Raw genomic sequence first — 134,416 nt, 5'->3', positions numbered from 1 at the left:
TATTCTAATTTTCTGAGACAGTCCTGTAGTTGGAACCTTATTACTGCAGTGCCCAGATCAGCACCAGAAGTCCCGTAAAATCCCGTAAAAACCCGTAAGATTACGTAAAATCCCGTAAAATCATGTTAAAGGCTGATTTATGGTTCTGCGTTACACCAACGCAGAGCCTACGGCGTAGGGTACACGGCGACGCACACCGTACGGTGCGCGTCGCCGTGTACCCTACGCCGTAGGCTCTGCATCGATTTAACGCGGAACCATAAATCAGCCTTAAGTCAGACAAGTGTTGCGCAACGCGTGAAGACGCATGAAAGGCAAGTTTGATTTTCTTTTCTGTTCTCCTGTTCTACATGTAGCTGAAAAGCTTAAAGTAACTAAAGTAACGTATTTTTTTTTGTCTTAGAGTAACTATAACGGGATTACCCAAATTACAACTGTAACGCGGTACATTACTGCGTTACTGGCGAATGTAATCTCGTTACAGTAATGCGTTACTTTGTAACGCGTTACACCCAACACTGGTCGTGGGTGGTGTCATCAGACTCGGTTTTGAGTCCTTGACCATAATTTGTGCAAATTAGCCCCGCCCCTTCTTCTGATTGGTCGATGTTTGATAGTTCCTATTTTCTGCCATAACTTTTGAATGGTTTGACGTAAACAGTCATCTGTTCATTGCTGCTTGCATTTTTAATTATCTTTGTCTTCAGAGAGAACGTCATCGTTAGACATGACCTCAGATGTTTGTAATAACGCACGGCTGTAAGAGATTGAAGATTGTTAAAAATAGAAAATAAAATATTAATCTTTTCTTGAAATTTATATTTATTGAAAACAACAAAAACCACTTAAAAAATTATAATTTTCAATTTTCTTCCAGATCATTTAGCGAACATTTTTCAGTTATTGATTAGCCTCTATTACATTTACGCTGTCGCCACTGAGGTTCTGGTTTGTGCCTGATTTTGAAAGGAATGCTGGGAAGAACAGAGGGATGTGGTTCTGGTTCTGGTTCTGGTTCTGGTTCAGATGTTGGTTCTGGTTCTTGACCCGGTTCTGGTTCTTGACCCGGTTCTGGTTCTGATGTTGGTTCTGGTTCAGATGTTGGTTCTGGTTCTGGTTCTGATGTTGGTTCTGGTTCTTGACCCGGTTCTGGTTCTTGACCCGGTTCTGGTTCTGATGTTGGTTCTGGTTCAGATGTTGGTTCTGGTTCAGTTGTTGGTTCTGGTTCTGATGTTGGTTCTGGTTCAGATGTTGGTTCTGGTTCAGATGTTGGTTCTGGTTCTGATGTTGGTTCTGGTTCAGTTGTTGGTTCTGGTTCAGTTGTTGGTTCTGGTTCAGATGTTGGTTCTGGTTCTGATGTTGGTTCTGGTTCTGATGTTGGTTCTGGTTCAGTTGTTGGTTCTGGTTCAGTTGTTGGTTCTGGTTCAGATGTTGGTTCTGGTTCAGATGTTGGTTCTGGTTCAGTTGTTGGTTCTGGTTCAGATGTTGGTTCTGGTTCAGTTGTTGGTTCTGGTTCTGATGTTGGTTCTGGTTCAGATGTTGGTTCTGGTTCAGATGTTGGTTCTGGTTCAGATGTTGGTTCTGGTTCTGATGTTGGTTCTGGTTCTGATGTTGGTTCTGGTTCAGTTGTTGGTTCTGGTTCAGTTGTTGGTTCTGGTTCAGTTGTTGGTTCTGGTTCAGATGTTGGTTCTGGTTCAGATGTTGGTTCTGGTTCTGATGTTGGTTCTGGTTCAGTTGTTGGTTCTGGTTCAGATGTTGGTTCTGGTTCAGATGTTGGTTCTGGTTCTGATGTTGGTTCTGGTTCAGTTGTTGGTTCTGGTTCAGATGTTGGTTCTGGTTCTGATGTTGGTTCTGGTTCAGATGTTGGTTCTGGTTCAGATGTTGGTTCTGGTTCTGAAGTTGGTTCTGGTTCAGTTGTTGGTTCTGGTTCTGATGTTGGTTCTGGTTCTGATGTTGGTTCTGGTTCAGTTGTTGGTTCTGGTTCAGTTGTTGGTTCTGGTTCTGATGTTGGTTCTGGTTCAGTTGTTGGTTCTGGTTCAGATGTTGGTTCTGGTTCAGATGTTGGTTCTGGTTCAGATGTTGGTTCTGGTTCAGTTGTTGGTTCTGGTTCTGATGTTGGTTCTGGTTCAGTTGTTGGTTCTGGTTCTGATGTTGGTTCTGGTTCAGATGTTGGTTCTGGTTCAGTTGTTGGTTCTGGTTCAGTTGTTGGTTCTGGTTCTGATGTTGGTTCTGGTTCAGTTGTTGGTTCTGGTTCAGTTGTTGGTTCTGGTTCAGATGTTGGTTCTGGTTCTGATGTTGGTTCTGGTTCAGTTGTTGGTTCTGGTTCAGTTGTTGGTTCTGGTTCAGATGTTGGTTCTGGTTCAGTTGTTGGTTCTGGTTCAGATGTTGGTTCTGGTTCAGTTGTTGGTTCTGGTTCAGATGTTGGTTCTGGTTCAGATGTTGGTTCTGGTTCAGTTGTTGGTTCTGGTTCTGATGTTGGTTCTGGTTCTGATGTTGGTTCTGGTTCAGATGTTGGTTCTGGTTCAGTTGTTGGTTCTGGTTCAGATGTTGGTTCTGGTTCAGTTGTTGGTTCTGGTTCTGATGTTGGTTCTGGTTCTGATGTTGGTTCTGGTTCAGATGTTGGTTCTGGTTCAGATGTTGGTTCTGGTTCAGTTGTTGGTTCTGGTTCTGATGTTGGTTCTGGTTCTGATGTTGGTTGTGGTTCAGATGTTGGTTCTGGATCAGTTGTTGGTTCTGGTTCAGTTGTTGGTTCTGGTTCTGATGTTGGTTCTGGTTCAGTTGTTGGTTCTGGTTCAGATGTTGGTTCTGGTTCAGATGTTGGTTCTGGTTCAGTTGTTGGTTCTGGTTCTGATGTTGGTTCTGGTTCAGTTGTTGGTTCTGGTTCAGTTGTTGGTTCTGGTTCAGATGTTGGTTCTGGTTCAGTTGTTGGTTCTGGTTCAGTTGTTGGTTCTGGTTCTGATGTTGGTTCTGGTTCAGTTGTTGGTTCTGGTTCAGTTGTTGGTTCTGGTTCAGATGTTGGTTCTGGTTCAGATGTTGGTTCTGGTTCAGATGTTGGTTCTGGTTCAGATGTTGGTTCTGGTTCAGTTGTTGGTTCTGGTTCAGATGTTGGTTCTGGTTCAGTTGTTGGTTCTGGTTCAGTTGTTGGTTCTGGTTCTGATGTTGGTTCTGGTTCTGATGTTGGTTCTGGTTCAGTTGTTGGTTCTGGTTCTGATGTTGGTTCTGGTTCAGTTGTTGGTTCTGGTTCAGTTGTTGGTTCTGGTTCAGTTGTTGGTTCTGGTTCTGATGTTGGTTCTGGTTCAGTTGTTGGTTCTGGTTCAGTTGTTGGTTCTGGTTCTGATGTTGGTTCTGGTTCAGTTGTTGGTTCTGGTTCAGTTGTTGGTTCTGGTTCTGATGTTGGTTCTGGTTCAGTTGTTGGTTCTGGTTCAGTTGTTGGTTCTGGTTCAGATGTTGGTTCTGGTTCAGATGTTGGTTCTGGTTCAGTTGTTGGTTCTGGTTCAGATGTTGGTTCTGGTTCTGATGTTGGTTCTGGTTCAGTTGTTGGTTCTGGTTCTGATGTTGGTTCTGGTTCAGTTGTTGGTTCTGGTTCAGATGTTGGTTCTGGTTCTGATGTTGGTTCTGGTTCAGTTGTTGGTTCTGGTTCAGTTGTTGGTTCTGGTTCTGATGTTGGTTCTGGTTCAGTTGTTGGTTCTGGTTCAGTTGTTGGTTCTGGTTCAGATGTTGGTTCTGGTTCAGTTGTTGGTTCTGGTTCAGTTGTTGGTTCTGGTTCTGATGTTGGTTCTGGTTCAGATGTTGGTTCTGGTTCAGATGTTGGTTCTGGTTCAGTTGTTGGTTCTGGTTCTGATGTTGGTTCTGGTTCAGTTGTTGGTTCTGGTTCAGTTGTTGGTTCTGGTTCAGTTGTTGGTTCTGGTTCAGTTGTCGGTTCTGGTTCTGATGTTGGTTCTGGTTCAGTTGTTGGTTCTGGTTCAGTTGTTGGTTCTGGTTCTGATGTTGGTTCTGGTTCAGTTGTTGGTTCTGGTTCAGTTGTTGGTTCTGGTTCTGATGTTGGTTCTGGTTCAGTTGTTGGTTCTGGTTCAGTTGTTGGTTCTGGTTCAGATGTTGGTTCTGGTTCTGATGTTGGTTCTGGTTCAGTTGTTGGTTCTGGTTCTGATGTTGGTTCTGGTTCAGTTGTTGGTTCTGGTTCAGATGTTGGTTCTGGTTCTGATGTTGGTTCTGGTTCAGTTGTTGGTTCTGGTTCAGTTGTTGGTTCTGGTTCTGATGTTGGTTCTGGTTCAGTTGTTGGTTCTGGTTCAGTTGTTGGTTCGGGTTCTGATGTTGGTTCTGGTTCAGATGTTGGTTCTGGTTCAGTTGTTGGTTCTGGTTCAGTTGTTGGTTCTGGTTCAGTTGTTGGTTCTGGTTCTGATGTTGGTTCTGGTTCAGATGTTGGTTCTGGTTCTGATGTTGGTTCTGGTTCAGATGTCGGTTCTGGTTCTGATGTCGGTTCTGGTTCTGATGTCGGTTCTGGTTCTGATGTTGGTTCTGGTTCAGTTGTTGGTTCTGGTTCTGATGTTGGTTCTGGTTCAGTTGTTGGTTCTGGTTCAGTTGTTGGTTCTGGTTCAGATGTTGGTTCTGGTTCCGTTGTTGGTTCTGGTTCAGTTGTTGGTTCTGGTTCAGATGTTGGTTCTGGTTCAGATGTTGGTTCTGGTTCAGATGTTGGTTCTGGTTCAGTTGTTGGTTCTGGTTCTGATGTTGGTTCTGGTTCAGTTGTTGGTTCTGGTTCAGTTGTTGGTTCTGGTTCAGATGTTGGTTCTGGTTCAGATGTTGGTTCTGGTTCTGATGTTGGTTCTGGTTCAGTTGTTGGTTCTGGTTCAGATGTTGGTTCTGGTTCAGTTGTTGGTTCTGGTTCAGTTGTTGGTTCTGGTTCTGATGTTGGTTCTGGTTCAGATGTTGGTTCTGATTCTGATGTTGGTTCTGGTTCAGATGTTGGTTCTGGTTCTGATGTCGGTTCTGGTTCTGATGTTGGTTCTGGTTCAGTTGTTGGTTCTGGTTCTGATGTTGGTTCTGGTTCAGTTGTTGGTTCTGGTTCAGATGTTGGTTCTGGTTCAGTTGTTGGTTCTGGTTCTGATGTTGGTTCTGGTTCAGTTGTTGGTTCTGGTTCAGATGTTGGTTCTGGTTCAGATGTTGGTTCTGGTTCAGTTGTTGGTTCTGGTTCAGATGTTGGTTCTGGTTCTGATGTTGGTTCTGGTTCAGATGTTGGTTCTGGTTCTGATGTTGGTTCTGGTTCAGTTGTTGGTTCTGGTTCTGATGTTGGTTCTGGTTCTGATGTTGGTTCTGGTTCAGATGTTGGTTCTGGTTCTGATGTTGGTTCTGGTTCAGTTGTTGGTTCTGGTTCTGATGTTGGTTCTGGTTCTGATGTTGGTTCTGGTTCAGTTGTTGGTTCTGGTTCTGATGTTGGTTCTGGTTCAGTTGTTGGTTCTGGTTCAGTTGTTGGTTCTGGTTCTGATGTTGGTTCTGGTTCAGTTGTTGGTTCTGGTTCAGATGTTGGTTCTGGTTCAGATGTTGGTTCTGGTTCAGTTGTTGGTTCTGGTTCTGATGTTGGTTCTGGTTCAGTTGTTGGTTCTGGTTCAGATGTTGGTTCTGGTTCTGATGTTGGTTCTGGTTCAGATGTTGGTTCTGGTTCAGTTGTTGGTTCTGGTTCAGATGTTGGTTCTGGTTCTGATGTTGGTTCTGGTTCTGATGTTGGTTCTGGTTCAGATGTTGGTTCTGGTTCTGATGTTGGTTCTGGTTCAGTTGTTGGTTCTGGTTCTGATGTTGGTTCTGGTTCTGATGTTGGTTCTGGTTCAGATGTTGGTTCTGGTTCAGATGTTGGTTCTGGTTCTGATGTTGGTTCTGGGTCAGTTGTTGGTTCTGGTTCAGTTGTTGGTTCTGGGTCAGTTGTTGGTTCTGGTTCAGATGTTGGTTCTGGTTCAGATGTTGGTTCTGGTTCAGATGTTGGTTCTGGTTCTGATGTTGGTTCTGGTTCAGTTGTTGGTTCTGGTTCAGATGTTGGTTCTGGTTCAGTTGTTGGTTCTGGTTCAGTTGTTGGTTCTGGTTCTGATGTTGGTTCTGGTTCAGTTGTTGGTTCTGGTTCTGATGTTGGTTCTGGTTCTGATGTTGGTTCTGGTTCAGTTGTTGGTTCTGGTTCTGATGTTGGTTCTGGTTCAGTTGTTGGTTCTGGTTCAGATGTTGGTTCTGGTTCTGATGTTGGTTCTGGTTCAGTTGTTGGTTCTGGTTCTGATGTTGGTTCTGGTTCAGTTGTTGGTTCTGGTTCAGTTGTTGGTTCTGGTTCTGATGTTGGTTCTGGTTCAGATGTTGGTTCTGGTTCAGTTGTTGGTTCTGGTTCAGTTGTTGGTTCTGGTTCAGTTGTTGGTTCTGGTTCTGATGTTGGTTCTGGTTCAGATGTTGGTTGTGGTTCTGATGTTGGTTCTGGTTCAGATGTTGGTTCTGGTTCAGTTGTTGGTTCTGGTTCTGATGTTGGTTCTGGTTCAGATGTTGGTTCTGGTTCTGATGTTGGTTCTGGTTCAGTTGTTGGTTCTGGTTCAGATGTTGGTTCCGGTTCAGATGTTGGTTCTGGTTCAGTTGTTGGTTCTGGTTCAGATGTTGGTTCTGGTTCAGTTGTTGGTTCTGGTTCTGATGTTGGTTCTGGTTCAGATGTTGGTTCTGGTTCAGATGTTGGTTCTGGTTCTGGTTCAGATGTTGGTTCTGGTTCTGATGTTGGTTCTGGTTCAGTTATTGGTTCTGGTTCAGATGTTGGTTCTGGTTCAGATGTTGGTTCTGGTTCTGGTTCAGTTGTTGGTTCTGGTTCAGATGTTGGTTCTGGTTCAGATGTTGGTTCTGGTTCTGGTTCAGTTGTTGGTTCTGGTTCTGATGTTGGTTCTGGTTCAGTTGTTGGTTCTGGTTCAGATGTTGGTTCTGGTTCTGATGTTGGTTCTGGTTCAGTTGTTGGTTCTGGTTCTGATGTTGGTTCTGGTTCAGTTGTTGGTTCTGGTTCTGATGTTGGTTCTGGTTCTGATGTTGGTTCTGGTTCAGTTGTTGGTTCTGGTTCTGATGTTGGTTCTGGTTCAGTTGTTGGTTCTGGTTCTGATGTTGGTTCTGGTTCAGATGTTGGTTCTGGTTCAGTTGTTGGTTCTGGTTCAGATGTTGGTTCTGGTTCAGTTGTTGGTTCTGGTTCAGTTGTTGGTTCTGGTTGAGATGTTGGTTCTGCTTCTGATGTTGGTTCTGGTTCTGATGTTGGTTCTGGTTCAGTTGTTGGTTCTGGTTCAGATGTTGGTTCTGGTTCTGATGTTGGTTCTGGTTCAGTTGTTGGTTCTGGTTCTGATGTTGGTTCTGGTTCAGTTGTTGGTTCTGGTTCTGATGTTGGTTCTGGTTCAGTTGTTGGTTCTGGTTCTGATGTTGGTTCTGGTTCAGTTGTTGGTTCTGGTTCAGATGTTGGTTCTGGTTCAGTTGTTGGTTCTGGTTCTGATGTTGGTTCTGGTTCAGTTGTTGGTTCTGGTTCAGATGTTGGTTCTGGTTCAGTTGTTGGTTCTGGTTCAGATGTTGGTTCTGGTTCAGTTGTTGGTTCTGGTTCAGATGTTGGTTCTGGTTCTGATGTTGGTTCTGGTTCAGATGTTGGTTCTGGTTCAGTTGTTGGTTCTGGTTCTGATGTTGGTTCTGGTTCAGATGTTGGTTCTGGTTCTGTTGTTGGTTCTGGTTCAGTTGTTGGTTCTGGTTCAGATGTTGGTTCTGGTTCTGTTGTTGGTTCTGGTTCAGATGTTGGTTCTGGTTCTGTTGTTGGTTCTGGTTGAGATGTTGGTTCTGCTTCTGATGTTGGTTCTGGTTCTGATGTTGGTTCTGGTTCAGTTGTTGGTTCTGGTTCAGATGTTGGTTCTGGTTCTGATGTTGGTTCTGGTTCAGTTGTTGGTTCTGGTTCTGATGTTGGTTCTGGTTCAGTTGTTGGTTCTGGTTCAGATGTTGGTTCTGGTTCTGATGTTGGTTCTGGTTCAGTTGTTGGTTCTGGTTCTGATGTTGGTTCTGGTTCAGTTGTTGGTTCTGGTTCTGATGTTGGTTCTGGTTCAGTTGTTGGTTCTGGTTCAGATGTTGGTTCTGGTTCAGTTGTTGGTTCTGGTTCTGATGTTGGTTCTGGTTCAGTTGTTGGTTCTGGTTCAGATGTTGGTTCTGGTTCAGTTGTTGGTTCTGGTTCAGATGTTGGTTCTGGTTCAGTTGTTGGTTCTGGTTCTGATGTTGGTTCTGGTTCAGTTGTTGGTTCTGGTTCTGATGTTGGTTCTGGTTCTGATGTTGGTTCTGGTTCAGTTGTTGGTTCTGGTTCTGATGTTGGTTCTGGTTCAGTTGTTGGTTCTGGTTCTGATGTTGGTTCTGGTTCAGATGTTGGTTCTGGTTCAGTTGTTGGTTCTGGTTCAGATGTTGGTTCTGGTTCAGTTGTTGGTTCTGGTTCAGTTGTTGGTTCTGGTTGAGATGTTGGTTCTGCTTCTGATGTTGGTTCTGGTTCTGATGTTGGTTCTGGTTCAGTTGTTGGTTCTGGTTCAGATGTTGGTTCTGGTTCTGATGTTGGTTCTGGTTCAGTTGTTGGTTCTGGTTCTGATGTTGGTTCTGGTTCAGTTGTTGGTTCTGGTTCTGATGTTGGTTCTGGTTCAGTTGTTGGTTCTGGTTCAGATGTTGGTTCTGGTTCAGTTGTTGGTTCTGGTTCTGATGTTGGTTCTGGTTCAGTTGTTGGTTCTGGTTCAGATGTTGGTTCTGGTTCAGTTGTTGGTTCTGGTTCAGATGTTGGTTCTGGTTCAGTTGTTGGTTCTGGTTCAGATGTTGGTTCTGGTTCTGATGTTGGTTCTGGTTCAGATGTTGGTTCTGGTTCAGTTGTTGGTTCTGGTTCTGATGTTGGTTCTGGTTCAGATGTTGGTTCTGGTTCTGTTGTTGGTTCTGGTTCAGTTGTTGGTTCTGGTTCAGATGTTGGTTCTGGTTCTGTTGTTGGTTCTGGTTCAGATGTTGGTTCTGGTTCTGTTGTTGGTTCTGGTTCAGTTGTTGGTTCTGGTTCAGTTGTTGGTTCTGGTTCAGTTGTTGGTTCTGGTTCAGTTGTTGGTTCTGGTTCAGATGTTGGTTCTGGTTCTGGTTCAGATGTTGGTTCTGGTTCTGATGTTGGTTCTGGTTCAGTTGTTGGTTCTGGTTCAGATGTTGGTTCTGGTTCAGATGTTGGTTCTGGTTCTGGTTCAGTTGTTGGTTCTGGTTCAGATGTTGGTTCTGGTTCAGATGTTGGTTCTGGTTCTGATGTTGGTTCTGGTTCAGTTGTTGGTTCTGGTTCAGTTGTTGGTTCTGGTTCAGATGTTGGTTCTGGTTCAGTTGTTGGTTCTGGTTCTGATGTTGGTTCTGGTTCAGTTGTTGGTTCTGGTTCAGTTGTTGGTTCTGGTTCAGTTGTTGGTTCTGGTTCAGATGTTGGTTCTGGTTCAGTTGTTGGTTCTGGTTCAGTTGTTGGTTCTGGTTCAGTTGTTGGTTCTGGTTCAGATGTTGGTTCTGGTTCAGTTGTTGGTTCTGGTTCTGATGTTGGTTCTGGTTCAGATGTTGGTTCTGGTTCAGATGTTGGTTCTGGTTCTGATGATGGTTCTGGTTCTGAGGTTGGTTCTGGTTCAGATGTTGGTTCTGGTTCTGGTTCAGATGTTGGTTCTGGTTCAGTTGTTGGTTCTGGTTCAGATGTTGGTTCTGGTTCAGATGTTGGTTCTGGTTCTGGTTCAGATGTTGGTTCTGGTTCAGATGTTGGTTCTGGTTCAGTTGTTGGTTCTGGTTCAGATGTTGGTTCTGGTTCTGATGTTGGTTCTGGTTCTGATGTTGGTTCTGGTTCAGTTGTTGGTTCTGGTTCAGATGTTGGTTCTGGTTCAGATGTTGGTTCTGGTTCAGATGTTGGTTCTGGTTCAGTTGTTGGTTCTGGTTCAGTTGTTGGTTCTGGTTCAGATATTGGTTCTGGTTCTGATGTTGGTTCTGGTTCTGATGTTGGTTCTGGTTCAGTTGTTGGTTCTGGTTCTTGACCCGGTTCTGGTTCAGTTGTTGGTTCTGGTTCAGTTGTTGGTTCTGGTTCAGTTGTTGGTTCTGGTTCAGATGTTGGTTCTGGTTCAGTTGTTGGTTCTGGTTCAGTTGTTGGTTCTGGTTCAGATGTTGGTTCTGGTTCAGATGTTGGTTCTGGTTCTTGACCCGGTTCTGGTTCTGATGTTGGTTCTGGTTCTTGACCCGGTTCTGGTTCTGATGTTGGTTCTGGTTCTTGACCCGGTTCTGGTTCAGATGTTGGTTCTGGTTCTGATGTTGGTTCTGGTTCAGATGTTGGTTCTGGTTCTTGACCCAGTTCTGGTTCTGATGTTGGTTCTGGTTCAGATGTTGGTTCTGGTTCTGATGTTGGTTCTGGTTCTGGTTCTGATGTTGGTTCTGGTTCTTGACCCGGTTCTGGTTCTGATGTTGGTTCTGGTTCAGATGTTGGTTCTGGTTCTGATGTTGGTTCTGGTTCTGGTTCTGATGTTGGTTCTGGTTCTGATGTTGGTTCTGGTTCTGATGTTGGTTCTGGTTCAGATGTTGGTTCTGGTTCTTGACCCGGTTCTGGTTCTGATGTTGGTTCTGGTTCTGATGTTGGTTCTGGTTCAGATGTTGGTTCTGGTTCAGATGTTGGTTCTGGTTCAGATGTTGGTTCTGGTTCAGATATTGGTTCTGGTTCAGTTGTTGGTTCTGGTTCAGTTGTTGGTTCTGGTTCAGATGTTGGTTCTGGTTCAGTTGTTGGTTCTGGTTCAGTTGTGGGTTCTGGTTCAGATGTTGGTTCTGGTTCAGGAGTTGGTTCTGGTTCTGGTTCTGATGTTGGTTCTGGTTCTGGTTCTTGATCCGGTTCTGGTTCTGATGTTGGTTCTGGTTCTGGTTCTTGACCCGGTTCTGGTTCTGATGTTGGTTGTGGTTCTGACGTTGGTTCTGGTTCTGGTTCTGGTTCAGTTGTTGGTTCTGGTTCTTGACCCGGTTCCGGTTCAGATGTTGGTTCTGGTTCTGGTTCTTGTCCGGGCCCTGGTTCTGGTTCTTGTCCGGGCTCTGGTCCTGGTCCTCCTGGTTCCGGTCCAGAACAGTCACATGGCTGCAGGTCCAGTATTCCCTGCGTGAGCCGAGCGCTTGGAGTTTCCATGGTGATGATGCCGATGCAGCCTGTGTTAGCTGAGCTCCTTGTGTGTTCCTGCAGGAACTCCCTGAGCTGCCTGTTCACCGACCGGTACCAGGTCTTTGGACCTGTTAAAGCTGTCATAGCTGTCTCAGTCACCACAATGTGATGACCACACATATCTGACTTTAATTCTTTGATTTTCTTTTCAACATTTCTTAACTTGTCGTCCTCAAAGAAAGATGACTTCTGATTTTCTGCTCCAGCTGGGAACATTTCATTTTGTAAAAGAACAATTTTTCCCCGTGCGTCCTTCATTTTTGGTATGGATGGATTTGTCCAAATGATACTTCTAAACTTTTCAAATATTTTCCTCACCAGTTCATTACCTTGCATATCTTTTACTCCATGTAAGGTCACTCTCAGAAGAATAGTCTCACTCCCATGTTCTCTTAAGTACTGAGAGATTTCACCAAAAACTTCTTCTAAATTTGTTTTGATGAAGTTGCTGCCCAAGTCTTGATTCGGCAACCAAATTCCAGCATGTATGTCGAAATATCGTACTCCAACCTTAAGTTGCTTTTCCAAAGTCCACACCTGACATACGGTTAGTACTCCATCGTACAGGATCAAGCTTTGGTGTGTTCCAGGAATGGCGATGGCTGAGATGGGAGTTTCATCAGGTATGGACGCCATCCAGTCTGTGTTGTAAAATGTTGGATCTGGTTCTGGCTCATCAGACCAGGTCTCTGGTCGCGGTGGTGTATCAGATGTTGATACATGTTCTCGTCCAAGCTCTGGTTCTGCTGTTTGTTCAGGTCCAGTTGATGGTTCCTCTGTTGGTTCAGGTCCAGTTGATGGTTCCTCTGTTGGTCCCAGTCCAGTTGATGGTTCCTCTGTTGGTTCCAGTCCAGTTGATGGTTCCTCTGTTGGTTCCAGTCCAGTTGATGGTTCCTCTGTTGGTTCCAGTCCAGTTGATGGTTCCTCTGTTGGTTCCAGTCCAGTTGATGGTTCCTCTGTTGGTTCCAGTCCAGTTGATGGTTCCTCTGTTGGCTCTAGTCCATATGCTGGTTCTGGTCCAATTGGTGGTTCTACTGTTAGTTCTGGTGCAGATGGTGAGCCCGTTGTTGGTCTTGGTACAGATGGTGGTTCATGCGTGAGTTCTGGTAAAAATGGTGGTCCTGTTGTTGGTTTTGGTGCAGGTAGTGGTCCTGTCTTTGGTTCTGGTCCAGACTGTGGTCCACAGTCACATGGTTTCAGATCAAGGATGCTTTTAATAAGCTGAGCACTGGGGAAGTCCATACTGATGACACCTATGCAGCCTTTGTGTGGGGAGCTCCTTGTATGTTTCGGTATGAACTCACTCAGCTGGTCGTTAACTGATTTTGCCAACGTTTTTGGACTTCTCAAAGCTGAGGCAGACGTCTCAGTCACCAGGATGTAATCACCACACAGATGCTGCTTGATCTTCTTGATTTTTTCTTCAACATATTTCAATTCCTTGTTCTTAAAGAAAGATGATTGGTGACTTTCGGCACCAACTAGGAACATTTCATTCCACATAAGAACAATCTTGCCTCTCGCATCCTTCATTTTAGGTATTGATTGCTTCATCCATATTCTATTTTCAAACTTCTCAAATACGTTCTTCACCAACGTCTTAACTCTCTCCTTGTAAAGCCCATGTAAGGTCATTTTCAAAAGCAGAGTCTCATTCCGATGCTTTCTTAAGAAATCAGACATGTCCCTGAGAACTTTATCTAAAGTTGTCTCCTGCCACAACATCCAGTTAGCATCACGGATATGAACAGAGTCTATACTGGGAAACCAATTCCCAGCATGTATGTCAAAATATCGTATCCCAACTTTAAGCTGCTTTTCCAAAGTCCAAACCTGACATCTAGTTAGTATCCCTCCTTTTACGGTCAAGCTTTCGTGTGTTCCAGGAATGGCGATGGCTGAGATGGGAGTTTCATCAGGTATGGATGCCATCCAGTCTATGTTGTAAAACTTTTGGTCCAGGTTCGGGTCATCATTGAAACCTTTTCCAGCAATTGCACAGGAAGTTATTCTGATGGGGAGAAAGTATCATAGTTTACTGATGATGCCTTCTGGCTGGCAGGTGATATAATATGTCTTCAAGAACTAACAAGGATAAGTCTAGCAGCCTTGATTCAGTTCTCTGAGAATAATAAAAAGGTTCTTCAAGCAAATTAACACACAAAACAAATCCTATGCAGTCAATCTTATTTGCAGAATTGAGTGAAAAAGATGTCTTACACAGAGAAAAGCCAAAGGTAGAGATGGATTTCCATAGTCTGTAAAACGTTGAACTCAGGACATCAGGGGTGTTGCAGCTTTGTCTTCAGATGTACCCACATTCTGGTCTGAAATGTCGATTGAATAAAATGTTTCAAGTCTTTAAAAAATCCTCCAGCGGTGAACATGACCGTCTCACAAAGACAATTGTCTGCCGAGCAGAGAGCTGCTACAGCAGGGAACATAAAGATAAACTCTTATTTGCATGCTTCTACGTTTTACAATATCATTTAGAACGAGCAACACGGAGAGAGAAAGAGATGTGCTGAACAGATCAAAGTGTGTCCGTTTCTTTAGTAAAATGTGGTTTCATGGACAGTTTTGAAGTAACTCAGCTGAGAGTCCTTTACATAAGCTTCTTTGTAACAGTCAACAAATATGAACTCAGGAAATATAAGCACTGGTTTCTCCATAAGTATTCACAAACTTTACTAAATAGGGATCTGGTATAGTTATTAGTTTAGTATTGTAGTACAATTTCAAGGTAATATAAAGTAGACGGCAGCACGGTGGCTTGGTGGTTAGCATTATTGCCTCACAGCAAGAAGGTTCCCGGTTCGACTCCCTGGCCTGGCAGGAATCTTTCTGTGTGGAGTTTGCATGTTCTCCCCGTATTTGTGTGGGTTCCCTCCGGGTACTCCGGCTTCCTCCCACAGTCCAAAAACATGCATAGTAGGTTAATTGATGATTCTAAATTGCCCGTAGGTGTGAGTGTGAGTATGTCTGGTTGTTTGTATATGTATGTGGACCCCTGCCTCTCACCTGTAATTAGCTGGGACTCCAGCAGACCCCCGTAGAGGATAAAATGGGTATAGAAAATGGATGGAAGGATGGCCAAAGTAGAGGGAAGTAAAGACTGAATACCATTTCACCTTGTTTTTATTTCTGGTATCATGAGCTGACCAATCCCTGCAGATCTTAGGGTGCTTTCACACCAGAACTTTGTCATCTGTTAGGATTTTATGAAATTGTTTAAAGGTTTGAAGGGTTTTTCTATAATCTTCTACACTGGTGGACTGTGAAGACTGCTGTTTCCTCTTCGTTGTCTTCCTCGTGGAAGACAAGGAAGAGAAACAGATGTTTTTAAACTGATGGGTCCCATCCTCTTTTTCCTAAGGTTTTAGTTGTCTGAGATCTTTGCTGGGTTGACACCTCAAGTAGGAAGCAATCAACAGAGATATAAGGCTGAAGGTGCAACATGTTTTGGTGTCTTTCCCCACGGCTCCACAGACAGGGTTCACGTTCACGTACCTCCTTTTTATTTTATTTCCAATTTATTTCAGCCATATTCCTTGATAGCAATGGAGTGTTATCAGCTTGCCTCGGTATAAATTCTGTATAAGTTCCACAGGTGCCATGGTGACAGGGGAGGGGGTAGCGGGAGCAGAGCATCTTGTTAGCATAAAATCCGGGGGAGATTTGAGATAAGTCTGCCGTGCCAAGGCCAAGCAGCCGGGAACCCAATTCCGATAACACAGCAGTTTTGTGGTCAGGGCGACTCCAGTAATTTTTTGTCTGCCTATAAGTCTCTCTGGTACATTAATAGTGACTCCAAACATCCAAATTTGTGGTCAATTTCCGCCAAGCTGGGCTTGCAACTTCTCCAGGGTTTTTTCCATCCCATCAATGATTTTGAAAATCGTGGCTAGTCTGCGATTCTGAATTCTAAAGAATCATATCCAGTTTGTGATTTTGTTCACACAGCATCTGAGTCTGAGTGTTGACAGCACGATATAGTCCATCACACCGGCCAGGCAGCCTTGAAAGAGCCACAATAGCTGCCGCAGGTTTCTGAATTGACCAACTCCAGAAAGTAGAAATCCTGTTATCAGAAATCCAATTACTGTATGTCGACATCTTCAACATGCTCGACCGACAGTATGAACAGACATACGACCCTCCACTTCTGCCAGGAGTCCATCCTGTATTCGGCGGCAATCGTCCCATCGGGGCAAGAGGGCTCCCCTCTGCCCCCTGGATCCCTTGAGAGAGTGTGGTCAATTGCGTTGAGGATATGAAAAGAGAGCCTCCAAAATATATTGATAAGACAGCACAAGACAGAGAGCACTAGCAGGGCAGATAGGGAGGGAGCGGGAGAAGAAAAGCCACCGCCTTCGCCGAGAGCAGGAAGAGAATGTTCCTCGTATTGCACAAAGCCATGTTCCCTGGGAAGCCAAGTGGAACATGGCTGCCAGCTCCTCCAGCTGATCCATGCCAAAGGAGCTGCAGAGCTGCCAGTGCTCATTTATATATAGATAAAAAGACAGATACATAGACAACTTTATTAATCACTGCGGGAGGTTCCCTTAGGGAAATTGAAAAAGCGGAATGTACAGCAGAGTATCCATCCATCTTCCAATTTTCAAGTTTGGGTTGTGAGGGAAACCTCCTAAGCCAGAGATTCTTAACCATAGGGCCATCTAGTGGGCCGCCAAAAAAAATTCAGTTTTGTACGTGTGGGCCGCGGGGGCCGCGGGACTGCATAGCAACTCCCAACCAAATGAGGAGAAGAAGACACTCAGCTAGCTGTACGTGTAATAGTAAGAGAAATGGTGTGTCTTTACAGAGAAAATCCTTCATTTTGCACAGAGTAGGTTTAGATCCGCCAGGATTAGGGATCGATTAATTGGGTCTGCGCCCAGAGCAAGCGAGCGCGGCGTGATCATTTATCCCGGCGCGTCCCCGCGGCCGGGGAGGTCGGTGCCGCTCGGGCGGTGGGCTCCGTCGTTACTGCTGAAGGATGGTAGATGTAGATGCGTGGGCTGTCGTGTCTGCTGGACTGGACTGTTCGGGCTTTCGAAAAAGCATCGGAAAGTAACTGCTGCAGCGCGACCAGAGAGCTGCGGTGCGGGCTGTGCCCGTCGCAGCTGATCAGGCTCGGATGAACCCGACACACTGAGTCCTGACAACTTATTAATGTAAATAACTTAAAGTAAAATCCAACTAAGTTTTGTCCTCGCTGTATTTTTAAATATGCAAACCGGAATGGACAAATTCATCCTGTTCAGTCTTCCCACTGGGACAAAACCAGTGTCTCATACGTTCAGAGACCGTGGCGTTCAAAGTGCGAAAGTGAAACGCCACTGAAACAAAACACAAAGTTTTTCATCAAACATATCCACTCAAGTCTGAACTGAAGTCACAGAAAAATAAACTGACCATCTTAAAACATCCTGCCCATGTTTGGGTCCAGATACAGCTGTGAAGCAGCTTTCTCCACAATGAACATAATTAAAACTAAATATCGTTTCAGGCTCAACAATGAGCACCTCCACATGCATATGAGAACCTGACACCATCCAGCCCAGATTTAAAGTCCTGGCAGGAGAAGTTAGAGCTCAGTTCTCTCACTGAACAACAGAAAGTGGGGGCATGAGATTATAAGAGGGGAAGAAAGAAAAACTGCAAAACTGTTAAATTGTTAAGATGTGTTTATATTAATTTAGTATAAAAATGTGTTGAGACAATTAACAAAGAAAAGGGGAAATTCAAACTGCTGGTAGAGAAATAAAATAAGATAGCATTTGAAAAATAAAATAAAATCTACTTTATTTTTAAGAGAAAAAAATATGTTTAATTCAAGTTAAACATGTTAATTGGCAAATATGTACTTTTTTTAATATAACAGTCAGATGCAGATGTTGATACAACTATGAGGCTACTTGAATATACACACACACACACACACACACACACACACACACACATATATATATATATATATATATATATATATATATATATATATATATATATATATATATATATAATGATGTTCTGGACCTTCGCTTGAGTAAATTTTCTCTAAATGGACCTCTTAAAGTTTTAGTTGAATACCCCTGCTATACAGTGTTTATATTTAATGGGCCCCGGGCCACTCTGTACTGAAAAAATTGGGCCCCAAGGTCAGAAAGGTTAAGAACCCCTGTCCTAAGCCATGTTGGGCCACAGTCCTATGTGAACATGGGAAGCCTTAATTTGAAGTTTAAGGCCCAGCTCTGAGGCCAGCCTTGATTTTCTTACAGCTGACCGCATGGCTGAAACAAAGGAACCTCCATAATGACTCAAAGCCCGAAAAGTATTTGCATTTACAGCCCTTTGGCGATAAGGAATAGCCCTCTCACTGGGCACGGACTCCAAATTGCAGGGGGGGCTGCAGTCACAGCCTGGCCTAGCTATAAAGAGCAGGCTCCCCCCTCTGTCTTTCTCTTTTTCTCTTTTCTTCCTCTCTTGCTCCCAGGGTCTCTTCTACCTCTGACCTGTCCACGGTCCCATGGAGTTCTCTGTGAGCTGTAAAGAAGACCACAGCTCCTATTTTAGCATGAAGAGCTACTAGCTATAGGCCGGCCTTCTCCATGATTGTGACCGAAGAAGCGTCTGTCTTTAGCGCTGCAATGAGTGACCCACAAACATTCATAGCCCCAGATGAGCTGAACGAGGAACCCTTGCATGCCCCAACGTGAACGCCTTTCGGACCGGCCTGGAGCTGAAGGAGGATGTTGCTGGATCTTGATGACATGGGCTGTATCCGAAATCGCATACTAACGAACTACATGCTACATACTGCATCAGTATGTACTGTATACTGCCTACTAAATGAACGATTCAGTACGCCGCTCCAGCAGACCGTTCACACAGAAGTATGCAGCCAAGTATCCCAGAATGCATGCAATGCAAACGACAGTGGAAGCCGAAAGGTAAACGCAAGCTAAAAGCTTTAGACAGGAACGCGGTGCATGGAGTGCTGCTTGGGTATTAGCAGAAATAGTATCCCTCAGGTGCTCTTCAGTCAAGGGAGATCCATAAATTGTTGAAAACAGAGAACTGAGGCACTCATGAGGGTAAGGTTAATAAAATGCCTTTATTATTGCATGGCTAGTCTCTTAAAAGCGTGTCTACGCGTTTCAGCCAAACTGGCCTTCGTCAGGACAAAAGAGAAATGTTTGTCAGACAGCTCAATTCACAATTAAATAGGTGATTTCAAACAGCTGCTCAGTGTGAGCAGGTAGGAGGTCACATGACCTGAACAGCAAGACCTGCCAATAACAAGCAGAGGGTGAGAGGCTCTGTACTGAAAGAAAAAAACAAAATCACAGTAAATAAATCAACATTGCACATTTAAACATTGCCTATAGTCAATTAAATAAATCAAAAATGCATACAAAATAAGTATTGAGCCTAAAAAGAAACTAAGGAACCGTCAGAGTCAATCTTAAAGGCCAACAAAACACACTAATAGTCAAAGAATAAGTAATACACTCACAGAAAAGGAGAAAAGTCAAGTTCTCCATTCAACCCTGGATAATGAGTGGCCTTTAATGTGTAAATCCAAAATGACTCTCTTTGCAGGAGTCTTTTGAGTCTATCTCCTCCCCTGATAGAGTCTTCAATGTGTTCTATGCCGGATATTTTTAAGGAGTCACAACTACCGTGACTTACATCTTTGTAATGGACAGCCATGGGGTACTGTGGATTACCAGTTCTAATGGCATGTTTATGTTCTGCCAATCTTGCCTTCAATTTACGCTTTGTTCTCCCAATGTAGAAGCATCCACAAGGGCACTCAAGTCTGTAAACAACATAAGAGGTATTGCAATTAATAAATGTATTTATGTCAAATGTATGACCAGCTAAAAGCTGTTTTAATTTCCGCCGTAGCGCTGTTAATATGTCACTTTATTAAGTTTTAATATTTTTTCAGGCGTAAAAGTAACCGTTAAGATCCCCAACCTGGGCTCAGTTTATCCAAATAACACCTGTTAAGAAATTTGCTGGGATGTTCTCGGGGATGAGAAGAGCCGCCGGCTCGGGAGCAGCAGCAGCTCACGGCCGGAGTACAGACGTGATCGCCGGTTCAACCTGCGCCGTCGTCCCGGGGAGAAAGTGATCCAATGAACTGACCTGCAGCTCTGTGGAGAATTACCGCTGGCTGAAATAAATCATTTAGGAAGATAAATGTTGGTTTAATAGATGAAATCTAACAGTTGAAGCTGCAACATTAGTTTGTCTGAATATAAAGTGAAGCTTCATGTTTTTACTGGATCCCTAAAAGCAGCGCTGCTTCTCTGTCTGTACATCAGAGCCGTCACAATTTTAAATTAAAATTGTGATGGCTCTGATGTACAGACAGAGCAGCAGCACCTTGCCACCCGTCCCTTGAAATACGGAATTGTTGCGTTCCGTATTGAACCAATACAGACCCATATTATGTTCTTATTTATTTATGTCATGATATACAGGTGAAGGTCGGAAAATTTGAATATATTGCAAAACTTCATTCGTAGTAAATTCAACTAAAGGTGAATATATTACAAATTACAAATATATTATTTCCCACTACATACAAAGTGAGATATTTCAAGCCTTTATTTGTTATAATTTTGAGATTATGGCTCACAGTTTATAAAAACCCCAAATAAAAAATCTCAAAAAATTTGAATATATTATGAAATCAATAAACAATTCAATCATCAAAATTATAAAAAATAAAGGCTGAAAATATCTTGCTTTGCATGTAATGAGACTAGGTAATATATGAGTTTCACCTTTTAAGTTGAATATAAATTAACTTTTACACCATATTCTAATTTTCCGACCTTCACCTGTATGTATATTATACATCTTGGCTGATGTGAACATACATACCATAGGAGCAGAGGCTATTTCAGTTGCTAGTATGGTTGGCTGTCTGTACAGTCATGCAAGTTCAATGCTATTAAAGCACTTTAAACTTTAAATCAAAGCATTTTGTTTTTTGATATAAAATAAATACATTTCTATGTATTTTAGGAGTTTTGGGGATGTCCCTTTTTTTGGTGCCTGCGCTGCTGAAATGGGGCGTCCCTTATTTCTATTTCTTAAAGGTGGCAACCCTAATATTAATAAATGTATTAAAATTAATTAACATATCAGTCTATTGAATTTCATTTTATTTTATTAAGCCACATATGTTTGGGTTTTTATTTAGTGCACCTCTACGTACTTGGTATAAAACATAATAAAAATAATATTTTTGTATTTGTAACGCTGTTTTGTATTGTATGAGTGTTTTCTCAATAAAGCTTGTAAAATAAAAAAAATTGTGCCGGTCAAGGGCGCATTGCATTCTGGGATATAGTAGGCGAGGTAGACTGGTCTGATGCATGCTGCGGATTTTTTCCAAATCAGTATGACATCTGGGTATTTTTCGCATTCTGCAGATTTTGCTTCTGTTCACATACAGCATACTACATACTACATTTTGGCAAAATCAGTACGTACTAGTAGTACAGTATGTTTGGAAACGGCCTCAGTCACCACGTGATGTTGTCAGCAATCTTTTCTTTTGCCTCACCACATGTATGAACAGTCGTCGTGACGCACACACACACACGTGTTGTTTTATCATCTTTTTAACACTTGTGTAAATACATTCTGATTCATTTGAATGAGAGAAGTTGTTTGTGTTTATTTTATACATATTTGTCACAACTGCTGGTTGCAAAGGTCTGAGCTCGGACTCCTTCCTTCACTATTATTCTGAGGAATAACTGTTACCTTGAGACTGATTTTGCTGTTTAGTTATCATTTTCCTGATTACGTCAGGTGGTGCCCCATTTCGATTAATTCATTTTGATAGTTCAATTTGATAAATAATCTACTTTATTAATGATCAATAATTGTCGAAGGACAATTATTAATAACTCTTTGATAACTGAACCAGCACCCCCTTTGTGGCACAACAGCCACGAAGCCTAGACCTCTCTCTCCCCAGCATAACTCCTACAGTTCTGCCAGAAGCACACCGACATGTCCCCTGGCGAGCCGGACATGTTTGACACACCTGCACAGGGAGGTGACCAGGAGACATCCTATTCAGATGAACTACTTAAATTGGCTCCTGTCAATGTGTAGGAGCAGCAACTCTCGCCTGGATGACTGAACTTCTCCTCCTATCTCTGAGGAAAGTCTAACTACCCTGCAAAGGAAACTCATTACAGCCACTAATACTTTTGATCTCATTCTTTCAGTCACTTCTGAAAGAACTATATTACTATACATTGGTTTAGCTGTGTAGCTGTGGCATTTCTCCATCTGTTTGCCAGATTAGTCCACCACTCCAGGGCATTTATTTCGCCTAAATTACATTGATGTCTCTACTGTATATCCTACTAAGGTGAATCAGTGAGTTGATGTCTCGATCACTCTTGGCATACAGCTTGATGTCATCCAAATAGAAGATGTGGCTAATCATCGCTTTACTGAGCTGAGAGAAATCGGGCCTAATTCAATTCAATTGTCAAGTGAAAAATTGAGTGATTAATTAAGATCTGTAATTAATCTAATGAATCGCTTTTTTAATCTTTTTTAATCTTTTTTAATTATTGTGAAAGATCAAAAGATTGATATATAACAACAAAAAAAGTGGCTTTACAAAGTCATTTATTTATTGTTCTAACAGACTTGAACAGATGCAGTCATAAACATTTACATCCACTTGGCAAGAATATTCGCCAGCCTCACTGACACAGACGTGCGCATGAGCGGGGTGCTCTCCTCCAGAGCGATGGATAAAACAGAGTGGCGACAACTTTTGTTCTCGCCGCCAGAGCGGTCACGTGGTTCATGCAGGCCCCGCTAGTTCCAAAACAAAGCCGCGCTGTCATGTTCGTCTATGGGACAGACAGCAGTGAGCTCGTTTTTGAACGGTAAATATTAAAATAAACCGTACACAAGTACATTTGCAGCTGATAATGAATCACTGGGAATACATCAATGTCAGTTACGTGTATTGAATGGCTGGATCACAACTAAAAGCCTAATTAGACAAGCTTTTCTGTGTTATTTGGGGGGAGGGAAAACTTCACTTCTTGGATTGCAGAAAAATTAACAACTGAACTGTAATCTGGTGCAATGTATCTCTTGTGTAGCTACATGAGATTAATGTAAGCGATTTATTAAGAGCAAGTTATATCTGTGAGAACAAGTAAAATAATTAAAAGACAATGTATGAAGGCTCTTACATCACAGAAAAATATGTTTGGCATTACGGAAGAACAATTTTATTTAACAGAGACTGTACAGCAGAAAAAAAGGTGGGGCTACGAAATGTCTTACATTTCTTACAGTGGAACACAAGCTGCTTTTACGCACTTACAGAGAATATGAGCATATATTTTATTAGAATACCTGCGAAGGGGCAGGATGGACCATTAAACCTTTAATATGTAATCAGTGTAATAATAATCATACATTTTATTTGTAAAGCACTTTTCATTTATTAAAGATTCTTGCATTGATCCAAGTGTGCAGATCCTCTTTTTTTTACATAAAGCACTTTTCATAAAATAATCTTAAAGTGCTAACATAAACAAAGGGAATAAAATCAAGACACATAAAAGACCAGGAGTAAAAAGCATAAAAACATCTATAAAAGACCAGGGAAAGCCTTCCTGAACAAAACAGTTTTAAGCCCCTTTTTAAAAGGTGTCCAGTGTGTTTGACCCACTCTGACCTCTCCAAAGGGGAACAATTTGAAAAAAGAGGCATATCTGGTGTAAAAGTTGGTTTTATTACAATATCCTCTAGCAATATCCTCTGTGCATCAACCAAACCTGTGGGAGACAGAAAGAAGAGTGAGAAAAAGTAATCTAGCATTCGAGCATTCACTAAATTCACCATCTCAATTACTATATATTCATCAATGGAAACAAAATAAAAGTTTTAATTAAATATATACACTACTACAAAGTATTCACCTACACTGTGTGGACAATTTGTTAAGCAAGTTGTATTTTTTAGGTTTTATTTTATTATTTAACAACTGCAGTGCTCTCAGTCAATCAGAAATGTTAATAATAATAATAATCAAGGTGACATCTGACAAGCTTTTTTTTTTTTTTACATTTATTATTGTATGTAGAACAGTGATCATACCATGGTTGGCTGTGCAGCATTTGGGTGCACAAAATTATTTTGCTGCTCATGTAATTCATAGCTACCCCCCTTGTGGAGTCTATTGACAGCAGAAACTTCACAAGGCTCGTTCAGGATTACCTTTAAAATAATTAAACTCAACATCCCATATAATAATAAATAATAATAATAAAACTTTATTTGTATAGCACATTTCATACAAGAATTGTAGCTCAAAGTGCTTTACATCAATAATAAGGCAAACAGCAAGTGCAGTTTAAATAAAGAGAAAGGTATAAAATAACAATCAACATCATATCAGATCCTAGTGTTCTAATAGGTTACTTGAATTACCATAATCTCATTACGGAGTATAAATAGTGACAGTTAAAAAAATGTAAAGTATATAATGTAAAAATATAAACATGTAATGTATTTTTTTTTAAATCAGAGGTTAACAATAGTCTATAATTAATTCAGTGGTAACCTGCCGCAGTGTTTAAACCACTGTGCAATGTTTTGGCCTATTAAATGTATGAATTTAAAAATTGGAGGAAAAAAAAAATATCTAACATAAAAGGGGTCTCTGATATAATAACTACACATAATGACTTAAAATTGGTCGGTATTTCATCGGCTTACCTCAGGAGTTTTCTCGACGTGCGGCCACTGAAATCAACGGGATCCAACGGGATCGACGCCGCTTATGGAACTATAGAGGGCTCCATAACCCGGAAGTGCGGGTTACAACGGAGTCCTATGGAACTGTCGCCACTCTGTTTTATCCATCACTCTGCTCTCCTCGAGGTTAGTTTGGGGAAGAGTGTTGCTGTGGCAACATCGTTGCTGTGGTAACATCGCTGCGGTGATAACATCGTTGCTGTGGTAACATCGTTGCTGTGGTAACATCTTTGCTGCTAACGTTAGTTGTGGTTGCGCTCGCGACCAGGTGCCTTGTGTTTATGTGGCTAAACTTGAGCTGCTTTGGTGGGAAGCAAAGTCCTTTCCACAAAGAACTCTATCACTCTACCTTTATTAATGCTGCCATCGGGGCATTTTAGAAATGTAAATTCCCCATTCACTGGACCAACAACTTTCACATTCACCACAAAGCAACTTGCAAACAGAAAAAGTAAAGCTAGAGATTAAAAAATAGATTAAGAAAATGATTAAAATGATTAATAAACATAATGCTCTAAATATGCCTGTTATTAATTAATCGCAATTAACGCGCTAGTTTGAGACCCCTTGTTTTATTCATATATCGTCTATTACAATACATGTTGTCTAAGTGCTTTCCAGAGACCCAGAGTATGACCCCCGGAGCAACTATTTTATAAACACTGGCAGGTAAAAACTCCCCTCGTGGAAGAAAAACCTTAAACCAAACATTGGGAAGAAAAAGTCCCTTTAGGAGGGAAGAAACCTGGACCAGGACCTAGATCATAAGGGGGGACCTCCTGGTGAAGACCATCAGGTAGAGCAGGAAAAGAGAGATAGGAAAGAGAGGATGAAGAAAAGAGAGGGGAGGGGCACAGATATATTGTAAAAGGTACATGAGACAAGAAATATTAGTAGTAATTATCTGTTAACTGGACACTATGAGTTGTATGTCCACATGACTGATACCTGGTTAGTTGGTGGACAACAGAGATGAATATATAAATAGACAGCAGACACTGAGGTGATCAGAGGGGGGGCTGCAGGTCAGGATGCAGCTGAAGCTCTGGCCTGAAAACATGCACAGAAGAGAAAAAGAGGGGGCAGACCAGCACAACAAACTACAAGAACAATGGAGCACAATTATGCTAATGAGATACTACTAATTAATAACTGATGATTGATCTGGAGAAAGGAAAGAAGGAAAGGAGAGAGAAGGGGTGATGGGGCACCGCTCAGTGGATCATGTTGGAGTCCGACTGCAGCGTAGGCCTGTAGCAGCATAACAAGGAAGAAGCTCTGGTTCAGACCAGCTGCTCTAGTCTGGTCCTGCAGCTGCAGCTACGACTACTGGCCCTAACACACTAGAGTTACACTAACTTGAGGTTTACTAACACTAACTAGAGGTTTACTGAACACTAACTACAGGTTTACTAACACTAACTAGAGTTTTATTAACACTAACTAGAGGTTTACTAACACTAACTAGAGGTTTACTAACACTAACTACAGGTTTACTAACACTAACTACAGGTTTACTAACACTAACTAGAGGTTTACTAACACTAACTACAGGTTTACTACAGGTTTACTAACACTAACTAGAGGTTTACTAACACTAACTAGAGGTTTACTAACACTAACTAGAGGTTTACTAAACACTAACTACAGGTTTACTGAACACTAACTAGAGGTTTACTAACACTAACTAGAGGTTTACTAACACTAACTACAGGTTTACTAACACTAACTACAGGTTTACTAACACTAACTAGAGGTTTACTAAACACTAACTAGAGGTTTACTTACACTAACTAGAGGTTTACTAACACTAACTAGAGGTTTACTAACACTAACTACAGGTTTACTAACACTAACTAGAGGTTTACTAAACACTAACTAGAGGTTTACTAACACTAACTACAGGTTTACTGAACACTAACTACAGGTTTAATAACACTAACTAGAGGTTTACTAACACTAACTAGAGTTTTATTAACACTAACTAGAGTTTTATTAACACTAACTAGAGGTTTACTAACACTAACTAGAGTTTTACTAACACTAACTAGAGTTTTATTAACACTAACTAGAGGTTTACTAACACTAACTAGAGTTTTACTAACACTAACTAGAGGTTTACTAACACCAACTAGAGGTTTACTGAACACTAACTAGAGGTTTACTGAACACTAACTACAGGTTTACTAACACTAACTAGAGTTTTACTAACACTAACTAGAGGTTTACTAACACCAACTAGAGGTTTACTATCACTAACTAGAGGTTTACTAAACACTAACTAGAGGGTTTACTAAACACTAACTAGAGGTTTACTATCACTAACTAGAGGTTTACTAACACTAACTAGAGGTTTACTAAACACTAACTAGAGGTTTACTAACACTAACTAGAGGTTTACTATCACTAACTGGAGGTTTACTGAACACTAACTAGAGGTTTACTATCACTAACTAGAGGTTTACTATCACTAACTAGAGGTTTACTGAACACTAACTAGAGGTTTACTATCACTAACTAGAGGTTTACTAAACACTAACTAGAGGTTTACTATCACTAACTAGAGGTTTACTAAACACTAACTAGAGGTTTACTATCACTAACTGGAGGTTTACTGAACACTAACTAGAGGTTTACTATCACTAACTAGAGGTTTACTATCACTAACTAGAGGTTTACTGAACACTAACTAGAGGTTTACTAACACTAACTATAGGTTTAGTAAACAATAACTAGAGATTTACTAAACACTAACTAGAGGTTTACTATCACTAACTAGAGGTTTACTATCACTAACTAGAGGTTTACTGAACACTAACTAGAGGTTTACTAACACTAACTAGAGGTTTACTAACAATAACTAGAGGTTTACTATCACTAACTAGAGGTTTACTAACACTAACTAGAGGTTTAACGCTAACTAGAGGTTTACTAACACTAACTAGAGGTTTACTAACAATAACTAGAGGTTTAACGCTAACTAGAGGTTTACTAAACACTAGAGGTTTACTAAACACTAACTAGAAGTTTACTAAACAGAAAGGTTTTAAGTTTAGTTTTAAAGGTGGAGGTGGTGTCAGCCTCTTTAACCCAGATTGGAAGTTGGTTCCGTAGTAACGGTGCCTGACAGCAGAAAACCCGCCCTCCAAATCTACATTTAGATACTCTAGGAACTACGAGTAAACCTGCACTCTGAGAACGGAGAGCTCTGTTAGGAACCTAAGGTACTATTGACAGGGGTGTTTGCTGGACCCAAATGCAGCACAACAGCACAGAGTTTTCAGTCAAAGTCTTTATCAAAGTCAACCTCACAACACGCAGTAGAGCAGAGTGGTTTGATTGAAAATAACACCAAGGTTTCTCACAGTTGTACTGGAGGCCATTGCAACACCGGTTTAAATGATTCTCCAAGACCTTTGGACATATTAATGAGTTGCAGTGGATGATAGCTGGACATATCTGCAAATCAAATTTAAATTTACTAGCGGTTCGTCTAGGTTTGTGGGTTAGCTTCATGCTGCAGTTATTGTAAAACGAATATGTTGCAGTGCTTGATAGTGGTGGTCGAACTAAGTCTGACTATAACCTACAGAAACTTTAGAAAGCAGAAGCTGCATCTGATGCTAACCGATGCTTCTGTAAAGTACTGAAAAATGTGTTTTAACCTAAAGTCTAATACAACTTCCTTTAACTGAACAAAGACAAATCCAAAGTGATTAATTTTCCAGAAGTAAGATATGTTTCTGGCATCTTTAAAATATAGCCAAAGTGAAAAACATTTAATCAAAGACACGTCTGGAGAAGTGCACTGTATGGGAGGTTACAGTGATGCGTTTCTACTACCATCCCCAATAAGAGCATCAAACATCTACTAACTCAAAATTCTGAAGTACGAATCCTGACAAACACCTGAAACAGGACGGCATCACTCCAATATTTCAGTCCTTCCACTGGCTTCCAGTCACACATAGAAGAGAGCAAAGTTATTTTTTTGTTGCGAATTCACTGACTGATCAGGGTGACGTGATATCAGATACATGTTTACTGAATATGAAAGTGGAAGGTGTTTTCCATCCGAAAGGACTCATCAGATATTGGTACCCAGAGTTCAAACCAAACATGTTACTCTGCTGCCCTCTGCTGGGATCAACTCCAGACTGAGCTCAGGTTTTCCCAAGTGTGACAATCTTCACAGCAGCACTGAGCACGGTGGCTTGGTGTTTAGCACTGTTGCCTCACAGCAAGAAGGTTCCTGGTTCGACTCCCTGGCCCAGCGGGGGTCTTTCTGTGGGGAGTTTGCATGTTCTCCCCGTGCTTGCGTGGGTTTCCTCCGGGTACTCCGGCTTCCTCCCAAAAACATGCATAGTAGGTTAATTGATGATTCTAAATTGCCCGTAGGTGTGAGTGTGTCTGGTTGTTCGTCTATATATGTGGCTCTGTGATGGACTGGAGACCTGTCCATGGTGAACCCCTGCCTCTTGCCTGAAAATTAGCAGGGATAGGCTCCAGCAGACCCCCGTGACCTTGCAAAGGATATAGCGGGTATAGACAATGGATGGATGGGACAATCTTCACGACAAAAGTAATGACCTGGCTTTATTTAATGATAAACTTTAATTGAATGTGTATAGAACTTTTTTATGTGTCACTTATTTTCTGATATTTTCACGTGCATTGTTGTATTACTGAGTTTAAAATCTTACTGCTGGTCTACAAAGCACTGAATGATCTTGGACCAAAATACATGCTTGATCTGTTAGTTCTCTATGAAGCTCCCAGACCCCTGAGGTTCATCTGGATCTGGTTTGTTGTGTGTCCCAAGAACAAGAACCAAGCAAGGTGAGGCAGCGTTCAGTTATTCTGCTCCTCACCGGTGGAACAAACTTCCTGTAGACCTGAGGTCTGCTCCAACTGTCAGCTCCTTTAAATCAGGCCTAAAAACATTACTGTTTACTGACGCGTACTCTTAAATTAAATACCTACCTGCTGTACTCTACTTCACTTAATTTTTAACAACTTGTGCTTTTTTATTATTTTACCACTTGTCTTATCATTTCATTTCATTTTATTTGGTATTTACTGTTTAATTGTGTCTTGCTGCTTTTAATGTTGATGTAAAGCACTTTGAATTACCTTGTGTTGAATTGTGCTATACAAATAAACTTGCCTTGCCTTGCCACTACTGTTATTCATTTAATTTAATGAAACGGTTCTAATTATGTCTCCACCTAACAATAAATGTATTCAATTTAAATGATAATAAAAGATGGCTACAAAAAACAAAAACAAATTGTATGGAAGAATGATACGGGCTGTTTTTAAATTTTATTTGCATTTTAAGCAGCAAAAACCACTTAGCAAGTATGTTTTCCAGGATTGTAAAAGATGATTTAGTTCACAGGTTGTATTCTTATTTATTTAACACCTAACCTCTATGACAGCTGCGCACTCTCCAGTGTGACTCTGGTTGATCATTTACTTTGTAAGGGATGCTGGGAAGTAAAGCAGGATGTGGGACCTGTTGTGGTTCAGGTAGAGATGGTGGTTTTATCGGGGGATTATTTCCAGAGGGTAACACAAGTTCTGGAGGAGATGGTGGTTTTATTGAGGGATTATTTCCAGAGGGTAACACAGGTTCTGGTGGAGATGGTGGTTTTATCGGGTGATTATTTCCAGAGGGTAACACAGGTTCTGATTGAGATGGTTGTCCTGTTGTTGAATCCTGTGGAGATGGTTGTCCTGATGTTGAATCCTGTGGAGATGGTTGTCCTGATGTTGAATCCTGTGGAGATGGTTGTCCTGATGTTGAATCCTGTGGAGATGGTTGTCCCGTTGTTGAATCCTGTGGAGTTGATGTAGGTATCGGGACATTATTTCCAGAGGGTAACACAGGTTCTGATTGAGATGGTTGTCCTGTTGTTGAATCCTGTGGAGATGGTTGTCCTGTTGTTGAATCCTGTGGAGTTGGTGTAGGTATCGGGACATTATTTCCAGAGGGTAACACAGGTTCTGTTGATGATGGTTGTCCTGATGTTGAATCCTGTGGAGATGGTTGTCCTGATGTTGAATCCTGTGGAGATGGTTGTCCTGATGTTGAATCCTGTGGAGATGGTTGTTCTGTTGTTGAATCCTGTGGAGATGGTTGTCCTGATGTTGAATCCTGTGGAGATGGTTGTCCTGATGTTGAATCCTGTGGAGATGGTTGTTCTGTTGTTGAATCCTGTGGAGATGGTTGTCCTGATGTTGAATCCTGTGGAGATGGTTGTTCTGTTGTTGAATCCTGTGGAGATGGTTGTCCTGATGTTGAATCCTGTGGAGATGGTTGTCCTGATGTTGAATCCTGTGGAGATGGTTGTTCTGTTGTTGAATCCTGTGGAGATGGTTGTCCTGATGTTGAATCCTGTGGAGATGGTTGTCCTGATGTTGAATCCTGTGGAGATGGTTGTTCTGTTGTTGAATCCTGTGGAGATGGTTGTCCTGATGTTGAATCCTGTGGAGATGGTTGTCCTGATGTTGAATCCTGTGGAGATGGTTGTCCTGATGTTGAATCCTGTGGAGATGGTTGTCCTGATGTTGAATCCTGTGGAGATGGTTGTCCTGTTGTTGAATCCTGTGGAGTTGATGTAGGTATCGGGACATTATTTCCAGAGGGTAACACAGGTTCTGATTGAGATGGTTGTCCTGTTGTTGAATCCTGTGGAGATGGTTGTCCTGATGTTGAATCCTGTGATGATGGTTGTCCTGATGTTGAATCCTGTGGAGATGGTTGTCCTGATGTTGAATCCTGTGGAGATGGTTGTCCTGATGTTGAATCCTGTGGAGATGGTTGTCCTGTTGTTGAATCCTGTGGAGTTGATGTAGGTATCGGGACATTATTTCCAGAGGGTAACACAGGTTCTGATTGAGATGGTTGTCCTGATGTTGAATCCTGTGGAGATGGTTGTCCTGATGTTGAATCCTGTGGAGATGGTTGTCCTGATGTTGAATCCTGTGATGATGGTTGTCCTGATGTTGAATCCTGTGGAGATGGTTGTCCTGATGTTGAATCCTGTGGAGATGGTTGTCCTGATGTTGAATCCTGTGGAGATGGTTGTCCTGATGTTGAATCCTGTGGAGATGGTTGTCCTGTTGTTGTATCCTGTGGAGTTGATGTAGGTATCGGGACATTATTTCCAGAGGGTAACACAGGTTCTGTTGATGATGGTTGTCCTGATGTTGAATCCTGTGGAGATGGTTGTCCTGATGTTGAATCCTGTGGAGATGGTTGTCCTGATGTTGAATCCTGTGGAGATGGTTGTCCTGATGTTGAATCCTGTGGAGATGGTTGTCCTGATGTTGAATCCTGTGGAGATGGTTGTCCTGATGTTGAATCCTGTGGAGATGGTTGTCCTGATGTTGAATCCTGTGGAGATGGTTGTTCTGTTGTTGAATCCTGTGGAGATGGTTGTCCTGATGTTGAATCCTGTGGAGATGGTTGTCCTGATGTTGAATCCTGTGGAGATGGTTGTCCTGTTGTTGAATCCTGTGGAGTCGATGTAGGTATCGGGACATTATTTCCAGAGGGTAACACAGGTGCTGTTGATGATGGTTGTCCTGATGTTGAATCCTGTGGAGATGGTTGTCCTGATGTTGAATCCTGTGGAGATGGTTGTCCTGATGTTGAATCCTGTGGAGATGGTTGTCCTGATGTTGAATCCTGTGGAGATGGTTGTCCTGTTGTTGAATCCTGTGGAGTTGATGTAGGTATCGGGACATTATTTCCAGAGGGTAACACAGGTTCTGTTGATGATGGTTGTCCTGATGTTGAATCCTGTGGAGATGGTTGTCCTGATGTTGAATCCTGTGGAGATGGTTGTCCTGATGTTGAATCCTGTGGAGATGGTTGTCCTGATGTTGAATCCTGTGGAGATGGTTGTCCTGATGTTGAATCCTGTGGAGATGGTTGTCCTGATGTTGAATCATGTGGAGATGGTTGTCCTGATGTTGAATCCTGTGGAGATGGTTGTCCTGTTGTTGAATCCTGTGGAGTTGATGTAGGTATCGGGACATTATTTCCAGAGGGTAACACAGGTTCTGTTGATGATGGTTGTCCTGATGTTGAATCCTGTGGAGATGGTTGTCCTGATGTTGAATCCTGTGGAGATGGTTGTCCTGATGTTGAATCCTGTGGAGATGGTTGTCCTGATGTTGAATCCTGTGGAGATGGTTGTCCTGATGTTGAATCCTGTGGAGATGGTTGTCCTGTTGTTGAATCCTGTGGAGTTGATGTAGGTATCGGGACATTATTTCCAGAGGGTAACACAGGTTCTGTTGATGATGGTTGTCCTGATGTTGAATCCTGTGGAGATGGTTGTCCTGATGTTGAATCCTGTGGTGAGGGTTGTCCTGATGTTGAATCCTGTGGAGATGGTTGTCCTGATGTTGAATCCTGTGGAGATGGTTGTCCTGATGTTGAATCCTGTGGTGATAGTTGTCCTGATGTTGAATCCTGTGGAGATGGTTGTCCTGATGTTGAATCCTGTGGAGATGGTTGTCCTGATGTTGAATCCTGTGGAGATGGTTGTCCTGTTGTTGAATCCTGTGGAGTTGATGTAGGTATCGGGACATTATTTCCAGAGGGTAACACAGGTTCTGTTGATGATGGTTGTCCTGATGTTGAATCCTGTGGAGATGGTTGTCCTGATGTTGAATCCTGTGGAGATGGTTGTCCTGATGTTGAATCCTGTGGAGATGGTTGTCCTGATGTTGAATCCTGTGGAGATGGTTGTCCTGTTGTTGAATCCTGTGGAGTTGATGTAGGTATCGGGACATTATTTCCAGAGGGTAACACAGGTTCTGTTGATGATGGTTGTCCTGATGTTGAATCCTGTGGAGATGGTTGTCCTGATGTTGAATCCTGTGGAGATGGTTGTCCTGTTGTTGAATCCTGTGGAGTTGATGTAGGTATCGGGACATTATTTCCAGAGGGTAACACAGGTTCTGTTGATGATGGTTGTCCTGTTGTTGGTTCGGATGGATATGTTTGTCCGGTTGCAGGTTCCTGTGGAGATGGTGGTTGTATTGAGACATTATTTCCAGAGGGTAACACAGGTTCTGTTGATGATGGTGATCCTGTTGTTTGTTCCTGTGGAGATGGTTGTCCTGTTGTTGGTTCAGATGGAGATGGTGATCCTGTTTTTGAATCCTGTGGAGATGGTGGTCCTGTTGTTGGTTCCTCTGGAGATGGTGGTCCGTTTGTAGGTTCAGATGGAGATGGTGGTTCTGTTGGTGTTGGTCCAGATAGCCTTGTAGAATGCTGTGCAGAACCTGCTCCCTGACCACAGTCACATGGTTTGAGATCAAGGATCCTTTTAATGAGCTGAGCACTGGGGAAGTTCATACTGATGACACCTATGCAGCCTTTGTGTGGGGAGCTCCTTGTATGTCTCTGTATGAACTCACTCAGCTGCTCGTTAACTGATTTTGCCAACGTTTTTGGAGTTTGAAGCTTGAACCATCTTGAAGCAGGCGTCTCAGTCACCAGGATGTAATCACCACACAGATGCTGCTTGATCTCCTTGATTTTTTCTTCAACATACTTTAATTCTCTGTTCTCAAAGAAGGATGATTGGTGACTTTGGACTCCAGCTGTGAACCTCTCCGTTTGTAGAATAACCATCTTGCCTCTTACATCTTTCATTTTAGGTATTGATTGCTTCATCCATATTCTATTATTAAACTTTTCCAATACGTTCGTAACCAATGTCTTTGCCTTCGTGTCCTTGTAAAATCCATGTAAAGTCACTTTCAAAATCACAAACTCCTTCTGATGGTTTCTTAAGAAATCTGCCATTTCATCAAAAATTTTATCCAAACTCGTGTCCTGCCCCAACATCCATTTAGCGTCTCTGACTTTAAGAGATTTTCCATTCGAAAACCAATTCCCAGCATGTATGTCAAAATACCGCACTCCTGCTTTGAGTTGCTTTTCCAAAGTCCAAACCTGACTCTTACTTAATATCCCTTTTATAGTCAAGCTTTCGTGTGTTCCAGGAATGGCGATGGCTGAGATGGGAGTTTCATCAGGTATGGATGCCATCCAGTCGGTGTTGTAAAATCTTTGGTCCAGGTTCGGGTCGTCATTGAAACCATCTCCCCCTTGTGATGGTTCAGATGTTCGCTCATGTGCTTGTACAGACTTGGGTTTGGCTGCTGACCGTTGCCCAAATGGTGGTTCAGATGTCGGTTTTGGTCCAGATAGCCTTGTAGAATGCTGTGCAGAACCTGCTCCCTGACCACAGTCACATGGTTTGAGATCAAGGATGCTTTTAATGAGCTGAGCACTGGGGAAGTCCATACTGATGACACCTATGCAGCCTTTGTGTGGGGAGCTCCTTGTATGGCTCTGTATGAACTCACTCAGCTGCTTGTTAACTGATTTTGCCAACGTTTTTGGAGTTTGAAGCTTGAACCATCTTGAAGCAGGCGTCTCAGTCACCAGGATGTAATCACCACACAGATGCTGATTGATGTCCTTGATTTTGCCTTCAACATTCTTTAATTCTGTGTTTTTAAAGAAGGATGATTGGTGATTTTGGGCTCCAGCTGTGAATCTCTCCGTTTGTAGAATAACCATCTTGCCTCTTACATCCTTCATTTTAGGTATTGATTGCTTCATCCATATTCTATTATTAAACTTTTCCAATACGTTCGTAACCAATGTCTTTGCCTTCGTGTCCTTGTAAAATCCATGTAAAGTCACTTTCAAAATCACAAACTCCTTCTGATGTTTTCTTAAGAAATCTGCCATTTCATCAAAAATTTTATCCAAACTCGTGTCCTGCCCCAACATCCATTTAGCGTCTCTGACTTTAAGAGATTTTCCATTCGAAAACCAATTCCCAGCATGTATGTCAAAATACCGCACTCCTGCTTTGAGTTGCTTTTCCAAAGTCCAAACCTGACTCTTACTTAATATCCCTTTTACAGTCAAGCTTTCGTGTGTTCCAGGAATGGCGATGGCTGAGATGGGAGTTTCATCAGGTATGGACGCCATCCAGTCGGCGTTGTAAAATCTTTGGTCTAGGTTCGGGTCGTCATTGAAACCTTCCCCGGCACTTGCAGAGGAAGCTAGTCTGATGTGGAGAAAGTATCATAGTTTAAGTTACAAGCTGCTCTAGATTCTCAGCCATCCAAGTCACGGTTAATCTGAAACACTTAAATTAATTCAGGTTAATTTGAACTGAAGTTGCCTTCTGCCTTAAAAGTGAATGTGTTCAAGAAATTAGAAGAGCAAGTCTAGCTACCTTAAATCAAGCCTTTGAGAATGGTTGAACATAAGTTCTTCAATCAACACACGAAACAAATCCTGTGGAGTCAATCTTATTTTTAGAAATTGTTGAAAAATATGTAAAGATGTCTTACACAGAGAAAAGCCAAAGGTAAAGATGGATCTCCATTGTTTGAAACCCGTTGAAGTCAGCACATCAGGGTTTCTGCAGCGTTCTGTTAGAGATGTACTCACATTCTGGTCTGAACTGTTGCTTTAGTAAAATGTTTCAGGTACTTTTCAGTCAGCAGCAAACGTAGAGATAAACTCTTATTTGCATGCTTCTACCTTTTGAACCATCATTTAGAAGGAGCAGTGAAGAGAGACAAAGAGATGTGCTGAACAGACCAGAGCGTGGATGTTTCTGTTGTAAAATGTGGTTTCATGGATCTCTGTGACGTAACTCAAGTCAGTTCAGCTGAAAGTCCTTTACATAAGTTTCTTTAGAACAGTAAACAAATATGAACCATAAGTATTCACACACTTTTTTAAATAAGTCTCCAGTATTGTTTAACATTGCAAGACAAATTCAAGGCAATATAAGATGGAGGTCTGTGTAAAGACTGAATACCATATCACCTTGTTTTACTTTGGATTCTGGGTAGCATGAGCTTTCCAGTCCCTGCAGATCTCAGGGTGGTTTCCAGGTCTTGGACTGGTGTGTATGGAAGAACATTTTATTTATTTACAACTCATGAGGTCCAATAAATACACTTACAAACTTTGATTTGATTGGACTGGATTGGACACCTGTCATTTCCCCAGTTTATAGAGCAAATTCAGCCATCTGAACATCCCATTTGATTCAATTGCAAAATCATAAATTGCTGCTGCGTTTGGCCAACGCTGGATTAACACAAATTGACGATTGCTTTGGTAAATTTGATAGCGTGACTGATGAGGAAAGGATGATGGTTATCTATTAGCTGAGCTAATAATGTCCAGATTTACAGTTTATATACACTAGCTGCTTTGTTGGTTTTATCATTTTTGAGATCATGAAAGTTTATCTAAAATTTATTTTGTGCAATAACATTTTTAACTCACGTTTTTTATTGCAGAATTGTCCATTAAGCAATTTAAATATACTATGGAAAATGTGGGTAATGCATTAAATAATGCAAATCTTAGGACAGTTATATACATGTCAAGACAAAAGTCAGGAGCATAACCACAGTATTTTGTATTAAAATACTCTTCTGTGACAATAAAAAGCTATGCCACAATATTTAGTGTGTGTTAACTATAAATCTGGAGATTATTATTATTAGTGTTAGTCTTGAATAAAATGTAGAATAGAATCAAGATGAATATAATTCAATATTGAGGACGTTTATCAACTACATTGCCAGAAACAGAAAAAGCACTTGTTAACTCGGACTTTTCTGCTGTTTGTAAATGTAAGAAACACTAGACTTAGACTAATCTCTGGAGATGTTCTGTGCCCTGGTGAAAAAGCGTTTTCTTGCAGTATCCTGGAGGGGCGGGGGAGTGAAGTCCCGATGATTTTCTCTGCTGTCCTCACCCTCCTTTGTAGGGACTTCCAGTCCGAGGCACTACAGGCCATCACCCAGACTGAGATGGAGCTTTCTATAGTTCCTCTGTAGAAGGTGGTGAGAATAGGAGAGGCAAGATGTGCTCTCCTCATCCCTTGCAGAGGGATATTGTGGTTTGACCAGGTGAGAGAGTCAGTTATCAGCGTTCCCAGGAACCTGGTGCTGCTGAATGTCAGGAAGGTTGTTGTGAGGACCCAGATGCAGGAGAGCAGGAGGCAGGAGTTCTCAAAAACTGTGATTTATTAACTTAAAGAAAACCAAAAACGCTGCTGAGCAGGATACCAAACCCAAAAGATGAACAAGAATCCAAAAAATACAAAAACCTGACTGTGGAAACATGGAGGGAGAAAACAGGACGGACCAGCAGGGAGTAAGGGTAAGACAAGACTAGATGTTGGCTGAATTCCAATCTCCACCCTCACAGACTCGCAGACTTACGTGTGCGCTCCCGCAACTTGCGTAAGGGTTTAGGGCTGTCCCATTCCTAGTCGTTTAATGCGCAAGGGCTCCCGGCAGACATTTTGAGCCCTTACTGCCCCCTTCCCATAAGTCTGCATCTCCGCAGACTTTTGGAAAGGGAATTACCCACAGTTCATTGCATTGTGACATAAAAGGAGGTTACCAGGGAGAATGTAAACAAAACAGGGGGCGGAGGAAAAGGAACCATGTGCGACTGCGAGACGAAAGAAGTTCACCTGTAAGTATAAATACATAGCCCACTGGTGATTTAAATTCAGAAACTGTTGTCCCGAGATGATTTTTCAACGGTTTGTCCTTTACAAACAGGGAGTGACCAACAAACGAAAAAAGGACAAATTAAGTTTTGGACTTTCTTCAAGACTAAAGAAAAGAAAAGAGGCTGAGGGAGCTGGATGAAAAGGAGGAGGAGAGGGAAAGGAAGAGGGATGACCAGTTATCTAAGTTAATTGACATTTGTGGGAAGATGGAGGACAAAATGTTGTTTTCTTCATCATTTTTTTATTCATAATTTGAGGTTCAATTTCTTTTGTTTTCATTTTATATTAGACAAATCCTCAGTTGACCAGGGGTCTGTTTCACAAAGCAGGTTCAACAAACTCTGAGTCTAATCCTGAACTCTTAGTTGATCTACTCTGAGATCGGAAACTCTGAGTTTTCGGTTCCAGAACAGCGGATTTGAGGTAATTTACTCAACTCTAAGTAGTTTCACCTGGAGTTAAGCTCGTGCGTGAGGGAAATAAAAAGCCATCATCAGTAGAGCGCTGATACAAGGATTCACCATGGCAACCGGCGACACAAAAGAGCGACATACTTTTTCTTTTTTTTCTTTTTAACTTTATTTATCATTTCAATTTACAAAATCCCTTTGAGGAAACATCAGTTTGCATCTCAAGATCCATATACTTCACGCCACTGGAGTTAGAAGTGTTAATACGTGCATATGGCGAGTATAAGAGCATATTTTGGGAAAAAAAAAAGAAATTTTATTGTCATTTAGATCAGGGCCGTCAATTGGGTACGGCAGCTGCCACACCTCGGCTTCAGGGGAAAATGTAAATGTTTTTTTTTTTAAATACATTTATGGAATTACTCTGTATCTATTTGTATTGATTTATTCTATTAATTCATACATATAAAATAACTACAAATGCATATCAGAACAACATGATGAATTTCACTAGGTATTATCTTTCCCAACACTTGTATACCCCCCTTATATCTTGAAATGTCCCAGCGTCCCTGACGACAGTGGTAGTTGTCAATCTGGTTTTTAGTGCGCTCTGCAGTGTTACTAACTTACAAAAATGAAAAGGAAGCAGACAACCACGCAATAACAAAAAAGAAAGAAGGCAAGTGATGGGTCCAGAAGATATTAACGAGGCTGTTAGCCACTGATGGATTAATTATGCAAGTTCATCTCAAAGTAAGATATAAATCCTCTTATACATCTGTTTAAGGGAAATATTTGACTTTTTTTTACTCTCCCTCTCCTTTTTGCATTTTGACTTTAACTGTTTGAAGTTAAACTGGGATGTCTCTGTGATAATGTTGCACTGACATAGTGAATAAAGTGAACGAGTTAAATTGCGTTTGTCAGATACGCCTTTTCTGCTCTCTAACTCTGCCGCTTGCTGTCCGTGGTGCAGAAAACGGATGTGTATTGCGTAAAGACCCATTGGCTGAATTGACGCCACTGAGGGAGGAGACAGAGAGAAACTCCAGGTTCGCTGAAGTAAACCTGGTCCCGACCAGGTTAGGTTCAGAGAGTCTGTTACTACGGTAACTGACCGAGAGCTTAAGTTACCTCTCTTTGTGAAACAGGCTAGAGTTACCTCTCTTTCTCTGGTTTGAGTTACCTCCCTTTGTGAAACGGAAAACTCAGAGTTTCCCTCATTTCAGGGTTAACAGACTCAGAGTTTTCACTAAACCTGCTTTGTGAAACGGACCCCTGGGGCCTGTACTACGAAGCGGGATTTGGGGTTAGCGAGGTAACTTCAGGTTTAACCCTGGGTTTTCAGGACTACGACGGTGGTTCCATTCTCACCGGGGTACATCGCCATGGTAACTTATGCTGAACAGCTAACCTGATCCGGAGCAGGTTATGTTCGAGATACAGATCGCCGGGTATGAAAGCACCGCCCACTGACCAATCAGCTCTCTTGGAAAATGGCATGCCCAGGGTCTGAAGAAACACCCTCTTCTACTCCATCCATTAAGGGGCGACCTTCATTGTTGGAGAGGGCCAGCTCCTCAGCAGGAGTGTACTCCTGCGTAGGAGGGCCCCCTCCGATCTTCTTCTTGTCATTTTTTTTTCTGTTTGCTGCAAGTAATGTCAATGCTATTTCATTGTGCTTTTGTATACTGATATCATCCTAAAACAGAGAGTGATAGAAACACTAAAGCCTTGTACTTGTTGTACTTCTAAGATATGAAAGTGAGCCTACTTACTGCTTTGAATTATGTTTTTATATTTATTTTTTATTTGCTCCCATGTGCGTTTCACTCCGCTGGGGTTGCAGCTGAAGGAATGAGGCTACAATTGTCATACACGCCATACGAATACATCTAAGCAACACATGCATTTAACAGAATAGACAACTGTAATTATAGTCAGATCTACTTATGCCCTAATGATGGGGCAGTGATGTTTATATCCCTATGAACTTACGCATTTATACAGTCAACGATCTTTTGCCAGCTGTCTTTCCTGCATTTTGCAGCTGTAACTGTGTTGCTTTTTGCCTGTATTATATGCCTATACTCATCATATTTCCGTAAAATTATAGTTTGCTCTTCGCTACTGAAATAAGCGGCTCTGACAGCTGACTTCTCCATGCTTGCGATTGGTCATGCGCTGAAAAAACACCGCCCCTTTTATGTGCACGCGCTCATATCCAGATTGGAGAAACCTGGGTTGATATACCGAGTTGATAACCACCGTCGTGTGACCGCTTAGCGTGATTGCAATTGTCCGGGTTAGTGAATCTGGATAAGGAAAAGATATCCTGGGTATGTTGAACTTGCTTCGTAGTACAGGCCCCTGGTGTTGAATAAACAAGACTTGGTTTTCTTTAATCTGAGTACAGTGTTTGAATTAAGATTCCCTATGTTAACAGAAATGCATACATGTAAATACTAGCAAGATAGTATTAGATCCAACACAAACAAGTCAGGCAGTAATTTGGTTATTCATTTATTTATGACCACAAAATTTAAACAATTTCAGCAAGTTGAACAAAAACGTTGTAGTAAATAGTGATAATATAACTGTAATATTTAGCTCAGGTTACCATCAATGTATACGCTCTTAGAAAAATGAAATTACTCAGCGATTGAGCCTGGCATACTGGATGCGCTGGTATGGGTAGATTGAAAAAAAGACTACATTAAAAAGGAAATACATATTGTACTGTGCGCACGCTTAAATTGTGTTCTTTGTTGAATTTTATGCTCCTTTATATAGGCTACCACTTTGTTTTCAAACATCCGTAGGATGATCATTCCCAAACTTATAATACCGGTACGTAACATTTTGATCTGACTAGAAATTTTGTAAATTGAAATGTTAAATAAAGTTTATTAAAGACAACAAAAAAAAACATTTTGATCTGACAGGTTTCCGGTTTCTGCTAAGTGCTGTCCCATTCCTATTTATACCCCCAATCCCAAACTCCACCCTAAACCCTCAAGCCCTGAGCCCTCACAGACTTTCAGTGACGTCAGCGTCACGTGATCAAGTGTGCGAGGGTGTGAGGGCTCCAAATGGTATAAATAGGAATGGGACAGCACTTAGCAGAAACCGGAAACAGGGCAGATCAAAATGTTACGTACCGGTATTATACGTTTGGGAATGATCATCCGGATGTTTGAAAACAAAGTGGTAGCCTATATAAAGGAGCATAACATTTAAAGGAGCTTGAGGCAGGATTGAGGCAGGATTTATGAAAAAAATTCGTATATGTTTTAAGTTTTCTAGTAATAATGTCAGATGAAGCGTTCCAAACCAAAAAGAATGAGCCCTCTAGTGTATCTGTCCGTTGCCTTGAACAGGCTGTGTGCTGCAAAATGTGCTGCAATTCCGGGCCGGAATTTCCCGCGCTGTCCTGCGGATGTGACGTCACATGACGCTGCATGTGCGTTCTCCCCGTTCTCCCGTGCCGGCTTCACTGTTGGCTGCAGTACCCCCAACGGCCGTCGTGGTGAAGGGTGGCGCTAGAGAGTCTCATTTCTTAAAAGGAGCCTCATGCTCCTTTAACAAAGAACACAATTTAAACATGCGCACAGTACAATATGTATTTCCTTGTTAACATTGTCTTTCTTTCAATCTACCCATACCAGCACATCCAGTATGCCAGGCTCAATCGCCGAGTAATTTCATTTTTGTAAGAGCGTGTAAACTGATGGTATCCTGAGTTAAATATTCCAGCTGTGTTATGACCAACTAATATTACTTTCCATTTTTCAGCATGATGTCATTTCATCAGAGCGTATAAATTTATGGTAACCTGAGCTAAATATTACAGTTATATTATTACTATTTACTGCAACGTTTTTGTTCAACTTGCTGAAATTGTTTAAATTTTGTGGTCATAAATAAATGAATAACCAAATTACTGCCTGACTTGTTTGTGTTGGATCTAAAACTATCTTGCTAGTATTTACATGTATGCATTTCTGTTAACATAGGGAATCTTAATTCAAACACTGTACTCAGATCAAAGAAAAGCAAGTCTTGTTTATTCAACACCAGAGGGGTATTCCAGGAAGCAGGTTCAACAAATTCCGAGTTTAAACCTGAACTCCGAGTTGACTTAACCTGAGATAGGAAACTCGGGCCGTTTTCGAATTCGCATACTGTACTACAAGTATACACTGATTTGGCCAAAGTGTAGTAAGTAGTATGCTGTATGTGAACAGAAGGAAATCTGCAGTGTGCGAAAAATACCCGGATGTTGTACTGATCTGGAAAAAAATCCGCAGCATGCTTCAGACAGCCTACGTCGCTTACAATATCCCAGAATGCAATGCGGCCTCGGCCGGGCAGCGCTTTTTTCTTTTTTTTCTCAAAGCTTTATTGAGAAAACAGCTGCAATCGGACAGTGATGTGATGTGAAGGCAGAAAGGACTAGTTACACCGTGGAGAGGGAGAAGGAGGAATATAAATGTAAGTAACTTTAATATATAACCTTTTTAATTCAATTTAGTTTAAGGACAACGATTAAAAATTGTGGGTTTTTAATAGTATGTTAGGTTTTTGTTAGTTATCTTAGCATGCTTGCTACGTAAATAAAAGTGAACTAAGTGTTATGACAACGTTATATATCGGTAGTTCGTTGTATTTTCATGAAATAACTTTCATTGCTGTGTTTTGACAGAGAATTTGTCCGGGAGCTGAAATAAATAGATGCAGAGAGAGGGTTTGGACAAGGAGGAGAAGATGGAGAGAGAGCTACTCGACAGAGAGGAGAAGATAAATAAAATAAAATTAACTTCAATAGACTGATATGTTCATTTCAATACATTTATTAAAATCCATTTCCATCCCTTATGTCATTTCATCAATGAATTTGGTTTTACTGCTATTCAACATTTAAGATAAGATAATCCTTTATTAGTCCCACATCGGGGAAATTTGCAAAATATAGCCCGACAGGAATCGAACCCCCATTGACTGTACGAAAGTCGCTAATCAACCCATTGAGCTATAAGATATACAGCTCTGTTCTGTCTGTGGTATATATATATACATCTCCGGCCGTGAGCTGCTGATGCGGCCGGACCGGCGGCTCTTTTAATCCCCGAAACATCGGATCAAATTTCTACGCCTTACTTTTACGCCTGAATGTTAAAAGATGTTAAAACGTAATAAAGTGGCATATTAACAGCGCTACAGCTGGAATTACAACAGCTTCTAGTCCAGTGTTTCTCAATCCTGGTCCGTCCTGCATGTTTTAGATGTTCCCCTGCTTCAGCGCACCGTGATAAAAGTACGTGTGTCATCAACAGAGTTGTGCAGACCTCGGTGACAGCTAATTAGGACCTTTAATTAGAATCAGGTGTGTTGGTGCAGGGAAACATCTAAAACATGCAGGGCAGGGAACACGAGGACCAGGATTGAGAAACACTCTAGTCTGCTTTTAAATCTCATCTTTCGCTGACGTTTTGGTGCGAGATGCATTCTGGGATACACTGTAGCACACTGCTGTGTGAACGGTCTGTTGGAGCAGCGTACTGAATCCTTCATTCAGTAGGCAGTATTCAGTGCATACTTTGCAGTATGTAGCATATAGTGCGGTAGTGTCTGAATTCGAAAACGGCCTCGGTTTTCGGTTCCAGAACAGCGAATATGAGTTAGTTTAATCAACTCTGAGTTTGTTAAGCTCGAGTTAAAAAGCCATCATCAGTAGAGCCCTGAAACAAGGATTCACCATGGCAACCGGCGACAACAAAAGAGCGACATACTTTTTCTTTTTTCTTTTTAAACTTTATTTAACATTTCAATTTACAAAATCCATTTGAGGAAACATTAGTTTGCATCTGAAGATCCATATACTTCACGCCACTGGAGTTAGAAGTGTTAATACGTGCGTATGGCGAGTATGAGAGCATGTTTCAGAAAAAAAACACGAAACATGAGGAGAGAAATGGCGTGGGGGAAAGTTGCTGCAGTCAATGTGTACGTTTGAATGCAGTATTCATTTAACATTTAAGTGTTTCTCAATCCTGGTCCTCGTGGGCCCCTGTCCTGCATGTTTTAGATGTTTCCCTGCACCAACACACCTGATTCTAATTAAAGGTCCTCATTAGCTTGTCACCAAGGTCTGCACAACTCTGTTGATGACACAGGTACTTTTATCATGGTGCGCTGAAGCAGGGTATTATCTAAAACATGCAGGACAGGGGCCCACGAGGAACAGGATTGAGAAAGCACACTGTCTTATAGTATTACAGATGAAAGCAGTGGTGGAATGGTATTGAATGACATATTATTGTCATTTAGATCAGGGGCAGCCGCCACACCTCCGGCTTAAGGGGAAAATGTTTTTTTTTATTTTTTTTTTATGCATTTATGGAATTACTCGGTGTCTATTTGTATAGATTTATTCTATTACTTAATACATATAAAATAACTACAAATGCATATCAGAAAAACATGATGGATTTCACTAGGTATTATCTTTCCCAACACCCATACCGCCCCCCCGGTGGTCGGTCGCTATCAATCTCGTTTTTAGCTCTGCAGTTGTTAGGGGGGTGGTTTTCTAGGACCCAAGTGCAGGAGAGAGAGAGAGGCCAGAGGCAGGAGTTCTCAAAAAACAAAGGGTTTAATTCCAAAAAGGCAAAAACAAAGCGCTGCAGAGCAGGATCAAAAAACACAAAAAACCAGGAACAGGAAAAACGACGAGGAGACATGGAGGGAGAACCAGTACGGACCGACAGGGAACCAAGGAATGACAAGACAAGATATACTGAGGGGATAACGAGACATGACGAGACACAGGTGCAGACACAATCCGGCACTTGCAGAGGAAGCTAGTCTGATGTGGAGAAAGTATCATAGTTTAAGTTACAAGCTGCTCTAGATTCTCAGCCATCCAAATCACAGTTATTCTGAAACACTTAAATTAATTCAGGTTAATTTGAACTGAAGTTGCCTTCTGCCTGGCAAGTGAATTGTCTTCAAGAAACCAGAAGAACAAGTCTAGCTACCTTAAATCAAGCCTCTGAGACACACGAAACAAATCCTGTGGAGTCAATCTTATTTTTAAGAAACTAGTGAAAAAGATGTAAAGATGTCTTACACAGAGAAAAGCCAAAGGTAAAGATGGATCTCCATAATTTGTCCTCCGTTGAACTCAGGACATCAGGGTTTCTGCAGCTTAGTCTCCGAGATGTACTCGCATTCTGATATATAAAATGTTTCAGGTCCTTCTAAAAGCCTCCTACAGTGAATATGACCGCCCCACAAAGATAATTGTCTGCTGAGCAGAGAGCTTCCGCAGCATAAAGATAAACTCATTTGTATGTTGCTATCCTCTTATCTCTCTTATCATTTGGAATGAGCAGCACAGAGAGAGAAAAAGATGTGCAAAACAGTTCACAGTGTGACAGTTTCTTTAGTAAAATGTGGTTTCACAGACAGTTGTGAAATAACTCAAGCCAGTTCAGCTGAGAGTCCTTTTACGATCAATATATACCAAGGAACTACAAATAAATCTTTCTCCATTAACAAACATGCCGGTCAACCGTTCATTTTCATCACTTCAGCAGCTTCTATTTTGGTTTGACTGTTTTTGCATTGAGCAGTCTCCATTTTTGGTTTGTTGCATCATTTTCATGTGTGTAGGTTACCATAGCGATCATTTGGCTCAGCGAATGTCATCGAGGCAATGCAACTTTATTTGTGTGGCACATTTCATGTAAAAGCAGTTCAAAGTGCCTTACATAGAACATACAACAACGTACAAAAGAAATATCTCAAACTAAATGGAAATAGAATTAAAATTACTCAATAGAAATAATTCTAACCCTAACCCTAAAAAGGTGGGAGTTGAAGCAGATCTGCAGTTTTATGGGAGTTTGTTCCACATGTGAGAAGCATACTAATGGCGCTTATCCACTAGTACCTACTCAGCGAGCCCCGACTCGTCCCGCCTCGTCACGCCTCGCCACGCCTCCACCCGCTTTGTCCTCGTTTGTTTTTCGACACCCAGGTGAGAAGTGGGCAGGTTGGGGTGAAGCTGCTGTGACGTACTCGATTGCACAACCCCTTTGTTTGTGCCGGCGCTGATGAGAAATCAGCTGGAACCGCGAGCTGCTAAGAAGAAAAGAGAGCTCCTGGTAGATCTGGTCGTTCCTTATCGCCCGTCTACATCCCTTTTTAATTCTCTCCTCAGCCACCAGGTTTATGAACGTCTTAGAGGGGGGCGTGGCGAGTAGAAGCGCGCAGATCAGGTACTAGTCGAAAAGGGCCAAAACTGAGCGCTGCTTCTTTATGTTTACTTCCATCTCTGGGAACAGAAATTAACCTTGATCCGGATGAGTTGAGGACTCTGGCTGATTCGTAACAAACCAGGTCAAAATGTATTTTGACCCTAAACGATTGAGTGTTTTATAAACTAGCAGTGGATTTTTTAAACAAATATTTGATAGGCAGGGAGTCAGTGTAAAGATCTGAGGACTGGAGTTATATAATACACTTTCTTTTACAGTAGTCCAGTCTACTACAGGGAAACCAATGGACACGTTTTTCTAAATCCCAGTAAGACATCAGTACTTTAATCCTTGATATGTGCTTTAAGTAACAATAAGCTGACTTCACTACTGTCCTAATGTGACCAATGAAATTCAGGGCAGAGTCCATGATTTCACTCATATTTCTAGTTAAACCGTTTTTAACATAGCTGTTTAAATCTGTCTGCTGACTCTGTCTTTTTTTTTTACACCAAAAAGTAACATTTCAGTTTTGTTTTTGTTTAACTGAAGGAACTTCTGGCACATCCAATCTTTGATATGATCAATGCATTTCATCAGTGGACTGTATAGTCTCCTGGTGAGAGTTATGCATAATTATGATAACATATTTGATTGTTTTTCAGAATGTGAGTGAGAGGGAGCATATATATAGTACAGACCAAAAGTTTGGAAACACTTCCCCATTTGTTTGAATGGGAAGTTGTGTCCTAACTTTTGGTCTGTACTGTATGTTGAACAGCAGAGGCCCCAATATGGAGCGTGTGGAACTCCACAGGCCATTTTTTTTCACTTGGATTAAAAGTTTCTTATGGACACAATGACCACCCTGTCTTTTTTTTTTTTTTTTACAATTTTTATTTATTTCAATTATCAATGTTAACAAACACATTTAAGATGAATTCCTCAGATCTACGGATCAGGAAATAAACTGTCAAATAGAAAATAATAATAGCAATAATGATGATACTAAAGAGGACAAAACAAATTAATACAAAAAAACATAATAACCATTCAGAAAGATCGAACAGAGCCTGTGCACAGTTATGTAGAGTCACTTATTTCCTTATATGACAATAATTTTCCCCAGTTTGTTACAAAGAGATCTTCTTTCATTTTCAACTTATATGTGAGATGTCACCAGTATATCATCTATAATTGACAGCCATTGTTTGCTACTGGGGGGATCAGACTTGAGCCAGTTTTTGGTAATGGCCTTCTTCCCAGCCACTAGGAGAATTTTGACCAGATATCTGTCTCCAACATATACCAGACTCCAACACCTTGGTGTGTGGGCATCAGAAGAAGATCTTACCAACACTTGTGTGACCAAATTGGAAGAAATTCCTGCAGCAAAGATATTAAAATCTGGTGAAAGTCCTCCACAGTGAAGTGCAGGATGTTACAGCAGAATTTATTCCCATGATTCCGATAAAGGGGAACATGTTCAACAAAAGGTCCAATTTATAATGTAATAGCTACCATATTTATATTTTTTTTAAACTTTGTTTATTAAGATTTTCAATTTTTCTTAAAGACAGGTACAAAAAACAAAGACAAAAAACAAGATTATGGTCATCATCTAGGTAGAGGCAGAACATACATGAATTACAATATAAAACATGGTATGTATGTACAATAAAGGAAGTGATACCCTCAGCAAAATGTAAAGTCAGAGCACAGAGTATGATGACAACAACAAAATAAACAAGAAAAAGAAAAGACAATATGACGCATGGAGATCAGAAGAAATGAAGCATGGTGGTTTTTTAATTTGGTAGGCAGGATTCAATGATTATGAGACTGCAGACAATTGGATATTATCTTTAATGTGTTTCAGGAAACCATATAAATAAAATTGAACTGAGTTGAATTAACTGAACTGAACTGAACTGAACTGACCTGAACACCAAGTCTTTTAAACCCTGACACTGCTACTCAGGAAGTGTTTCTAATGCAGCACCTTCCAACGTCTGTGTCTGGCTGTACTGTGTAGTGGCGTCATCCTTATCCCGTCCAGTAAGTCTGTCTCCTGCTGATCCTCTTCCCGGCCACCTGTTGCATCTTAGTGAGAATCTGCAGAATCATGATCAGATAAGACGTTAACATGGACAGTTCAGTCAGCGGTGGCCGCTCACAGCAGGAATGACCACATAATGCTCTTCAAGTTACAAAAATTATTTTGATCTTCAGAGAGCTCAACTGCTTCTAGTGTCTACTTTTCCGTCAGCTTTTGCCTTTGGAGCTTTATCCCGTCTCTGTCTGTGCAAGATGTCTGTGCGAACTCTGCCGCTGGTTTTTATCAACCTGGGTGGAGAAATGCTTTACATACTGGACCAACGGCTGCGAGCTCAAAACACGTCCGTGGACCATTCTGAGAAAGGTAGAAGTAGCTCACAGGGGTGGGAGGAGTGCTCCGGTGACCCTCCCTGTGATAAGATAGATATCACTAATCAAAATACCTTCTCATAGTTTTAGAAGCAATGCCCTAAATCACAAGTGTGTTTGTTTTTTCTTTGTTCCTTGGAAATCCTATCTGGGCTGCAGGAGTGTGGTCAGAAAACGACAGGAAAAGAGGTAGCAGGCCTTACTATGGTCCTGTTTAGTCTGTTTCTCACTGTTGTGTTTTCTTTAGTCTTTATGTATGTTTTAGTGTTTTAACTGGTTAGTTCCTCCTCTTCTGAACCTACAACCTCTGACAAACAGCAACATATAACCTTTTTCAGTGTATCATTATTGTTTCTCTCTTTTTTTTAAAGATTTTTCATGGCTTTATTGAACATTATTTTGAAAATGGCTAAATAGGAAATATGAGTGATTATTCAAAATCTCAACTGAAGCAACGTTAGAAAGAAGAATAGACCAGAATTCCTTCACATCCATGAGAGACACTGATGAAGTCATACAGGACGCCACAGCTGAAAGTTACTGCTGCTCAAGGTGCTATAAGTTGTTGAATCATTGGGGTACTTAGTGTTGTCCACATGATTTTTCTATTCTTTTTGGCTATATATATTTAAAGAAATATTGGCATTGTGAAAAAAGATATGTTTTTGTTCATCTGAGGTTGTATTATGCTTTTACACAAAATGACTATAGAGTGGTTGTGTAATGAAGCATCATTTCTAGAATTCTTTTTCTAAAACAAATTTCCTGTGTTTTAAATCTCATATTTTATATTACTCTTTACATCAAATGAACACCATACGGCCTACAAATGTCAACCCGGATAGCAGATTAATTTGGGCCAAATCTTTGACTCATTCATTATATATATGTTAGTATATAAGTGTTGTGTTTAGCAGATGTGGGCCAGATGTTATAAGATGTCTTTTACATGCATTAGTGGTGAAAGAAAATCTTTAGTTTGAAGCAGGAGAGTTCGGCCACACACATGATTTTGCGTCATCATTCAACAGTGAAGTGGACCACATTTGGACCAAACAGTCCTTACTGTCTTGGGGAAAAGAAGTTTAATTACTTCAAATTGCAATTACATTTTACAGACAAACAATTCAGAACCAGTAAACCTAAGAAATACATTTTTTAGTCCGTGGGAGGAAGCCGGAGTAGCTACCTAGTAGTGATGTGTGGATCAATACTGAAATATCGATACTTCCGATACCAGATCTGTTTGCTCTAAAATTGATTCTCAAATGAAAATATTGATACTTTTGGTACTCCAGTAATTTGTGGTAATGTATATAATTAATAGGAATACGGTGGAAGGTAACTAAACTATTCAGATTTTGTCTAAATGACACGCTGCTGGTAGGACGATTTTTTTTTTTCCATTTTCATTTCTATAGTAGTTTTTATTTTTATTTATTATTCTCTTAACTATTTCAATAGCTTTATTATTTTACTTAGGATTTTTTTTTAGTGATAGAAACACCTTTTTCAAACACTACATTTTCTGTTGTTATAAGATGTTGTTGCTAGGCTTTACTTTAAATGAGGGCGCTAAATAAGCTAGATCAGTAACTCTGATGTCTGATATCTAAAATAAACCAATTTTTTTAGATTCACTGGGCACATTAGGTGTATTCGCACAATGTATCTGTATCGAATCTGTCTCGCCGATACCACCCTGAATTTTACTCAATATCGGATCGGAAAGGAAATCAGTGGTATCGCACATCAGTAGTACCTAGAGTGCCATGTTCCTCTAACCAGGAACCTTCTTACTGCGACACAACAGTGCTGACACTAACACCGTGCTGCACACTGTTTGACCGCATGAGATTCTACATTTGAAGAGCTGTACCAAGAATGACTATTCTTATTTTGTACTATAGCTAAATTATTCATTTCTAACCATTAATTTAAGAGGCTAAATCCCAATGGAGGGATAAAGGTTTGATAGCTGGTAACCTCACTGCAAAGTTACATTAAAAACATGTTTATGCAGTCATCTAAATGACATTTTAATTTGTTTGAAAATGCAAGTTTAAAAAGTCGTTGTTTTTTTTGACATTCCACATAGAATAGATACGGACCAGTTCTGAACGTCTTTTTCTAAGTCTGGGCTCCATCAAACAGACTAAAGACTGATTTTAACGTCTTTTGGGCTGAATGTCGACTAAACAGAGACTAATGTGGAAAGTCTTTTTTTTTTTTTAAATAAAGACACAGGTGTAAATATCGGCGCTGCAACCAGTGCAGCTGCACCGGGGGCCACACGCCGTCAGGGCGCAATGAAGGGCCATGAGAAAAATGTTTTTGTGAATGGAAAAGCCAATTACCTTATCAGTCATTTAAGTCCAAGGCGACGTGATGACGTGACGTGAGTTTTTAGCAAGAAAAAAAGTAAACAAAAGAAGATAACAAAAGTAGCGTAGCATCATGTTTAAGAATCCCAAACAAAAAAGCGGTGCACAAAAGAGAAAGGGGAAAAAAAGAGCCAGGATGAAGTTAAAGCAAAAATGATGTGTATTGATATGTAGCTCTGGCTGCTGTCCGAGGTGCTTAAAGGCTGCTTTGCAGGGTGAGTGTGGCCAGTCACGACGTTAGCCTACATGGTGAAAGTAGCAGTTCTCTATAGTGGCTGTGCATGTGTGTGTGCATGCAGTGCCCGCTTTTGTTTAGGGCAGGGGTGGGGGCACAAAAAAATATTTGCACCTGGGCCTATGACCATGATGTTACGCCACTGAATAAAGCCATTGCTGGCTTGATCGCATTCAAGATGCCCTTGGACGTCCTGTTTTTGGTGGGTTGGAAGGACTGTAGCTTCTGTCTCCTCTTTACAGAATATTATTAATTGTAATCATCAATACTTCACATTACATGATAACATGTATAAAAAGTATTGGAGAAACTACACTGAGATGTCATTCAGAGATTTTTTAAGATTACATTTTTTTTTGGGACGTGGTAGGAGTGAACTCAACTTATCCCCAGTTGAAAAATTGCAAGTTTGCTACCTTAACTTTGTTTAGCTTATGCTAAACTATGATCCAAATTCATACTAATTAATGTTACTTTACATTCATTTTGAGGAAATCTATTAACACATCCTTATATCTGATGTCACCACAAAAACAACATTTGAAACTGTAATGTCAGAGTTATTACGAGAACTGGCAGAACTCCAATCAAGTAAGACCTATGCTAAGTGATGCATGCTTGCAGCCCCGTGGTGCTTAATCACAGCTGTTTCCTGGAGACCTGGAGCTACTGTAGATATGACACTGCTGGGACACTTGGAGGCTCAAACACTATATATTCACTATATATTCAGATCACAACCATGTCCGGATTCTCCTCCTCCTCTCTGTTTCAGGTTTTACTGCGTGTGTCTGTGGCAGTTCTGTGTCCTTTGGCCACCCACAACCTCGCGTACGGGTCTGGATTAAATTTAGCCAGGGGGGGTCCAACAAGATTTAGGAAGAGTAAAGATGATATGGTGGATGTGAGCAGAGAGGCACGGTTGGGAGTGCAAATCAACTTCATCTGAGAAAATCCGCGCTCACATTTAGTTGTACATTTTCTCTTTTCATTATATATTTGCTCTTTGTATTGCACCAATCACCACAACAAATTCCTTGTGTGTGTTTAAAAAACGTGGCACTAAACTTATTTCTGATTTCTGATTTCTGATTTTGGAGAGAGTTTTCCTCAATTCCCCTCTGGCTCAGTTCAGTGTAGCGCTCTGGCCAATTAGACATGGCCTCAAGTACCCTGATTTCCCGGCAAATTGTCTTGTGTGCCGAAATGATGGTAATGTCTCGTTTTTGAAGCTCGACTGAGAGCTCGGATAATTCTTGCAATGCATCGCACACGATGCCCAAGTTGTTCACAAAAGCATGCGAAGATATGTGCATAGCAAGTCCACTGTATGTTTGCTTCGTAACGCTATCACGGGAGGGATCTTCTGATTCTGTTTTGAAATGCTTGTGAAGTGCTGGGTAGTTCTTCCACACTGCTTCAACGGTTCTAAAACTTGATGCCACCCATCTACTGTCTAAAATCCGACCTATTTTGCATAGCTGAACATCTAGGCTCTCTGCAGACTCTCTCAGCTCCATTCGGTTTTTGTTAGATGTACTATACAGACAACTTGTCCATCAATATTTTAAAGTGATTTATAGCGCCCATCTTTTTCACTACATCCGCGACTGCGAGTTCAAGCCTGTGGGCTGAGCAGTGCCACACAGTAATGTTGGGGAAAATTACCTGAAGCCTACTCGCCACTCCGCTTTTGCGTCCTAACATGACAGAAGCGCAATCACAAGTTACTCCAATGAGCGTTTTAGAGAGAAAATCCTCCGTCAAATGCAGGCGCTCTAGCGCAGATAATAATTTGTGCACAATACCTTGAGCAGTTAGATCATCTAGCTCTAGTAAGTTCAGTAAAAATGTTTGTAGGCTTGTTCATATCAGGCAACTGAACTCTAAGGTAGCAACTCTTTTTGCTTAAACTGCTTGACTCATCCAGCATTAGACTGAGTTTGGGTGCACACTGTACTATTTTTTTCAAACACTTTTCTTTTCATTTCTTCCGAAATATGTTTCTGTAGGTTTGCACACGCAATATTGGAATGTAAAATCCTCCCCATATCGAGCCCATTTAACTCTTGGCAATCAATCTCATGTTCAAAGCCAGATGCAGGACAGTGGCGTTTAGCCTCCTTGTACGCTGTGCAAAATACGCGAGCTGTAGTGGCTATCTACGGAGCCCCTAAAGGGACACAGATTATTATTTTTTTTACAATGAGTTTTAAGCGTGCGCGTGAAACCTTTACGCGCGCGCGTAAAACCTTTAAGTGAGCACGTAAAGTTGTTTACTTGCAAGCAAAGTGGTAATGTCCTTATAATGGAGTCCCAGGTTAAAATATAGCTCAGCTAAATCCTGTAATGTCATTTCCATTCATAAACAGAGCAGGGCGCAACTGGAGGGTCTCCTGTTCCAGCAATACTCCCATGCACTTGTTTTTACGTGCTCACGTAGAACAACTTTTAGGCGCTCACTTATAAGTTTCGCGAGAGCGCGTGAAACTTTTTAGTGAATGCATAAACGTTTTACGTGCTCACGTAAACAACTTTACGTGCTCACTTAAAGGTTTCACGCGCACGCTTAAAACTCATTATATAAAAAAAAATAAATCCGTGTCCCTTTAGGGGCTCCGTAGCTATCTGTTCAGACTGACTATTAATTATAGCCTGCCCTAAAGTGTCTCCTTTAGGCTTCTCAAGAATGCTTTCTGCTGCTAGGTGAGCCATAGTAGGGGCATGTTCAAATACTTTTTTTCTGAGTGCGTGTTGCTGTTTTTTAATATCTGGAGCAGATGAGGTTACTGTGCACTCTTTTGCGAGTTTCATCCCCCCCGTCTTCTCTGGCCCCAAAGTCCCCACCACCTTACACGTTGTGCAGCCCAAACCCGAATTTTCCATAAGAAGCCAGGGGTAGTAAGTCTGCTTCCCCTTGAACTGAGCTGCTGTCCAAATAGTTGTGCATCCCATATCTGACCTGTCCCTGGACGTTCCACACTCTTCTCCGCTCAATGCGCTCTCCTCTCCTTCTGAATAGTGCTGTTGTAAAATCAAGCGAGCTGATGCTGCGGTTCCGGCCTCTTGCTCCGGCTGTCGGTGGACTACCTGGCTGACTGGTAGCGCTGTAGCTGGCTCCTGCTCCAGCTGGCAGTGAACCGGACACGCTGCTGCCGGGGTACCCACCTCCTGCTCGGCTAGCTGAAGCCGGCTAGCTGAAGCCGGCTAGCTGAAGCCGGCTAGCTGTTGCGGCGCTAGCCTCCTGCTGCAGCCGGTTTCGCTCCTCAACATCACTGCTGCAACTGCTCCCGTCGCCGCTTGTCGAGGCTTTTTTGACTCTTTTTGCAGAGTCATGCAGCTCTTCTGTCTTTTTAAAAAAAGATAGTAAATTTAGCTGTCTTTTTGACATGTTCGCTCTCTGCTCGCTCCCAAGATGCGCCAAATTTCATGTCAGTGGCGGGGTTTGATATCACAGTAAGCGTCAACAGATCTCCGACTCCGACAAATGACCTTAAATCTTTATAAAAAACATGAAATTCTTGGTAGTTGCTCTGTAGATTAATATTCATTCATTCATTATCTTACCCGCTTTATCCCTTGCGGGGTCACGGGGGTCTGCTGGAGCCTATCCCAGCTTATTTTAGGTGAGAGGCAGGGGTTACACCCTGGACAGGTCACCAGTCCATCACAGGGCCACATATAGACACACAAACCATGCTCACAATCACACTCACACCTACGGGCAATTTAGAATCACCAATTAACCTAAATATGCATGTTTTTGGACTGTGGGAGGAAGCCGGAGTACCCGGAGAAAACCCACGCAAGCACGGGGAGAACATGCAAACTCCACACAGAAAGGCCCCTGCCGGGCCTGGGAGTCGAACCGGGGACCTTCTTGCTGTGAGGCAACAGTGCTAACCACTAAGCCACCGTGCTGCCCTATGTAGATTAATATATGAATATTATTATTTAATTGTATACATTTTTTTTCTCCTTTTTTTATATTATTATTATTACTTTTTTATACAAGAGATACCGGATCTGCCCAAATAAGTCCCGGCCGGAACACAGGCAGGCCAAAACCAAGGGGTGCCAGATGCTGTTCTGGCAGGATCCGGCACAAATTTTTATTTTTGTTTTAAACTGTGAGGCGGGGAAGGATCTGGCACAAATTAACCCCTGAGTACCGAAAAGCAGCTAGCAGCCAGTACCGACTAACAGCTGACAGAAAAGACGTCGTCCTCTCGAGACTCTTCCAGGCCATCTCAAAGCTGGTTGCTGTGATCTGTTAGTACTATTAACATCACAATAAGCCATGTTATGTTCTAAATATGACTGATTTGGACTCTCAGCTCTCACAACTGATAGCGTATAAATAAGCCCCTAGTGACCATTCAAACCACTGCACATGTTGTCACTTCTCCATTAGCAAACCAGATGTAGCCTCTGACATTTGTGTTCATCATAGCAAAGTGTGTTCAAAGACTTGTTGCAGTCATGCACAACTCTTTTTGTTAATTTTGTAGTGAATAGATATGTCTAGTATTTGGCATTAGTGCCGAAGAGTAACTATCTTTCTTTTTTGTTCTTATTTAAATCCACAGTTATGAACGACATAGTTGGGATGATGTTCAGTAAAGCGTTCATGGATGAGCTCCTCAAACCTCAGCAGCTGTATTCTCACAGGGCCATGAAAACCGTACTAACGCGGTTAGCGCACACCTCCATCATGAGGTTGAACCCGGCCAGCATGGAAAGGGTACGTGGCAGGAATCTTAAAGTGTGATATCTCCCAACTATTTTAAAAGGGGGTAAAGTCATTTAAACTTGAATCATGCATATCAAGCCTAAAAACTAAATTGTCTCGTTAAATTAGTGTTAAAGCTGAAGTTTTCAGCTTCTACACTGCAGTTCAAATCAATGAGCAATATTTTAGAAGTTAAAGTAATTAGGTCTGTCAATAAAATGTGTAGTTTGTCATTTTGTTTTTTCCTTCTATAGCTTTATGAGCTGATGATCATGGCTTTCAAATATCAAGTCCTCCTCTGTCCACGGCCGAAAGACCTGCTGCTCATCTCCTACAATCACATTGACGTCATCAGGGCACTTGTACGAGACACTCCTGTGATTGTGAACCTGGTGGATGAGACTCACAGGAAGTTAATTGAGGTATTGCTTAGATTTCTCAGACTGTTAATGAGCACTGCTCTATATTGATGTAACGTTAAAGCCACTCGCTGTACCAATACCACATCTGACCATATGGGGGCATAAAAATCTTCCGCGTTGACAAAAGAGCCACTAACAATACTGTGCTGATGAGTGGGGACGGTCCGACATTGGTCTTGCAGTACCACCTAGCAGTAGTACCTAGTTCCACTACAGGTTCATCTTGTTGCATCTCACTCAGAAAACATATTTACAGTTTGGTTCAAATCCATTTTTTTCTTAGTTTAGATTTCACATCCATGACAACTGTACAGAGGAATGTTTTTATGCCACGTGAGGTGAAGGGATATTAAGCAATATGTTTATTTCCAATATGGGGCTAATCGCTGCAGTTATTTCTGATTTCCCCACTGAAACAGCATCTGAGATGGGATATTCCACTGCAGACGTTGGCTGACAAATCCTCCAGCGTGGATCAGCTGAAGGACCTGTCAGCCATAGTTTACTTTGACATATAGACCCTTTTTCTGTTTGTAAACAAAGATGACGTAGACCGTATATGTGCGCATTTTGGCAACAGAAGTATGGCAGAAATATACAGCTTGTCAAGCTATGCAAGGGAGTTATCAACTAAAGATCGCAAACGTTACCTCAACAAGTTGACTTTTAACAAAAGGTGTCCGACTTCTAGATCTGTGTTCTGTTAATGAGTGGGTTGAAGATGTTAGCAAGTGGCCAGACGTATAAATACCAAGCGTGTACAACAGAGAGAAAAAATACAAGCCTGGATGTCGCTGGGTGCTTGTGAACACGTTCTCTGTGATCACCTACAGAACGTCAAATAACATGACATCGACTCAGAGTTCTGTGTTTTGAGATCAGAGATTCTGTAATGCTATATATGTATCCATACAGATAGATTAACCTAAAATTATTATTTACCGTTTACAACATACAGAGGGGAGGACCATTAGACACACCAGTAGCTGACAATGTGGAAAGGTTTATTAAAAAACATCTTAACTAAATCTTAAGAACAGTAGGCCTAAATAAATGTTTACAAATGTAAAATCACTTAAAGTTTTCTAGATGTGTCCACTACCTGAGCATGAAGCTGCTTCTTCCCTTTTGTGAAGTGAGGGATACAAAGGGATGCACCACAGGCCCCAAGCTCATCTCTGATGAGAAACCCTCCCCCTTCTGGCTTTGTTTTGTGTATATAAACACAGATGACACAAAACCAGGACTACTAGAGTCCAATGACGCCTTGCCTGCAAAATAAAACACACACGTTTGTTTAGCCTAGCAAGCCACCAGCCAAATCTCACGCCAGCTCATCAAACTGTAGCTGCATTTGCTTATTATTCTAAATAATACAGACAATCAGTAATGTGAACAAGGCTTTCCCATAAAATCAAACAGTGGATATCCTGATGTACAGCAGGCGCTGCAGACGCAAGCATTTTTTATTATGTCCTCATTCCAGTTCACACGTTTGATTGCCTGCAGCCACAGACGCCACCGGTTGCTCTGAAATGGTCATGATCCTGTCGGACTCCTTCAAAACTTTTGTCCGCCGGTGAAATAGCAGTTCGTACAACCATATACGCAACAACCAGACATGTTGATGCTGGGAACAGTTTATTAAATGCCCGCTAACCAGCTGCTGCCTCGTCTTTCAGTCACAACTGCTGGAGAACAACACCACTTCTGTTGCCAAGATGCGCTGAAAAGGGGTCTTTGGTGACCGTGTTCCGGTTGGCTTCTCTGGCCTGGTTGTTGGACCCGTTTGCCTCCATGTGGTCAGATTTAGCATTTAGCCACATAACCTCTCACACATACAGGTAGTTAGTCCAAACTGTTTCTATCCCAACTGTCCCTCGATCCTCCCTGCAGCCCCCCAACTTCATCACGTTCTCACTCCTTTCCACGTAGGTATACTCAGCTTTATCAGAGGGAGAATTCCAACTTCTCAGACAAACACTGCTCATATTTTTTCAAGACATGAACATCCGTGTGAGTTTTCTGTTTTCAAACTTATTCATCAGAACAGGCTTGTTTAAAAACACAGTTTTATAGTTCATGAGTGCTTCCCCCTGTCATCACAGGTGTCACTTTTCCTGAAGAATCAAATCCAGAATCCAAACGGACGTTTTGTCCTGCCAACCTCGGGCCCAGTGCCTCGTGGGATTGACGTTCCAGGGCTCATTAGGTACAGCAGCACTTATGTGGATAATGACGACCAAATAAATGTAGTCCCCCCACCAAAGCTTTCTACAGTCTAATACTCTTTTCTAGGTACTTAAATGTCTGTGATTGTACTAGTAATAGTGATAGTACTGCGGTCCAAACTGCTGTAAACTGGTGATTGAGATGAAGCTGTAGTATGTGGATTTATCTCTGCCAAAATTAATTTAGACTCTACATGAATTTAACTTGATATTTTAGTGCATTTAGAGCTTATGTACTACAAAATACATAAAACAGTGTCAGCTGGTTCTGTGGCTGCAAAACAGTATTTCGCATTTCTATAACAACCAAGTCAGAAGACAGATTTTGTGGTCGTGGAAAAGATGTTAATCTGGATTAGAAAAGGTCAAATTATTGGCATCAACAAAAGAAAACATTGAAGGAGACTCCTGAAACCAGTCGAATTGGGCTAAAATCTGACCAACTGGCTTTATTGAACACTGAAAGGATAGTGGGGAGTAATTCACTTACCAATGAGCTGCTGGAGCTCTGCTATGCTCCCTGCTGTAGTTTCATGTAGCGTTTATTTGACACTTGTTTCAGAATTACAACCGCGAAAAAAGAAAAAGTGCAACTGAGAAATACGGTTCAAAAACAGAGATGGTGAAGAACTGAAAAGTGCAACTCAGAAAGATGACTGCACTCTTGGTTAGAGATTTTGATTTCTTGGTTACAGATTCTGGGTTTGGTTCTCAGATTTTGGAATCTCAGGTTTCGCAAAACATTTGGTGTTGGATTGGTGCCGTTTCTATCTAGCTAACCTTCTGCTCAGATGAACTAAGCTAGCACAATGGCGTGTTAGGGCCATTTGACGGAATAAAGTTGCAGAGGGAGGGGTAACATTTCAAGAAAATTATAAAAACTAGCATATTTTCAAGAGAATACTAACCCTTGAATGGCCCCTGGAATTGAATTGCTGCTGCAGTGCCGCTGAGGTACCGCTGAGGACGGTGCAAAACCACTTCCAGGGGTAAGAAATCCTGGTTTATAAACTTTGAAAACTCTGAAATTCAAACCATTAACTCACAATCCGTACACGGATTATGTTTAGGCTCCTAACAATGAAGCGCTGAAATCATTTTAAATGAACACAGCCAGCGTCCCGGTTACTGAATATTGAGCTTGTACTCGAGAAGCCCCCTAGTGGCGATAGGTGAACCTGCAGGGAAGGGGGCACAGCAGTCAGTTGCTGGTTTAGTATCCAGCAGCACAAGATATGTGACATTATGTAAACACCACTGACTCATTGTTGCAGGGTATTTAACGCCAAGGGCAGAGAAGTGAGTCGACGTGAGTTTCCCACTGGACACAGCTACAGCAGCGCCATCAGGGAAGGGTCATTTGAGCTGCACGGAGACCGAGTCACCAGACTGGGCTTGAACATGTATGTACCGTGTACACTGGTGAAGGTGGTAAGTGTACACTGATCAGCCTGTGTGGGGCACTGCTATGTTTTTTTCATATTTCTAAAGGTACACTGTGGACCATCCAGAGGAGACACAAACGTCGAGGACAGCCATTTTTAAGGTAACATGAGTCGTACATGTATGTTCTCGGTGTGAATAAAGAAACGTATTACATATTACAACATATACGTGATTATCCTCCTTCCCACCAAACTGGTCCTCCTCCACCAAACTGGTCCTCCTCCACCAAACTGGTCCTCCTCCACCAAACTGGCCCTGCTTCCCATCAAACTGGTCCTCCTTCCCACCAAACTGATCCTCCTTCCCACCAAACTGGTCCTCCTTCACACCAAACTGGTCCTCCTTCCCACCAAACTGGTCCTCCTTCCCACCAAACTGATCCTCCTCTACACCAAACTGGTCCTCCTTCCCACCAAACTGATCCTCCTTCCCACCAAACTGATCCTCCTTCCCACCAAACTGGTCCTCCTTCCCACCAAACTGGTCCTCCTTCCCACCAAACTGATCCTCCTCTACACCAAACTCGTCCTCCTCCACCAAACTGGTCCTCCTCCACCAAACTGGTCCTCCTCCACCAAACTGGTCCTCCTCCACCAAACTGGTCCTCCTCCACCAAACTGGTCCTCCTTCCCACCAAACTGGTCCTCCTTCCACCAAACTGGTCCTCCTTCCCACCAGACTGGTCCTCACTACCCACTATGCGACCTCTACCTGACGTAACATCTAGGAGGAATGGATTAGTCGAGTTCTTCTTCTACTGCTTTTTTTCTGCGAACCTTCTCACACAGTTTACTGTAATGTAGAAATCGGGTTTAAACACCAAAGTGTCTCGGCTCAGTTGTGTGACACTCTCTTTGTGTTGTTTCTAGGGCGCCGTGAGTCTGAGCGTACTGACATCTGACATTGAGCAGAGGGAAGGGAGCTGAACATGCTTATTTAGCTCTAGAGCGCAATGCTACCTTTTATTTTTTTCGTCAAAACGGAGGAAATGTGTCCTCTCTTACTATGTAACTCCCCAGTTTGTTTTTGCTATAAGCTTTAGAAGAAAAGAAAGTCACTCGGCATCTTAGAATCAAATAGAAACTCAGAAGATAATTTACAAAGAAATACAGTTTTTTCACTCCCCTACACTAGGTATGGGAATTGATAAGATTTTTACGATTCCAATTCCATTTTTGATTCTACTTAACGATTCGGTTCTTTATCGATTCCTTTATCGATTCTCATTTGGAAAAAAAGGACAACAATGAGAAAAATGGCGTTAATATGATGGGCAGCGTTCGTTAGTTGATTAGTTACCGGCAATATTATTAGCTAAGGACTAGCTAACGTTGCTGCTGCTGCTGCTGGGCTGAGAATTACTGACATTAGTCCAGAGTGGATCGAAAACGCCACATTCATTGATGCTGTGTTACTACTACCTAAATACTACCAACATGCAAATCTTTATTGCATATTGGTAGTATTTCGTCCCTTTGATGAAATATCCACTTAGCAAGTATTTCAAGTTGCCCTGTTGTCTCTTTTTTACTGAAATGTAACCACACTATTGAGCGTTTGTATTGCTTGGGCGCCATATTTACTATTGACTGCTGGCTAACGCAACGTGTGTAATGACATCGTTCGTTCCCACTGGAATCAAAAAGGGAATCGTTTGCAAAATTTGCAAACGATTCCAAGGAATTGAAATACTGGGAACCGGTTCCAAACAAGAACTGGTTCTCGATTCCCATCCTTAGCCTAAACATTGATAGTTTTTACTCGTCAAACGGACATCTCACACTGATGTGTGCAGAAAGGCCTCGTGGTGCTAACGCTGGCAGCAAACCTGCTGTGGCACTTCGGCTTTTCTTTAAATGGCAGAAGTTCGAGACAAAATTTTAGTGCTGAATCAGATGATTTATATGTTTACTGGAAAGAAAAAGAACCGGTCAAAGGTTGTGTGATGAACGTGGGACGGTGTGACGTCATATCATCTACCAACTGACAACAGCTCGTTACGAGGCACGAGAGAAAAACATTTCAAAACAAAACAGGAAGTGACACCACATTTGCCTACTTCTTCTTCTTCTTCTTCTTCTTTTTGTAACTCCACCCACCTCCACCTCCATCCTGTTGCAGCCTGATGGCGCTCCCAACCTGCTGGCCAAGGAAGAGCTGAACCTGCTGGCTCGCCTCATGGGCAGCATGGAGGGCCAGAACAGCCCCAAAGGAGAAGCGGGCTTTCGGATAAACCTGTTCGCCACGGACCAGGAGGAGGAGGAGGCGTGAGCGCTTACTTTCCTTTACTCATCTTTACTCACAGGAAGTGGATTTGCTCTCCTCATAGAGCTGTGTATGTTGTTGAACAGGGAAACTTCAGGTGGAGCTCAGGAGTCCTGGTTGATCAACATTCAAGCGATGCAGGTGAGAAGAACCAGCGCTGACGACTGGGTTTGAAGCTCAGCAGGTGAAGGCAGAGCTGGTTCTCAGTTCTCCGCCGACATGTGCTGACAGTCTTTGCGTTAGCTCTAGCAGCTATTGTTGCTACTGTAGTTTTGGTAGCGGCATCTGAAATAAGGATCTTTGGACAGATTTGTGTGGAGTGGATGTACGTTATTTAGCATCATGGGTTATTGTGATCAGAGCTAAGATAAACTAGCAAGCTTGTGGTGACTGAGGTTAGTCTGGACACGCTGGCTCTTTCCGTCTATTCGTCCATTTTAGATCGACCTGGTTCAGGTGGAGTTAGTTCCTGCCAAGATAACGTCAACCAGAGCCCCAAGATATGGGCTTCAGATCAAAAGATAAACCTATATGTGGTGTCACCAGTTGTTTTTATACTGTTACTGAGAGGCCCGGTTCTTGTCATAAACGCTCTAAGCGGTTGTTTAGGGTGGGGGGCACATGATAAAAAGGGTCACAACAAGTGACCCCAGTTCATCTTATTTAATACATAAACATATTCCTTAAAAAAAGTCAATTCAAATGATTTTTTTTTAAATTTCCAAATAAAGTAAGATATTTGTTTATAATTTATTTTCTCCATCTGTTTATTTAGTTTTAAGCAGTGTGTGTCATTTGGAGGGTTTTTGAGGCCACAAGCAAAATCTTGTTTACGGCCGCAAAAATCCTAGGACCGGCCCTGGTTACTATGATCTTTGCTGCGTTTTACCAACCCAACCAGCTGCTGCCCTGTGGATATGAAAGTCCAGTCACAGTCACCAGAATAATTGTTTATATTGACGAGTAAATTAATTGGATGGGTGGCCTGGAGCGGACCCTTGAAATTCTGGAGGGCTATTGTTCGGGCTCCTTTAGTGTTGAGTTCAAGTATTCAGGGAGGTTTTCACGTCTCAGGTTTTTATCATCTGTCTGTCTCAGGACGAACAGGCGGCCTCTGAACTCGCTCGAATCGCTGGACAGTTTGCAGAAGATGAGCAGAAACCTGAAAATCGTAGCAAAGGAGACGACCTGCTGGCCCTGATGGACGACCTCTGACTGTTGGTGAAGTTTTCGATCACACCATGAGATTTATCAATCAATTTACGGCCTGGAAATGACTACAAACTCACCTCATACTATTATCTCTGACTCTGAGAGAATATTAAATCTAAAAATATACAATCCCTTGTAAAATCAGCGCTCTTGCTGATCTCAAAGACTTTCAATCTCTCCTCACCTCAATCCCTCCTGCCATTGGTAAAGCAAAAACAGCTTTTTACCATGACAAGATCAGCCATACCACTCCCCCTTCCCTGCCCCCTTCCCTGCCTGTCTCCAATCTCTTTTAGATGACTGCTTTGCTTCCTCTCTTACAGAAAAGGTAGCGACCATCAGTAATCAAGTTGGTGACCCATCTGGTCCCAACCTACCCCCCTCGCTCTTGGACTCAACTCCTGATGATTGCATGAATCCTGCAAACGGGTGAGGTAACACTGGATACCCGCGGCTGCTCCAATAAAACAAGTCCCCGTTGCTTCTCTACAAGGTGATCTCGGGGTCACACCTGCTTCTATGAACTCAATCGGCAACAAAACTGAGGCCATGCTCTTTGCCTCCAAATCCTCAATCACCAGATCTCAACACACCCCAGTCCCACCCATCTTCATTGCCGGATTCCCTGTACCCTTCTCCCCCCAAGTCAAAAGCCTCGGCGTCATCCTGGACAGCACCCTCTCGTTTGCACCTCACATTCAAAACATCACCCGGTCTGCCTTCTTCCACCTCCGCAACATCTCCAGACTACGCCCATCACTGTCACAATCCAGCACCGAAATCCTAGTTCACTCCTTTGTCACCTCCTGCATTGACTACTGCAACGCCCTCCTCACCGGACTCCCCGCCAAACTCATTAACAGTCTGCAAATCATCCAGAACTCGGCCGCCCGGATCATTACCCGCACTACCCCCCCCGTACCCTCCGCTCAACCTCTGCTGGACTACTCACCAACCCCACATCACGCCTCAGCACCATGGGTGCCCGAGCCTTCAGCTGCTCGGCACCCAGACCATGGAACTCCCTCCCCCCACACATAAGACTTTCAGACTCCATAGTAACCTTCAAATCCAAACTCAAAACTCACCTTTTCAAACTGGCCTACTCCCTCTGACTGCACACTGTCTCCGTTGCCACAATTAGGGCTGGGCGATATGGACCAAAAGTCATATCTCGATATTTTCTAGCTGAATGGCGATACTCGATATATATCTCGATATTTTTTCTGTGCCATAATTGGGGTTTCCCCCAAATCATAGCATCTCTGTTAGCTTCATTTTTTTCTGAGGCAAACCCTTAAAAAAACAGTCAGTTTGAATACAAAGCCTCGTGCCAAATGTCACACAGGTACATTTATTAACAGAGGTCTCCACAATATCAAAATGTATAAAACAAATTAAATAAAAATAAACTGCCTGCTTATATAGAATAAAAATGCTTCTTGAATAAAATAAAACAAATATCCCTTTCCTGCACAACAATTAAATTAAAATACACTGTACAATAACAGGCAGACTTTTCCACTGAGGTTGACAGTTGTGCAAATAACAAAACATTTGTGCAAATCTCAAATAAAACATTCAAGTCAATTTGTCACAAAATAAGCTATATCAAAATCATTAAATTTTTTTTTTTTTTTTTTTTTTTTAAATTGATATAAACGATATTTTCTCGTACCATATCGCGTTTGAAAATATATCGATATATATTAAAATCTCGATATATATCGCCCAGCCCTAGCCACAATATCGGTTAATGTTGTTTGGATTAATATTGCTTGTTGTCATTTTATGTTTGTTTGTCATGCTTATGCTGTTTGTTATGCTTACACTTATATGTTATGATCTTATTCTTGTAAGGTGACCTTGGCTGACTTGAAAGGCGCCACCAAATAAAATGTATTATTATTTAATCGTGAAGGTTTACGCCCCTTCATAAGGACTGCGCTTCACAAGAACACAGACCGGCCTTGTCCTCTCCTCACAAGGAGACCTCAGTGGTTAGGGCCTGACCCCCGAGCCCCCCTCAGTGGGACAAGTTAGCAGAGGAGACAAGAGCACAGTCGTCCCTCTTCACGTTCAGGAAGGTGTTGACAACGGTCCTCTTCCAGGAACACCTTCTGTTAGGAACCCTTTACCTTCCCCAGCTGCACTTGAATGTTGTTTTCGCTGCACTTATTCAAATGTCTCTTATCTCCACTGACTGTGGGATCTGCTCCGTTACTGAGACTTCATTGTATTCCTCTGTTGTACGTCACTTTGGATAAAAACGTTTGCTAAATGTAACGTAATCTTGATAAACACCCAAGACCCATTCATTACCAGCATTACCCATTAGCAACGGGTCATTGTTTGAAAAAGAAACGGCTATATTTAGATTTTTACATTATTGCACATTTTCAATAAAGCTTTAATTATTATTTTGAAGTCCAGGTCATTTGTGAGTTTATACCGTAAAACTGTAAAAGGACACTTTTTACTGATTGAACATGATTCAGTCAAACATTTTATTTGAAATCAAGAAAAATATCCATAATGATTTGTATCAACTTTATGATTAAATAGTTGCACTTTAAGTGATGATCTGTAGCCTTTTTTTAAGGAAGAAAAAAACAACAGAAATGACACCATGGGGCCGCTCGGTGGCACAGTGGATTAAGCAAGCGGCTCAGTCCTCCTGCAGTGGTCGCAGGTTCCAATCCTGGCCTGCGCACCTTTGATGCATGTCTGCAACTTGAATAAAGGGCCACTAGAGCCACACAAAATCTTAAAAAAAAAAAAAAAGAAAGAAATGACGCCATAAACCACAATAAAGTGACAAGCACAGATGCGTTTAGATGGGGTGGGGAGGATCTAGCAGGAATAACGTGATCCTTCCACGCGCTACGTCCGGCCGGAGAAGCCCCACCCTGTCTGGTGAAAAGAAGCGGCCCGCTCACTCCTCATATAAGGAGAGTTGAGCTCAGTATGGCCCTGGTTGGTAAAGGGGGTAATGCCCAACTGACTTAGGTAGGAGCACGGGGTGATAAAATGGGGGAAAAAAAATCAGGATACATTTTTTTTTTTAAGTAATATGTAAATATAAGTTAGAGAAGGAACTACCTTTGCTCCGCTTATAACAAAGATTTTAACCCAGGTACATGGGACTCCACATAGAAACAGTGGATTAATAGTGGTAGAACAGCTTGGTATGTACTAATTAAAGATGGTAACTTCATAGGTTTCCAAGAATTAAAAAAGGAGTTTGATTTGTCCAATCAAGACCACTTCCAGTACCTTCAACTGAGGGATATTTATGACCAAAAATAAAACCCAATATTGATCCTAATAATAAAGAGCTAGTAAAACTGGTTAATAGACTATATCAGCCTAAAACATTCAGAACTATATTGTCCCTATACAAAATCTTTATGGATAAAAGAGACCATAATACTTCAGATGTGAAGCAGAAATGGGAAGAAGAATCAAGAATTGCAGTCTCAGAAGACGAATGGAGATCCCAGCATTCAACTACGTCCTCGAGAATGTGAAGGGAACGCTCCTGGAAAAATATCATTCAATTTTTCATAACTCTCCAAATTACATCTAAATATGTCTCCAGAGTTCAGTCCTGTTGCAGAGAATGTGGGAAGCTCAATGTAAATCACACACGTCTTCTGGCTATGTCCCAAACTTTCACTATTGTGGGACAACGCATATTCAATAAAACAGTGTATCCCAAGTGTCCCCATTGTTGGTATTGTTTAAAATGAAAAAAGGAATAAAAACAAAGTAACAAAAAAAAGGGCCAGCTGCTCTAAGCAGTTTAACTTTTAGTGTATTGAGAAATCCACCTTCCAACGGTTCAGGTGGACAGTCGTTCTTCCTGAGCCTGGTTCTGTCAGACGTTTCTTGCTGTTGTTTCTCCTTTCTACAGTTTTTTCACAGGTTTTTATTATATAAAGCACCTTGAATTACCTTGTTGCTTAAATGTGCTGTACAAACAAACTTGCCGAGCAGGCTTGGTCCCTGGTGTGGATGATCCCCATGAGGAAAAGCACTGGAGTTGACAAATTAAAAAGTAAAAACAACATTAAAATAAACCTAAGATCTCCATGTTAAAATGTTCAACTTTACAGCAGGAATAAGTACATTTACAATCTGGTACAACAACCGTTTTGGTGTCCATAGTTATATTTCACAGCCATCACAACTCTACAGAGGGAATAAACAAATGTATATTTAGGGTGTGTGGTCTTTTGATTGACAGGTGGCACAGCTAATGGCTACCTCTCATTACTTTTGCTACGTAGACCCTGAGGTGTAAATAAAGACCAAACAGATTGTAATAACTCTTATTTTAATTCAATTCAATTCAATTTTATTTATATAGCATCTATTACAACAGAAATTGTCCCTAGGATCTTTCCAGAGACCAGAACATGAACATGACCCCCGAGCAATTATTACATAAACAATGGTAGGTAAAAACTCCCCTCGTGGGAGAAAAACCTTAAGCCAAACATTGGCAAGAAAAACTCCCCTTCAGAAGGGAAGAAACCTGGACCAGGACCTGGATCATAAGGGGGGCCCTCCTGCTGAAGACCAGCTGGGTGGAGCAGGAAAAGAGATAACAGACAGAGAGAATGAAGAACAGAAAAAGGAGAGACACAGACACAATGGCTAACTGGTGCAATACAGGGATGAATATACAAGCAAATGTAGACAGAGGGTGGGGGGGCTGCAGGTCAGGATTTCACCAGACATCCTTACAGACAGGTGGAAGCAGCAGTGGGATGATCAGAGGGGGGGGACTGCAGGTTCTGTTGTGTTCTTTTATTAACAGACCACCATGACTCGTTGGTCTTGAGAGATCCGAAGTCGAGTCCTCGGGATTCCTCTTTGCAGTTCCTTTAAAACTTCCGAGCTTCCAGTCTCAGCTTATTCAGTACAAACTGCTTAACAGAAGACACTGGACACCCAGTATGGCCAAACTAAAACATAAGGACAGTGACTCCTGCTGGAGATGTGACAAAGAAGCTGGTACTCTTGAACATACAGTATGTTACATTCTTGGGAAAAAAATTAACACCTGTGGGAAGGAGTTGTTACCCTCTTAAATGAAGTGTTCAAAGTACATCTCATTAAGTAAGCTATGTGTATTTTGGGTTTGTTGCCAGACAATATCACTCTGACTGGAAGACAGAGATTATGGGTACGTTTGGCAACTGCAACAGGACGTAGAATAATCTTGAGACACTGGAATCATCTGCTATGTGTAGTTTTAAGGAATGGATTGAACTAATGTCTAGAATTGCAACGTTTGAACGAGCCACTTACAGAGTAATGGGGAGAGAGGAGATCTTCAACCAAGTTTGGGGCTCTTTTTTGACATTAATAGAGGGGATGTCTGATTAATTATGTGGCACTTGATGTAATAGAAGTGATTGGTCAATTTAAGGGTCAATTGTACATTAGATGTAAGGCACATGTTTGTTTGTTTTTTGCTTCTTCTTGTATATGTTTTAATTTAAGATCAATTTCTGCAAAAATGGCGAAGTGACCTCTATAGGATGACATCATGTGATATTTATGTAGAGTTTAAGCAAGAATTTAAGCTAGAACTGTACTTATTGTGTTAAAATCAAAAGTATAGACAGGTCATTTGTAATTTTAGGATGAATAACACCAGAATCCCAAAAGTCACTAGAAGGTATTAAGGTCTGGATAGAAGTCAGTAACCTCTGTAACGTCAACCGTATTGGAGATGAGTTTCATATTTTGTTTGAATGTACAAATGTAAATATATTGAATCTCAGACAAAAATATTTACCAAAGTATTATACAAACCAACCATCTACGGTATGTTTAAATTGATTTTGTTACTACAATCTAATAAGTTAGATGTTATTTATAAATTAGGCGTCTTTTTGAAGAATGTCCTTCCTCTGTTCAAATGATATTTATTTTGCCAAATTTAGTATTTTAATTAAACATGTACAGCCCGCCACTTTCTATAAATGTACAATCGTTTGTATACTTGTTCTCCATACCATGTGATCATGGTCGTGAGTTAAATTGATGATGATGATGATGATGATGATGATGATGATGATGATGATCATGATGATGATGATCATGATGATGATGATGATGATGATGATGATGATGATGATCCAATGAGGACAGTGAACTTCATGTATGTTTACAATTCTGTGATGATATTGTTCTGTCGCAAAAATATTAATAAAAAAACAATGAAGAAAATATGGTGTTTGCCCTCTAAATATCTGATTATAAATAAGGTTAAAGAAGTGACGATGATGATTCATCGTTTTTATCCTTGCAAGGTATTTCTACAAAGATACAAAAAGGACATTGATGTGGACTGCTTATTTTGTAAACTGTCTGCAGAAGACTTATGTCATTTATTTTGGTCTTGTCCCATCTCATGTATTTTTTGGCAAGATATCTGTTCACTAATTTCACATCATATTGACTCTGATTTCTCCCTCTCATATGAAAATGTATTGTTTGGATTCTTTTCTTACACCTCTAGCAAAGCAAATCAATTTTACATCATCAATTTCATTTTGTTACTTGCAAAATTTCATATTCACAAATCTAAATTCTCTAATCACATACCATCTTTCCCGGCCTTTAAATATGAATTCAAACAATACATTGCAACAATCCAATATTCTAAAAATAGAAAAGCCATCCAAACCACTAAGTTATGTAGCCTACATTTTTTTGAACTGATCTATAATTTCTGTCTGTGACTAATCCCCTGGCATCAACTGTTTCTATAAATGTTTTGTTTGTTTAACAATGTATTGCTGACAATTTGAAATAAAGAATTGTGGGGGGGGGGAAAATGAAAAATTTATAAAAAAAAAAAAAAAACTTCCGAGCTTCCAATATGTCCAGCAGGGGGCGCTGCAGTCTGCTCCTAAAACAGAAAGAGAAGAAGAAAGGGGCGGGCACAACACGCCGGATGTGACGACATTCCGCATCAGCCGCTGCAGCTCCAGAGCGGGAAACAGGAGTGTGTTGTGTTTCTGTTCTGTTTTCCGTCAGCTGAGGCTCTTCTTACACCAACCACGTGTCTAACTCCCCCAGGTAATGTTCCCACGTCGTGACAGGGATTTGTTGTTTTTAAAAAGCTTAAGACAACGCTGCAGTCAGCACAAATAGGTCTCCCAGGTTTACTTTTGTAGTTAAACGGGCTTTAATTAACTTAACATCCAAGATTAGACAGTAAAGTCATCAACATTATCATCAAAATAAACTCCCGTGCTTTTATTTTCTGGTCAGGATAGATGGCTGTTTTTAAGCCTCTGATAAGTTTAAAAACAGAGTGGTTCCCCCCAGGTGAGGTGCTGATGGTGCTGAAGCTTCATCAGCTGAAGCTTCATCAGCTGATGAAGCTTCAGCAGCTGCAGCAGGTCTGGTTCTTCTTCAGCCTCTGGTCCCAGATGTTCCTACAGGAAACAGGAGAAGTAGTATCCAGCTATAAATATCTTGGTATCTGGCTTGATGGCTGCCTTTCTTTTAAATTGCATGTAAATGATCTGCTTAAAAAACTGAGGCTAAAGATAATAGGGTTTTACTTCAGAAACAAGGCAAGGAGGAGACTGGTCTCTGTGACGTTTTTACCAATTTTGGATTATGGTGATCTATTGCAGTGGTCCTCAACCTTTTTTCAGTGATGTCCCCCCCTGTCAAATATTTTTTCAGCCAAGTACCCCCTAACCAGTGCAAAGCACTTTTGGTTGTAAAAAAAGACTTAAAACAGAGCACTGTGCCATCAGTAACTGATTTATTAAACATAAAAATATTGCTGCTACGCTTCAACCACGACTCCATCGTTGGTCCAAGTGATTGACAGGTGAAGCCAGGTGATTGACAGGTTAGGTGAACCATCCTGGTGTGGGGGAGACTCTGGGGTTTTAGGATAATAAGTTGAATAGCCTACTCCTGAAGATAAAATTCATTTTATGAATTTAGACTTATATTTTCCTCAATTATTTATGAAATATTTATTTTTAAAGGATTTTTGCATGGATGCTACTTTTTAAATATATGTATATTTTAAAATCTCACGTACCCCCTGTAGTGCCTTCACGTACCCCCAGGGGTACGCGTACCCCCATTTGAGAACCACTGCTCTATTATATATGAATGCTCCTGCCCAGTTCTTGCATATGTTAGACACTGCGTATCATAGTGCACTGAGATTTGTTACAAAGTGTAAACCCCTAACCCATCATTGCATTCTGTACTCCAAGGCTGGCTTACCTTCACTGACATGGTGGAGGCTTAAAGTCATTGGAACTTGTTCATATACAAAGCTATATTAGGTAAACTTCCATTTTACATTTGTTCTCTGATCAATTTGAAAGCCATCAGTAGTTATAGCCTGAGATCAAATGATGCTATCCTGCTTTCCATTTCAAGTGCGAGGACCAATCTAGGGAAGAAAGTCTTCAGCTGTTCTGCCCCACTTGCTTGGAATAGCCTCCAAAAAGACCTGAAGCTAAACACATTAGTGCCATTGTCTGATTTTAAAGCTCTTACAAATGCATTTTTAAATTACTCTCTTGGTACTTGTCCTTAAGTATTGTAACTTATTTACTGCCACTGTTTTTTGATGTATTTTGCATTGTCCTTCTATTTCTGTTGCTGTTGATTTGTTGTTTTGTCTGTAACTTTTAAAGCTGGCATTTTTGGCCAGGTCTCCCTTGAAAAAAACATCCTCGATCTCAATGGGACTAACCTGGTAAAATAAAATAAAAATAAAAGGAGCTGGTCCATCACCTGAACCACATGGAAGTTGTTTCATTAGCAACTCTTAAAATCAGGATGTTCAGCCAGATCTGGTCAGAATAATTAAGAAATTATTATTTAGTCTAGCATCATAAGTGACCCAGAACTGGAGATAGTAAGAGGTCTCACTCCTCTCCAAGAACCTGGTGGAGTTAAATCAACCTCAGCTCTACCACCAGATGGTAGGAAGGGTACATTTTCCCTAGAGACCAAAACAACGTTAATCAAAGCAGTTTTGAATAAGTAAGGAAGACTTGTGTGATTCATGTTATTCCAGGAGGAAAGAAGAGAAGTAAAAGCATAACTTGCTATTTTAAGCCACCGACAAGAAAAGAACTCCTGGGAAGGTTCACCACTGTTCCATGTTTTCGCCATTTGTGTGACAAACAGACAAACATGCCAAAAAGTAAGAAATCAGGAAGGGGGCAAACACTTTCACACAACTGTATTCCTCCAAATGAAGGTGATCCATTAAAGATCCTTAGTGCTGCTTTAATACGCTGAAACATGCCACGGCCACGTTTTGTGCGTCCTCTCCCGACTCCACCAATAATCTGAATGACTGGCTCTGGTTTCTGCAGGACACATGGACTTGGAGGAGGGGGAGTCCCGGCCATCGGGCTCGGCGACGGCCGAGGTGGTGAACTCGATCCGGGAGCGGACCATTGCAGAGAACAGCATGGTGGTGCTGCTGCAGGGGCTGCAGGGTCAGGTGACCACCGTGGACCTGCGGGACGAGAGCTCGGCCCGCGGCCGCATCGTCAACGTGGACGCCTTCATGAACGTCCGCCTGGAGGACGTGCTGTACCGGGACCGCCGGGGGCGGCCCAGCCGGCTGCAGGACCTGTTTATCACCGGCAGGAACGTGCGCTACGTGCACATCCCCGACCACGTGGACATGATGAAGACCATGCAGAACCAGCTGGCCAAGATCCACCGAGTACGAAACTTCGCCAGTGAAGGCGGCGGCAGGAAAGAGTTCGCCAAGAAGAAGAAGTGACTCGTTTCTGTTTCCTGAAACCAAACCGGTCGGTTCAGTGCCGGTTCTGCACCGGTTCAGTGTCTAAACCTGCAGCCTGATTGAGATGCTACACACTGGAGATGGAGCTAAATGTGTTCTTTACGCCAGGGGTTCTTAACCTTTCTGACCTCGAGGCCCAATTTTTTCAGTACAGAGCGGCCCAGGGCCCAAGTAAAAACCTTGTCAAATAAAATGATCATCACGGACTTTTATGAAACATGTCAATGTTAACATGCACATGTCAAGCTTGATTTATACTAGGACAAATCAATCAGTTCAGGCTTATTAATAAAAAAAGATCAATAATTAGATTTTACTTAAATAAAAAAGGAAGGACTCAGAATAAAAAATATATATACATATAAATCAATCAATGGATGGCAGTAGAGCGGGTCGTCCAATGATCGGAAGGTCGGCAGTTCGAATCCCGCTACGTCCCAGTTGCTGTCGTAGTGTCCTTGGGCAAGACACCTTACCCACCTTGCCCCGTGTGAATGTTTTTGAATGTTTGGTGGTGGTTGGAGGGGCCGACTGACGCTTCTGTCAGTCTGCAGGGCAGCTGTGGCTACAAACGTACCTTACCACCACCGGTGAGAATGTGTAGGAATGAATAATGGTCTCTGTAAAAAGCGCTCTGGGTGTCTTGAAGGGCGCTATATAAAACCAAGCCATTATTATTAATAAAAAGTAAAATAAATACATTCAAAATAATGTTAAATTAAATAAACTGTAAATAAAATTGAAATAAAGTGCAAATGAAACTATATTTGTGCATAGCAGAACCAGAAGAATCTTTATTTTCTTTCATATACATATTAAAAAAAAAATACAATTTCCTTTTTATCTGCAGCTCTTAATGAGACACTTGGGCCTCTGAGACACAATCAGGTCCAGTCTGGGTGGAATGGGGGAAAGGCTCACTCTCAGAGTAGCATGCAGCGTTGCTCTGAGTCTGTTTCGGGCTTTGGGCTTAGTTGTGGCCACGATGGAGAATATAAAAATAAACGATCACGCCGCGCTCGCTCTCCCCGTTGCTGGGCGCAGACCAAGTCAATCAATCCCTGATACTGGCAGATCCAAGCCGACTCTGAGCGCAGACCAAGTAAACGATCCCTTATCCTGGCGGATTTAAACCTATTTTGTGCAAAACAAAGGATTTTCTCCGTAAATACAGGCCTTAATAGTACACGTGCAGCTAGATGAGTGTCCGAGGTAAATGCCGCGGCATTATTCTCCTCTTTTATAGAGCTCCCCCGCTTCTTCCTCTTGGTTCCCTCCTCCACCGGCTGGCAGTCAGTAACAACTGACTAACGCATTAGCGCCACCACATGGTCGGGATGCAGTCCCGCGGCCCCCGCGGCCCAAACCTACAAAACAGAATTTTTTTCGCGGCCCACTAGGGGGCGCTCGCGGCCCAAGTGTGGGCCGCGTCCCTATGGTTAAGAATCACTGCTTTACGCTAAAGTTTTACTGTTGGCTGCCATTTTCATACTTGTTTATAAGTCATGATTTTTTTTTTTTTTTTTTTAATCACCATGTTTTGGTTGCAGATCTCAGTTCACACATCCTGATTCAGAGTTGGATTGATTGTCAGTCACTTTTTATTTCTTGGTTTGTCGGCATCAAAAACTCTATTTGGTTTATTTGTCATCCGCACAGTATGGAATAGAACAGAATAGATCTTTATTGTCATTGTCACCAGGTACAACGAAATTAAAAGTGCTCTCTAGTCAGTGCATCATTATATATAAATAAAATGAAATAACAAATAAAATAAATATATATCTAGACACATTCACCCCTCCACACATACATCAACACATGGACATTACAAGAACTTTTCTCAACATACAATCATTTTTTGTTATTGCATATTAGCTCCTGGTTTTGTTAAGAGGTTATTTATGTTGGATAAAAGCTGTGTTTGAGTCTGTTTGTCCTTGTTTTCATGAGTCTGTATCGTTTCCCAGATGGCAGCAGTTCAAACAGGGAGTGTCCAGGGTGTGAAGTGTCTTTTATTATATTTTGGGCTTTTTCCTGACAACGGGAGTGGTGGAAGTGTTCCAGTGTGGAGAGAGGGCAGCCCATGATCTTCTGGGCGGTGGGGATGACCCTCTGGAGTGAAGGGTTATCTGAGCGGAGTAATGCTTAAAACAAAGCAGGAAGGAAACTCTCACTACTAATGTCAATTTAGCTGTATTTACTAGTATTTAAAAAAGAAAATTCTAAATAAATAAAATATTGTAAATGTGTGTGAGATGACTGAAACTACTGGTGTAGCAGTCCGGTGGTCCGTGCCTCTCAGGAGACGTGGTAATGGCGTGAGTCGTCCAGCAGAGGTCCTCGCTGATGTGAGTGGAGATGGGTCTGACCTCTGGTGGTTCCTGAAGTCAAGCAGCACCTCCTTGGTTTTGCAGACTGTTATGTGTGGCCAGGTATCTCCTTCCTCTTGGTTCCCTCCTCCACAGGCTGGCAGTCCGTTAGCAATCAGGAGGTTGGGGATAAAGAGGAGGAGGAGAGAGGCCTCTCTCTCTGGAGCAGCAGTAGCAGGGGAAGGTTTGTTTTGTTTCATTTTTGGGAACAGGTAACCCTTATTTTTCCTCTGTCCATAATGGCAGAGTTTTCTTATTTTTGTTTATTTTAGTTTGAGTTGGAGATTACTGGTAGTCCTGTTTTGTTGGTTTGTTTTAGGTTATAGGTCTACCTGTTTTTTCTTTTTTTTTTCCTACAATATCTTTATTTGAGTATTATAACAGCACAAGATAATCACAGTACAAACAATCATGCATGTATAGCCTAGCCATGGCCGTATGTCATTAGACAGATTATGAACATAATGTAATGGATTGTGAAATAATACTAATGATAATGATAACCTACGGGCTTAAAAGTAACAGAAAAAAATATGTATATATAAGGATGATAACGGTAATAGCGAAAAAAAAACATTACATTCACAATTTTGGAAATTGCCATACCCACAGTTAGTCATCAGTTTGGTTTTCTGGTCTGGGTTCTTGACATATTCAATGAATGGCTTCCATATACCATCAAATACATGCTGTTTGGCTTTCAGAATTTAAGTAATTCTTTCCAACGGTAGGCTTGATAACATTTGTTTTAACCATTGACCGGTACTTGGTTGATGGGCTCTTTTCCATAGTATTGCAATACATTTTTTGGCATTTAACAAGCTTAGATCTATAAGTGCTTTTTCATACTTACTGAAGTTATGTTTCTCTGGATAAAGGCTCAGCAGGAAATGTTTAGGATCCCATGATATTGATTTGGAAACAATCTTTTTTTTTTTAAAAGCAATGCGTCGTCTTCACCATTTAATAACGGACTTCTCTGGTGGTGGTGCACGGGTTATTGATACTTGAAGCCCAGGCATCAACTAAAGTGGAACTGGGACATGCCTATTTACCCCTGAACATTTCTACAGTCTGATCTTGTGGTAAATCAAATGGGAGATCCATCCTGGGGAAGACTGATAAGTCAGTTTCATTTATATAGCACCGAATCCCAACAAATGTCATCCCAAGACAGTTCAAAGAATACAATACAACTCCAAAGGAGTCCAATTAATACAAAGCCAATAACAAACTAATGATAATAAAATTATTTGCTAAGTAAACCTACAGATTGCATCAAAACCTTTCTTTGATACATTGATTCCCATCCTGAGCAAGGGCGACTGTGGAAAGAAAGAACTCCCCCTTCAAAAGGAAGAAACCTCTGGCAGAACCAGACTCAGGAAGGACGAGCATCTGTGCCGACTGGTTGGTGGTTGAGAGGACAGGAAAGAGGAGAGAACAGGAACAACAGATCAGGAACACCCGCTGGGAAGAAGGAACGCAGCTTCATAACAACAATGATGTCATTAAGTGGTGGTGTAGAAGAGAGAGTGAGGAGAGGTGCATCATGGGAGGTCCCCCAGCAGTCGAGGAAGGTGTTAATCTTCATCCTGAGGTAGAGGGTGTCTGCTGCTTGAACACAAACTTTCTTGAAAGTTTTATACTTGACTTATCTCTCTCACTGTAGGACATCCAGCTTCCAATAGTTTGGAAATGTTTTCTTGCATCTAATACGGAAGAGTATCAGGGCCATGCAGGAGAAAAAATATTTGAGAAGGGAAGATTTTTTTTATTGTGCACTTCGAGAAAAAGTTGAAATGTCATAAAGCCAATTCTTGAAATTTTGACTTTTTTCTCGGCATTTCTACTTTTTTCTCAACATTTCAACTTTTTTCTCGAAGTGCATAATGAAAAAAAAATCTTCCTCCTCTAAAATATTATTTTTATTTTTCTCCTGCCTGGCCCTAATACTGATCAGCAGCGCAGGCTGCACGGCGTAAACCTTGTGAAAGCAGTAAGGGGGTACTTGGGATTGCCCACATATTTTTGTTTTGTTTTATTTTTTGTGTTTTTGTGTTATTTCTTTTTGGCTTTATGAAAAAAAGTTAAATGTTGTTCTTCAGTTGTTTGTGTCTGATCCTAAGACCCACTGACTACGATCAGGTGATGTTTTATTGTGTTTCTGTTGAGTAACACACCACAGAGCCACCAGTGTGTGTGTGTGTTGGTGTGAAAGCAGCTACTCGGTGAGTAACCACTCATGTAAACATTAGTCATGAGGCATGCCGGTCTGCTGAAGGGGAAAAAAAGCAGCCCTGTTTCCAAATCCTCCCAAACATCTCCGCAGCGTCGAGCCAGCGCTCCGCCGTGATTGGTGGACAGATGTCCGGCCGTCCAGTGGAAACCAGCTGACAGGAAGAGTGTGTTTAGCTTGGAGGCTGCCGTCCTGGTGTTTTCCCTCCGTGCACAGAAACAGTGGGGAATGTGAGGAATTTGCAGAGTCCTGTTGTTCCAGCGTCAGGAAGAGGACAGGCCTGACACAACACAGGCGGAGGCTGCACACTGTCCACCGGCGGGATCATTTAACCTGTTCACCCCTAGGGGATTTTGGAGGTGAATTTCGCTGAACAGGCCTATCCAAATTAAATCAACAATATCTCCACAATTATAAGGACAATATGCATAATCTTGGTCTCAATGGATAGCCAAGACCTCACAACATACATTTCCAGTGTCAGAAAATTGTGAATGTTCACATGCCTGAGCAAATTGTGATAAACCAAAGGAAAAAAAAATTACATTTGTATTCTCGTCTAATTTCTTTTTAGTTTGCACAGTGGAAAACACCAGCAATGCATTTAATTATAAAGACACCCCTGTCTGGATTCAGCAACTTCTTGACTACAACTGTACCAAGTTACATGAGAATTAAAGCATATAGAGTTTATAATGGTTTTAGTGTGGATAGTACCAGGCAGACTCTCCATTTGGCCCCCGGATACCTATACTGTGCCAAAATGTGCCAAATGTGTTTTCTTACACTTTTTGAAGGGAATATCGCTCTGTGCGAGTCTCTTGGTGGGTGTCGCTCTATGAGCTGTGCAACTGTGCATCACTGATCCAAGATGGCTGCCGCGCTCCAGAGTTTACGCTCAACGGTAGAGGCCTGATGGATGAAGTGTTGTTCAAGTGTAATATATTGTTTAAAAGCTTGCGAGACGTAGAATGTCAACAAAATGTATGTAAATTCCCAAAAGCAACGAGAAGTCAACAAAATGGCCGCGACCAGCAGGATATGAAATGACGGCGGATGAAGCAGTTTCACTACTATGAAGGATTAAATTGTGAATTATAAAAGAAAGGTGTGGATAGACTGAAAATGACAATGAAAGGGTAAGGAAATAAAATACACTGGTTTTGGTCGGAATAGTTTTGGGATTTGCTGACGTAGTCTGTGATGAACACATAATCTGATGTGCGGGCTATGAAATGTGAATTTTGGCTTTCGGTTTGTTTTGAGATCGGCAGGAAGTGGTCGGCCCAGAAAAGATTATGTTCGGTATCATCTGAAAGTGTAGCTTTTCTAGTTTCATATGATACCCACCAGGTTGGGGGGGAGAAAATGGACGTTGCGTTCTGTTGCGTTTTGTTGCGGGTGTTGCTGGTGCTGGGGGCGCCTTCTTTGTTGCATATGTATTTTGAAGTTGTTATAAATCAAATACTTTGTTTACAAAACCTACATGGAGTTTTAACATATTGGCTTTAGGGCTTCTTGTTTGAGAAACAGTTGAAAGAAAATACCCTGACAGCACTTGAGTAACTTTTTCCACACATGAACTGGTGCATCCAGCTGCTGGACCCGGTACCGGGTCCGTCGGGGAAAAGGGGTTAAAGTGGCACCGTCTGCAGGAATGTCCTCGGCAGAGGGACCATTGTTCTGGGCTGTGGCCTCGCTGGGGTTTTAAGGACGTGTTTTTCTCCTGATTGCAGCCTTGAGAGCGTCTGAATGACAGCCGGCCACATAATAAGCACTGGCTGCTTGGCTGAAAACATCAGACCGCCACATCAACACTCGCTGCACTCAGAATAGCACTTTACAACCACAGAAACAATTCTTTTGCGAGACATAACAGGATGAGTTCATGTTACGGAAACAGATTTTTAAAGCAGAATCAGAATGACAGGGAATGTTTATCCCATAAAAACATTTTTTAACCAGGAATAGGCTTGTGGTGACCCCACGAACAGGCTCCTGTCTCAGAGATGTCCACAGGGATGGATGAACCTCCGTCACCAGGACATCTTTAATCATCCAGTTATGATAAAATAATGTCTTCAGGGTTGGAGCAGAGTAGGGTTACTCCTTTGGCTGCTACCAGGGTCAGACGCAGTGCAGGTCCAGACTTCTGGGTCCTGAAAGGTTCCTCCCCGGCTGCAGACTCCTTCAGCTGACGCTCGACGGGGCAACCGCGGCGCTGCTGGCAAACATTTCAAACATTTTCAGATGTTTTGGTGACGAAATGAGAACTGGTGGCTTAGTGTTTAGTCGACGCTCATTTAGCACCGGCTACGTGCACTTGGCCAAGCGTCATCCTGGGACTGTTCCAGCCCAACCCACAACCAGTCACATGGTCTGTTAGTAACCAGCACAACAAAACGTATTCTCTTTAAGATAAGAAGGATTATGTTCTGTTAGATCTTTGTTCACAGCTCAGGCGTCAATGCAGCGCTAAAGGCTAAGTAGCTAGAGGGATGGCAGCTATAGAGGGAAAGGACATGACGTCACAGATGCGACTTCACAGCGGGTTACGCCCACTGAGTGGCAGAAAGACTGAGTGGCAGAAAGACTGAGTGGCAGAAAGACTGAGTGGCAGAAAGACTGAGTGGCAGCGTAAATTTTCAGTTTGAGAAACTGGAAAACATCTAAAATGGGAAAGAGCTGTTGTGCGATCGACTGTACTTATAGATTTAGCAAGAAATCTGAGTTATCGTTTTACAGACTGCCGAATAATAAGCTTAAGAGAGACAAATGGATCGCTGCAATTCACAGAAACAACTGTACACGTGGATTTGCGGTTCCCATTTTGTATCAGGTAATGTCGGATTTTTGGGTAGCTAACGTTAAACGGTCAAATCATAAAGTTCGGTGTCCTCATCACTTTAATTTCTACAACAAATCCTGCCTTGAAGTTGGACCAAGCGTCAAGACCTTTGTATGCCTTCAAGCTTTGCTTCGTGTATTTCCCCGGCGTAGAAATTAAGTAGCCTACATATAAATATCAGGAAACTGGATTTGTGGCCAAATATTAATGTCCATGGACCACTGGTTCTTCAGGTAACTGTACAGGTCACTGTCAAGTCCAACAACTGCCTTTAATTTAAGCCGATAATCGGCTGTTATCCCGTCTTCTCCACTAGTTGCAGCCATTTTTGCTGATGTTTTGCCATTCAGTGTGAGTAAGGGGGCTGGTCCAGTGGGGAAGTGACGTCAATGCATAACCTCTATTGATTGACTGTACCACCTGTCAATCAAAAGACTTTTTTTTTGTTGATTTTTTTGTTGACTTGATGAGGTCCAGTTGTCAGTTTTGGAGGCAGTCCCTAGTGGTCAGTGGAGGAACTGCACTTCCTGTTTGCTCCACAGAAGGAAACCGGTTGCTGCTCCTTGATAAGGTGCAACAACCACCTTCATGAGCTGAACTGAGATCTGGATGAAAATCTTCCAGACAGCTGAATTTAATAAAAGGTTGCTGATGAGTTTTATTTGTGCTTCTACGTCTTCGTCTGTAGTGGTATATTTTTTTTTAATTCTAACAAAATCAGACCAGTCTCTCTCCACACGACAAAAAATAATTCAGAAATAAAACACAAATCTGAAATGTGTGTGAAGCATTCAAATGTATTTCATGACTTCTAGCATGCTCAGGTCTGCTCCACAAACTGTCGCTCTGAGCGTCTCCTCGAGTCTGAGATTAAAATACAAAGAGCTCAGTTAATCCCGGGCCCCCGTGGCCCCCCCACTCGCCGCAGCCGCCCTGCTATTTCCTGTTCCACCCTCCGTGTTGAACAAACCTCAGAGCCGGAGCGGTCGGCAGGACGGACATCACCTCCCTCTGCTCAGACAGCTGGCTCTCGTCTCTCACAGTCTGGGGCTTTTATTTTGAAACGCGCTGCAGGCTACCCCTTATCTGAGGAGAAGGCAGCACCTCCTTGAAAACAAGAGTCTGTACCAGAGGGGATCTCAGAGGAGGACAGCAGCTGTCGGACTTGTGGAGCTTTTCATCTTGAAAAATTACCTTTGCACTTAGATCTGTGATTGTCTGAGGAAACTTCATCAATCTGAGCAGCTCTCACCCTGCACCAAGGTGAGTATTCATGCTCCTCTTTCAGTTCTTTTCTGCCACATGTCAAAGAAATGAAAGACGTGTGGAGCTTCAGGGATAAATGAGGTGAGGAGCCTCAGCATCCCGAACTGAGGACCAGGAGCAGGTCTGTGGAGTCGAGCTCAGCAGCCGCCTCAGCTCCAACTTCATGCTTCATGCTGGATTTCTGAACAGAAACTGGGATGATTCAGTGGTTTATGGGGTTCTTGTAAAAACCAAAAAAACTGCTCAGAATTTACTGGACTCTGGGAAAGTGAGGCGTTAAGTAACTCTGTGGGACGGAGCAGCTGCAGAAACGCCACATCTGTCTGCTGGTTGAGGCGCCTCTGTTGTGGTGAGAACTTCCCGTCTGGAATTTAAATGATGAAGATGTTATTAAAACCCAAACCCTCCTGGAGTAAAGAGAGTAAGTGAGGACGCTGCAGCAGCGTCACCTGAACTGACCTGAGAGCGCTTCAGGGACCAGAGTTAAGTCAACTCAACGCTGGTTCTGCAGTTCAACTGAAAAGTAATGATGTTTTAACTCATAATCTCACAAACTTTCATTTGTTTTTTAGAATTTAGAATTTGGTCATTTACTTTTTCAGTCAGAAAAAGAGTCTGTAGGTGAAACTTGAACATTGGAGTCAGTCTAGTTCAGGTTGATGGAGTTCAGTTTCACTTCAGTTAGTCCAATTTGATTTGATTTAATTTCAGTACATTTCATTTTAATTCATTTTCAGATCAATAAAATTTTCCCTCGGATTTAATTTTAATTCAGGTTCCGATCAAACTAGTTCCATCTGAATCAATTCAATATAATAACGATTTAATTCAGTCTAGTTCACTTCAGATTCATTTTGATTCATTTTATATTTATTTCAGTTCACTAATACCCCTTTTCCACCAAACCGGTTCCAGGCCTGGTTCTGGTTCTGGTTCTGGTTCTGGTTCTGGGCCAGTGCTGAGTTTGGAACCGGGCTTTCTGTTTCCACTGACAAAGAACTGGCTCCGAGCCAGAAGAACTGGTTCCAAGGTAGCACCAACTCTTTGCTGGGCTAAAGGAAAGAACTGCTTACGTAAGCGGAGGGGTCGGAGTTATTAAGACCAACTGCAATAGCAAGACTGGGAGACGGAGACATTTTCAGATAAGAATGAATCTGGAAGCAGCAAAGCATCATGGGTCTGAGGAGGAGACAACCTGTCTTTTATTGATGTGTCCACGGAGGAGCTGCATGGACCAAGTCCTATTAGAGCAAATACCTTGTTTTTGCTTCAACTTTAGACTTCAAACTAGTTCAACTTTTCAACTTTTCAAAGTTGAAATGTCAGTTTTGTTTCAAATGAATTGGATTAAATTCATTTTGATTTGACTCAGCTGAACGTGACTTTCTCTTGTTTTAGTTCGGTCCATGACAGTTCAGCTGGATGTGTGGGGAGGACGTGTTTGAGGCCGCTTGGCGCGACTTTGAGGTCTTGGACATCTGTAAGTCCTGCGTCTGTTCATGCTGACTCAAGCAGTTTGGTGTTTTGGCTGTGCAACAATGCAACAGGCGTTCCCAGGCTCCAGGGAGCTGTGGCGGCGTACCATGACACGAAGAGCTTAACCTGTAACTAACCAGAGCTCCTGGTACCGGTACCGGGCAGATGACGCAGAGATTAGATTAGATTGTCCTTTATTTCTCCCTCAATGGGGAAATTCGCTTTGTGCAGCAGCAGTACACTCAACACACACATGCAGGGAAAGCGTAAAAAAGTAGAAAATATAACAGGGCCAGCCTCACAGTTTTGGCAAACATGATGCCACCCGGTAAAAAAAAACACATTTCCACAGAAAACAAAGAAAATTGTCCAAAACAGATAAAACGAGACTATAAGTAAAACGAATCGACGGAGCTGCTGCAACATCTTGAAAATGAAGCAGCTCATCGAACACGAGGAAAATATCAGACAGATCAGTTCCACCTTAAGCAAAACAAAAAAAGCTCCAGTCCTTCCTGAGATACGTCCTTGTTCAAACCTCACAGCTCTGCAGCTCTTCCACACGGGGGCGCTGGCGCTCACTCTGAAGAGATAAACTGATACAAACCAGGAAACTGTTCCCTTGGACAGAAAATTCATATATAAAATGACATATATATCAAATAAAAAGCAGTTTTATAGTTTAATACCCAGCTATATAAATGTTTATATTTTCATGTAAAATGAATTGAAAAGCCTCAATGTCACGGGTTACACAAATGTGCAAAGGTCCACCTGGACTTTTCTCTTTAAAAACTCCAGGTGTTCTGGGAGGGGTTTCTGGAGCGTTTAGGTTTTCATGAAAGGCAGACTGACAACTATAGATGTAGTGATGTTCTGTTTTGATCCATCTTCATTGTACAGAAGAGTATTAGGGCCAGGCAGGAGAAAAATAGAAATAATATTTTCGAGGAGTAAGATTTTTTTTTTATTATGCACTTTGAGAAAAAAAGTCGAAATGTCGAGAATAATGAAGTACAATTTCGAGAAAAAAGTTGACATTTCTTTTTCTCGCTAGCAGGAGTACCCAGGGTATCCGGTGTTCTGGTCGGCCTTTAATCCGCTGCAGCAACATTGTTTGAACAGTCTGAACAGTAAATTGCCCACTTATGTTGTTCAGGTCTGAAGGCGGCAAATTGAGGCTGCAGATGGATTTGGTCTCCCTCCCTCCTCGGTGAAGTGCTGACCAGGAGGCATGGAGGTTTAGAGCTGCTGGTTCCCATCACGGTTCCTATTGTGGCTCCCATGAGTCAGTGGACCCCCCGTCCCCCCACCCACCACCACCACTAGTTAAAACTATAAATGCTCAGAAAAACAAATAAAAAGAGCCCCTTTGAGAGCAGTCGGGGTCTGCCAGGAGTCACAGGGATAAAGATCAGGGTGTGGAGGCCGGCCCGAGCCCTCCATGGCAACAGCTGTGGGGGGGCGGGGGGCACGATATCGTCATCCCCTGGGGAGGCAGCAGCAGGAACAAAAACATTTGTCTCCCACGCACACAGTTGTTGAATGTGAGGGGGTGGAAATATCAGTTATCATGTTTACGTGAGGCTTGACTGGACCGTGGGAGCATGTGTGGCGAGGTGCAGGACGGGCCTGACTCCTACAGGCTCGCTTAACACAAAAAACACAACACAGGCCGCTTAACAGCCCACTCCAGTCAGCAGATGTTTCCTATCGACTACAAAAAAACCTGGAAGAACCCTCTGTGACGTCACCCACAGGTGGCATAGTGTCGTTTACTTTATTTATCTATTTTGGACCTATGAGGGAAACCGCTTTGCTAACAGTCCATCCAGCACCGGTTAATCCCAAAACAGGAAGATGAGCAAAGTGGAGAAGCCTGGCCGCCAGAGGGAACACCTCACCTCACCTGGGTACCACAACTTATCTGTTTACCTTCACGTAGATCATGAGTGTTGTTACGTTCATTCTGGTCAAATCTGATCAGCCACCATATTTCAGATGTCATTTCAGTAGCAGCATCAGAGTTACTGTGGCTAGGGTTGCCAACTCCGTGAAAAATAAATAAGGGACACCTCATCTGCAGGGCCGGCCAACCCGATTGCCTTCACCCTTCCTGGCGTGGGGAATTTTTTTAGCCCCTTTTTTTGTGAGTGAAACGATTTTTTAACTATTTGACTCGAACCTGAATTGAATTAGATGCATATTTTTGAATGCCATGAACACATGGAAAACTAATTATTATCCAGCAATTCACTTTAATACAAAATAACAGAATGAACTGAATAAAATAAGTATCTTTCTTAAACAGAAACCTGTCCTGCTTAAATTAAAATTGCATAAATTAATATAAAACAATAGAAAGAAAGCAGAACATCCATTCTGTAATAACAAAAGTGCAAACAGAAAGTCTGTAGAAAACTTGTAAACATATTTGTGCGTCAAAGGCCATGACTGTAGGCTACAGTTGTAGTAAAACAGAAAAAATAACTGAACGCCATTTCCCATTGGCATTTTATGACTATTTTTTGACTCTCACAGTAATACGGGACAAAGTGCGTCCCTTTTCAGCTCTAAACGGGACGTATTTTAGTTTACAAATACGGGACAATTACGTTTTTCAAGGCACGGCAACCCTAACAACCCTAGCTGTGGCCCACACTCAGCATCATCACAGGACTAGCCGCTAGACCAGTCTAGATGGATCCTGGCCAGACCAGTACCAAGCCAAACACGCTGCGAGCCTCGTCCACAGGCAGCTAGCTGGCTACTGCACCGGGCTGCACTGGCCAAGCTAGCAGTGTAGTCCAGTCATTATATGAAAAAACCTAGGACAAATTGCAACAGTAGCAAACTCCACTGATTTTGTATCCTCATTATGTCCTTAGTGAGGGAAAAAAAGTCCCAAGGAATCCCATCATGGGAAAGTTTTGAAAACGACCTATATATATTCATATCGAAAAATGCCTGTTATAACATAGTTGTGAATGGGGTTCAAAATTTTACTTTTAGATATCACTATAAAAACTCACAGGCTGATTACACACACAAAGACAAGGAAAAAAAGTCAATCACAACTTCATTGAATTATTCTGTTTACTCATGCAAATCACACATTATCTTATTAGTCCAGTCATTATAGGCCAGAATTAGGCTAAACCTAGGACAAATTGCAACAGTAGCAAACTCAACTGATTTTGTATCCTCAATATGTCTTTAGTGAGGGAAAAAAAGTCCCAAGGAATCCCATCATGGGAAATGTGTTTTTTTTCAATGTTTTGTTACCCCTATGACACTACTTGATTGCTGGCAGGATCACTGACGACACTGTCTTTCAGAGATTGTGACGCGTTCAAATTTTGAGGTAGCTCAAAAGTAAAGATACCATTTGATTCTAGACAACCTCGGGTTTCCAATGAGACCAACCATGTCATGTTACCTCATTGGAAAGGGGGCTACATACCTAATTATTCAAAGTTAAGACGATTTTTTTGGGGAGAGAAATATGGCCATCACCATTTTTCAAATGGTCCCTTGGCCTTCTACCTCAATATATGTTAATGGAAATGGGTTACATGGGTACCTACAAGCCTCCCCTATACAGACATACCAAATTTATGTTAAGCCCATGTAGTTTTGTGCAAGAATCATGTAGTGTTTTGCATGCTGTACAAATATGTAATTTCCGCCTATTATAAAAACTGTGTATTTGTCCATTTCTGCACACTGGGAGTCAGGAATGTCATTGCATAAATTGGTATTTCTTGACAGCTGAGACTCTTGTGCATCCAATGAGCCCAGATGTAAGCTATTCATTTGTGCAGCTTTACTGGAAATTTTATGAACCCAAAAATGGTCATCAATATAAACTAATGATAGGAATGTTAATTATTACATTCATTCTCACCACCATCGGAAAAGCTGCAGAGGTATAGATGTGAGGTAACATTAACTCTCAAAAATAAAGATAATAATCAGATGTAGATTTTCCTTTCATTTTAAATTTACTATCCACAGGAATTATATACTTTGTTTCACACAGTACTGTATTGCTTTATGGCTGTGGCTGCTTTCCATGCCTGCCTGTGCAGAAGTCAACCAGGCAATGAAAGCACTCACAGGGGTCTTGAGGGTCATAAGATGCAACTGCCAGTCTGACTGCAGCACCCTAGGATGCAGTTGCAAAAGAAACACCATGGAGTGCAGTCCGGCCTGTGGACACTGCAGAGGATCCAGCTGCATGAACTCAAAACAGATGGCCTGTGATGAGGATGAAGATTAGATTGTGTAGTGTTGTATTGTGTAAGTGATTTAATTATTTGACCAGTCTAGCCATTTTTGTACTTTACCTTATTTTTTTCTCTGTCCTTACTAACCGTCTCCTGTTCATCCCTCAGCCTTATCTCCTGCCCTGACAAGACACCAGAGCCCCCATCTCCATGGACCTATCCCCACGGACATAAGCCCTTGAGCCCCATCCTCGTGGACTGAGCTCCACAGAGCCTATCTACTAATATTCCAAGAAGAAAAAAATGTCTTTATCAAATGTTTTGATTAGTTCTGGCGTGTATGCTAATTGGTGCATATCAAATAAGATAATGTGTGATTTGCATGAGTAAACAGAATAATTCAATGAAGTTGTGATTGACTTTTTTCCTTGTCTTTGTGTGTGTAATCAGCCTGTGAGTTTTTATAGTGATATCTAAAAGTAAAATTTTGAACCCCATTCACAACTATGTTATAACAGGCATTTTTTGATATGAATATATATAGGTCGTTTTCAAAACTTTCCCATGATGGGATTCCTTGGGACTTTTTTTCCCTCACTAAGGACATAATGAGGATACAAAATCAGTTGAGTTTGCTACTGTTGCAATTTGTCCTAGGTTTAGCCTAATTCTGGCCTATAATGACTGGACTAGTGGGAGGCTGTGGAGGAAGTGGAGCTCCACTCTAGACCAGAAACACATGACCTCCTCCCTCATGTAGTTAAGGTGACAGACACGTGTCAGGGAAAGGTCTGCGGGAGAGTGGAGATCACATGTTTCTGGCTGAACTCATGGTCATGGGCACTCATTTGAACCAGGTGTGTTGAAACAGAAGAACATCTAAAATATGTAGGACATCGGTCCTCAAGGATCAGAAGTGGGCATCCCTGCCTTAATCTGTCAAATACAGTAGCAGCTCCTCTACTGACCACCAGGGTCTGGATCCAGACCTGCAGTTCCTCTACTGACCACCAGGGTCTGGATCCAGACCTGCAGTTCCTCTACTGACCACCAGGGTCTGGATCCAGACCTGCAGTTCCTCTACTGACCACCAGGGTCTGGATCCAGACAAGCAACATAGATGAGGGGGTCAGCCAGTCAGGGGGAGACACTGAGCTGTTTTCCAGGTTAAGCTGCTGCAGTTTTGTTGTAGTGACTGGGGTTCGCTGGGCATCTTCTCACCAACCTTTTCTCGTCTGTCTATTTGGCGGCTTGTGGATTAGCCGGATTTTGGTGGAATTGAAGGCCCTAAAACTGGCCCTCAAAGCCGTCCTTCAGGAACCTCGCATGACGTCACATTTCCTTTATAAAGTCTGTGATGAATGCAGACATCTGCAGGAGTCTGATTTGCACAATAAATAAATAAATAAAACTGGGTCATTATGTTCCTGGGTTTAGATTTACTCTTACAACCATTCAGGCCTTGATTATAAAACACGAGAAACAAAGACACAGATCTCAGCAGTGATGGGCGGGCTGTGTTATTGTGCTCGGGCTTTGACTGTACTCTTATGCGGCAGGGCCGACTTCCAGCGAACTTCTGAGAAGAAATGGTGGACGCCTGAACCGCGGAGAACCAGAATGGAGCCTGTGAGGAAGGACCTGGAGCTGTTCAGCAACAGCATGGCCACCTACGCTCACATCAAAGGTTTGTCTTCACAGACGGGTCATCCTGGGAGGGGTTGTTACGGCCACTCCATCACCTTACTCACTCTTCAATCAGGACTAATCAGGAAGGGACGGCGCGCTGCAGGAAAAGCACTACAGGAAGCACATCATTCAAACACAAACTACAACTGCAAACAGCCCAAACAACACCTAAACTCTGGTACACCCAATGACATCACCATGACACATAACGACTGGCATCTAAACTGAAACCACAGACTTCCTCCACCCTCCCCCGGTTTATCCAAAAATGGGCAAAACAAGAAAGTCTCGAAACGTGCTTGAACACGCCCACTTTAGCTTTTTTAGCTTGGCTGGCTCAGGTCATGCTAGCGTTTGACGTAAACTAGTGTTAGTACTTAAAAGACCTGCTGGAGCCAGGATGAGGGCCAGTGGAGCTCCACTGGGACCTGCGTTCGTTGCTGCTGACCTTCCTATGGCCGTGTCTCACCACAGGCCCAGTCCGGTTACTTGCTGTTGCTCACAGGTCAACCAAGACTAGCAGAAGAGCTTGCAGGCCAGAGCTTCAGGAGCTGCATGGTGACGTGCAGTCCCCCCCTCTGATCATCCCACTGCTGCTTCCACCTGGCTTATATAGTCATCCCTGTACTGCACCAGTTAGCCATTGTGTCTGCGTCTCTCCTTTCTCTGTTCTTAATTTTCTTTGTCTGTTCTCTCTTTTCCTTCTCTGTCCAGCTGGTCTTCAGCAGGAGGTCCCTCCTTATGATCCAGGTCGTGGTCCAGGTTTCTTCCCTCCTAAAGGGGAGTTTTTCTTGCCACTGTTTGGCTTAAGGTTTTTCTCTCACTAGGGGAGTTTTTACCTGCCATTGTTTATGTTATGTTTATGTAATAATTGCTCGGGGTCATGTTCTGGGGCCTCATTTAAAATGGAGTGCGTAGGATTCATACTAAAAGTGCACGTACGCCCAAAAGCCGAAAATGGCGGGCGCAAAAAAAAATCCGGATCAATAAAACCGCGTGCACGCAGACTTCCACGCAATGTTCCCTTTATGAATCACAGTCCACCTGGAAAGCTGCGCAGCTGAATCTGCCCCATATCCTGCCCTCAACACGCCCATAAATCCATATGGATGAGCCTACTGAGCATGCGCAGTGGCTTCCTGCAGCCTGTTAGGGGTGAATGCGTCAAAATGAATGAACGTGTCGAGCCACCGTGCCACTGAATTTCGCTGAGATCTGAGATCTAGATGTTGTGGATGATGTGGAGAGAGGACAGTGAAACGAGATTATTTGGTGGTCACAGTAAAAGTAGAAAAAGTATATAAATAGTATAAAATAAAGCGAGTGAGTGGCAGCACGTCGTTGCTGCCCGTTAGTGCCACGATCGCACGACGCAATTTCCACTGGGGGCAGGGGGGACATGTCCCCCCCACTTTTCAAAATGATGTATTTGTCCCCCCCACTTTTTACAGTTTAAAAACTAACGGTAGGCTCAGCAATTCATCAAGACACCCGGGACGGCGGCCCGGCAGCCCCCGCTCCCCCTCCTCCCTCCCGTCTCCCTTCAGAGCTGCTCTAGGCTGATTTATGGTTCTGCGTCACACCAACGCAGAGCCTACGGCGTAGGGTACGCGGCGACGCGCAACATACGCCGTATCCTACGGCGTAGGCTCTGCGTTGGTGTGACGCAGAACCATAATTCCGGCTGTAACAACATGAGCGCACGTACCCGTGCATGACAGGCAGACACACACGGGGAGAGGAGACTATTTCTTTAATTTTTATTTTTTTAAAAACTTTATCCTTATGAACGCAATTGTTATATAGTCCAACTCTCCTTATTTTAATCAGAACACTTTCTTTTTTCCTCTTCGGCGTGGAGTAGTGGGCTCGGAGCGGCAGCCCCCCCCTCACCGCCCCCCCAACCCCCCCCCCCCCCCGCCGCCGCCTGCTCCGTTATCAGCACTATTTTATTATAAAGTCTGATATATGTTGTGATATGTGATGACATTATTAAGAGTATGACATGAATCTGGCTTCATTTCACCACCTCACAGCCTGCGTTGCCAGTTCCCCGTGTCTTAAGTAAATTCTTACGGGAGGGTGAGGGTTGCCGTAAAGATACGCAGATTTTTCGGTTAGTTTTTTCTTTTTAGATCCGAGGCTTTGCGTAGATGGCGGCTTCCGCAACTTTCAGCCGCTTTTTCTGCGCAAGCAAGCTTTATAGATGAGGCCCCTGGTCTCTGGAAAGATCCTAGAGACAACTTCTGTTGTAATAAACGCTATATAAATAAAATAATAAAAATTTGAATTGAATTGAATTGAATTGAATTGAGCTAGCCCTGGCTAGCAGTCTTCAACCAGCGAGGGGGGAGATAGCTGCTTCACTCAACTTTCCCCAAAACTTTCCACATCAACCCGTATATTTCATGTGAGTTGGAGCTGATGAATGTTGAGCATCAGTGTTTTTTTATAGACATTTCAGCAAACTATTATTTTACCTGACTTGAAAGCAGCGCAGAAAAAATAGTGGCGGGAAATTTAAAAACACTGAACAAATCTACCAATCCCATTTCTTGAGGTACATGATGACCCGTAGTTAAATGTGGAGAGACGTGCACCTCAGCTACGCCAACGTTCACGTCGTTGCAATGGCGTACTAGCATAATTCAGGCTTAAGGAGCTGGATGTAGCACTTTGACTGTCACAACAATAATGAGCCTCCACCTTTTTGACCTATCAGAGTAGACCGAGTCATCCAAGAGGCAGAGCTTAAAGAGACATGGAGTTTTTCTAAGACGATGAATCAGTCAAGGTATGGCAAGACATTTTAACATTTAATGGCTAGGTTTGACTATCCGGAATTAACATTACAGATATCTACAACTGTATTTTGACTAGTCGTAATTACATTGTGACCAGTCAGAATTGTCATTCAAGTTATATCTATAATGTAATTTTGATTAGTCAAAACTCTAATTCAAGATATCTGTAATTACATTTTGACTAAGCAGAATGGAAGTTAAAGATATCTCCAATTTGAGATATCTCTAATTAAAATTCATTTCAAGATATCTATAACTTGATTACAGATATCTACAATTAAATTACGACTATCTGTAATTCCAGTTTGAGATATCTACGACGTCACTTTGACTAGTCGTAATTCCAGTTCAAGATGTCTACAACTTGGTTCTGACTAGTCAAAACCTAATTTAAAATATCTAAAAAGGACGATGTAAATATCTTGAATTGAAGGGAAATAAAGATATCTTGAACTGGAATTATGACTAGTCAGAATTAAATTGTAGATATCTGAAACTGGAATTACAGCTAGTCGTAATTCAGTTGCAGATATCTGTAATTCACATTGCGGATATCTGTAACTGAATTGTAGATATCTGTAATTAGAAACCCCACACACATGAATGGCAAAAGTGATGTCATTATGCCTATAGGCAGAATGACGTTTTGGGATATCTGAAATGACAATTGTGGATAGTGTAGCCTTGGGGATGTGCCGTAGAGTTCAGGGGCTTCAATTAAAGAGGCCAAGACGGTCAGCGTGGGTCAATCTGCCATTTATTTTACAATGAATAAAACTCTAAAATACCACAGTCAATGAAGGAAAAGAAGATAGACAGACATATCACGGCTGGGGAGCCAACCACTTACTGCCTAGGACACTGGGAGTAAAGTAAATATCAGAAATATCACAAAAATAAGTAAAAACCTAACACACATCAAATGAAAACACCACACTAAATCAAAGTGCCACCACAAACCATATCACCATCTAAGTGAACTCCCAGCGCCTCGACCACACGGAGAATGGAGGACCCCGCCAGCCGCAACACTAGAAAACGGGAGAAGACGGAATGTTAAAACCAATACAACTAAAACATAAAATACTAAACTAAAATAAACGGCAGTCAGTGCTATGCCTCTATATTTTAAAACAGTGAAAGTTTCAGTCCTACAAACAGAGAGACCCACAATTAAAATAATTAAAATACAAATGCCTCAGGGTGCATATACATGCACCCCTACGCTACCCTAAGAATAAAACTACTAGACACCTGCTGTTAATCAGAGTTCCTGTGTTCCTCTGATTGGTCTCTCCGCTAACCTACTGCTACAATCGGAAGAATGCAATTGTAGATATCTGAAATGCTCTTTTTGACTAGGAAGAATTGAATTGTGGATATCTGCAACACATATCCAGTCGTTAAATATGAAAACGGCTTGCCATATCAAGGGGCAGAATTAGACCGTTTCTTTCTGAAACGTGATCCGGGAGACTGTAGAGTACCGCAGTAACAGTCCTGTTTCTGCTCTCCTGCAGCCAACCCAGAGAGCTTCGCCCTCTACTTCATGATGGGCGTCTGCTTCGGGCTGTTCATGGCGCTCTGCTTGCTGGTGGCCGGCATCGCCTGCAGGACTCGCCGCCGCACCAGGCCCCCTCCGTCCCCGGAGAGGAGGCAGCTCAAGGAGTCCAGTGAGGAGGAGGACAGCGTGGACGAGGAGGATGAGGTGGATGCCCCCAAAGCGGCGGCGAGGACCCTGAGCGAGCGCAGCAGCCAGTCCAACGGCACCCTGCGGAGCGTCAACGTGTTCCAGTCGGGCGAGGAGCTGGAGAAGGCCCGGCGCCTGGAGGAGCGGGAGCGGATCGTCCGGGAGATCTGGAGGAACGGGCAGCCGGACATCCTGGTCACAGGGACGGGGACGATTGGACGGGTCCATTACCACTGACGGACCTTGGAACTGGACCCTTAACAGACAATCACATGCATGTTTAACTGCCTGAAGACACAAAGACGTTTGTGCAGAACCCACTAACTGAAATCCGGATGAAGAACTTGAGCAGCTTCTCCGAGCGGGTGAAGGTTCTTACTGATGCTCCTCCGTCAATGTGACACAAAATACAGTCATGTACACCTTTATATCCTTTCTGTAACCCTTGTTTTTGGTGTAAAAAACAAATCATCTGATTGTACAAGGACAAATACAACCTCAGCTGACGAACAATGTGTATTCAATTCACAAAAAAACAACAAAACAAATCCCGTGCAAGCCGAAGTACATCCATCAGTGCGTCCGAAATGCCATACTAAACAGTATATACTCAAAAAGTGTACATAAGTTTGGCACACTTTTGAGTAAATATCAGTAGTATGCATTATTTTGGACGTACTACTCAGAGCCACACCTCACTTCCTGCCGTTGGGAGGGGGAGTTGTTACCATGGTAACAACTCCTGTCACAGCAGCAGTAGCAGCTCTGCTCCGCTCTTTCACGTTTATCCTGGCCCAAACAAGATGACATTATATAATATTATATACGAATATTATAATATTAAAATTATATAATAATATTATTATACTTAATATTATACTTATGACATATACGTATCTGCGCAGCACTTAGCAACAAAACCTGCTCCATTGCATTGTGGGAAGTTTCTGCTTAGCTAGTGTCCATCAATCCACACTAATAAATTTCTCCAGAATGAGTATGGATAGCGCATACTATTGAGTACGTACTAATGTTTCGGACGCACTAAAATATCTCACATATTGTTTTTGCTACTCATTAGGGTAAGAAGTATGGGATTTCGGAGGCAGCTGATGATTTCAGAGCTTAGCAATTGTTGTCCTGCACGACGTCTTCAGGGCCTCATGCTTGTGGAGGATTTCACTACATCCTTCTTCACAATGTTGCTTCGTTCATTTGGAGATTTTCAACATTCACGGAGCTCCTTTAAAGCCACTCTCTGTAGAGATATCCCCTCTGACACCAAGAAGGCAGCATCATGTGCCCACTTCTGATATGACCCCACCAAGGGAACGGGGGAAAAAGTGCTAGTAAAATTCAATTCAGTTCAAAAATACAGTGATCCCTGGCGGTTCATCTTTCAGGTTTCGCTCCTTCACGGATTTGCATTGTGCATCGTGTTCTACGTTCTGATTGGCTAAACAGTCTCCGCGCTTCTGCACTTCCTGTGTCAATAACGTTGGTCGCTTAGCAACAATGCTGAGAACGGCCAATGAACTTCCGCGAGCAGCTCAAGAACGGGAGCCTTTGATGAATCGTTCATTACAGTTCTCAGATATAATCAATGGTGGCATGTCGGTTTATAAGAATCTTTTTGCCCAGAAGAAAAAAGAGCGACAACAACGACCCATAACTATGTTCTTTTCTCGAAAAAACACACCTGCACCGCGGGTTTTAGAAGAAAAAGGCGCTACAGAGCGAGTCAGGATGCAGCAGCATCAGAAGAGCAGTGAAATACACGCAAGTCACAATTTGTCCTACTGTATTATTTTTCATAATCAGTTTTCATTTTCTCCCGTTCAAATCCAATTACTCGGGTCACGATGGGGCGGTGCTGATCTCCGCAATTTGAAGCCTTGTATAATAAGGTTGCTACTTCGCGGATCACGGGTTCTTTTTGGAACTAACCCCCGCGAAAAACGAGGGATTACTGGAATTCATTCCTGAAGGGAAATTAATTAAGTACAAGACATGCCGGACCGTCATTGTTCAGTAGTACACTATTTTCCGATTTTTGTCAACGCAGCAGGTCTGTTTGCCCCTATGTGGTCAGTGGGGGCATTCCTAAGTAGGGAGGCTTTAAGGTCCCATTACAGAATCTAAGTCAGGTTCAGGTCTGGACTTTGGGGAAAATGCAGGTTCATCCACTCCTGGGAAGATTAGTCTTAAATGTTTTTCACTTTTTCACTGTAAACATTGAACTCCAAATAGTTTGAGAAGTTTTATAACCACTTCCAGACTGATGTGCAGCAGCAGCTGGTTCTCTTCCCAACCCTCGTCCTCGGGGCACGCTGTCCTGCATGTTTCAGATCAAATCCATCATCAAACACCTGCCTCAAATCAAGTTTGCAAACTTGAGTATACGTCAATGACAAGCTGATGGGGATCCAATCAGGTGTGTTTGAGCAGGGAAACATCTAAGACATGCAGGGTAGTGTGTCCTGAGGAATAGGGTTGGAAAACACGGTTCTAACATCATTGCTGACGTCTTTCCCTTTTGGAATTGTGTTAATAAACATCTGAATGCCCTTAACCAGCATTTATCGAGGTCTGCACATCTGCTGTCAGCTCACAAAGGGCTTATGGTGTACTCTTAAATGTTGTATAAGCATTAAGGGGTACTTAGCATTGCTCACATCATTTTCCTTCTATTTTGGGTCGTTGGGAGAGGTACGGAAGAGTATTAGGGCCATGCAGGAGAAAGAATATTTGAAAGGAGAAGATATTTTTTTATTGTGCACTTCAAGAAAAAAGTCGAAATGTTGAGATTAAAGGTATAGTCTATGATGGAGACCTAGCAAGATTTGAAAGTGGCACCTCCTCTAAGCCCCGCCCCCTCCTCCCCCTCCCGTCAGCGCTCCATCCAAAGCCACGCCCCCACAAACTTTGGGGAACGCGCATTTGCAGGAGTCGAGTTTTCCAGGACATTTTAGACAGCACATTTTCAACAAAACTACCCCATGTCTCATTCACCTGTAAGCGAGGCCGGTTTTAGGGGGGGGCAGGGGTGGGCTGTGCCCACCCAAACGTGCATCCTGCCCACCCAATCAAAGTTATGGGGATCCTTTATTTTTTTATAATTTAATTTTTTTATAAATATAAAAAAATATCACAAAATATCTGTACCGTTTCTAATTGGGTGGGCACTGCGCATCATTTTTAGACACAACAATGAACGCATACCGCAAAAGTAGTGTCTCGGCGGAGGGACCCGACGTCCCAGCAAAATGAGAAACAGAGAAGTTCAGAACAGCAGACAGAGCACACACTGAAGGCTGATTTATGGTTCCGCGTTACACCAACGCAGAGCCTACGGCATAGGGTAAGCCGTGGCTCCAGAGCCTGCACAGCAGCGCAGCGCACCGCCACCCGCACCGGCGCTCTCCGCCCTCGCCGGGATGGAGACGCCTCCATCTCCACGGACCCCCATACTGGGGGCAGACCCCCAGTAGCGGACAACCTGCGCCGCAGAATCGCACTTTGGCTTTAGCCTTTTTAGCAGGGCAAGCCGTTACATTCGACGTGACTGCCCGACCGCGAGCCGGCGGTGAAGCCGGGAGCGGCGGGGGCCCTCCGATGTCAGGCCGCGGTTGCCAGTCGGTCTGGAGGAGCGGGGGGGGTTACACTGGGACACTCTGAGCCGAGGAGGACCCGTGGGAAGTGGACATGGGGGCTGGAAGCAGAGTGCGCACATGGGACAGAGGGGGGCGTGGGGGGGGGTTTAAAATGAAGGCATCTGATTGGTTCTTTCCCCCCTGCCAATCCTCTGGTCCTCTGACCAATACGTGCCATTCGGTGCGCAAAAAACAGATTGGTCAGAGTTTTTACAGGATTACAGATGTCAGAGAGGTCAGATTTTTTTCTTTTCTTTTTCTAAACACATTATTCACTGGCTACTCTCAGGATGGAAGGACCATTTCACCCAGTATAACAATAAATGTTTTTGAATACGATTACAGACTATACCTTTAATGTTGAAATACAATTTCAAGAATAAAGTCAAAATTTTGTGAATAAAGCCGAAATTTAGAGAATAAAGTTGAAATACAATTTCTTGAATAAAGTGGAAATGTCTCCTCTGGCCCATCAAATCCAGTTAGCAGAGCGACTGACAGCTATGCAGCAGCAGCCGTAACTAACTAACTAACTTACATCCTTGGAGTGGAACGTTAAGGGTACGTTTCTGAAGTTATGCATAGTAGCATATGTGTGATATGTGTTTCAAATCAATATTGTCATCAAATTTTGACTTTTTTCTCAACATTTCAACTTTTTTCTCGACATTTCGACTTTTTTCTCGAAGTGCATAATGAAAGAAAAAATCTTCCTCCTCTAAAATATTATTTTTATTTTTCTCCTGCCTGGCCCTAATACTCTTCCGTAGAGATAGGATGCGTTTCTTCATCTAGAAATCACTTACCTTGCCTTTAAAACGATGAATAGTGATGCTAAACTTAAACTTAAAAACATAGATACATTATAATGGTTATGTTATGTTCAGGTTGTTTTTTTTTTTTACATTTTGAATATTATTGATATTTGTGTTTTATTTGATACCAGAATGAGTCCTTTTCTTCCATCAGAACACCCGTTTGGTGACTCTATCTGTATTAATCACTGCAACGTGAATAAATAAACCACTTTAGATTATTCATCAGACTTTGGATCATCATCAAGGGAGACTGTCAGCAGTCATTTAGAAATGTTGTCGTGCATTTTAGGGTTGCTCTGTGTTTACAGAGCAGCTTCAGCAGCAGCAGAAAGGAGATCCACGGAAATGAACCGGAGATCAGCTCAACGGTCAGACTGACGGAGCCAGCTGGAGTTTCTCACAGGCCTTTTCCCAGATCACCCCCAGATCACCCCCTCACTTCCTGCGTTCCCAGCGCCCCTACCCTCCCCCCCCCAGTATGATTCCCAGAACCCCCTGCTCTCTGTTGAAGACAGGTCTGAGTTTATGAGTGCATCCTTTACCTGCACCGCCCCAGAGGTCCTGGCGTCCACCCACCATCCCAGGGGGTGGCCGGAGTTTTTCTCCTGCGCCCCCGAAAAGATGGAGTATGTTGCATCTGCAGAATTCGTGTTTGGATCTGGCTCAGTGCTAAGATTTCACTCCGGGGAGACTCACACCCACTCATTCTGATGGAGGATAACGTGGCGGTGACCCGTCCAGCTCCTCAAGCACTGACCACTAACTTTTTTTGACTTCCTTTAAGCCCAAAATCTGGAATTCCCCCAGAATTCAGATTTCTCAGACTCAAAATAGAGCAACATCTAGATTTTTGGAGTTCCTTTCCTCAGTCTTCTGCATTTCCACCCGGGGAGGTTCTGGTCATGCGGTTCCTCTGACTATAGGATCTGCATATTGAGAAACACCCCTGGTGTCAGCCCTAATAGTCCTGGTTTCAGCTCCTCTAGTCCTGGTTTCAACTCCTCTAGTCCTGGTTTCAGCTCCTCTAGTCCTGGTTTCAGCTCCTCTAGTCCTGGTTTCAGTTCCTCTAGTCCTGGTTTCAGTTCCTCTAGTCCTGGTTTCAGTTCCTCTAGTCCTGGTTTCAGCTCCTCTAGTCCTGGTTTCAGCTCCTCTAGTCCTGGTTTCAGCTCTACTAGTCCTGGTTTCAGATCCTCTAGTCCTGGTTTCAGCTCCTTTAGTCCTGGTTTCAGCTCCTCTAGTCCTGGTCATCTATTTAAACACATTTTGCACTGAAGCATTTAAAAAAAATATGTTGATATCAATGTTGAATGTTGAATATTGTTACACGGTAAAAACAGAAATCTGTTATACTGAACATAATGCCAATAATGATGCCGTTCCTGTGGTTTGTTACTCTGTTATTTAACATTAGAACCGCTGACGCGTCTCACGGATGATTGGAGGTTTTATTATGTGAACAATTTGTCTAAAAAAAATCTACAGGTCTGTCTCTCACTCCACGACTTAAATATGCGCATTTTATATTTTCTGAAGTTTTGAGACATATTCAAATAAAATACACACGAATTCTGACCACGTATTCCTCGTCCTGTAAACAGCACCAAAGACCAATAAAATAACAATGACAAATAAAAATGGAAAAAACTAGTATAATAGGCAGTCATTGGTGTACATGGAGAACCGGTCACATAGATTCTATCGTCAGTTATGTCTTTGTATGTCTTTTATCCCAAATCATTTGGGCCAAATGCATATCAGTAGGCGTTTCTTTAAGTATTTTCAATTCAATTCACTTTTATTTGTTGACAGGGACTGTACATATTAATAAACACGAGTGTAAATATGTATGGTTGTAGCTGGAGGCTAATTTCCACTATTCGTCCCCGTGGCAAATTAATGCCAGACACAGAATCGGACACCAGCAGACAAAGGAGACAAGATATGTCATCCATACCAACAAAAACACAACATTAAAAGACACGACTGAGCTAGATAAAAATCATTAAGGAATAAAACATGTTACAATTGATACCAGTAATTAAGTGCTTAAGTGCAAGAGTTTGTTGCTGTGTTGATGCAGATTACACATCGCCCCATTGCTTCTTTAAAGTGCTCTAATGCTCAGATTTGTAAAGTGCTAATGCATATTGCACATTGCTTTATTATTTCTGAGCCTGTATACTACAACAGTATAATAGAATCCTATAATGATGGCTTTTAGTTTTGGTATCCACCCCAAGAATTTAAGTGGCCCCATCTGGCCACTTGTTTGGAGGCGCCCCTGTTTCTCAAGGCTCTTCATGACCACAGATGTCAGGGCGTCAGGTCTGTAAACATTCAGGCACATAATCCTGTCCTCCTCTGGAACTGGGACGATGATGTCAAGGTAGCACATGACATTCAGAGATGGACCAGTTGAATATATCTGAAAACACTGGTGACAGCTGGGTGGCACGGTGCTTCAGTGTTGCTGGGGAAACGCCACATATATAGCTATTATTATCGTAAAAACACGAACACTATGTAGGCAATTACTATGAAATCATAATACTATAAACCCAATAAATCTTGTTAGAATAATACTTTTTGAGGCAGCAGGGAAAGTTTGGGAACCACTGAAGCTAAGAAGGCCAGGATAAAGTAGCTAACTGTGATTGACATAAGGTGGGCGTGTCCCAAGGTTCCAGATCTGTTTGTTCCATGCTGCAGAACTGTTCCTCAAAAACCTCTGGGGACCCCATCAGGACCGTGTCCTGTCAGATAGTTTGTCCTGGGATGTGGCGCCCCCCTGTGGTCGGATACCTTTGCAGATGTTGATATCCGTGTTAGTAACACTGCAGATTTGCTGCACTCAGCTTTAGATGGAGTTGCTCCTTTGAGAACGAGGGTTTCCAACCATAGGAGCTTAACTCCCTGGAATAATTTTCATATCTGCATGTTGAAACAATCATAGCACAGAGACAGCACTGGTTCGAGTCACGAATGACCTTCTTATGGCCTCAGCACTAGCGGAGCAGCCGGGGGACAGGGGGGGCGGCCGCCCCGGGGCCGGGCCCACTGCTGCGTGGGGGCCCACGCCGAAGAGGAAAAAGAAAGTGTGCTGAATAAAATAAGGAAAGTTGGACTGTATAACACTTGCGTTCATAAGGATAACGTTGTTTAAAAAATAGAAATGAAAGAAATAGTCCCTTCTCCCCGTGTGTGTCTGCCTGTCATGCACGGGTTTGTGTGCGCGCATGTTGTCTGTTTAAGGCTGATTTATGGTTCCGCGTTACACCAACGCAGAGCCTACGGCGTAGGGTGCGCCGTAGTAATGCGTCGATTTAACGCGGAACCATAATTAAGGCTTTACTTTTAGCCAGTTGTCGCATCAAAGCCTTAAAGTCATGCTGAGTTTCAGCAGCTGAAGTTGATTAAAAACTCTCCGGGCTGCATGGATGAGGCCAGACTATCAAACCTCACCTTGCTCTCAATCGAAAGGGACTTCGCCGTTGATGAGAGCAAGTTTATTGTGACCAAAAAGACGAGTCATTACGAAATCCAGTGCCGAGGTTGAGGTTGCCAGATCTGACAGGTTCCAGCCCAAATGCAACGTAAAACCCACCGAAATAATGAAAAACCAGCCCGAATCTTACATTCTCTGTTTAAACCATAAATTATTAAATGCGTAATACATTTCATCTTCACATTACTAAATAAAATATATAAAATTGAAAAATGTAATTGAGATCAGATTTATCTGCATAGAGAGGTTTCCCTATACTCGGCTCTTCCCTCAGCTCGCCAGCAGCAGTAACCACGATAACATGAATACTGAACTGGACCAGACGTGCTGCAGCTTTTACTGAAGGAATTGTGCGGATTCTTCGACGCTGATGGACTCATCTGCTATAATATGATGGATAAAGATCCTTTTGAAATTTTATGCACAAAAAAAAAGTTTCAAATAACTAAAGTTCCAGCAGACCCCTGAAGAACCTGTCAGTAAGCAAATAGTTTGTCAGGTTTTAATGTATCTTTTTTTTTTTGTAGTCAGAAATTGAGAAAAAGAGTATTTGTAAAATCATTTCAAAGAATAGGCTATAGTTTCATTTTCTTTTGTTTAAAGCAGGACAAATGATAAAACTTAAATTAAATACACTGGAGGTATTGAATCAAAATAAAACAAATTCCGATTTAAAGTCTCATAAAACTGAAGCTTTTGGTCGACTTTCTCGTAAAATGTATTCGGTTTTGGTCTTTTTTAGTTGGACTTGCAGTTTGTGCAGAAACTTCCATCAGTCCGTCTTCTTTATAACTGCAGCGACTTTAAAAATATCCCTATTAAAAACGAAATATAAATATATATTATAAATATAACATTTCTAACATGTTGGGAATCGCTCCATAACGAGGTCAGAGGTCATTCGTGATCCAGTTTTATTGGCATCCAGAAAATCAAGTCACTTCCACTGAAGTTCCTTCATTAAGACAGATTCAATCAAGTAATAACTACCAGTTTCTGTCCAAACATCAAGTTTTCATGGGTTTTAATCTCCAAATACACAACAGCGATCGTTAATCTGGATCCATCTTGACCTGGAGAGAAAATTCCTTTAAAAAACCCTGACAGGAGCCGAAGTTGAAATGTTTTTTCAACTCTGTCCATCATTCCAGTTATTTCCACTTCATTTCCATCAACAATAATGTCCAGCTAAGTCCGACTTCTTTATGGGAATGACTTATTTAGCATCAGTTCCTGACATTTAAGACCGTAAGTTTTAGATGCTTTTATTGTTGTAAAAGTTAAAAATGTTTCTGCCAGACACACAAAACAGTCACATCAACGTTGAGATGTTCATCTGGACACTACATCCACATTAAACGCCACGTTTGACTTTATTACAAATAACTGTATTAAAGAGTTTTAACAGCATCACAGAAAAAAAGTCTTCAAAACCAAATGTTGATAGTGTCAAAAACTTTAAAACAATTCAGTGTGTTCTGATGTTTATTACAAGTAATGAATTAATTCTAAAACTAGTTTCCACGTCTCAGATGAGAACTAAACAGGAGTCCACTTCAGTTACAGATCCTTCTAGCAACCATCCAAATCTAAAATTATTTTAAAGACAAACTTGAGTTATTACTAGAAAGTAAAGTTTGTGGTTTTAGGATGAAGGTGATGAAGGTCAGAGTTAAAGAGCAGGAAGAAAAAACTGATGTTGGTCCGCTTCACATCTTCTGAACTTTAATACAAACACTCACAATCAAAGGAGAGTTTATTGAAAATGAGACGACAGCAGGTTGAAAGCTCCAGAACAGTAAAAAAGTTTTCATCTTCCAACAGAAAACAGCGTTAAGAATCACAAAAGCGTTTCTGTCGACTTCTAACTTCAACTAAACCTTCGGGATTCAGTTTCAGCTTAAAACTGCAGCGTTACGATCAAATACGTCTAACTTCCCACAACCGTCGCGACTCAAGACGTCTGTGTCTAAACTGGATGTTTGTTTAGAGCAAATCTGATCTCACACACACACACACACACACACACACACACACAAGGACTGGACTAACGCTCGTGTCGGACGTTGGCTTCATTGGTCCCATGGAAACAGAATCAGACTTCATGCAGGAACAGATGAGCTGGAGGAACGAGAACGGGAACCTTCAGGTCTCGCTCTGGCTCCTTCCTTCCTAAGGCACAGACGCTTTCCCTCCGAGAAGACGAACCTTTCACTCGCTGCTGATAGCTTCACTTTAAAACATGTCAAACATAAAAACACAGCTGCTCGTACTGTTTCTGACTAAACTCAAACACAGCGAAACCGTTAAATGAAGAGACGATGGGAGACGGATGAGACGGACGCGGGCGAGGCCCTCACGGCTTCGGGGACGGGCCGTCTCCGACGCTCTTGGCTTCCTTATGCTCCGCGTCCAGGCTGTCGTCCCCCAGCTCGCCCTCCTCCGCTCCCTGGAACATGTCGTGGGTCCACTTGGGGCTGCTGCCTCCCTTCCGGTAGACGAAGCGGCCGCGGCGCGCCGGGAACGAGCCCCGGCCACGGCCGCGGTTGTCGCCCCAGCTCTTCTCTCCATCACGGTCGTCGTGCTGCGGAGACACTCAGAGTGAGGAGACAGGACAATGGAAGAGGGGACCAGCCCCTAGGCCTGGGTTGAATAACTCCATTTTCCAGTTCTAAATCGATTTGTATGTCTAAAGATCGATTTTTTTTTCTTTCATCATTACATCTTTGCCTGTGAACTTTAATCCCAGTAGTCACGTCATTTAATTCACACATGAGCGTGGTGTGAAACTATCACAATGAACATGGCGTCCAAGAGTAGCGGCAGCATTAACAAAGCGTTGGTTTTGAAAACTTTTCTTTGGAGAAAATGCTGAAAGAGGGTCACTATAAGCCGAGGACACTGCGTGCTTCTCTGCCCCCTCCCGCCCCCGCTGCCCTCATGAACAAAACAAACATGTGGAGAAACCAGCAGAAGCTACAGAACGAGCAGTTTCAGAGCAGCTTCCCCAGGACTGCTAAGGTTGGGAAATACTTGCTGTTTGAGCTGCGTTTATGTTGTCATATGTGTTAATGTCCGCTCGCGCAGACAACCAGCTGCGTAAAGAAACTTACATTCTTCACGCATCGGAGGCCAACCTATGTAAATCGCATTTTTGTTTTACGTAACGAAAGGGAGCAGAATCTAAACAGCTCGTAGATCCACATCACACTGGACGGCTCATCCGGGCGGCTGTACAGACACTGCAGAATTTGGTTGCTTTCCTCCTTCTCTGAGTTGGCAGGCTGAGGGGAGACCACTTTATATATGTTAAAGCAAGAGAAAAAACTTGTTTTTCATAATAGGTCCCCTTTAAGAATTTGAATCGAATCGATTCTTGACATTTGAATAGATCTCCAGCCCTGCCGGCCCCGGGGGGTTGTAGGTACGGTAACGGGAAGAGGAATAGAGGATATTTACAGACAGCTGGTCTTTTCGTACAGATTTAGGGTGCTTTCACACCTGTCCCGGAACAGGGAGCGTTTCCCCCTAAAGATCGGTTCGTTTGGTATATGTGAACACAGTAACCGCGCTCGGATGCGGGAGAAAACAAGCGAGCCGAGATCTCCTAGGAGAGGTGGTCTCGGCTCGTTTCCATTCCAGACCTGGAGGGGTGTGTTTTTTTATTTGGAGTGAGAACATTATCCACACAGCAACCGACACAACTCCATTCATGTGTATGTGCGACCGCGGCGCAAGGAGAAGAGTCGGCGCAGCCTCCACCACCTTCTCTCCTATTGGACACAACTTTCTCTCTTCTCTTGGACGCGCCGAGATGTCACAGCGCGGCGCGTGATTTAAAAAAATGTTCAATCCGGGCAGGGTTTGCGTGGCAGGCGGCCTCTCGCCCGCCGCCGAGCTCGGCGGCAGAGCGGTCCGCTCTTGCGCCGGTAGCACATAAATGAATGGGAAAGCCGGCGGCGGTCTGGACTTTGCGCCCTCTCTGTGAAAGGGGCTTGTTGTTTTTCCCGGGGTACAGAAGTGGAAACTCATTTGTTAACAGCTTTGAACCGCTACAGCCTTGTGAACACAAACGCCACAAACGTAAAACGAAACAACTGTATCGATTTAGCCCCTGAATCAGAACAAAACAAACGGGCCACAGGGTCTGAAAGCACCCTGAGTTTCCAGGACGTTTTTACAGGTTGTCTTTACAGCCATGGGGATGGTTATTGTCCTGGCCCGTTCAGACTCCTGTCCTCCCCCTTTCATCTAAACCTGACCCGGTTGGACCCTGAGCAGGACCGGCGGGACTCACCAGGTAGTACTTCCTGCTCTTGGGGGTGTACTCCGGGTCCCACTCCTCCTCCGGGGGGCGCACCGGAGGGTTCATGTTGGCCGGGTTCCCGTTGCTGTTGCCGGGATAGTTTCCTCGGTTCCAGCCTCTTCCTCTGACTCTGGGGAACTGAAACCAAAACGACACGATGCCTCAGACCTTCAGCTGCCATCACCATCCTCATCATCAGCTTCATCAATTTGCTCCAAATCAGAGTGAAATCACACGGAGGACGATGAGAACAAGGACACAGATGAGAGTCGAGCTCCACTGACTGGTGCTACTTTACCTTCATATAAACCACGAAGTGTATGGAATAAGTGACAGTCATCAATATCATCATCATCATCATCATCATCCACATTAAGTCCTTTCTCATTAGGAGGAAGAACAGAGCAGACTGTGCTCTACTGTGATGTCGTTAGGACAGAGAATCGTAGATGAGTCAGTAAGTCAGAGGAAACACAACCAGCAGAGAAGCGAGGAGAGGAACTTACAAATCCGCGGCCTCTTCCTCTCTCGGTGGCGTGGCCCTCGTATTCTCGGGGCCCTCCGAAGTCCCGTGGAGGGTAGCGTGGGTGGTTGTATCCCTCCTCCACGTGCTCCGCCCCCTCCCCCATGAACTCTTTACCCCTGAAGGGCGGAGGGTACGGGGACGGGGAGGAGGAGGAGGAAGAGGAGGACGGAGAGCGATCCCGCTTCTTCTTCCCCTTCCTGTCAAACAGAGAGGACAGAAGTCGTGTCAGGAGGCGGCCGAGCGCGAATAATTTGAGTAATTCGATTACAAAAAATGATCGAGGAATTTTCTCTGCCTTGAGGAATTGTTTAATTTTGCCAGTTCAAAGCAGGTATTTCGCCCGGACTACGTTTAATGCGGCACAACGCGCTGACACCACACACGTAAAGGAAGAAGAAAGAGACGGCGGAAATGTTTGGTTTTAACTTAAAGAAAAGGCAGAAAATGTCAAAAGTGTGGGAGCATTTCCAGCTGGACACCAGGGCAACACTGTTGCATGTATCACTGTGAGACAGCGCTGATACCACAACAGTAACGTCCTCAATGCTGCAGCTTCTCCACCAACACCCTGTTTACTCCGAGAGCGGAGGACCGTCACCCGAGACACGGTAAAATTAAATTAATGTAGCGCTAATTAATGAGATTAACGTTACCTTGCTAACATAACGTTAGCCCTGTGGAGGGCTAGGTTTCTATTAATTATGACAACTGTCGACGCGTGGCTAACACATTTAATCTGTAAAAACACAGAGCTGTAGAGTGATGAGGGGGAAAAATAAAAACGTAATAAAGCTAACTGGGTAGTTGTCAATTTTAGCTCTGTAGTCATTGATGGATAAAACATCAAGTAGCTCTGGTGCCTAATGTGCTCCAATACAGCAGTTCTCAGAATGTTATTCTGAACACTGACAAAACTCAAAATCTTATCAAGACTTAACTTAAAACTTAACTAGAACTTAAAATTTGCTTGACACAAATGAAAGTTCAATTGAAATACGTCGGAAAAACACCTAACCTTTTAAGTGATGTGTGTTATCAGGTGTAATGGCATTTTTAGGTTAGAAATAAGAACAATCCTGACAATAAATATACAAACCGGAAAATAATGTGCAATACCATTCTCTGCAACGTGCATAAATAACATCTGTAAATATCCATCTGTTATTCTTTTTGTATACTAGTATTTTTTACTTATTACTATTTTTATTCTCCTTCTTCTTATTATTATTATTGTATATACTGTTTATAGTGTTTTTTTATTATTATTATTATTGTGTAATATTGATGCCTCTTGTGTTTTGTGTTTTGCACTATCCCCTTTGCTGCTGTAATCTGGAAATTTCCCCTCTGGGGGACTATTAAAGGATTTCTTATTCTTATTCTTATTATTCTTAGAACATTTCTTGGTAAGATCCTTAGTTTTCTGAGTGAAGGCAGTTAATTTGGTCAACTGGTGTAAGTTCAGGGTTTTTAAATTCACATCCATGAACTACTGTATTATATAATTCAGTCTTAGTAATGTCAATTAACATCTAACATGTTATGTATATTTAAAATTGCTCTTTAATTAAACAAAAATATGTTTTATCCGATTAATCAATGGAATTTTCAGTAGAATACTGGATTACTAAAATATTGCACCGCTGCAGCCCTAGATCGTCCCTGCGGGTCCGGCCACCTACTTTGACTTCTTGTGGTGCTTCCCAGATTTCTCAGAGGACTGCTCCCTGCTGGGTCCTCGGGAGCCGCCCGGGCTCCTGGCCGCTTCGCGCTTGTAGTCGCGCTCCTTCCCAGCAAACTTCTTTCGTCTTTCAATATCCAAGCGAAGGTCCAGCACCTCGCCTTTAAACTTTTTACTGGCGTCCTGCAGACATGCGTGTTTGTCATTAGGCGGAACGGCTCAGCAGCCCCACACTGCCGCTCACTAATGAATGACATGTCAGCGGTGTGTTGTCGTGGCAACAATCTAACACTACAAGACTATGTGAAGCAGGTAACGACTGAAACACGACTGGTGCTGGAGTGTTTGTGGAAACATGCATGCTCATCAACAAACTGACGCTGACAGTTTTAGTGGCTGGATGGTTTTCTTGGGAGGAAAAATACTTACAAGGTAAAGGCACTGATAAGCGTTCCCTTGAGAGGCTCGGACTCTGGATCTTAATTCACCTCCTTTAAGCCTTTTTCTTGGGCTCGTACATACCCAATCAATAACCATATCTCATAGGCTGGGGGGCTTGCTTGGCACTTACATAACACAATTGGGCTCTTTTGATTTAGAAATATGCATCCTTTGAAAGAAAAGCACAAAGCTGAGCACTGCCGCTCGGGATTCTCTCGACACTCCAAATATGTCACATTTCAAAAGCGCTCGTCACCTTGTAGCCGGTGTCCTCCAAATCCTCAAACAGGTGAGAGTGCCTCTTAAAGGCACTGGGGGAAACATCGATTCTCCTGCAAGAGAAGACCGGAGGGGTGAGAGTCAGCGATGAGCGGCGGGAGGCGGCATGAGAGGAGGAGGAGGAGGAGGAGGAGGAGGAGGAGGCGGAGGCGGCGGCTGCAGGACACCTGTGGATTTCTGGGCTCTTCCTTGGCTTCATCATTTCTGCCTCTGCAGCTTTTCTTTGGTACATGGCAAACCGCTCACTTAGAGTCATATCTGACGACTGGAAGTGTTGAGCTGCAAGTAGACGACAGTCATTATTGCACACAGACACATATGCACACACACACACACACACACAGACACAGACACACACAGAGAAACAGTAATAGGCAGAGCCGCTCAGCGGCGGCTACTGTGGTCTGTTGCAGCTCCGCAGCACCGGGCCCCAGCGGACCTCTACCTTTGATGTAGTGCACGATGGAGACGATGTGCTGGGCGAACAGCTCGGACGGGCTGCGCCGCAGCTGCGACGACTGAATGTGCTGGAAAATGGAGCGGAACTCCGGATCTTTCTTGGAGGCGTTGATCAGATCCCGAGGCACGAGGCGCTCTTTAGACAGAGAGGAGCTGAGAGAACACACGGGAAAAGGTTGAGGACACGCTACACTGGACAAGGCCCAACGCCAGAATCATCCTCGGGCCGCCTGTAGTGGATCTGTGAAGCACAAAGTTAACATCCAAAACCTTCAGAGACAACGTGTGAGACCTGAACCCAGCGTGATCCAGACCACAACCGCTGGTCCTGTCTGACCCTGAAGGCCTCCTGTGTCACCTGTTTGGACCTGGTATCAATAACAGCTCAGTCTGACCTGGTAACACATGCTGGCACCTGGTATTGACATCTGTTCATCCTGAGTGATTCCATCACAAGAGGAACCGTTCTTCTAACGTCACTGAAGGCCCCTCCATTCCTCCGCTGAGGTGGAAGGACCGTCAGGTGATAAAGGAGGGACATTAAGTGGGGGCCTCTCAGTACTTACAGACCAGTTCTTCCTCATCCTTTACCACTGCATGCTCAGGAGTTCCCCAGGGCTCCAACCTGGGACCATTGTTCTTAAGGTGCTTCCACTCCTGTACGTTTGACATGTTTAGGATCTTGCCTTAAACTTGTTTGTCGTCTGTCCTTTAGCTTGTATTTGTCCTCTTTGGTTTGTCCTTTTATCTTCTGATTTTATTGTCAGTTATTTTCAAATTTTAACTTCAATTCACTCATTTTTAATAAATAAATGATAGGTGACAGGAGCACGCCACAAGGTCCCCATGGACTCCAGAGGATGTAGTATCCAAAATTGGTGCATAAAAGAAAGCAAGACTGTTTTCTGGATGAGTGGGCGTGCTTTAATGCATCGCTGCCTCCTGCAGGTGCAGAGCATAGTATTTATTTTGATTAAGGGCGGTGGAGGAAAGAGCCGACCCCCTGCTGTTGCTGGACAGGTACCGTATTGGCCCAAATATAAGACGTTTTTTTAATAAGACTGAAAAAGTGGGGGTCGTCTCACATTCGGGGTCTAGACGTTATACCCATTCAAAACACTAGATGGCGCCAGATACGCCTATCTTTAAAGCGAACTCCCCCAGGCCAATGCCAACCCCTGTCACAAAGAATAAAAATAGTGGTAAGTAAGAAAAGAAAATAAGAGAAGCGATAACAGAAAATGGAGAAACGTAGCGACAATCTGGAGAAAAGTGGGTGGAAGATCAGCAGGTAAACCGGCAGGAGAAGTTATGACGCAAACTTCAAGATGATGGTTTGAATGAGGCAAAATAACATACTTTTTCTCTCGAATATGTTGTTATAATCATTTGTTTCGGATGTACTGTAATTATTTTCTGGATAGAAATTGAATTTGGTGTTTAAAAAGTCTTTTTTCAAACTTGAGTCTTGAAAAAGAGGGGTGCGTCTTACATTCGGGCTAATACAGTATGTGGAGAAACAAGTCAATGCCAGGTGCCACTAGCAACCAGATCACTCGGGGTGGACGTCGACACCAGGTCCTCAGATTAACTGCGCAGACGCTGCATGAGTTTGAGCAGTACCACTGTCCCGCGGCGTGAACACGTCTGCGTTTACGTACCTGGGCATTTCGTCTACAGAACTGACTTTGAGCTCAAAGTCCTCCCTGGACGCAGACAGCCGTCGTCCGGGCGACTGCTGCAGAGCAGAGAAGGCCCCCGGGAATAGCGGCGGCTCCTTCTCTCTGGACGTGGTCGGGGGGGACACGCTCCTCCTGGCCTTCTCTTTCTCCTTCTTCTCCTTCTTCTTTGACTTCTCCTCCTTCTTGGAGGAGTGTTTGCGGCCTCGGTACACCTCTTCCTCCATGTGATCCGCAGGCTCTTCCTCCTCGGTGTCTCTGTGGCTTTTCGAGTAGCTCGGTTCGTCGCTCCACTTCCCGAAAATATCTCGTGCGGTGAGGGTGGATTTGACCTCTGCGTCCTCCTTCAGCCCCTGTGACCGGAGGAACTCCTCTTCCCCGGCGTCGAAGAAGGGCACGGTCTTTTCCTCCTTGGGTTCGGCGTAAGAGGCCGACGAGGCGAAGAGCTCTGCAGACTTGGAGCTTTTCTCCGGCCGATCGGAGGAGAGCTGCTCCTTCTCATGACTGCCCTCCTTCTCCTCTGCCTGCTTTTTGCTTTTGTTCTCAGCCAAGAACCTGAAACAGAGAAGTGAGGTCAGCGACACCTGCAGCCTGCATGAAAGTACCGCCCTGGTCAGCGAGCTGATAGCAACATGCAGCAACCTACCCGTTCGAAACGCTGCTACAAAATTATTTAGCTCAATAAAACTACCTTTAAATGCAGGATTTCATCAGCCTGAACTCCAGCTAACTTCAAGACAGAACAACAAGCCCAATAATATTTGAATTATTGAAATAGATTAACTTTTACACCATATTCTCGTTGAATTATTGAAATAAATTAACTTTTACACCATATTCTAGTTGAATTATTGAAATAAATTAACTTTAACACCATATTCTAGTTGATTTATTGAAATAAATTAACTTTTACACCATATTCTAGTTGAATTATTGAAATAAATTAACTTTTACACCATATTCTAGTTGAATTAGTGAAATAAATTAACTTTGTAAAGGACCATATTGAGCCATTCATCTTTATAAGTGAATAAATATCGTTTTGCCTATAACTTATTCCTGCATCCCTCTTTTATCGATCGGGTGAGACAGGTCACCGCGTTTTTGGAGCCCCAAGTCACATATCCAGGGGCTCCTCTGAGCACCAGACCAAAATAATTATGTGCAGCCCTGATTATGCACTTCGAGAAAAAAAGTCGAAATGTCGAGATTAATGTTGAAGTACAATTTCGAGAAAAAAGTCAAAATTTTGTGAATAAAGTTGAAATGTTGAGAATTTTTTTTTGACTTTATTCACAAAATTTTGACTTTATTCTCGAAATTGTATTTCAACATTTTGACTGTTTACTCAAAGTGCACAATAAAAAAAATATTTTCCTCAAATATTTTTTCTCCTGCATGGCTCTAATACTCTTCCGTATTTACCTGCCATTGTTTATGTAGTAATTGCTCGGGGGTCATGTTCTGGTCCCTGGAAAGATCCTAGAGACAACTTCTGTTGTAATAGACGCTATATAAATAAAATCTCACTTCATGAGAACATTAGTTTGCAGACCAGGTGGAGAAATGAGAAAATAAACAGAGTAGTTGTATTGGACGTGCACGAGTAGAGAAGTGGACGTACTTTTTGAAGGCAGCAGAGATGGTCGTCTTGTCTCCACCTTTGGGTTCGTCTTTTGAGAAGAAGCCGAAGCCGGAGAAGGAGGCCGTCTGCCCGGACGTCGGGGGACTCTTCGGCGGCGGGGACGAGGAGCTGACGGTTTTCCACAGAGTGCCGCCGCTCCCGCCGGCTTTGCTGTCAGAACCGGCCGAAGAGTCGTCTTTCTTGGCGTCCGAAGCGGCTCTCTTGGGGCTGCGGTCGTAGTCGATCCACTTGCCTCCGGACGCCTTCTCGATGACGCTGCCGTCTGCTCCCGTGGCCGACTTCTCTACCTTGCTGTCTGGCTGCTTGTCCTTCGTGTCCTTGGAGGCGTGCCGGCCTTTGCTGCTGCGGCGGCGCGGGGAGGAGGACCGGGAGCGGGAGGAGTAGCTGGAGCGCCTGGAGCGCCGGGATCGGCCCGAGGACGAGCGGTCGGAGTAGCGGGAGCGGCTCCGGCTGACCGAGCGCTTCCTGGGCGTACGGGAGCGCTCCCGGGAGCGGCCCCTGCGGGGGCTGTGGTGGTCCTGGTCGTGGTGGCGGTCGTGCCAGCCTCCTCCTCCTCCTCCGCCCCCCTGCCAGTTGGACTTGTAGCCGTAGCCGCCTCCTCGGTTCTGGTAGTGGCCGCCGCGCGGGTGGAAGCCCCTGTTCCGGCCGCGGTAGTGGAACGGCCGGCGGTAGCCCCGGTTGTAGCCGCGGAAGCCCCCTCTGTTGTTCTGATAGTCCCGGGAGGGGTAGTTCCTGTAGGGCGGCGTGTGAGAGCGGGAACGGGAGCGGGACCTGGAACTGAGCAGAGAGAGGAGCAGTGAGGGGACGAGATTAAAACCAGGACGCAGCCACCTCCTAGCACGCTAAAAGACTCGTTCTGTGTTTGGATGTTAAAATCATCACCTCACATGTAGGGCTGGGGATCGATTCAAATGTCAAGAATCGATTTGATTCCAATTCTTAAGATTCAGAATCTCACCATTTGATTCGATCCGATATTTATTTGGGTTAGTGTTATAAAAAATGTTTTTTGAGCTGTTGCCTGAATTATATGACTGTTAAATAACTAGTGAAATAATTTCACAATAATTATTGTGAAATAAATAAGAACTAAATAACTCAAATAGGCATTTCATAACCATTTAAAGTGCACATAAAGAAAGAAATTGCAACAACTCATGCAGTAAACAAATCATTTTAGCTCGTCTCATTTATTCTGTCACCACACACACATATTGCCATGAATCACCAGGCATTGTTTAGGTGTGTCATGACAAACCGTGTGTCCGATAACCGAGAAACCAAACAAGCTATAGTAAATATAGATACTATGAACTTAATTGAACTAATATAACATTTTGAAATTTAAGCTAAAATTTCCAAAGACTGAACACTGGTTGTGCACCGGTGGGCGTCTGTACGAGTGTGTACGAGTGTGTACGAGTGTCTCCGAGTGTAACGTGTCTGGTGATTCAATGATCTGCAAGTTTTCCCAGCACACGGTTGACTGGACAGGGAAGGATACGAGCGAGGATCACTTACAGAGTGAAAAACATAAACGTTACAACACAAAGAAGCTGACAACCATGTACTTTAACGGCGACGTCTGTAACAGGTGGAATGTAATTTTGTATTACAGTACGACGCGCTCTCCTCCCATGATGCGCGATCGAGGTCCGTTTCTTAACGCAGCTGGTTGTCTGTGCGAGCAGACATTAACACTGGCTTAAACAGCAAGTATTTTCCAGCATTAACAGTGCTGGGGAAGCTGCTTGATCTTTATTCAAGATCTCTTTTATTGAATTTTTCACAAAGTAACAAAAGGTGAAATGCTGAATGTTAATTAGAGATTTTGAGTAGGCATGGGCATGTTAATCATAGCATACACCGGTGTACAAAATGTAAAAAATAATTAAACAGTATGAAAAGAAATAAAACAATAACAAAAACAACCTACAGACCAAACTAATCCCTCCCCTGTCACTGCCAGAATACTAATCCCAATATGAGATCATTCTAACATCAGGGTCTGGAATGCTTCTAGAAAAGGTCCCCACACTTTCTGGAACTTATTTGATTGCTGAAGCGCGTATCTAATTTTCTCCAGTTTTAAGCCGCTGCTTGATCTTTAGACATAAGAATCGTTTTTTATGAATTAATATGAGAATCGGAAGATTGATTTTTTTCAACAGAGGCCTAGTCCTGGGGTACACCTGCGCTACAGCCCGTTTCTGGATCTATGAAGACTGTCCTGGAGCTAACAGAGCGGAGCTCATCTACCGACATGGGTGGTGGGCGTTCCTGCAGGAGCTCCACCAATCACAGATGGAGACATTTCAGTGAGTCAACTCCAACTGAATTCTGCATGTGGCAGATTCCTCGTTTCCCAGAAGGGAGTCTCCGTTAATTGTTGGTCTGCTGTGCTGAAATCATTGATCATTGAGTTTTGTAGCGATTATTAAAATAAGATGGATGGACATCAGTCCACTATTTCACTGTAACAGCCAGGAAGCTGCACCAGTAGTTTCCTGAGGTTTCAGTGGATGTTCCTAGTATAGTCGGGGTCTTTCCTGCATCAGGACCGGCGTTCAGGAGCCTGCAGACCAAATCTCTGCGCGCGGTTCGAGCTGGAACCCCCCCTCCCCCGGGTGAAGCAGCTCTTCACCTCCCAGATTAATCATTGACATTAAAAAAGCCCTCGAGGGGAGATAAAAACGCAACACTTCCTCTTCAAACACAAGGGGCTGAGTCCAGCGTCTGCAGGAATTTGGACCACACACTGTTCACCTCTGGAACTGTGGGTAATGACCTAAAGAACCCAGAGGAGGATGGATATAGGCCTGTGTTGAAAAGACCGATTTTCCGATTCTAAATCGATTCTCATATTCATTCCTAAAAATCGCTTTATATGTCTAAAGAGAATTTTTTTTTCATCACTACATTAGAACTTTTGATATTTTTTTTTATGCCCAAAAAAGTAATGTTTTGTTGGACACGAGAATAACTATGCATTTGCCTTTAAATATGTTTAAAGGTATGAAAACATTAAAGTTTTCAGTTATAATTGTATAATATAATTCATGCAACAGCTGAAAAAACATTTTTAATAACACTAACCAAATAGATATCGGATTGAATCGAATCGGATGAAAGCGTGATAATCGATTCTGAATCTCAAGAATCTGAATCGAATCTTGACATTTGAATCGATCCCCAGCCCTAATCAGGTGGGGATTTAAAGAGAAGACCTAGCGACGGACCGAGAACCCACTGGAGAGATGATATTCCTCAGCTCTCCGGGGAACCGTTCCCCAGAGAGTTGGACCGAGAACCACTGATGCAGCGGGACAACCGTAAAACTGCTGGTGGAAACTGAACGTCTCCCTCACACAGAACTGAAGCGGGATCATGTTTACTTTCCAATCCTGTGACGGCTGACCACGAAAACACCCGAAAAAAAAGACAACCAAAGCATAAAAATCTCACAGGCACCTGAAGAAGAGGACAGGAAACAAAAGCAACTACCTGTAGCGGCGTTTCCTGGACCTTGAGCGAGAGTGGCTTCTAGACCGGGATCTGGAGTAGGACCTGGACCTGGATCTGGATTTGGACCGGGGTCGAGACGGAGAATCCAGAGCCTTCGACATGTCTGCACTCAGGCCGGGACGAATATTCCTGCAAGACAAAGAGGATCGTATGAATGCAGCTGCTGCACCTCTGGTGGAGTTAACAGAGGCAGCCAAGAAACCAAAGGTTGATCTGTTGATCAAACACAGAATCACAGGCCAACAAATCCCACACATGATCCTGCTGATGGGCGAGCAGGCGGAGTCAGGCAGCGCTGGCGCCAGGAAGGTCAACCAGACACTCTCAACTGTGTTTACACGTGGCAGTCACATTTTAGGATTCACTACCAGTTTCTCTACTGACCACCAGGGTCTGGATCCAGACCTGCAGTTCCTCTACTGACCACCAGGGTCTGGATCCAGACCTGCAGTTCCTCTACTGACCACCAGGGTCTGGATCCAGACCTGCAGTTCCTCTACTGACCACCAGGGTCTGGATCCAGACCTGCAGTTCCTCTACTGACCACCAGGGTCTGGATCCAGACCTGCAGTTCCTCTACCGACCACCAGGGTCTGGATCCAGACCTGCAGTTCCTCTACTGACCACCAGGGTCTGGATCCAGACCTGCAGTTCCTCTACCGACCACCAGGGTCTGGATCCAGACCTGCAGTTCCTCTACTGACCACCAGGGTCTGGATCCAGAAACACACATTTTTACAGCCTGGCACAACAACCGACTTGGTCTCCAGTCGTACTTCATCAGGTAAAATGATATGAAGTCACAAATCCATTTAGTAAAGTGGTATTTTGAGTGATGGCTACAAGATGGCTACAGTGATGGCTACCATGGTCTATGGTGTCAAATAGACTGTGATCACATGATTAAGCTGTGAGTTTCATCGAATATTGATCCAAATTATAATTTTGGCTCCCAACGAATCACAAAAATAATGCCACTCCAGACCAGGACTGACAGAGCCCTCCAGACTAGGGGTTTGCAACGATGAGCTGCTGTTGACGACAAAAAAATTAATAAACAAATAAATCAATAAAAATAGTCACTGAGGAATGTAATTGTCAGTTATTGTCAGCAAGAACATTTTTTTTTTAAAGTACAGCACCAGGTAGACAATAGAGCGGCTGCCGATGCATCGGCACACCAACTGGCAGTAAAGTTAATTAAAATATGCATTTTTGAATGAAGTATCCATCTTTCATCGCTTTAATTAAGCACACAATTTAAAAACAACCTCATGCAAAATGTAAACGCTGAGAGCTAAATAAGAGCCATTTAATAGTTATGAAATTATCTGATGATTGGACTAATCATTTCAATGGTCCGTGACTGATGGCCTATCGGAACAGTTGTTAGCTGAGCCCTGCTCCAGACCAGACCAGACTCCATACTCAACAGTTACGTGGCACACTTTTTGCACAATCGTTGGAAAAATAAATGCTAAAACACACTATAGGACAAACCTTTTTTTCTCTGGTCGTGTATATTTGTATGTTTATGCATTAAGGTTCTTTAATGCATTTCCTTAATTACATATTCACTACATTCTGTTGGCGAGGGACGACGAATGATGGTGATGAATTCCTTATACGAGTCTACATACTTGATGAATAAAGCCACATCTGATTGTATAGACAACTACATTCCATGTTGTTAACTATAAAGTGTTAAGACGGCAGAACAAGAGGCAACGCTTCCCCATTAAATGAGCTAAAGCCACTAGCTTTTGTCTGTGGCTGCATGTCTGCAGACCCTCCAGTGTTGTAAACAGGAGGTAGAACTGCTTTACAGCAGAAGCCCAATGGACCAGGGTGCAGAAAGGCCTGTTCCTGCTGATAATGACGGCAGAGTGGCTGTTAAATCAACGACTGAAGTCTTTTCTTTCAGACTCTAGTAAAGGCAGGCTTTTCACAAAGAGCGCTGGAGCGTTTTCTTAGTGTTTCAAGGACAACAGTTACCAGGAGACAGACATATTTCAAGCTTCCCTCTGCTTCAAGCTGCAGCAGGAGCCTCTTCAGCATTTAGAGCTACTGAGCCGATCCAAGAGATTTGCTTTGAGACTTATTTTAAATCCAAAAATCCACATCAGCAGCCGTTTCCACAGCTGGTTTTAACATTCAGGCAGAAGATGAACTGAAGAAAGAAAAAAGCCTCGTGGTTAGTTTTATGGTCCACTGATTCCAAAACTGTAAGATCACATCATAGCGTATAAACCACAACTAGCACCGATCCCAAAAGTACTATTAATGTAATTATATGATTGGTTGTTGCTGAGTATCTAAAGCACAAATTCAGCTGCCGGACAGGGACTTCATGAAGCTTCACAGAAACCTGCTTTAGTTTCGGATGGAGGGGAGTAAAATACAAGGAAAGGGGAATGAAAAGAACAGTGGGCTGGCACGTATCAGACTTCAGTATAGGATATCAGACCCAATACAGGAACAGTGCAGCGCTAACACAGGTCCGTTATTAGATGTGAGGAGTTTAAACTTTCATGAGGGACCAGAACAACGTGGCGGCAACAAAATGTTAACGTTAGCCCTAGGAGCAACGGCGTTGTGTCAAAATAATAAACGGTTTTAACGCTCTTACAACACTTACAGGCCAGTCCAGAAAAGGATGGGACCGAGCTGTTAAATAATTACTGTCACGGTGGACAAAGCTCACCGTTACCAGAAACTAACCAACAAAAAAAAAAAGAAGGGTTCCCTAAAAAATAGAGAGCAGGCAAAGCTGGCAACTGAAGGAACAGAAACAGGAATAGTGGTAAAGATACTAACAGAGTTTATTTTGACATTCAATAATAAAAACAAGTACTTTAATTTCATATAAATTCATCCAAAACACCCAGATTCAGAAAGCTTGATATACTAGACCTAATTAACAGTAAATGATGAATGAAAGCAAACTAACCAAAAACACAACAAACCAAGGTTAGTAACAAACCAAAGAAAAACAATCCACATAAACTATCAGCTCAGGTCTTAGTGATCTTAAGATGGCGTCCTGACAGACCAACAGCTCATTTAACTTTCATATGTGCGCACAAAGTGTATTAAAACACCCCGCCTGAACCAGACAAGGTTCATCACTGTTATTTTCCTTTCACAACCAATATTAGAATACAAACAGAGGAGACCTGGCGGGACCTGAGCAGACATGAGTTTACACAGTCACAGAGGAAAACAATACACTCTGATAAGATCATTTGGGAAGCAGTTTGCTTCTCGTCTCTTATACAGAACAATCCCCACAACACCCATTCAGAACATCCAAACCATGACAGTTTCTGCTCCTATTCCCTCCTCCGTTGTGGATGCAGCCGGTCATCATGTTACACGTGTGCTCTGATCCAGGAAATGAGGCAGAACCAGTTTTGTTTGTCTCTGGAAAGCTAGTTTGTCTGCACCCTGCAGCAATAACACAGACGCACCACCAACACCAGCATCCTTATACCACTGTTACCAACAACTGACTCTGAACCTGAGCTGAACCTTTAACCCGCTCCTACAGGCCTAGTCTGATGTTCCTAAAATGACACTCATTCAAACAGGAGTGCATCTCAGAAACTATTTGAATACACGTGGTAAGTTTATATACAAGTTTACATGTAATCGGACCAGAGCAAATTAATGCAGAGCAAGTAACTGTTCTGGCGCTCACACAAGGCTATATCTCAGGAACGACACCTCAGGAGCTTCACTTCAACTCTCCCTGGTGGAACGGGTCTGGTTCCCTCACGTTCACAGCCAGTACAGAACTCGCCCAACCGATTGCAACAAAAGGATGAAGCAGATATTACTGATAGCAGATATTAGATTATACGACTTGGAACTGATAAAAGTTGGGGAACAATCATTTGTACAACCTATCCTTCTGTTGAGCTTGAAAACAACGATGGACTTGCAGGAATAACTGCAAATATCGAGCAGATCAGTCACATTTGTTGCGATCCACATCGACCCAACACACCCAAACATTTTTGATGGAGATGTTCCGATACCATTGGTTTCCTGTCCGACTTAAGAGTCCGTTACAGGCCGATACCCAGACCCGTTGTGAAAACAGCCAGACACGTCATCATTTCAAGCATAAACCACGCCCGTATCGAGGAGAAAAGGCTGTGGTGGTCCATGACTCCTGCTGGAAATCTCACAAATCTACATCACTCCAGACATCAACCAATCAGAAAACAATGGCATGTTTTCAAGATGCTCACTTTCTATTGGCTATTTTGGTTTCGGTCTGCTCTTGGCAGGAACAGAAAGAGTTGATTGAGTGGATCTAGTGAATGTTTCCACCAGAATCTGACCTATGGTGAAACACGCAGACGAGACTGGAGTTGTTCCTGGTCCTGACCACTAGCTCAGTGAGCTGTGTCTCAGACAGATCTCTTCACACAGTGTGGGGTCCAGTTCCAGACCGACACCGGGGCAGGTTTCTAGCAGCAGGGTCTCGGTGGGTGACCCACGCTGGTGTTGGGGAGGCACTTAGTCCGAGGAAGACCAGATAGGTGCTGCATTGCTCTGTGTGGTTCAAATGAACGACCCGGTTGGGTTTCTGCACATCAGTTCTAGAGATGCACCGATCGATCGGCAACCGATCGGTATCGGCCCGATAATGCCCCTATCGGTTTTGATCGGAGATCGGAAAATAATAGTTCAAAGCGGGCTGATCAGATAACGTTTACAACAACAAACCGCAGCAGGAAAGCTTAAGCTAGTAAGCTACACTTACTCTTTGTAAGCCGAGTCTTAAGTCGTCTCTAAAGGGTGAAATATTGCTCATTGCCTCAGCCTGAAATAAAAACAAACAATTCATGATACTTTCTCATCTCCTACTTTTATACCTAATAATACAATGTCAGTGTTGTGTACATGAGACAACACTATTGACGAATTTATGGATTTCACGCTGTGATCGGTGATACTGCTTTTGGAGATCAGTGATCGGCCCTCAAAATCCTGATCGTTGCATCTCTAATTTTAGTTGTTACATTTCTGGAAAAGAAAAAAGTCAAGTCATACATGAGAGAAACTATTCAGTTTTTGCCAAAATATTTTTACTTGTCTGAAACTGGAGATGCATAATACAAACCTGACATTTTCTTTTAGTTCAGTTTGTGGAAAATGGTTGGCCTGGCTTGCTCTTTAAAACTTAAACAGTTATAAAGCATTACAAACTGTAACAATAAGGCAAACGCACAGCATTGTTTTGTATTTTGTGTCATTCAAATAAAAGACCATTTTTCCAGTCATATGTTCCTCATTCAAGGTTGTGAAAAAAATGAATACTGCTATAATATCGCATTAGTGTTGTCCCGATCGATCGATCACAGCATTTTCAAAACATCGGTATCGGCCAAAAAAGTATCGGGACATACCTAGTTATTAATGTTTTTAATATATATTAAATCGTTTTATATATCGTTGCATTTAACGTCACTTCCGGCCGGCGGTCGGAACTGACGAAGTAAGCAAAACTAACATGGTTTACATGTTTGAATTGTGAAATTTTATTATGTTCATGTTGCATTAAGCTGCTGCTATTCATTTCATGCCATTATTCTGCACTTTTTGTTTTAGTTTACAATTTCATGTTTAACATTTTGTGGCACCAGTACTGATAAGCTTTGTTGAAATATATGTCCATGTCGTTCTCCAATGGACAATAAAAGAAACTTGGGATAATTTAGTTTTAGTCCCTTTTTTTTTTTTAATTCATTGCCAAAATGTACCTGATCGTATCGGGAGCCAAAAAAAGTGATCGGATCGGGGAAATCGGGATCGGCAGATACTCAAACTCGGGGACAACCCTATATCGTAACGTTATCGTGACCTCAATATCGTGTATCGTACCGTATTGTGAGATTAGTGTATCGTTACACCCCTAGTTACAACAGAAGTTGTCTCTAGGATCTTTCCAGAGAACCAGAACATGACCCCCAAGCAATTATTACATAAACAATGGCGGGTAAATACGGAAGAGTATTAGGGCCATGCAGGAGAAAAAATATTTGAGGAAAATATTTTTTTTATTGTGCACTTCGAGTAAACAGTCGAAATGTCGAGATTAATGTTGAAATACAATTTCAAGAATAAAGTCGACATTTTTATCCTCAACATTTCAACTTTATTCACAAAATGTTGACTTTTTTTCTCGAAATTGTACTTCAACATTAATCTCGACATTTCGACTTTTTTCTCGAAGTGCACAATGAAAAAAAAAAAAATCTTCCTCTAAAATATTACTTTTATTTTTCTCCTGCCTGGCCCTAATACTCTTCCGTAGGTAAAAACTCCCCTAGTGAGAGAAAAACCTTAAGCCAAACAGTGGCAAGAAAAACTCCTGGACCAGGACCTGGATCATGGGGGGGGGGGGCTTGTTCTGTCTTGAATTTAGCTGGAGTTCAGGCTGATGAAATCCTGCATTTAAAAGGTAGTTTTATTGAGCTGAATTAGTACATAAACAATGGCAGATAAAAACTCCCCTTTAGGAGGAAGAAACCTAGACCAGGGCCTGGATCATAAGGGGGGACCTCCTGCTGAAGACCAGCTGGACAGAGCAGGAAGAGAGAAAACAGACAGAGAGAATGAAGAACAGAGAAAAGAGAGACACAGACCATTGGCCCAAGGCTGATTTATGGTTCTGCGTTACACCGACGCAGAGCCTACGGCGTAGGCTCTGCTCGATTTAACGCAGAACCATAAATCAGGCTTAACTGCTGCACTACAGGCTCGACTGTATAACCAAGCAGAACCTGCACGGACCTGTATCCGGACAGGTAAATCTTCGGTGTGTGTTGTTTTCGTGGTTAAATGTCGGGATCATCTCTAGGGGCGGTTAACCACGTTGCTGCGTGCAGAACCCCCCCCCTGCAGACTGATCACCAGTATCGATCAAGCTGCACGCCTGCGGCCTGATCGTGGCTGGCAGATAAACCCAGGTTACCTGGACTCCTGGGGTTCTGGTTGTGGTTCTGGTCCCGCTGGTCCGCCTCCTTCCTGGTTAGAGGCTAGCGGGCTAGCGGGCTAGCGGAGCAGCAGCTGCTCCTGCCGGACAAAACCCGCGGCCACGGTTCCTCGGCCGTGCTGTGGACCCGGGACCTCTGCTGGAAGAATGCACCTGGAGACGAGCACCTGGACCTGGAAGCTGGACCCGGGACCGGGACCTGGACTCGGTCTGGACTCGGATTCTGCTGCAGCGACGTTAACTGCTAAAGCTTCCAACTCGCGGTAGCAGCCAACGTTGGGCTCAGATCTCGCGAGAAGACCGTTGGCCAACGGGAACATGGAGAAACCAATCTCTCTTTTTTTTTTTTTTTTTTTTTTTTACCTTAGAAACCTGAGGCGTACATATGTGCATTATTACTATATTTAGTATACATACATATATATATATGCATACATATGCATACACATACATACATATACACATACAAACCCAGTGATTTTTTAGGAGAAACCAATCTCTGTTAAAACGATTACATTAAAAAACTATATATCTGTATAAGTGTGAGGCAACACAAAATAAAAAAACAAAAAAAACAACAATGAATTTATCTAGAAAATATACAATAATAATACAAATAAAGTAAAGACAGAGAAGTATACAGTAAACTTCAATAAAAATAAAAGCTTAGTACTCTTAATGCTGAGGCGGTCAATGGATTATTTGACGGATAGATATATGGAGGAGTCAACAACTGAACGGAGAGCACTTAATGTTTTTGTTTGTTAAACTTTATCGTTTTATTATTATTATTTTTTAGTTATTATTTTTGGAGGTATTGTCATGTAGCCTACTTGCTTGTCTACTTGCTCTCATGGTGCGTCTCTGTCCCTCTTGTTGTATTGTGTTTATGAAATGAGAATGGAAATGAGGATTTGTGAAAATATGAATTTTAGTGTATACATAAACGATAGTGAAGTTTAAGGGATGTATAGGGGAGGGAGGTAACAGGGAGGTTAGAAGGTATTTAAAGGCATGTTATGCCTCTTTTTGTTTTGTTTTATTTTTGTTGTTGTTGTTTAGATATGTCCTTTTAATTATATTCGTTTTTGTGTACATGTTGAGGTTGGTGTCTGTCTTATGTCTATATGTATTTTAGTTGTTTTTTTGTTATTGTTATACTGAACGTCACTATGGTGTGGCACATTATAGAAAAATAAAGTATTAAAAAAAAAACTTCAATAAAAATAGTTATAATTTTTCCAGGTATTATATAGTAGTTTTTTATGATAAATAAATAAAAATAAATAAAATGTAAATTGTCTCCAGTGTCACTTTTCATGATGTTAATACGATATTTGACCCAGTCTTTGTACGTTTTGACCATATAGAAAAGCCCTTAATTTTTAACAACTTGTGCTTTTTTCTTATTTTACCTCTTTTCTTATCATTTTATTTGTTATTTACTGTTTAATTGTGTCTTACCGCTTTTAATGTTGATGTAAAGCCCTTTGAGTTATCTTGTGTTGAATTGTGCTGTACAAATAAACTTGCCTTGCCTTGTTACTCATTTATTTATTTATTTACTTTGGTCTCAATTGTTTCCATGGCAACTCTGAGGGGGGGCTTTTTGTACTTGAATTTATATAGAGCAATACATTTATTTCTAATATGATTGATTGACAGTCTGCTCAGCCAATATTGAGCCGTTATCTCTTCCTCATCAGTAATCGTCATGGTACCATGCTTAGTGAAGAACCACCCGTTTGTACTACACAAGGGTCTACTTGTAATACAAGGGTCTACAAAACACAACGATCAATTTTGTTTTTGCTCTCGAGTCAACGTGTTGACGGTATGTACTGATGTAAACATCTGCTGGCACCTCTGCAGATATTTTTGGTGGGGTTTGGTTGATGGAGCTGGGAGCAAAGCTAACTTTGATTAACATGTGGTGGGCGGGTTCCCATCGGCGTCTGAAGCGACGTGACTGTGCCCCTGAAAAAGAAAAAGGGGCGTCAATTGTTATATACAGAACAGTTTATGCTGCCACCAGGGTCTGGATCCAACAGTGAGCAAGTCTCCATTGACCTCCATGTAAAAATGTTCAACTTTACAGATGAAATAAACATATTTATCTAGTACAACATTTGGTTTTGGTTTAGCTACTCACTTGTGAATTAAGACCATACGAAGCTCAGTCATTTATATTTTAAAGAGAATATGATCTGTTGTGATGTTTACTGTACTAACAGATCACTGTGACTGTCTCTGAGTTGACTGGATGTGTCCCATAGACCGCAGCTAAGCAACAGGGGCTAAGCAGTAGATGGCCTTTAAGCCTGAATTATGGTTCCGCGTTAAATTGACGCAGAGCCTACGCCGTAGGGTACGCGGCTACGTGGGAGGCTCTCCGTACGCCGTAGCCTGACATGCACCTCCCAAAAATTGTAACTACGCGTCAAGAGGTCGCAGACCTAACGCAGACCGAGAGGGCTGTGATTGGTTTGCTTGGTAGCAACGCATTTCCGGTTCGTGAAGCAGTCGTGAACTTTCAGCGCTCTTTTCTTCATGTGTGTGTGATTTCTTTTTGTTTTGGTTTTTTGCACAATAGTAGTCCTTATCTCTTTGATTCACTGTGACTGGAAAAGCCGGAAGCTAAACAAAGTATCAACTAGCACTCTGGGGGGGTATTGCACCGCGGCGAAATGGAGTGACGGAGAAGTCCGAAGGGTTCACGACAGCGTCACGGCTGCGGCGTAGGCTCTGCGTTGGCTTAACGCAGAACCATAATTCAGGCTTTAGTTGGCTCCACCTCTGGGCCCTTTTATGTTGAGCAGGTGTCTGAAGTCTCTAATAAAGCCACAGGTACCTCAAGGGCCAGTTAGCGGACTTGGAAGGGTCGTGAAATGATCCGAGGTGAAAGACGTTCAACAGGACGGCTCAGCTGCTGCAAGAGAATTAAGACAATGAGGTTGCTGAAATCAGCCAGCTTACTCTAGTTAGCAGCTTTCCCCCTGATCAAAGACCAAGAAATCCCAGGGCCAGAGTAGATTAAGCCGGCCTGTCCCTTGTTACTAGCAGTCACCAGCAGTTCAACCATGACTAGCAGGCTACGTAACCTAGCAGCCTGGTGTGCTCGGCCATGCCTGGCTACCTGCTTGCCTGTGGTCCAGTTAGCGGACATGGAAGTAGGGTTGCAAACCGTCCCTTGAAAAACGGAGTCGTCCCGTATTTATAAACTAAAGTACGCGTCCTGTATTGAGCTGAAAAGGGACGCACTTTGTCTCATATTAGTGAGAGTCGAAAAATAGTCATAAAATGCCAATGAAAAATGGCATTGAGCTGTTGAGTTCATAAGTTATTTTTTTCTGTTTTACTACAACTGTGGCCTACAGTCATGGCCTTTGAGGCACAAATACGTTTTCTACAGACTTTCTGTTTGCACTTTTGTTATTGCACTAAAAATGGACAGGTTTCTGTTCAAGAAAGATACTTATTTTATTCAGTTCATTTTGTTATTTTGTATTAAAGTGAATTGCTGGATAATAATTAGTTTTCCATGTGTTCATGGCATTCAAAAATATGCATCTAATTCAATTCAGGTTCGAGTCAAATAGTTAAAAAATCGTTTCACTCACAAAAAAGGGACTAGAAAAATGCACCACGCCAGGAAAGGTGAAGGCAACTGGGTTGGCTGGTCCTGCAGATGAGGGGTCGCTTATTTATTTTCCAGGGAGTTGGCAACCCAACATGGAAGGGTCCTGGGAAAGTCCGAGGTAAAGGTTGCTTGGCCAGAGGACCCAGCTGGTGGCCTCATATAGTCCCAGTTAGCAGCTTTCAGTCAGCACGACACCAGCTGCTTTGTTAAGCTTCTCTCCAGAACAACCCAGAACTGGTCTTACTGGTCTCTGAGAGCAGTCAACAGCACTAGAAGACATATTATCCTTAAAATGTGAGGGGTTCTGTTAGGTCTTTATCCACAGCTTAAACATCATAAAAAGGCTAAGTAGCTAAAATAAGGACATTTCACTATTAACTTGAGCCAGCCGTCACCCAGAAGACCATGTTCCTTCTTTTGCATACGTTGGTGGTTTTACGTGACTCTACCTGAGGCGGTCCAGTCCTCCCGTACAGTTGTCTTAGATGTGAACTCCAACTACAGAGACCAAACACTTGGTGCAGCTGACGTGCATGGACACGTGCACGTGTGTTCTGAGGAATGCACAGGTTCATTCTTCTGCAAGACACTCACTGATACCGGTAAGTTGTTTTCTTCAGGCTATGAAGCCATTTAGTCTCAGGAACTTGACTTTCCTTCGCATTATATGTGTTGACATGCTCTTACATTCCTTTTTAAACACTTTGAGCTTTACCATTGATTTATGTGAGGTGAGAAGCCCACATAACCAGAACCTGTACCAGTTGGAGCAGGGAGGGTGTTATATTTGAGCTAGCCATCTTCTCTGGGGGTCACGCAGCACCTGTTGGGCTGGGGGCTCTTAATCCCACATGGTGACGAGGAAAACAGAGCACAACAGCCAGCCGGGACTCCTGCGCCTGTCCTCTCGTCTCCTTCACTTCTGCTTTTATATTTATGATGTTTTTTATGGCAGGGCCGCTGCCAGAGAGGACTCATGAGCAGACAGCACGAGGGAGCGCTCCGGGCCAACACAGTACCGTCGCCTGACTGCGTTTGCAGATTCGTCCTTCCACAAAGCAAAAACTCCACATTCAACATGCCCAAGTGGATTTTTCTGGGTTTTCAGTGTGTGTGGAAGTGTGAGAAGCCAGGTGTGGACATGAACCTCCACAGAGAAATACAGCCGTTGTTCAATGCAGTTCAGATTAAATGATGGAATTCCTGCAGGCACTGGAGGAAACTGGGTCTCAACAAACAAACCCAATAAATATAATGTGGGTAATCCTAATAGTTTGTAGATTCAAGTTTAGCCGCAATAACTTTCTCATTTATAATATTTCAAATGACCGTTACTAATGACCTGTAGCTGCAAAAACAAGCCCAGACCACCATCCCTCCTCCACCCGACAGTGGCCGTGAAGTGTTTCTGCTGAAATGCTGTGCTTGGTTTCCTCCAAACATGGTTGTGGACATTAAGACCCCGTCCACACGTAGCCGGGTATTTTTAAAACCGAATATTTCCCCCCTCCGTTTATAAAAAAATTTGCATCCACATTACATCGTTTTTAAAAAAAACCCCTTCCACACATAACCGAAGATCTGCGTTTTCGACCACATTCATAAGCATTTCAAACCTGTAGATAATCTGCGGCTCCCGGGGAAGCTGCACCTCCGCGGCTCCGCTTCCCTGGCAGGCGCGTCTCCTTCTCCCCCCGTGTCCCGCCACGGAGCTGCCGCGTTATCGACGCAGCCCTACGCCGTGGCGGGTGCGCGTCGCCGCGTACCCTACGGCGTAGGCTCTGTGTCGGTGTAACGAAGTAAGCGGTGGTCAAGACCAGAGACCATTTATTTAATAAATAGCTTGAAGAACAGATGCTGGATCATCTGTAGTTCTGCAGTAAACAAAAGGCGCACGTCAGAGCAGATTTGTTATTGTTTTGGCGCATAATGTGACGTTCGAAAACGCAAAACTCTGGTTGTGTGTGTCTACACGCATCTACATAAACGGAGTTTTCAAAAATCTTCACTTTGCCCGGAGTTTTTTTAAACCTTCGTTTATTTGCGTTTTCATGTGGATGACAGGTCAAAACGTAGGAAAATATCTCCGGTTTAGCAGATATCCGCAGATATCCGGCTACGTGTGGACGGGGTGGACCACACGTCTCTACTTTGGTCTCATCTGTCCAGTGGACACTGCTCAGGCAGTCTGCAGGTTTCTCCTGGAAACTCTTCCAAACAAACCGTCCTGGTTCAGACTTCTTAGTTGTGCATTGTACAGTCTTACCTTGAAATGCTGGGATGTGAAAGGCAGGGGTTCACCTGGACAGGTCACCTGTCAATCACAGGGTCCAGTGCAGATGAAAAACAAACCTTCCTTGATTTGTAAAATGATATACAGCCACAAATGTATGGATTATCAGGAATCCGTTCCTTTCAATTTTGGCTTGCTTCTAAACTGTGAAAAAGGACCCAACAGAACATAATCTGTCTTATTCTAAAGTGGATACTTCTTGTTGGGCTGTAAACTGCATTAAGGGACTGCTGGGACTGGTTCTGGGTTGGTTTTTAAGGTTCTGGGGTGTAGCAAAGCAGCTATTCTCACCCTGGTTGAAGGCTCCTAACCAGGTAGAACCAGGGGACACCAGCTGGACTGTCTCCAGATCATCAGCTTCTACCTCGGGCAGCAGCGGAGACATCCATCTTCTCCTCTGATCATTTCAGGACCCTTTAAGTTGACTAACTGGACCACGAACCAAAGAGATCCAAAACGACTGGTGCCACAAACAGCTGGTGCTGAGACCCTGGGTCACCCGGCCCACCACTTATGGGTCTATAGTGACGGGGTTAGTCAACCCATGGATCAACCCAGCCTCGCTAACGGAGGGTCCGAGCACCCATAAGCTAAAAGAGCTAGCTTGCAGTAACTGAACTATGGTGGGCATATTTAGGGTTGCCAACTCCCTGAAAAATAAATAAGGGACACCTCATTGGCCGGCCAACCAGATTGCCTTCACCTTTCCTGGTGTGGTGAATTTTTTTAGCACCTTTTTTTGTGAGTGAAACGATTTTTTAACTATTTGACTCAGACCTGAATGGAATGAGATGTATATTTTTGAATGCCATGAACACATGGAAAACTAATTATTATGCAGCAATTCACTTTAATACAAAATAACAAAATTAACTGAACAAAATAAGTATCTTTTGTAAACAGAAACTTGTCCTGCTTAACCTAAAATTGTATAAATGAATATATAACAATAGAAAGAAAGTAGAACATCCATTCTGTAATAGTGCACATTTTTTTAGTGCAATAACAAAAGTGCAAACAGAAAGTCTGTAGAACACTTATGTAGTAAACATATTTGTGCCTCAAAGGCCATGACTGTAGGCTACAGTTGCAGTAAAACAGAAAAAAAATAACTTATGAACTCAACAGCTCAATGCCATTTTCCATTGGCATTTTAGGACTATTTTTTGACAGTAATACGGGACTTTTCAGCTCAATATGGGCTCAATACGGGGCGCGTACTTTAGGTAATAAATACGGGACGATTCCGTTTTTCAAGGGACGGGTGGAAACCCTAGGCGTGTTAAACTGGCTTCTGGGTCAGCCTGTTTTTGGATTAACTGGGGTTGGATGGAATCAATTCTTACCAACATGGAGTTGTGCTATAAGGCAAGGCAAGGCAAGGCAAGGCAAATTTATTTATATAGCACAATTCAATACAAGGTAATTCAAAGTGCTTTACATTGACATTAAAAGCGGCAAGACATAATTAGACAGTAAATAACAAATACGATTGAAAAAATTAAGAATAAGATGATAAGAAAAGAAGTAAAATAATAAAAAGCACAAGCTGTTAAAAATAAGGGCAGTAGAATACAGCAACCATGTATCAAGCATGTATTTTGGTCCAAGACCATTCAGTGCTTTGTAGACCAGCAGTAAGATTTTAAACTCTATCCTTTGACTCACTGGAAGCCAGTGTAATGATTTCATGACCGGTGTAATATGGTCCAGTTTCCTGAATGTCTATAAGTCTATAATAGTCTTATCTAGACTATTATCTATATATATAATATAATATAAATCTATATAATAATCTTGTCTATAAGACAAAAAGACGCTTCAAAAGTACTCTTCAGGAACCCACAGGTGACTATAATTCCTGCTGATGTTTTTCCTTCTTCGCATTGTGCTAACACTCCCACTGAACTGAACTGAACATCTGCTTTAGTGAAGGTCTGCACGCCTGGAGCTGCTCGCCTCATCAGGGATGATGCTCAGCTCATCCTCCCATGCAAGATGGACCGGTCTTCTTTTGTATTCATTTGATTTTCAACCAATAATGTTATATATCTGAAACTAAATTAGTTTAATACAAGGAGTCACTGTGATTATGTTATCTTTGTTATGTTTTTAGACACAGAAGGGTTAAACGGGTGAGTAGCCTCCTAACCCTTAGCGTGTCTTTCCTCCTAGTTGTCCCCATCCGTCCATCACCGCCGCGGCGCCTGTCCTCCAGCCTGGCTGGAATTCTCACACCTCGGTCCCGCGGCGGTGAGGTCACCCCTCGTTGACCTTCTCCACACGCATGAGAGCGCTTCCTGGCGTCGGTAGTGGGCTCATGGACGTGCCGAGGTTAAAATTAAACCGACTAATCTCTCCTTGGGCCTCCGGGAGAGGCCCGGCACGGCTGTTACGAGCTGTTTATGGCGGTGTGAGCTCATGACATTCATGACGAATACGGTCAGTCAGATTAAAGGGTTTGATGAGAGCTCGCAGAGTTACGCTCATTCAAAACAACCTGGACGAACAGGCGGTTTTTACAGCAGAGGAGCGGTTTCTCATCACGAGAGGAAGCTCCTCAGATTTTCATCAAATCATCCTCAGATCCTCCTCAGATCCTGATCAGATCTTCCTCAGATCCTGAAATGATCCTCCTCAGATCCTGATCAGATCTTCCTCAGATCCTGAAATGATCCTCCTCAGATCCTCATCAGATCCTCTTCAAATTCTGATCAGATCCTCCTCAGATCCTGACCAGATCATCCTCAGATGCTGAAATTATCCTCCTCAAATCCTCCTCAGATCCTCATCAGATCCTCCTAAAATTCTGATCAGATTCTCCTCAGATCCTGATCAGATTCTCCTCAGATTCTCCTCAGATCCTGATCAGATTCTCCTCAGATCCTGATCAGATCCTCCTCAGATCCTCCTCAGATCCTCCTCAGATCCTGATCAGATCTTCCTCAGATCCTGAAATGATCCTCCTCAGATCCTGAAATGATCCTCCTCAGATCATCCTCAGATCCTCATCAGATCCTCTTCAAATTCTGATCAGATCCTCCTCAGATCTCCTCAGATCCTGATCAGATCTTCCTCAGATCCTGAAATGATCTTCCTCAGATCCTGAAATGATCCTCCTCAGATCCTGAAATGATCCTCCTCAAATCCTCCTCAGATCCTCATCAGATCCTCCTCAAATTCTGATCAGATTCTCCTCAGATCCTCCTCAAATCCTCCTCAGATCCTCATCAGATCCTCCTCAGATCCTCATCAGATCCTCCTCAAATTCTGATCAGATCCTCCTCAGATCCTGATCAGATCCTGATCAGATCCTCCTCAGATCCTCCTCAGATCCTGATCAGATCCTCCTCAGATCCTCCTCAGATCCTGATCAGATTCTCCTCAGATCCTGATCAGATTCTGATCAGATTCTCCTCAGATCCTGATCAGATTCTGATCAGATTCTCCTCAGATCCTGATCAGATTCTCCTCAGATCCTGATCAGATTCTGATCAGATTCTCCTCAGATCCTGATCAGATTCTGATCAGATTCTCCTCAGATTCTGATCAGATTCTCCTCAGATCCTGATCAGATTCTGATCAGATTCTCCTCAGATCCTGATCAGATTCTCCTCAGATTCTGATCAGATTCTCCTCAGATCCTGATCAGATCCTCCTCAGATCCTGATCAGTTTCAGTCTTACCTTATTCCAAACCAAACCTTCACTTCCTATCAGAGGTGAATCCATTGTGACCAGCTTCTTGGTGGTGAAGCTGAGCTCTGAAACAGGTTTCCAGAGCACCACCATATCAGACTCACCTGGCAAAGATCCTCCATGAAGGTCTGCAGACGTTGCTGAGCCTCTTTAGAGCGACTACATGCTGAAATCGGTCCTGACCTAACTGATCTGCACCGATCTCCTCCAAACGTTGAACCTGCTGCTGGCTTTACTCGATGCTCCGGGGGGTCAAAGTCTGCTGGTGGTCTTCAGCATCTTTTACCGGAGACGGTGACCTCACTTCATTTGTGTTAGAAGGTCAACGCGGGGGGGAATCGCGCTGCTGGAACCCTGGGCTTGTTGGTTCCCTGGAGCCCTCTGGTGGAAACGTTGGAATGACTTGGCATTTCGTCCCCGATCTGGAGCAAAGCATCAGCTCCTGCACCGTCCATGGTACAAACACGCACAAGGAGGAACCCAGGACCCACTGCACCAGCATCCTTGTCCCTCACAGCAGTCAGGGCACCTCTGGATGGCACATGGAGGCTTGTGTGGCTGTCCAAGGATATATAGAATAGAATAGAATAGAATAGAATAGAATAGAATAGAATAGAATAGAAAGCCTTTATTGTTATTATTATTATTGAGCGTTATTTCAAATATGCATATTAAAAAAGAACAATACAAAAAAGTAAACAAATAAAGTACAAATATATATATATATATATATATATATATATATATATATATATATATATATATATATATATATATATATATATATATATATATATATATATATATATATATATATATATATATATATATACACATATACATATGTGCCTGTAGACAAAAGACAAGGCAGCTCTTGGGTAGACCTCGCAGATCCACCAACATATTCGAAAGGGAGTAGGATTGAAGTATATACTTATCAGGTCCTACCCCTGAATCTTATATACATTTTTCCAAATAGCAAGAGAATCAATGAGCTTACTTATAGAACACAAAAAGCATAATATAAGTCTATATATCAACATGAATATACATCCATTTATCAACATATCTACATATAACTATATATCCATATATATTAACAGATATACCCATACGTTAATACTGTATGTATAATATATCACTATATGTCCATATACCTACATATATATAAC

The 134,416-nt window shown here is 42.6% G+C and overlaps 4 protein-coding genes across 9 annotated transcripts; 3 read left to right on the top strand and 1 right to left on the bottom strand.

Moving 5' to 3' along the window:
* The first annotated feature begins 48,443 nt into the window (after positions 1-48,443).
* Positions 48,444-64,102, top strand: LOC133461197 (protein OSCP1-like). Of its 4 annotated transcripts, XM_061742005.1 has the most exons (12): positions 48,444-48,713; positions 48,878-48,907; positions 55,927-56,081; positions 56,324-56,491; positions 58,427-58,507; positions 58,600-58,703; positions 59,997-60,125; positions 60,214-60,268; positions 62,290-62,435; positions 62,520-62,574; positions 63,532-63,650; positions 63,969-64,102. In XM_061742005.1, the coding sequence occupies exons 1-11, from the start codon at positions 48,602-48,604 to the stop codon at positions 63,646-63,648; spliced, it is 1,152 nt and encodes a 383-aa protein (XP_061597989.1). In that variant the 5' UTR covers positions 48,444-48,601; the 3' UTR covers positions 63,649-63,650; positions 63,969-64,102. The 4 variants fall into 4 exon arrangements, with proteins under 4 accessions (XP_061597989.1, XP_061597991.1, XP_061597990.1 ...); XM_061742007.1 differs by lacking the exon at positions 48,878-48,907; XM_061742006.1 differs by lacking the exon at positions 63,969-64,102 and having other exon boundaries at positions 63,532-63,819.
* Positions 64,103-73,039: 8,937 nt separating this feature from the next.
* Positions 73,040-73,573, top strand: lsm10 (LSM10, U7 small nuclear RNA associated). Its single transcript, XM_061742004.1, has one exon. The coding sequence runs from the start codon at positions 73,040-73,042 to the stop codon at positions 73,451-73,453; it is 414 nt and encodes a 137-aa protein (XP_061597988.1). The 3' UTR covers positions 73,454-73,573.
* Positions 73,574-81,919: 8,346 nt separating this feature from the next.
* eva1bb (eva-1 homolog Bb (C. elegans)) lies at positions 81,920-94,685 on the top strand. 3 transcript variants are annotated; one of them, XM_061742003.1, is made up of 4 exons: positions 81,920-82,196; positions 83,613-83,679; positions 89,464-89,591; positions 93,918-94,685. In XM_061742003.1, the coding sequence occupies exons 3-4, from the start codon at positions 89,525-89,527 to the stop codon at positions 94,322-94,324; spliced, it is 474 nt and encodes a 157-aa protein (XP_061597987.1). In that variant the 5' UTR covers positions 81,920-82,196; positions 83,613-83,679; positions 89,464-89,524; the 3' UTR covers positions 94,325-94,685. The 3 variants fall into 3 exon arrangements, with proteins under 3 accessions (XP_061597987.1, XP_061597986.1, XP_061597983.1); XM_061742002.1 differs by having other exon boundaries at positions 83,598-83,679; XM_061741999.1 differs by lacking the exon at positions 83,613-83,679 and having other exon boundaries at positions 93,918-94,683.
* Positions 94,686-103,390: 8,705 nt separating this feature from the next.
* On the bottom strand, positions 103,391-123,902 carry thrap3b (thyroid hormone receptor associated protein 3b). Its single transcript, XM_061741118.1, has 11 exons — positions 123,593-123,902; positions 116,584-116,733; positions 113,059-113,856; positions 111,417-111,989; positions 109,742-109,908; positions 109,464-109,575; positions 109,274-109,349; positions 108,578-108,759; positions 106,876-107,092; positions 106,361-106,507; positions 103,391-104,647 (listed from the first exon to the last, which is right to left on the bottom strand). The coding sequence occupies exons 2-11, from the start codon at positions 116,703-116,705 to the stop codon at positions 104,420-104,422; spliced, it is 2,622 nt and encodes an 873-aa protein (XP_061597102.1). The 5' UTR covers positions 116,706-116,733; positions 123,593-123,902; the 3' UTR covers positions 103,391-104,419.
* Between the last annotated feature and the right edge of the window lie 10,514 nt (positions 123,903-134,416).

This window comes from Cololabis saira, chromosome 15 (genome assembly GCF_033807715.1).
Source record: "Cololabis saira isolate AMF1-May2022 chromosome 15, fColSai1.1, whole genome shotgun sequence".
Lineage (NCBI taxonomy): Eukaryota > Metazoa > Chordata > Actinopteri > Beloniformes > Belonidae > Cololabis > Cololabis saira.
The sequence above is the reverse complement of the archived record's forward strand: the minus strand, read 5'-3'. Positions and strand labels throughout refer to the sequence as shown.

What these genes read in the sequence shown, in the direction of transcription:
- LOC133461197 (XM_061742005.1), top strand. Translation starts at nt 48,602, where the DNA reads ATGTCTGTGCGAACTCTGCCGCTGGTTTTTATCAACCTGGGTGGAGAA. An exon ending in ACCAGACTGGGCTTGAACAT is followed by an intron (nt 60,126 to 60,213) that starts GTATGTACCGTG and finishes ATATTTCTAAAG; the next exon opens with GTACACTGTGGACCATCCAG. An exon ending in TCAACATTCAAGCGATGCAG is followed by an intron (nt 62,575 to 63,531) that starts GTGAGAAGAACC and finishes TGTCTGTCTCAG; the next exon opens with GACGAACAGGCGGCCTCTGA.
- lsm10 (XM_061742004.1), top strand. Translation starts at nt 73,040, where the DNA reads ATGGACTTGGAGGAGGGGGAGTCCCGGCCATCGGGCTCGGCGACGGCC.
- eva1bb (XM_061742003.1), top strand. Translation starts at nt 89,525, where the DNA reads ATGGAGCCTGTGAGGAAGGACCTGGAGCTGTTCAGCAACAGCATGGCC. An exon ending in CACCTACGCTCACATCAAAG is followed by an intron (nt 89,592 to 93,917) that starts GTTTGTCTTCAC and finishes GCTCTCCTGCAG; the next exon opens with CCAACCCAGAGAGCTTCGCC.
- thrap3b (XM_061741118.1), bottom strand. Translation starts at nt 116,705, where the DNA reads ATGTCGAAGGCTCTGGATTCTCCGTCTCGACCCCGGTCCAAATCCAGA. An exon ending in TCCAGGAAACGCCGCTACAG is followed by an intron (nt 113,857 to 116,583) that starts GTAGTTGCTTTT and finishes CTCTCTGCTCAG; the next exon opens with TTCCAGGTCCCGCTCCCGTT. An exon ending in AAGCACCACAAGAAGTCAAA is followed by an intron (nt 107,093 to 108,577) that starts GTAGGTGGCCGG and finishes TCTGTTTGACAG; the next exon opens with GAAGGGGAAGAAGAAGCGGG.